The 144,179-nt window shown below is 40.7% G+C and overlaps 2 protein-coding genes and 2 long non-coding RNA genes across 10 annotated transcripts in view; 2 read left to right on the top strand and 2 right to left on the bottom strand.

Annotated features, from left to right (window-relative positions):
* Positions 1-697: 697 nt before the first annotated feature.
* LOC140518264 (uncharacterized) lies at positions 698-2,521 on the bottom strand. The gene is made up of 2 exons (XR_011971887.1): positions 2,176-2,521; positions 698-1,019 (listed from the first exon to the last, which is right to left on the bottom strand). It is a non-coding gene; the product is annotated as an uncharacterized lncRNA (long non-coding RNA).
* DEGS2 (delta 4-desaturase, sphingolipid 2) lies at positions 2,424-65,712 on the top strand. 2 transcript variants are annotated; one of them, XM_072630237.1, is made up of 3 exons: positions 2,424-2,577; positions 43,237-43,979; positions 63,058-65,712. In XM_072630237.1, exons 2-3 carry the CDS (start codon positions 43,263-43,265, stop codon positions 63,202-63,204), a joined length of 864 nt encoding a protein of 287 aa, XP_072486338.1. In that variant the 5' UTR covers positions 2,424-2,577; positions 43,237-43,262; the 3' UTR covers positions 63,205-65,712. The 2 variants fall into 2 exon arrangements, with proteins under 2 accessions (XP_072486338.1, XP_072486337.1); XM_072630236.1 differs by having other exon boundaries at positions 2,571-2,742.
* Positions 65,713-74,082: 8,370 nt separating this feature from the next.
* The window catches only part of EVL (Enah/Vasp-like), a 262,474-nt gene continuing 192,377 nt past the window's right edge, over positions 74,083-144,179 (bottom strand). For 4 of the 6 annotated variants that reach the window (XM_072630243.1, XM_072630245.1, XM_072630240.1 and 1 more), the window contains exons 4-14: positions 101,290-101,353; positions 94,594-94,655; positions 91,520-91,752; positions 90,502-90,623; positions 90,087-90,147; positions 85,137-85,200; positions 82,727-82,793; positions 82,540-82,602; positions 78,515-78,581; positions 77,585-77,642; positions 74,083-74,750 (exon numbers count right to left, since the gene is read on the bottom strand). In XM_072630243.1, the coding sequence (XP_072486344.1) occupies positions 74,713-74,750; positions 77,585-77,642; positions 78,515-78,581; positions 82,540-82,602; positions 82,727-82,793; positions 85,137-85,200; positions 90,087-90,147; positions 90,502-90,623; positions 91,520-91,752; positions 94,594-94,655; positions 101,290-101,353 (899 nt within the window). In that variant the 3' untranslated portion in view covers positions 74,083-74,712. Of the gene's footprint in view, positions 74,751-77,540; positions 77,643-78,514; positions 78,582-82,539; positions 82,603-82,726; positions 82,794-85,136; positions 85,201-90,086; positions 90,148-90,501; positions 90,624-91,519; positions 91,753-94,593; positions 94,656-101,289; positions 101,354-144,179 lie in introns of all 6 variants that reach the window. The other 2 variants (XM_072630242.1, XM_072630246.1) reach the window with 2 other exon arrangements.
* Positions 106,287-116,729, top strand: LOC140518268 (uncharacterized). The gene is made up of 3 exons (XR_011971888.1): positions 106,287-107,226; positions 109,355-109,487; positions 115,315-116,729. It is a non-coding gene; the product is annotated as an uncharacterized lncRNA (long non-coding RNA).

Consider the following 144,179-nt stretch of genomic DNA (forward strand, 5'->3'; position numbering starts at 1 on the left):
GGAATATAGAGAGCAGCAAAATAGAGCATTTGACCTGCTCCCCACTTCCTCTTTCCCCCTTCCCCCCCTCCAGAGAGGAGGATAAAAGAAACCATGTTAAATAGAATCTGATTTATTATGAGGATTTATTATGATTTATTATTATTTTTACTATCATCTGATATCTTATGAGGGAGGGACCTTAGAGGTCATCTAATCCAAGCTCCTCATGCTGCAGGTGAGGAAAACTAAGACTTAGGGAATTTAAGTGATTTGCCCAAGATGACATAGGTAGAAAGAAGCAGAACTAAAAGAAAGTGTGTCATGGGTTCAAATTCTGTAAGACATTGTGACTCTACATAATTTATTCCCTTTACTAGATTGTGATCTAGAATTCAGAGCAGCTAGATGGCGCCATGGTGCACAAAATAATCAGGTCTGGAATCAGGAAGACTTGTCTTCATGAGTTCGAATATGACCTCAGATACTTCCTAGTTCCCTGGGAAAGTCACTTAACTCTGTTTGCCTCAGTTCCCTCATCTGCAAAATGAGCTGGAGAAACAAATGGCAAAGCACTACAGTATCTTTGCCAAGAAAACCTCAAATGGGATCACGAAGAGTCAGAAGCAACTGAAACGAACTGAAAAACGAGGAAATTAGGAATTGTGTCATTTTCAAAATCTCTATTTTCCAAGAATATAGGGCCTTACACACTGTAGTTACTTAATTGTTTATTGAATAGAATTGAATTGAAAAAGGAGGAAAGCAAAAATGATGGGGGGAGGGAAGGAAGAGAAAATGAGAGGAAAATAGGAGAGAAGACTAGAGATTGTTGCAGTATGCAGAACCCTCTCTAGGGTTTGACTGTCTCAAGGGTTCCTTGATTTGCTCACTGTGGTAAGACCAGATTTTATCTGGGTCTACGCCATGTAGAGTAGGCTAGTTTTTTCTCTTAAAAAACATGGAAGTTGTTCCTGAGACTCGATGGTTCAGGGGTTAATCTTGAAGCCACTTCACCATTGACAAGGCTGCCAGGTTACCTAAGGGGAAAAAAGGCCTATTTACATAGAAAAGTCACCACTTGTCCTGCTGACCAGGTGTTTCTGAATGGAGATATGGGGGCTTGTTTTTATTGTGGACAAATGGTATATCCTTGCGGAGAATCCTTTCCATGCTATGACTACATAAACATCTTTTATTTAACTGCTAAATATTGCACAAATAACTACCATATTGCATCAAACCTAAGCTTCTCTGTTTCTCCTAGGAGTGTTGCCATTATTCTAGAATCATAGGTTTACAACATCACCTTACTCTCCTTCATACATTTCTTTTCGGCCAAACTACCCTAACTGCCATTCCCTTGAAACTGAAATTTCATCACCCCTCTTACCTCACCCCACCAATGTACTTTTCCCTTAATAATTCCTAGTTTCCTGCAAGGTTCAACTCCAGTTTCACCTCAATCAAATCTTTCTGGATCTCTCTAGCTGTTAGCACCCTTTCCCTCCTCAAGTCATGGTCTATTTACTTACCTATATAAATGTTATATCACTTCCCTTTCATATCTCTCCCCAGAAGAATGAAACTTGAAAATGAAAAAGGGATTGGTTTTTGTATTGTCTTTCTTTCCTTAGAACCCAGAACACTGTTTTTAACTTGATACTTTGTGGAAGAACGATTACAATCAGGTGAATCACTATGTTTTGTTGTGGTGGTTGAGCTAATTCATCTGCAAGCACTTATTTCAACATGTACCTATTACCAGGTACTGACCTAGGTTTTAGGAACCAGAGTAACCAAGTGTTGAGAGACTCCTTCCCAGTTAAACCTCAGTCACCACTCATAAAAGTCTAAATAAAGGTATGGAAGTGCTGAGATTTAATGGTGAGGTTTGGCCAGGACTTCCTGACTCTGCCTGGAGGATAAGCCCTCCAAATTACAGTTCCCTCAGATATATTAATGCTAAAAACCAAACCAAACAAACAAACAAAAAATCAGCACCAAAAACAAAACACAGACACAAAAACAAAAGCCAATAATTTAGTACACAGATGAGACAAAGCACTCCCATATCCTAGGTACCTGTGGATCCCCTCATTAAAGTAGGACCACAACTTTACCTCTTAAAAAATAGTTCATTTCAGTTCACTGAGGTAATTATGATGAAATAAGGTCATTGTTAAAAACTCCCACCTGCAGCCTCCGGAAAGGCAGTGACTGGCCCAGGCAGCTTGGAGGGCCAGAACAAGGACGCGAACTCGGAGAACACAGAATGGCAGACCTAGAGGGAGGGGCCCTTAGGGATCGCCTCGTCTAATCCTGTCCTTTTACGGAGGTTTCCCGCATCTTGGCCCTGATCGTGCCCTCGTTTGTGTGCCAAGGCGCGGAGCTATCCCAGCTCCGTTTCAGGGGGTGCCCCTCTCCCTGCGGTCACCCAAGCTTAGAGAAAGCATCTCCGAGCTGGTGAGGTCCCAAAGCCTTCGCCCGAGCTTCCTGGACAGCTGCGGGAGCTGGCCCGGCCCCGCCCCGCTCAGGCCCCGCCCCGACAGGTGTGCTCGCATATTAAAAGGACGGAACTGACCACTAGTGCCCAAGGTATGTAATCTGGTCTTCCCCCATGACCCAGCCAGAGACCACAAGCTCTAGTTAGCTCAGCCTGCTCGCCTTCCCTAACAGCCATGGGCAACAAGATCGCCCCGGGAAACTTCGAGTGGGTTTACACCGATCAGCCCCACACCCAGCGACGCAAGGAGATCTTGGGTAGGTACCTGGCGGGCCAGGGAGGGTCTCCCACGCCGGGCCAGGAGCTGGACTGGGGCAGGGGGAGAGGGAAGTAGGGGACATAGACCTCTAGTGGAATGTTCCAACAGGTCCCCAAGGAAAAAACCCTTGGCAGGGTCGGGGGATAGCGGTGACAGGAGATATTTGGTGGGTGGGCAGGTGAAGACCTAGAGCCTGGAGTGAGTGGTGTTGGGACGCACCTGGACTGGAGCAAGATTTACTGCGCGATTTCAGTTGCTCATTTCTCTCAGCCTCGATTTCCCTACCTGTAAAATGAAAGGACTAGTTGAATTCTAGGGTCCCTTCTAGCTAAGGGTCCTCTGAACCGAAGTGTCTGGCAGGGACTTTGGTCCTTTATCCCCCTTTCCCAGAGGCTGTAGTCTCTCTCTCCCTCTTCCTCCCTCCCTCCCTCTTTCCCTCTCTCTCCCGCTCTCCCTCTCTCCCTCTCTCTCTCTCTCTCTCTCCCTCCTATCTTCTCACTCTCACCCCACCCCCGGCACTGGACGGAAGGTGAGGGGAGCTAAAGGTAGAATCTTGGTCATCCTTTCTTCTTTCCCTTCCCTGCCTCACCCCAACTCCTGAACTGATGCTGGCTGGCAGTCCCTGGGTCGGACATCCTTGTCCACCACCCTTTTCACTAGGCAGGGGTAGCAGCCAGGAGCCCTACTCTCTCCCTCCTGTCATCGGACCTTGGAGTGAAAGAGGTTAGGGAAGGACAGGACAGGGCTGGCCTTGTAGGTTCAGCTTTTCACCACCCAGGGCTCAGGGCTAAGGCGGGGAATTAGTCAGTGCTGCCCCGGAGACTTTAGGGAAGTGAGTAGTCATCCCTGTGTCCCCATACCAGTGACTTTTCGTGTTTCTATTCTCTTTGTCTTTTGTTGGGGACAGAGGCAGGGCTTGGGGGCTTGCTTTCAGAGAGGTCTAGGCAGTATCTCTGTGCTTATTGGGATCTGAAGGTTAGAGCCCCTGGGTCAGTGTGTTTCCATAGGGCTATGATGGAGGTTGGTGGTGGTGAATAGGTTGTGTGGGTTCAGGACACAGCTTGTGTGTGTTTTTATGTGTGGGTGCATTTGAAAGGGCTATGTGGGTCTGTGACTAGCGTGTAGCTGTTGGAGCAAGGCATCAGGTGGGTCTGGGTTTTTTATAAAAGTGTATAGTGGGTCTGGGGGAGCTATGCGTGTTTCTTTCCCCTGTCTCTTCCCCTTCTTTGCCACCTCCTGCCTTCCATGGCTCCAAATTCACTCTGATCTGTAAATCTATGGTAGAACAATGACCAGAAATTGGCAAGAATAGGAAAACTTAAAACATCCTTATTATTTTAAAAAATTTTTTGAAAGGTTTTCATGGGTGTGTTTGCTTGGAGAGGGCGAGGAAGTACAGCCTCTAGGATATTTTTACCTCTCACATTTGGAGAAATTGTCTCGAGCTGATTGAAAGTCTTTCTTTGGGACCCTTTGTCTCCTCTGCTTGCCAAAGCAATTAAAAGGGGAGACGTTTTAATAAGATGCCCAAGAATTGATATCTAGGTGATATGACGCCAGTTCTGTTGCATGCGAGTTTTGTGAAAACATTGTTTCTTTGTAACTAGTGCCTTCAAACAAAACCGTAGTGTTTTATATTTAGAGTTCTTTAGCCTTTTGATCTCATGTTGTGTGTTTATTTTAATTATATAATGATGGTGCCTGATATATTGCCCTAAGGTTTATAAAGTGCTTCCTCTCGGCAACTCTGTGAGGTAGGTGATAGGGCAGATATACTTATCTCCATCTTACAGAAGAAGAAACTGAGTTTCTGAAAAGTTCAATATTCTTTCACCCACAGTTACACACGTAGTAAGCATTAGAGCTAGGATGAGGGTTTCCTGACTCCAACTCCAGTATTTCCAGGTCACCACTTATAAGTCTTTCCAAATTAAGGTGTTTTTTTTTTTCTAAATGAACAAAATAAATTTTCTTTCTCTTCCCCCATCAACCACTGAAAAACCAAAAAATTCTTGTAACAAATATGCAAAATCAAGCAAAACAAATTCCTAGATTGACCATATCCAAAAACATGTGTCTTATTCTGCATGCTGAATCTATTTACCCCTCTGTTAGGAGAGAGATAGCATGCTTCACCCTTGCTCCACTGGTGTCATGATCGGTCAATATCTTGATCAGAATTCTTAAGTCTCTTGTAGTTTATTTTTACAGTGTTTTTATTATTCTACAAATTGTTATCCATTCTATATCAGCTCACATCTTCACATGTTTCATTTAAATTGTCCCTTTCATCATTTTTGTTACATTCACATACCATAATTTCTTCAGCCCTTGCCTAATTGATGGGGACCCTTTAGTTTCCCATTCTTTTCTACTACAAGAAGAGCTGTTAGAAATATTTTTATACAGATGGGTACTTTCCCCCTTTCTTTGATCTCTCTTTGAGGTATAGGCCTAGTAGCAATGTTACTGGGAAGGCAGCTAAGTCGCACAGTGGATACAGTGCTGACTTGGAGCCTAGGTCTGTGATTCTGAGCAAGTCACTTACCCTTGTTTGCCTCAGTTTCCTCATCTGTAAAATGGAGAAGCTGCATCATCTTTGCCAAGAGAACCCCAAATGGGGTCATGAAGAGTTGGAAACGACTAAACATATTAGTGGAGCAAAGGTGGTTTAGTGATTTTTTGAGCATAGTTCCAAATTGTTTTCCAGAATGGCTATACTAACTCATAGCTCTGCCAATAGTGCATTCATGTGTCTATTTTCCGGCAGCCCCTCGAACATGTGTCATTTTCCTTTTTTGTCAACTTTGTCAGTCTGATGGGTGTAAGGCAGAACTGCATTTCCCTAAAATTAGTGATTTGAAACATTTTTATAATAACTGTTGATAGCTTAGATTTCCTCCTTTGTAAAGTGTTCGTCTCTTCATCATTTGTAATTTGTGGAATGGCTATCTTTAAGTACCAACTAAAATCCCAACTTCTACAGGAAGCCTTTCTCAGTCCCTCTTAACTTCAGTGCCTTCTCTGTTAATGATCTCTTATTTATCCTGTACATAGCTTGCTTTTAATGTATCTGTTTGCATGCTGTCTCTCCAATTAGATGTTAAGTTTCTTGAGGGAAGAGATTGTCTTTTGTCTCTTTTTGCATCACCATAGCCTAGTCCAGTGCATGACACATAGTAGGTGCTTACTAACTGTTTGTTCACTGATTCTTATAAATGTTAATCAGTTCCTTATGTATCTTGGAAATAAGACCTCCACAGAACAAAGTTGCTGCAAAGATTTTTTTTCTCCCACAGTTAACTGATTCTTTTCCAATTTTAGCATTGGGTTTGTTTGTGCAAGGCCTTCTTAATTTTATATTATCAAAATTATTGATTTTATCTTTTGTGATCCTCTCTCTCTCTCATTTGATTATGAACTCTTCTCCTATCCATAGGTCCTAGGGCCCTGGATTAGGTTCCTCTTTGCACTTCTAATTTGTTTACCATTTCTTTTTATGTCTAATTCATGTACCCATTTGGAGCTTATCTAACATTTAAAAGGTACATCTGTGTACTACCGCTTTCCCCTCTCTAGCAGACTGTGCTTTTCTCTTCCATTCCATTTATTTTTTTTCATTTACCAATTCAGTAAGCACTTAATATTTGCAAGACCCCATGTTTCAGATGATAGAAAGATACATAAGATTGGTTTTCTGTTCTCATGAAGCTCACACTCTGGCAGGAGAGACAAGATATCCTGAAATATAAAGCAAAAATAGAACAGTCATGCAGAAAATGGGTAAGGACTGTGCATTCTGAGAGTTCATAGGAGAGATAGATGACTTCTGGCTGGGGGAACTAGAGGAGGCTTCATGGAAGATGAGGTATTTGAACCATCCTGGGAGGATGGGAAGGGTTTCAACAAGTAGGTATAATCAGTAGATATGATTTAAGTATAGTGGATAGCATGAGCAAAGACATAGGAGAGCATGGGATGAGTTTGCAGGTTAGTTACTAGATTAGCTTACCTGAAGTAGAGAGGGTATGAATGGTAGGTAAGTGAAACAAGCCTAGTTGAATCAGATTGTGGAGGCAGATGAGGCTTCAATAGGTAGAACAAAGTATTTGTACTTAGGAGGCAATAATCACTGGTGGGTTTTGAGGAGATTGTGATGTAGTCAACTATATTTTAGGCATCTAACTCTAGTAGTATTTTTAGGATAGATTTGAGGCAGGGAGGCTGGATAATAAGCTACTATAATAATTTTGCCTTAATTGATGAAAGCTTGACCTAGGATGGTGGAGGGGAGAATAAAAGAGAGGCAGTGTAATGTGGTGGGACCCTGGACTGGGATTCTAGAGGTCTCTAGAGATTAGGGTTTTAGTTGTACCTTTGCCTCCCTGGGCTTCAGTTCCATTGTCCTTTCTATGAGGGGGCAAGTCTAGGACAGTGTCCTCAAACTTGGTTCTACAGAGGCCTGCTGTTCAGTACGAGTTGAGTAGGATTTCGAAGAGAACATTCAAATGCTAGCACAATTTCTTATCCTTAAATATGAAATTATATAAGATAATATCACACCTAATATGAGTTGATTTCATAATATTTGGTGAAGTGATGGTACAGGAGGTAGTACTCTCTATAGGAGCAAGGCTATAAATTGGCCAAATGACATTAGTTCAACTCAAAACATAATTAGGCTTGGGTACTTGAGACTTTAAGGTAACTTTGGTTATTTTGGGGGATAACTTTATATATTATTTCTAATAATCATATCAAAAATACTTGTGCAGGCTTTTTAATAAAATAAAAGAGGCTTGTTTTCTTTCTATTTTTTTGTTTCAAATTTTCCCTTTTATTTGACATGGGTGATTCCATCATCATATAGCCTGCTAGGGGCAGTGAGATGGTGCAATGGATAGAGCAATGGACTTGAACTAGGAAAGACTCATATTTCCAAGTTCAGATCTGGCTTCAGACACTTGCCAGCTCTGTGATCTTGTTGAGCAAGTCACTTAACCCTGCTTGCCTCCATTTCCTCATCTGTAAAATGAGCTGGAGAAGGAGATGGCAAACCACTTCATTGTCTTTGCCAAGAAAACCACATATGGGGTCACAAAGAATCATACATAACTGAACAACAAAATATCATCCCAGATCAGCATTTTGGGTCCTATGGATGTAATTCAAGCTAAAAAAATATTTTATGGCATAATTTATTTGAGAAATGCTTGCCTTAACCTTTTCCAGCTCTCATTTTATGGTCATAATCATACCTGTTACCAAGCAACTTAGGTCCTAAGGCCCTGGATTTAGGTTCTGAGGGCACTTACAGTATTTTGGGAGGCAGAAACAACAATCCACAGTGAGCGGAAACACAGTGTAGAAGCTGATGGAGGAGCACAAATGTTTGTCATTATTATTGCTGGGCTAGTTGTTCAGTCATTTTTTCAGTTGTTTCTGACTCTTCATGTCCCCATTTGGGGTTTTCTTGGCAAAGATACTGCAGTGGTTTGCCATTTCCTTCTCCGGCTCAATTTACAGATGAGGAAACTGAGGCAAACAGAGTTAAATAAGTGACTTGACCAGGGTTCCATAGGTAGTAAGTGTCTGAGACTGGATTTGCAGGCCTGGTGCTCTGTCCACTGTACCACCCAGCTACTGGGCTAGTATTATAAGTCGGCTGTGGCAGGAGAACTTGTTGGCCATATTGTCATCAGTCATTTCTGAGAACTCTCAGCGTGCTGACAAAATAAACATGGATTGTAGAACCAATGAATGTCAGAGTTAAGAAAGTCTTTCAAGATTTTCTAGTACAACCTCATCGTAGATAGTTCTAGAAAAAAAGACCCTCAAAGACAGATACTATTTTCTTCTCCATCATCTCTGGATGAATTGAATAGATTAAGTAGTGATAAGACCCTTTTAAAAGATTGTAAATTTGATCCTAGAGCAATGGGAACTTGCGAACATTTATCCAGTCTCATTATTTACCCTTGCTCCTAGTAGGCAAATCTCTGTGCTGTCTCCAATATGTAGTCTGCTTTTTTTTAATTTTAATTTTTTCTGCCTTCACACATATTGAATACCTTTTCCTTTCCACCAGACCTTCCCCTTTTTAAAAATTCAGTTAAAGCATACTTTTTTCAGTTTCTTTCTTTTTTTGGTAATATTTCTAGCACAGAAATATATTTTATATAACTTCACATGTATAATGAATATCATATTATTTAATTTCTCAATGGGTGCAGGAGGGAAAGGATTTGGTAACTCAAAATTTAAAAATGGTAAAAAAAAAACTTTAAAAATTCTGAAATAAAGTAAATATATATATAAAATAATTTATTACATTATTATATATATAACATTTGTTACCTTTGATATGTGCAAAAAAAATTTGATAAACTTTAAAAAAAAATCTGTCTCTGAACTTGCCTTTCTAGGCACCTATACTGTTTTTCTTATAAGATTGTTGGAAAGTTCAAATGAAATAATGTATTTAATGTACTTTGCAAAGCATTATCATTGTTAGTTATTGTGATCAGTTATTATTGGCATCATTATTGCCCCTGCTTTTCCTGATGTTTTAATTTCAGTTCAAAGGTGAATACTGTTGAGAATAAGTACCTGGGGGGAGAATACCAGACAGGATGAAGCAAGTTTTGTTGGTTTAGCAATCGTGTTTGAGATGTAGATATAACCCCTAGAATATTTGGATTCAAGAGTTAGAAGAGATTGTAGAGATCTTCTTGTCCCCAGGCTCTTCTTCCCTTCTGACATTTATTAAGCACTGGCCCGGGACTCAAAGGTGGTAAATAAGCTATTCAAATCCACATCTCATGATTCAAGTTAACCTTTTGTCTACTCTAGAAAGTTAAAGGTAGTTCTGGATGGTAGAAGGCCTTGAATGTCAGGAAAATAAGTATAAACTACTTATTTATTTTACAAAATGTGGAAACCGGGGGCTAGAGATGAGACTCAAGGAACCTAAAGGCAGTTATCAGCAAATTAGTGGCAGAGTTTAGGCTAGAATTCAGGTTTTTTTGTCTTCCTCCTGATGCTTTTTTCCTATTTTTGGTGGTGATGGTAGTGAGGGTTTAACTTTTCTGAAAGGATACTTTTATCAAGGTCTCACAAGTGAGTAGTCCTCAGTAAGAATAAAAATGTCTGGGAATCCAAAATAAGAAAGAGTACTTCAAAAAGCCCCTTGCTTCTTATCCTGCTTTGTATTTGTCAAGATTTAAAAGAGAATTGAGTCTGAGTGATGTCACATCAGGGGCACGGAACAGAAAAAGGAGAACTAGTCCGTTCCATACAGCACAGGCTGTCTCCAGCACTCAAACAGGCTATGCTCCAAGATTTCTTTTGGGAGTGCACCTCTTGGAACCTGGAACGCCTTTTCTTACAGAGACAATGTAAAAGGGAGGTCTGCTTCTAGACCAGCCTCAAAAGTGGATTTAAATTGAACACACACACACACTTGAAATATAGATGAACTAGGAAAAAAACCAAACAAAGCAATTCATCCACTGTGCTAGTGACTAACCCAAACGGGGAAAAAATTTCATTTCTGACCTTGAAATTCAAGGATTTCCACACTCAGGCTACCAGACTGTAACCTCTGTGAGTTCAGGAACTGTTTTCTCTTTGGCATCATTGAGCACAATACTCAGCACACAGAAGGGCTTGATTTGTTGGATGGATGAATGATTCCACTTCAGTTCTCCAGATTTGACCTGTGCTGTGTTGGAAAGAACTCGGGACCTTGAGCCAGACTACCTTGCATCTTCTGTTAGTTACATGTCCTTGAACAAATTATTCAACGTCTCTGAGCCCATTTCCTTCTGTGATATGAGGGGTTTGGACTAGATGATTCTGAAAGCACCTTTGAGATCTAAACTCTGATCTTGTATAGTTTCCCCATGGGTACTTTTAGTGTCAGCCAAACTAGATTACTCTATCAACCATGTTCATTTTGCCCTTGCCCGTTTCTGCCCCCTCTGCCATGTGCCCTGGCAGTACTTGATGTGGCCCGAAGTGTTCTCTTTCCTACAAGCTACCTCTTCCAAGAAGTCTTCCTAGAGCATCCCAACATACTTCCCCCTTTCTTCCTTCCCCACCTGCCCCCACCCTGTGTAAGTGCCTTGAATTTCTCATAGTACTTTTTGATCTCTCTTTTGTATTTATTTCACTGTTCCTTGTATCAGTTATTTTTGTATCCTCACCCTATTGGGAGAGGACTCTATTCATGCTTTTAGATTAGAAGCTCCCTAAAGTCATTCTGTTCTATCTTCCTATCACATGGCAGCTATTTAATTAATGTTTGCTAAATCAAATCAATTATAATTTATTTTTGTCCCGAGTAGGAAAAGCAGATTTAATTAGATGAGCTTGGGAGCGACACAAGGCTTGTGTCTTAGGTGTGCCTTAGGAGCTACGTGGAGGATGCATTGAATCTGGAAATTAATGATGGGGTTATTGCAATAATCCAGGCCTTGCACCAGAATAAATGACTGCATGAGTGAAGAAATGGGATTAGATACAAGAGATGTGGAGGTGTGGCAACATCTGATAGCTGATCAGATATAGGAGATGAGGAAGAGTTAAGGATGACTCTGAAGTTACAAACATGAGAGATGGTAGCCTCAATAGATAAAAGGAAGCTTGGAGGAAGGATAGGACAATGTGTTCTGCTTTGGAAATGTTGAGTTTGAGATACCCATGAGACATCCAAATAGAGCTGTCCAGAAGTTGGTGCAAGATGAGAGACTAGAATTCAGATTAGAAATCAAATTTCTCTCCCATTAGTTTTGGGAAAAGCTTGGGAATATGTTATAGGAGGGAATATTTATCCAGCACAGGTTAGAACAAATGACTTCTGAGTCCTTTTCTGGCCAAAAATTAGAGTGATTCTGACTGTGGGAATGAGTAAGAAAAGGAAAAAGTACCAGGAAAACAACAATAAATCTAAACTTTTTTTGCTTATAACTCAGCAATCAGAGAATTATGATATCCCTGTAGCACCATGGTTAAAGTGATCTATATCTCTCTATCTCTCTATCTCTCTATCTATCTATCTATCTATCTATCTATCTATCTATCTATCTATCTATCCACACACACACGTATATACCTAATCAGTATAGAGTAGATTTCAGATTGGGGAAAAAGTCAGTTCCTGCACTTTTACCTTGAAAATTGAGCCTTAGGCTTTGGTGGCCAGGAGGTTCCTGCTTAGGAAATTACTTTAGGACAGGAGCATTCCCTTACTTACTGGTTCTATGCTTTAGGAGAGAGAGAGAACCTAGAGACAAAATGTTAAGTGCTGAGGATGACTCTGTAAACTTCCATTTCTTCAATGAAGCTTCCACAAAGTAGCCATAGTGTCCATGGTCCATAGTGACTCTGCGCTTCAGTTTGCCTGTGAGGAGTAAAGGCCAATGAATGTCCATCTTGAGCTGTGTGTGAAGGAGTAGACTGTCAAGTAGTAGGTTCTAAACTCTGCCTCGCTTAAATCCAATTCACACCCTCTTGAGGTCATTGGTGCTCTTTGAGAATGAAGAATGGACAACAGCTAAAAGACTGCTGATATGGGTAGGCAAGTGTCTTAGAAGATATATTCTTTACAGGAAGAAGAATAGGGAGAGGAGGTCGCAGGGTTCCAAGCCTGATACTGGATTGGCTCTGCTGAGGACCTTTTCTGGTCCTCTCCTCTTTCCTTTGAGGCAAGATAATTATTCAGTTACTTCCCTCTTTCGCAAGTTTGTTTTGATGGAGGAACTCTGCTTGCCCTGAAGTGCTGTGGAAATAGGAGTCATTATAGTTGGTGATAAAAGGGTTTTTTTTTGCTTCCCAAGTATGTAGTGATTGCTTGGCTGATCGTCTAGTTCCTATTATCCTTTCTAACGGGGAAGAAAGGAAATAAACAATTATTTAGCACCTATTATGTACTAGGTACTATGCTAAATGCTTTTACAAATATCATCTCAGGGTGTTATTATTATCTCCCCCCCCCCACCCTATACCTCACCCCCAGAAAAAAAAAAAAAGCAGTAGAGATAAGTATTTTTTACTCCCGCCTTGGGTGCAGGAGACTTCAGTTCTGCGCTTGGTTCGGTCACTGACTAACTCCTCTGTATGACTCTAGGTTAGTCAATCCATCAATCAGCAAACACATATTAAATATCTATTTGTTACCAGCTACAGTACTAGGCAGCAGGGATACAAAAAAGAGGAACAGTCTCTACCCTTACATTTTAATGGAGGAAAGAACAGACACATATATGCAAAGCATACAGGGTAACCTTGGAAAGAAAGAACAGAAAATAATGTTTGGTGGGGCATTGGGGAGAGATGGGAGAATACCAGGAATGTAAGACATAGGACAGAAGCTGAGTCTTGAAAGAAACCAGGAATGTCAAGAGGCAGGGGTGGGACAGAAGATCATCCTAGGTATGGAGGACAGTCCATGCAAAGGTGTGGAACTGGAAGATAGATTGTCATATGTGGGGAAAATCAATTTTATTGGACCACAGTGTGCATGAAGGAGAATGGTGTACAAAAAGTATGGAAAATTGGGATGCGTTCAAGTCAAAAAGAGCTCTAAATGTTGAGCAGAGGTGTGTGTGTGTGTGTGTGTGTGTGTGTGTGTGTGTGTGTGTGTATTTGAGCCTAGAGGTAACGAGAGCTATTGGAATTTTTTGAATTGTGTGTGAGGGGGTGAGGTAGGAGGGAATGGGGTGACATGATTAAAACTTTTCTTTTGGAAAATGGATTGGAGCAGAGAGAGACGAGGCAGAGAGACAATTTAGGAGGCTGATGCAATAGTCCAATTTGATAAGGGGCTGAATTAGGGTTGGTGACTGTGGATGGGGAGAAGATGAAAGACATGAGAGAGGCTGGAGATAGGAAGAATAGGATTTGCAACTGACTGGTTATGTTGAGTGAGTGAAGAGTTAAAGATTACAAGGAGGTTGTGAAGCTAGGTGACTGAAAGGATGGTGGTACCCTCAACAGTAAAAAGGAAGTTCGTAAGATGGGTGGATTTTAGGGGAAAGATAATGAGTTTTGTAATTGGACGTTGAATTGGAGATGTCTCTGGGACATCCACTTCAAATTGTCTAACAGGCAATTGGTGATCTAGGGCTGCCTATATAGATCACTTTTCCTCTTTGATCTTGAGTTCTTCCTGTAAAACAACAGGTTTAGTATTGTAGTACAGTGGAAAGAGAACTGGCACAAGTTAAAAGTTCCAGGGGGTGGGGAATTTGCAGCCTCGAGGCCACATGTGACCCTCTAGGTTCTCAAGCTGGATTCAGTCAAAGGACCACACTTGAGGACCTAGAGGACTACATGTGGTCTTGAAGCTGCAGGTTCTCCACTCCTGGGGTAAATCATGTCACTTCTAGGGATATGTTGATCTAGTGTTAAGTGGTTTAAATAGTCTTATAAACATTATGGTTTCAACGATTCACTTGTAAGGCAAACCCTTTCTTTATGCATCATACAAGGCTAAACTTCAGTCCAGCTTGTCCCAATGATCTGAGTTTGACATCTCCAAATGAAAGAGCTATACAGAACTAAAAGGTTCTGATGCCAGGATAAAGCCTGATAAATTCTAGTTGCTCCCAATCACCTCCAGGATCAAAATACTCTGTTTGGCCTTCGAAGCCTTTTATAATCTGCACCGCAACTTCCCAGTCCTCTTACACCTCACCCCACCTCTCTGTAAAAATTGCCCCACCCCCTCCCCCTGCCATCTGGTGACACTGACCTCCTGGCTGTTCCTCTCTCAAGACAACACATCTCTCAACTTTGGGAATTTTTATTTTCACTGACTGTGATACCATGTCTGGAATACTTCCCTCCTCATCTCCATCTCCTGGCTTCCTTTAAGTCCCAGCTATGATCCTACTTTTTACAAGTAACCTTTTGTAATCCCTCTTAATTCTAGTGACTTTCTTCTTGTTTATTTACAACTTGCCCTGTATATAGCTTCCTTGTCCATGGTCTCTTCCCTTAGAAAGTGAGCTACTCTGGCTCAGGGTCTGTCTTTTGCCTTTATCTGTATCTTCAGCATTTAGTACAGTGTCTGGCATACAGAAAGCACTTAATAAATGTTTATTGGCCAATCGATTGACTCTGGGGTAAGAGGTCTTTGGAACCAATCCTGGCCCTGTTACCAACTGTGTGACCTTAGAAAGTTATTTAACCTCTATGGACCTCAGTTCCCTTATTTGTAAAGTGAAGGGGTTGGATTAGATGATTGTAGTCATTCCTTCTCTCTGTATGTGATTTTCACTGATCTTTTAAAGTCCCCTCTATTTCTAATATGGTTCATGATTCTAACAAAGATAGTGAGTGGCTAGCCTTGAAGTCAGGAAGACGTCAGGTCAAGTTCTGTCTTTGACATGTACGACATATGTGACCCTGGAAAAGTCATTTAATCTTTAAGTGATCCAGGAAACTCTAATAAAATGCTATAGGTTCATTGCCAATCTGCATTAGTGGAGGAAATTTCCACACTGGGAGCTCACTCATTGATGGGAATCACAGGAAAACTGAGAACTGCTTTTGAATTGTGGTACCAGAGAAGTCTTTTGAGAGTCCCTTGGAAAGCAAGGAGGTCAAATCAATCAATACATAAAGAAATTAATTCAGACTTTTCACTGGAAGGTCAAATATTGAAACTGCAGCTTAAATACTTTGGCCACATAATAGGCAGTTTCTTTTAATAGATCTTCACTCATATCTTGTCCTGGGCCTTCTCTCCATTATCTCTCATTTGGTGATCTCCCCAGCTACTATCTTCTCTATGCTGATGGGTCTCAGATCTATGACTGTCTCCTTAACCCCATCCTACATCACCAATTGCCTATTGAACATTTCCAACTTAATATATTCCAAACAAATTCATCATTTCCCATCCCCCCACCAAAAAAGATAACTGCATTTCTGAACTTCCCAATCTCTCCCCATCTTTCAAGTACAACCTTGATGTCATTTTGATTCAATTCAGTAAACATTTTTTTAAATCACCTACTATGTGCCAGGCAATGGGTTAAGTGCTGGGGATGCAAACAGAGGCAAAAGACAACACTTGCCTCAAGGAGTTTACAATCTAATAGGAGAGACAACACACAAATGAATATATACAAAGCACGCAACATACAGGATTAATAGGAAATAATTAAAAGATGAAAAGCATTGGAATTAAGAGGGGTTAGAGAAGCCTTCCTGTAGAAGACTGGGTTTTAGCTGGGACTTAAAGAAGCCAGGGAGGTCAGTAGTCAGAGCAGAGAAGGGAAAGTGTTCCAAGCACGGGAAAACTGAGAGATGGAGGGTTTTGTTTGTGGAACAGCCAGGAGGTCAGTGTCATTGAATCAAAGAACTTATGTTGTGAATAAGGCATAAGAAGACAAGAAAGGTAGGAAGGAGCCGGGGTTAGGAAGGACTTTGAATGCCAGAGTATTTTGTATTTCTTCCTGGAAGCGATGGGAAGCCTCTGGCATTTATTGACTGTGTAGGTGAAGGTATGATATGATCAGACTTGCATTTTAGAAAAAGCACTTTAGTGACTGAGTGGAGGATGAATTGGGTGCTTGAGGCAGGCACCCAACATTTTAGGGTTAGAACCTAACCCTCAATCAAATACCAAGTCTTGCCATTTCTACCTCCAGGACGTCTCTTATATCTGTCTCTTTGTCTAATTCAGATCTTCTTTCCCAGACTGTTTCAGTTGTCTCTTAATTGGTTTTCCTGCTTCAAGTCTTACTCTTTTCCAATCCTTCCTCCATGCAGATGCCAAATGGTTTTCTTAAGGATCAATATAATCCACCTCTCCCCTTCCTACCTTTCCAGTCTTCTCTGTATTCTGTGTCGTACTGACCTAACTGCTGTCACTCATTCATATTGTCCCAATTCTAATTTCAGTGCCTTTGCACTGGGTGTAGGGACAAAACAAACAAAACACTTACATGTAATTAGAAGATCTGATTTCTAATTCCATCTCTACTCTTTGACTACCCATGTGATACGGGCCAAGTCCTTTCCCTGGTCCTTATTTTCCTCATCTGTAAAATAATAAAGTTGGAATAGATGATCAATAATGTCCCTTATAGCCCTAAATGCTATAATTTAGGCAGCTGGTAGTACTGTGGATAGAGCACTGAACCTGGAATCAGGAAGACCTGGTTCAAATTTGATGCGAGAAATTTACTAGCTGTGTGTCCTTGGCTAGTCATTTAATCTTGGTTTGCCTTAGTTTACTGGAGAATGAAATGGCAAACCACTCTAGTATCTTTGCCAAGAAAACCTCCAGGAAAGTCATGAAGCGTCAGACATACTGAAAAATGACCACACAACAGACAACAGTAGCAATTATCTCCCAAGGCTGTTGTGAAGGATAAAAGGGATAATATTTGTAAAGTGCCTTGCAAGCAATAAAGAATTATGTAAATGATAGTTTAGTATTATTATCATTATTATGGATCCAAACAGACCTCTTGGGACCAAGGGCAATGATAATCTGCAATAGAGAGTTTTTCTGTTTGAACTCTTCCATGTATTGAGTCTGTCTCTCCAAGGACAATCGTTCTAATTTACCTCGGTCCTCCCCTGCCATTTGCAGGTACCACTCAGCTTTTATGTTGAACAACACTCCATAACTCATGAATGTTCAGATCTTTGCTGTCTCTGGTGTTGGTCTGAAAATTAGAAGGTCCCTTCAAAATCATTTAGTTGACGCTTTCTGTTGGTAGATGAAGAAACTGAGGCCTGAGAGGGGAAGCTGGGAGTGGCAGCCTATTCAGGAAACTCCACCTTTCATCAACACTGGGTGTCCAAAGTGCTTTTTATAAACATTATCTCTTTTGATCTTCATAACAGCCCTGAGGGAGAGGCAGGGATTTCTGTCCTCTTGCCAAGATAAGAAAAGGAGTCTAAGGGAGGGGAGGGACTTTTCCTGAGTCACATAGCTCTAGCTAGGTTGTAAGTCCAGGGCTTCAGACTCCTGACATAGTCTCCTGACATACAACCCCTCCCTTTTCTCACCTTGTCCACTGAACCAGCAATACACTCACCCTCTCCCAATGGATGGATTGTGCAAAACCCAGCATGTTTACCAGGAGGTAGACAAAGACAGAACTGTCCATATGTAAAGAAAAATCTTAAGGGAACTTGTGGATTTTTTTCAGTTGTGATGGACCCTTCATGACCCCATTTAGGGTTTTCTTGGCAAAGATACTAGAGTGGTTTGTTATTTCCTTCTCCAGCTTATTTTACAGATGAGAAAATGAGAGAAACAGGGTTAAGTGACTTGCTTAGGGTAATATGGTACCTTTAAAAAGTATAATGCCATATTTCTATTAAATGGAAATACAATATAGTTCAGGATACACAATTGTCCTCCTGGCTTTTGTAGTTAGGGTGTATTTTGGCTACATTAATTGACTAATTGTAAAACTAATAATCATTGTAGTTATTAATTAGCAAATTACTAATTTATGGATCTTACTAATTTATTTAAATGTCATTTGTCCAATTTGAAAAAAAGTTTTCCACTACTCCTTCCCCCCAAAAAACCTCCAAATTTAGTGTGTTTAATGCTTACATTCAGACTTAGTTATATTAGCTCTGGAAGGACCCTTAGAGGCTGTCTTCTACAATTCCTTCAGTTTTCAGAGTATGAAACTATCACCTCAAGAGGAGCAATGACTTGTTCAAAGTCTCTTAGTGAACTGAGAGAAGACTTGGAACTAGAACCCAGGTCTCCTGGCTCCCTTATGCAGGCATCTATAGACTGTCAAGATTTGCTGAAATCAATAGGAACATGAAAGGAGTGTTTCCCAAGGAGCATAAAAACATCCTGCCTGTTCATGTATGTTCCATCTCCCTGCAATTGTGCTGATGGATTTGGAAGGTAATTTAGTGATGAAGGCAGAGACTGTACCAATGCAGTGCTGCTCATGGGCACACTGATTCTTGATTACAGCTTCTAAATTTCAGAAAGCAATGTTCCCTTGATAAGGGATCTGGAAGGAGCCAGCACTTTGGATGCCAGTCACTGTGCCAAGTGCTGGGGATACAAGGAGAGGCAAAAGACAGGCCCTGCTCTGAAGGAGCTCACAGACTAAGAGATGCCAACATGCAAACAACTGCATGCCGAGAAGATATTAACAAAATTCAATAGCTCCTTGGACATAAATCACTTACCCTCTCCTGGGCCTTGGTTTCCTTGGCTGTGGAATAAGGGAGATGGACTAAATTGTCTCTAAAGATACCCTTCAGTTCAAATGTTTTGTGTGCTATAGTTCTAAGTTCCTTCCAGCTTGGAATCTTCTAATCTTATTTCTGTGAAAGAGACTTCAGAGATAGCAGACTCTAAGTTGGAAATGACCTTAAAAGCCATTGAATCCAAACTGCTCCTGAAAAAGAGATCCAATAGGCACCATCGTATTACCCAGAAGATGGCTCAGAGGTCAGAGAACTCAAGAAGAGCTAAGTTCCAGTCTATCCACTGTGCCACCTAGGTGCCCTCTCCATTTCACTTTTAGGCAGCTCTAGTTATTAGGAAGCTGACGTTGGACTTTATGTTAGAATTAGACTCTGATCATCTTTGGGGTTGATAACTGGCCTGAGCTTCTATCTTTTATATCCTTCTGCTGTTTCCGCAGCTCAGTCTAGGAGGGGCTCTAAGGTTTTGGTGCTTCCAAAGTAGCGTGGTCTGGGCAGCTAGGTGCCACAGTGGTTAGATTACAGGCCCTTGAGTCCCAAGGGACTGAGTTCAACTCCGCCTCGAATACATACTAGCTATGTGATCCTGGAAGTCACTTAACTCTGATTGCCTCCCCCAAAACCTCAAAAGCAAAACAAAAAGCAAAGCAAAGTAGTGTGTTCTGGTAGAGGTCTGTTCACTGCCCTCATGGGACACAGATACGTCCCCTGCTCCCTTGTGACCAGGTGCTATGTTGAGTACTGGGGCTACTATAAAGATAGAAATGAGAAGTTTCTGCCTTCAATGAGGTTATCAATTATAGTGTACTGGGGGAAACAACACAGACACAGATAAGGAAATTTAAAATACAAAGAAATTTCTTGGGGTTGGGGGTAAATAGGTGAGGGGCATGAAAACATCAGGAGGACCTCATGTATAAGGTGGCACTTAAAGTAAACCTTCAATAGAGAAGTGAGGAGAGAGGACATGTTAACAATAAGCCTAAAATCTACCCCATCCACATTCCATCTATGGCTCTGAGGCCTGCTCCATGGGGTCAGCCAGCTTAATCCCTTTGCTACCTGTCACGCTTCAAGATGTGACCATGTTCTCCTTGCACCACATCTTCTCCCAAGTTTTTTCTCCAGGTTAAACATTCCCATTTCCTTCATCCAAGCCTTTATATGGCAGTGTCTAGACCCTTCACATTTCTGGTTGCCCTCTGTGGACACTTTTAAGATTATCAAGGTCCCTTCTAGAATGTGGTGCCTAGAACTGGACACAGTGCTCCAAATGTGGTCTGACAGAGGAGAGGACCGTGGCCATCTTAGACCTAGGTGTCTGTATGTCTCTTGATACAGCCTATAAGTATATTAGACACAATTAAGATCTACTAAAAACTCAATATTTTTTTTCTGAAAAACTATCCACAGGCCTCACCTATCTTGTACGTTAAAAAAGATCTAGGCATTAAGACTTTTACCTTTATCCTTATTAAGTTTTACCTTATTAGATCTGACCCAAGTTGAGCCTTTCAAGGTATGTTTTTTTCTCTGTCATCCTGTGTTAACTACTTGTTGACTCCTCCCCCTCCCCATTTTGTATTATTTAATAATAACTAGCAGTTATAGGTATAAACGACATCTAACATATATGTATATATAATATATACACATGTGTACACATATATGTGTATGTATATAGTTTACACACATATCTATATATACAATACACGTGTATACATAAGTGTAATTATACACACATATATTTATTGTGTATTTGTATGCACACATTCTATACATATACACATGTGTATACATGTGTACATGTATATATACATACCTATGTATATATAGATGTATTATATATAATATATACATACTCACATACATGTAATCACACAATATGTATATACATACATGCATGCATGCACACACACACACACATATATATATATACACACATGTATTAAAAGCTTTAAGGACTACAGAGAACTTTGTTCACTTGTCTTTCAGTCACGTCTGACTCTTCTATTTTCATCTCATTTTCTCCCCCCTATCCTTTTTTGATTTCCTCCTTTTTCAGTTCCGTTCCATTCAATAAATACTTAAGTAACTACGTTGTGTAAGGTCCTGTATTCTTGGGAGACAGAGACTGAAAATGACACAATCCCTGACTTCTTTGTTGTTTAGCCTTTTTAGTTTTGTCCATTTTTCATGACCCCATTTGGGGTTTTCTTGGCAAAGATAGTAGAGTGGTTTGTCATTTCCTTCTCCAGCTCATTTTCCAGATAAGGAAACTGAGACAAACTTGGTTAAGTGATTTGCCCAGGGTCACACAGCTAGTAAGCATCTGAGGCTAGAGTCGAACTCAGGAAGATGAATTTTCCTGACTCCAGACCCAGTGCTCTATGCACCGTGTCACCTAGCTGCCCACATCAACTCATAGGAAGTACAAAAGTCAGCCAGCCCAAACTCTCATTTTACAGAGGCTTAGAAGGCTACTTGCTCCATGTCCCTGAGGGAAGTCCCATGGGAGAGCTCTCATTTGGCCCCATGACTTTATAGCTCTTATCTTTTTCACTCCATCAACCCTGAGGCAGGTCAGGTTAATATTGGTTCACAAATGGATGCTCCTCTTTGGTTCTGGCCACGCAAACAGTTCTGAATTGACCTCCTTGTGGTTTAGTTTTTTCTGGTCCACAAGACTAGCATGTGATAAGGAGTCAGCTATCTAGGGCATTTTCTGATCTACCAGTTGAGTAACCTCATAAAAAAATGGAAATGAAGATAATCTGGCATGACTTGTTCTTGATGAAATCCCTTTAACAGCCTACTTGGAGTCTTTTTTACATAGAAGACCTCCGTTGAGAATGCTCATCCTAGAATCATACATTGACCTTTAGAGCTGAAAGGAACCGTATGACTCACTTACAGTGTAGTTTAGTGGGCAGCTAGGTGTTGCCACACTGGATCTGGACTCTGAGAACCTGGGCTCAGGTCCTGGAATTGCCATTTACTTGGGCAGCTAGGTGGCTCAGTGGATAGAGCTTGGGGCCTCGGAGTCAGGAAGATTCTCCTTCCTGAATTCAAGTATGGCCTCAGACACATACTAGCTGTATGACCCTGGGCAAGTCACTTAACCCTGTTTGCCTTAGTTTCCTTATCTGTCAAATGAACTGGAGAAGGAAATGGCAAACTCTCCAGTATCTTTGCTAAGAAAACCTCAAATGGGGTCACAAAGAGTCAGAAACAACTGAACAACAGCATAACTATATTCTTTCTCTGAGTTTCTGTCTCCTCATCTGCAAAATAGGGCGGTAATACTGCCTGTTTTCCTTATTGGATTATGGTTAGTTGATATAAATTCTTTGAATCTTATTTTCCCAGTTTATGAAGTAGGGATGTTTTGTTTTGAATAAATCACTGTAGGTATGTGAATTATTATCAAGAGGCACTATGGTGATGTAGATGGAGAGCTGGCCTAAGAAAGAGGAAGTTCTGACTTCAGTCTTGACTGGGACACATTAATTTGGTGACCTTCTGCAAGGAACCTAACCTTTTCATAATTCTCAGAGTTGCAGAATGGTTGACAAACTACATAGAGCAAGAAAATTTCTTCACTGGAATTTCTCAATGAAATCATAGGTCTTGTATAAAAAATATCATTTTATTACATTTATCCCATAATTGTAGCCAGTTTAATCGTTCAGTGTTCCTACTGATTTACTGGGAAGATACGTTATTCAGGGTATCACTAATGCAAGAAATAGAGAGGTATCACTATCTGGATGCCTTCCTGTTTCATCCTACTTGTCTCTCCTGAGATATCTCCTTATTTTATCTTATTTACAACTTTGATAGCATGCCATTTATTCCTTTATCAAAGTCCTTGTTAAAAATGCCTCAGCACAATAACTAAGGCAGTCCACTTGGAGATCTTTCGCCAGGCTGACACTGATTCCTTTACCTTCACTTTTTGTATCCAGTCCAATTCTGAATTGGCCAAACTATACTATCATGCAGCATGAATAGTAGAAATATTGGTAGATTTAGGAGATCGATCCTAAGGTTCAAATCCTAATACCAACACTTAAACGATACATTGTTACCTTGGACTCTGGGTCTGTTTCCTCATCTGAAAAATGAGAAAAGTCATACTCTCACTACCTACCTGACAAGATTCCTATGAGAAAAGTACTTTATAAACCTAGAAATGAAAAATAAATGGGTCACTGTTATATTTCTTCAATAATAGGTTCTGGAATTTTCTAGACTTATAATGAAGTAAAATATTTTACCTTTCATATGCTAAAGAATGTTCTCTAAAACATGATCCTCATCTGTATGCTCTTAATCACTGTCTGTCCTATCATGTTGAAAGTTATCAAATATTTGTGGAATATCAACTATGTATCTGGGTGTTTCAGTCAAGAGAGTGTTAGGCTTGGAGTCAGGAAAACCTGAATTCAAATCCCGCCTCAGACGCTCCCTGGGCAAGTCACTTAACCTCTTTCGGCCTCAATTTTCCCGAGGAGGTTGGGCTTGATAAGTCTAAGGTCCATTCTGTCTCTGAATTTATGATCCTGTTACAAGATATTTTGCCTTTGTTGTGGATCTTAGCATTAAAATGTGTCCCTAAATTGTTTCTTGGGGATTGGTGGAAAAAAAAAAAAAAGACCTTCAGAAATCCTCAAGAATCTCATCTATCTGAAGGCAGGGAGATGGACCATCTAGATAGTCTGGATGTCCTTACAATGGTAAAATTATAATTTTTGTTGATACATTTTGGACACATCACTTGAATAAATAACCTATCTTATTTTACCTTCTCATAAAAAAGGAAAAGCTAAGCTAAGCTAGCTAATGTAGAAATTTTAACTGACTGCACGTGTAACTTTACGCTCTAGTTTACCATTCTGTAATCAAAAGGAAGGCTGTGTATTTAAAGCTCAGTAACCTGGCACTAACTTTGTGTTTGACCTGAATTCTGTTTTCATTTATTATCTTTATTTATATTTGACTCATTATATTTATTCATTCATTCATTCATTCATTCATTCATTCATTTATTTATTTATTTGCTCAGCATCAGAGCATAAAATTGCAGATTTATTGTTGGAAGGGACCTTAGAGGCCTCACCCTCTCATTTTACAGATAAGGAAACTGAGGCTTAGAGACATTAAATTATTTGTGCCACAGTTGGAATTTGAACTCAGGTCTAGCACTCTTGTTACTATGCCAGACTACTTTTCTTGTTGCCAGTCTCTTCACAATTCCATGAATTTTTTGTTTCAGTGTTAATTATGATGCAGTAATATTTAATCACATTCATACATCCCTGTTTGTTTAGCTCTTTCCTATTATTTGGGCACATGGTTTGTTTCTAGCTTTTTGTGATTACAAATCCATCTCTAATTTTTTAAATCAATCAACAAACATTTACTTAAGTACATGCTACATTTACATGTACCTGGGGAAACAAAAATAAAAGATAAACAAACATTTTAGTAAGTAGGAGGAAGAGCTGTTGAGTATTTGAAGCAAAGACCTTGGATTCAAGTACTGGCTGGCTCTCATTGACTTCAGATCATTAATCTCTCTAGACCTCAGTTTTCCCATCTGTAAACTGAAGGGATTGGGCTGATTGATCTCTAAGACCACAGTTTTTACCATCTATTCAATAAAGGAGATGGGCTAAATCAGCAGTTCTCAAGCTTTTGGATCTCAGCACCTTTTTACTTTCTTAAAATTATTGGGCACCCCAAAGAACATTTATTTGTGTGAGTTATATCTATCAATATCATATTAGGAATTAAATCCAATAAAATTTTAAATTATTTATTGATTCCTTTAGAAATAATCATGAATCATTACCTATTAACATAAATGATATATTTTTATGAAAAGTAGCTATTTTCCAAAACAAAAAAATTAATGAGAAAAGTGGCATTGTTCTATGTGTTTTTGCAAATCTCTTTATTGTCTGGCTTAATTTAAGACAACTGGATTCTCCTATCTGCTGCTGCATTTAATCTGTTTGCAGTATGTTGTTTTGGTTGAATTGAACCTCACAAGATATGTAATTAGAAAAGGGAAGAATATCCTAATAGTCAAATAGACCTGGAGTCAAGATGACTTGTATTCAAATGTGACCTCTGACATTCACTAGCTGTGTGACCCTGGGCAAATCACTTAACCTCTGTCTTCTTCAGTTTCCTCTTCTGTAAAATTGGAATAATAATAGCACCTACTTCTCAGGGTTGTTGTGAAAATAAAATAATATTTGAAAAGATATTTGCAAATCTTATAGTAGTATATAAATGGTAGCTGTGATGATGACGAAGATGACAATTTTTTGACCTTAGGGACTCTAGGGTCCAAGGACCATATGTGGAGAATAGCTGGGCTACATAACACATAGGGCTATATTCTCTGCTGTAAGGTCCCTTTCTATTCTATGATTCTAGACTCCAATCAAGGTGGAGACTGAACACTATTACTATTTTGTCTAAGCTGATATACTGAAAAGCCCCCAGAGATTAATTATTTTGCCACAGGCCATAGGAATAGTAAGTTCCAGAGTCAAGATTTTGACTATGTTCTTTCTGTTATGTCACACATGCAGCAAATATATCTGCAAATAAATATTTTTACTACGTTTGTCTATCTTTCTCAGTAACTCCATATATGGCTATGGACAATTAATTTCCCCTCTTTGGAGGAATCATCTGTAAAATAAAGAAATGACCCATATGATCTCTAAAGTACTTTCACGATCTACTAGCCCCATGTACCTACTTTCTTATTTCAGGTATCAAAGTCATTCTAGATGAAGATCTAGCTCTAGAATGATTTTGTACATTTTTTTTCTCCTTAAAAAGTGCTGATGTACTTTATTTTGACACAATATTCACTTTCCAATAAACACCCACCATATCTTCTCTTAAACAAGCAAAAAAAAATCTGATAGAATGTGTCACGTTCTTTACTTATATTTTGCTATTCCCTAACAAAGAGGAAATTAACATCCATCACTTGGAGCTAGCATCGATCACTGTATTTGATTTGAATTATATTGTCTCCATTTACATATTATAGTCATATGTATTGTCCTGGTTCCACTGGGGTATGAGTTTAAACAAGTTTTTTTATGTTTCTAAACTCATAATTATTGTTGTTTCTTGCGTTGCCACAATTTATTTTGCCATTTCCCAACTAATGGGCACATACATTGCTCAGACTACATCTTTATAGTCATACAATCGACAGAGGTGTGGATAACATAAGATCTCACTCTGTCCATTGTTTGATTACAAAAAAGCACTGGTATCAGCAAAGTGTGGCTCTAAAAAGTTAGTGGTGATGATGATGATGATGATAATTGCTAGCATTTATTTATACAGCACTTTGAGGTCTACAAAGTGCTTTTTCATGAACTATCCCATTTGAATCCTCCTAACAGTCCTGTGAGGTACGTGTTCTGCATTTTCCAGGAGAGTGAACCAAGGCTGAAAAAGTTAAGTGACTGCACACACATCTAGTAAATGTCTAAGGCAGGATCTGGACTCTGGTCTTCCTGAATTCCAGTCTAGAACTCTTATCTACTGTATAACCCAACTGCTTCTAACAAGTGATGTCAAAAGAGGTATATTCCAGGAGTGTTAAGCAGTCTCGTGGTGTGGTGGATAGAATGTTGGGATGGAGTCAAGAAGACTCAAGTTCAAATCTTACCTCAGAGTAAGTAACTTTCTAGCTGCATGACCCTGGGCAAGTCACTTAATTCCTGTTTGCCTCAGTTTCCTCCACTGTAAAAGGGGGATAAGTATAGCACTTACCTCCTAGGATTGTTGTGAGGATCAAACAAAATCATATTTATAAAGCACCTAACATGGTACTTGGCATCTAGTAGGTGCTATGTAAATGTTTGTTACTTCATGCCCTCCTCTCCCTTGAGATCATGCAGGCATCTATGTATGCACAGAGAATGTTTTCCTCTGATATTTTCTGAGCATCATTCTTGAGCAAAGCATAAAGATGCAAAGAAGAAATGATTGAAAAATATTTATTAAATGCTTACTATGTGCCCAGCACTGTGCTAAGTACTGAGGATTCAAAGGGGAAAAGTGAGAGAGCCCTTGCTCTCAGGAAACACACGCTGTAATTATTCTTTTTAAAAACAGCCTTTGTTTGTTTATACTTTTAGAAGTGCTTTTATGACTATGGGCAGTTCATTCCTTACTTTCTGCTTGAAAGAGACTTCTCTCTCCACTTCTGGGACCCTTGGCTTGAGTAAACAATTAGAATAAAGTTAGGAGAACGTGGCGGCAGCGAGGCCATACCCACCATGTTTGGTGGAAGAGAAGTCCAATGGCAATTGAATAGGTCATGGTGCAGAAATCTGGACCTTATCATCCTGAATATATTGATGCTGAAGAGATTCCATTTGACCCATGGCAAAACTGTGAACAACAGGTAGAAGACCCAAAGAGGCAAAATTCAATTTGATGACAAGAAAAAACCACATTAACAATGAGAGCTATTTAAAGAGTAATAGATTAGGTTGTTCCTTACTAAAGAGAGTTCTTTTAGTAGAGGGTTCATGACACTTCTTGGGCGTGTTATTCTATGTATTTTCTTTGGGCATGGGTTAGACTAGATGGATGTTAAGCTTCCAATTCTGAAATATTGTGAACTGACACTTTGCACAGATGGGAGTACTCATGATGAAGAGATCATGGCTCCACTGAAGAAATGCCAAAAAATCCCCCAGAGCTGGTACGCTTGTATTTTATGATTCTAAGGCTTTTTCTGACTCTGGCGTATTATCATTTTTATTTAACCTTTTATCTGGTCATTGCCCCTGAGTCAAGCTTGTCTGAGCTTTTTATTAAGTTTCCTTTATACTTAAATCCTCTTTTCCACCAAGTCAAATTTGATAAGCCTTGATGGAGGCCCATCTCCTCCACTAAACCTTTTCCTGCAACTTTTATGTTCTATACTCTACAATCTGGCCCCCATGTAGTGTCATACATTGATGTTTAATGGATTGGTAGTGACAGAAGGGAACTTATAGATACCTAGTTCCTGTCATTTACAGATAAGGAAATTAAGAACCAGAGAGATTAATCATCTTACTTAAGATCACACTGTATTTGTATTTTAATCTTATCACCCGAACTAGACTTTGAATTCAAGGACATCATTTCTTTTCTGTATCCTGTTTTCTTCATGTCACTTGTCTCAGATCTGGTCACATGGCATTTGATAAATACTTGTCGATATGATATGATTCCATGATATACTTTTATTTATTTATTTATTTATTTGACATTCATTTTAACAAAATTTTGGGTTACAAATTTTCTGCCCTTTTATCCCCTCCCCACCAAACACCAAGCATTCTAATTGCCCCTATGACCAATCTGCTCTCTCTTCTATCATCCCTCTCTGCCCTTGTCTCCGTCTTCTCTTTTGTCCTGTAGGGCCAGATAGCTTTCTATACCCCTTTACCTGTATTTCTTATTTCCTAGTGGCAAGAACATTACAGTTGATCCAAACACTTTGAGTTCCAACTTCTTTACCTCCCTCCCTCTCCACCCCTTCCCTTTGGAAGGCAAGCAATTCAATATAGGCCAAATCTGTGTAGTTTTGCAAATGACTTCCATAATAGTTGTGTTGTATAAGACTAACTATATTTCCCTCCATCCTATCCTGTCCCCCATTACTTCTATTCTCTTTTGATCCTATCCCTCCCCATGAGTGTCAACCTCAAATTGCTCCCTCCTCCCCATGCCCTCCCTTCCATCATCCCCCCCACCCTGCTTATCCCCTTCTCCCCCACTTTCCTGTATTGTAAGATAGGTTTTCCTACCAAAATGAGTGTGCATTTTATTCTTTACTTTAGTGGAATGTGATGAGAGTAAACTTCATGTTTTTCTCTCACCTCCCCTCTTTATCTCTCCACTAATAAGTCTTTTGTTTGCCTCTTTTATGAGAGATAATTTGCCCCATTCCATTTCTCCCTTTCTCCTCCCAATATATTTCTCTCTCACTGCTTGATTTCATTTTTTTGAGATATGATCCCATCCTATTCAATTCACTCTGTCTCTATGTGTGTGTGTGTGTGTGTGCATGTGTGTGTGTGTAATCAATCCCACCCAGTACCCAGATACTGAAAAGTTTCAAGAGTTACAAATATTGCCTTTCCATGTAGGAATGTAAACAGTTCAATTTTAGTAAGTCCCTTGTGACTTCTCTTTGCTGTTCACCTTTTCATGCTTCTCTTCATTCTTGTGTTTGAAAGTCAAATTTTCTTTTCAGCTCTGGCCTTTTCATCAAGAATGCTTGAAAGTCCTCTATTTCATTGAAAGACCAATTTTCCCCCTGAAGTATTATACTCAGTTTTGCTGGGTAGGTGATTCTTGGTTTTAGTCCTAGTTCCTTTGACTTCTGGAATATCCTATTCCATGCCCTTTGATCCCTTAATGTAGAAGCTGCTAGATCTTGTGTTATCCTGATTGTATTTCCACAATACTTGAATTGTTTCTTTCTAGCTGCTTGCAATATTTTCTCCTTGACCTGGGAACTCTGGAATTTGGCCACAATGTTCCTAGGAGTTTCTCTTTTTGGATCTCTTTCAGGCGGTGTTCTGTGGATTCCTTGAATATTTATTTTGCCCTCTGGTTCTAGACTCTCAGGGCAGTTTTCCTTGATAATTTCATGAAAGATGATGTCTAGGCTCTTTTTTTGATTATGACTTTCAGGTAGTCCCATAATTTTTAAATTGTCTCTCCTGGATCTATTTTCCAGGTCAGTTGTTTTTCCCATGAGATATTTCACATTATCTTCCATTTTTTCATTCTTTTGGGTTTGTTTGTGATTTCTTGGTTTCTCATAAAGTCGTTAGCCTCCATCTGTTCCATTCTAATTTTGAAAGAACTATTTTCTTCAGTGAGTTTTTGAATCTCCTTTTCCATTTGGCTAATTCTGCTTTTAAAAGCATTCTTCTCCTCATTGGCTTTTGGAACCTCTTTTGCCAATTGAGTTAGCCTATTTTTCAAGGTGTTATTTTCTTCAGCATTTTTTTGGGTCTCCTTTAGCAGGGTGCTGACCTGCTGTTCATGCTTTGACTGCATGTCTCTCATTTCTCTTCCCAGCTTTTCCTCCACCTCTCTAACTTGATTTTCAAAATTCTTTTTGAGCTCTTCCATGGCCTGAGCCCATTGAGTGGGCTGGGATACAGAAGCCTTGATTTCTGTGTCTTTGCCTGATGGTAAGCATTGTTCTTCCTCATCAGAAAGGAAGGGAGGAAATGCCTGTTCACCAAGAAAGTAACCTTCTATAGTCTTATTTCTTTTCCCTTTTCTGGGCATTTTCTCAGCCAGTGACTTGACCTCTGAATATTCTCCTCGCACCTACCTCGCCTCCTGATCCTCCCAGCCAGAGCTTGGGGTCTGAGATTCAAATGCTACTTCCCAGCCTCAGGGCTTTTGGTGGGGGCGGGGCTGCTATTCAGTGTGAGATTAAGTTCAGGTGCTCAGGTCAGGGCAGGGCCACCTCTCAGGCTCAGTTCCCTCAGGGGGTTATGCAGAGACCTTCAACAATGCATCCAGGCTCCTGCCTGCTTGGGGAGCCCTGGTCTGCTGCTGCCTCAGCTGCTGCCTCACGAGGGGGCCTGAGTTATGGGGGCACCTCACTCCCCTCTCGACCCGCCAAAGAGACCCTCTCACTGACCCCCGTCACCTGTGGGTGGAGGGACCCGCGCGGCCGCTGGAGATCCCGTCCCTGAAGCCTGCTCGGATCTGCTCTTCTCAGTGCCGCGGGCGCAGCAGGGCTGTACTCAGCTCCCAGTCCCGGCGCCCAGTCCGCGACGCAAAGGACCTTTTGCGAGAAGTTTGCAGGTCCCTCTGGAACAGAAATCTCCTTCGCTCCACTGTTCTGTGGCCTCTACTGCTCCAGAATCCGCCGTGAGTTTCTTTTTACAGATGTTCTATGGGTTGTGGGTTCAGAGCTATGTGTATGTGCGTCTTTCTACTCCGCCATCTTGGCTCCGCCACATGATATACTTTTGAAAGATGGCTTTGGTTTTTTTTTTAACCTGCTTCCTTTCACCAAAGAAAGTTGTTCTTAGGTTCTCCACATTTGCTCCATAGGCCCCATGATGGAGGGTCATCCAGACTTTATTTGGAAATCTTCTATGATAGGGAGCTTATTTCCCTCCAAATGCAGTGTATATTACTTTTGGACATCTCTGATGATTAGGAAGTTATTGCTTATTCTGAGATGATATTTGTCTCTAATTTCTTTCCCTTCTTCTTATTCTTTCATCTTATTTTACACACAAGGAAAATGATATGCATACAGGGGAAATGGCTTGCCTTAGGTTGATCTTTTACCATATCATAATGACTGAAAACAAGGATTTATTATTAGAAGTTGTGGATGGTGTCTTGTCACTACATTCTGACATTGTCATGAAAACTGGGTTCTTTCCAAACTGTCCTTCATCTTTCTCTACCTTCCTACCCCCCATCAAAGGCAGAATATTAATCTAGAGTCACTAAAACAGCAAATATAGTTATCCTTTCCCTATTGTGACTTTCTCCATTGGGTTTCCCTGTATCACAGATTGGCATAAAAAATTTCTGGAGAGCTTTGAAGAAGCCTCAGACAGCATGTGAAGGACAGCAGACAACACAGAGCCAAATGCTTAATTTTATAATAAGTTACTATAAACACCCCATAAAAGAAAAATAAAAAATTTGGACTTCTTCTCTGATGCCAAAGGAAGGCCAAAAAGATTTATGCAGATTTTCCAGATTGTGTGAGTGGATGTTGTACCTCTAACCCTCACAATGTGGAAGGGATAATAGCGTAGACTGAAACTTTAGTTTGTGTTATCTGGTACTCCATGTTGTAGGGCCCAGAGATCTTCTCGTCCAGCCTGTTACTTGAAGCAGGAGGACTTTCACATCATTCCTGATATGTGGTCACCAAGCCTTTGCTGGAACAACTCCTATGTTTATGTTGGGGAACTTCTTACCTAAGGAGGAAGCTCCTTGATGAATTACAAGTTACAAAAGAAGGCTGGTCCTTTCCCTTAGGGAGCTCATGGTCTAGCTTGGGAGATAGCATCTATCTATGCTACCACTGTAGTGTGCTTAAATGTAAAGGTGTGTAGTTCTGACTGTTTAGGAGCTCTCAGACAGAAGAGTTTGGGGTGACCTGGAGTGCTTTGGGAAGTGGGGCTTGAGCTAGAACCTTGAAGGATTTAAATAGTCAGCAGGGTAGAAACTCCAAATAGAAATTCTCCAGCTCATAAAATCTGAGTTAGAAATTATGATCCCAAAGGGCATTTAGCTCAACCTTTCTTCCAATGCTGGAATTTCCTCCACAGGTCCCATGATAGAGGGTCATCCAGTTTCTATTTGGAAACTTTATGTGATGGGGAATTCATTCTCTTTAATGGCAGTGTATATTGCTTTTGACAGCTCTGATTGTTAGGAAAGTATTCCTTATTTTGAGCTGACAGTTTCTCACACCAGTAGGTGGAGAAGGAATTTGAATCCAGCTCTCCTGACTCTTAAGGCAGTTTTCTTTCCGTCATTTTCTCTTCTTAGATTTCGTTGTCTCCTCCATTAGTGGGAATGCTTCTTGAGAGAAGGGACTGTTTTGCTTTTTTTTATATCCCCAGCACTTAGCACATAGTGTATGTTTAAAGAACACATTGACTTGTTTGCTTAGGATTTCATTCTCTAATAGGGGATTCCAGATCTACACATGAAACAAAGAAAAATGTTGGTCAGTATGTGATCCTGAGTGTTATAGTAATTGAGAGAGGAGATGTCATTCACGGTTATAAGCAGAATTGTGGAATCACACATAGAGAAGCTCCAGGACCATTTGGTATAGATTGTTAATGCAGCAAAAATTTCCTCTTAAACCATACACAGCAAGTAGTCATCTACATTTTAAAAATATTCCCAATTACATGTAAAAACAATTTTAAACATTCATTTTTTAAAATTTTGAGTTCCAAATTCTCTCTCTACCCTCCCTTCTCATTGAGAAGGTAAGCAATTTGATATGGGTTATACATATGGAAACATACAAAACATATTTCCATATTAATTATGTTGTAAAAGAAAGCAAAGACAAAATAGCTCTAAGAAAAGTTTGCTTCTATCTGTATTCAGATTCCATCAGTTGTTTCTCTGGAGGTGGAAAACATTTGTCATCATAAACCTTTCAGAATTTCTTGGATCAATGTATTGCTGAGAATAATTAAATCATTTACAGTTGATCATTACTGCTGTTACTGTATACAGTATTCTTTCTCCTGGTTTTCATTTCACTTTGCATCAGTTCATGTAAGTTTTTCCAGATTTTTCTGAAGCCACCCTGTTTGTCATTTCTTATATCACAATAGTTTTCAGTCACAATCACATATCACAACTATACCATTCTCCAATTAATGGGTATCTCCTCAATTTACAATTCTTTGCCACCACAGAAAGAGCTGCTATAAAAAATTTTTTTTGTACATATATGTCCTTTTCCTTTTTCTTTTTAAAAATTTTATCTCTTTGGAATACACACCTAGTAGCGGTATTGCTGGGTTAAAGAGTGTGCATGGTTTTATAGCCCTCTGGGCATAGTTCCAAATTGCTCTACAGAATGATTGGATCATTTTGCAACTCCACCAACGGTGCTTTTATGTCCCAATTTTCCCACATCCCCTCCACATTTGTCATTTTCCTTTTCTGCCATATTAACCAATCTGATAGATGTGAGGTAGTACCTCAGAGTTGTTTTAATTTGCATTTTTTAATCAATGGCAATTGAGAGCATTTTTAATATGACCACAGATACCTTTCATTTTTTTATCTGAAAACTACCTGTTCACAGCCTTTGACCATTTAACAGTTGGGGAATGGCTCATATTCTTATAAATTTGACTCAGTTCTCTTTATATTTGAGAAATGAGGCTGTTTTTGTCCTTTGTTCTTGAAGAGGATCATGATATTAAGATGATGATATAACTTACAGTTGACTTTGATTTGAGTGAGGGAGGGCTGTGCAAGGTCACCAGCCTCGCTTTCTCCTCTGGAGCCATCTGGGTCCAGTGGCCTGATATTCATCAGGATGATTGGCCCAGGATGCAATGGGAGACCCTAACTGTTTTAGGCTAAGGTCTTATTACATTCTTATTTTGAGTGAGATACACCCATTCAATGAATAGGCCTCTTTAAGTGGTTATTCAAGGGATGGCCCCTTTTAATAAAAAAAAAGAAAAGAAAAGAAAAAAAATCAAACTAGGAGGGGAAGACCCTCAGGGTTCCTGGGTGAAAGAGAAACGGTTATTATTTTGTAATTACATTCACTCCCTGTTGTCTAATCTATGAACTCAATGTGAGTGAATTGGGCTCAAAGGCTGGTTTTAGAGGAAGAAATCTATCCAGTAAACCCAAAGGACAAAAAACTGCTTTTGGACATGGAAGTGTATCTTTCCCTGGGTAGAGTACCCCAGGTAAGGATGGAGAAGAAAGGCACGTGAGGTGGGGCAGGGCAGGGCAAGGGGAGTCAAGAAAGGAGACTACATTTTTTTCTCAAGACCATTAATGATGAGGAACTTGAAAGAACGAATGAAAAACCATTTATTAAGCACTTATTATAGACAAGGCACTGTATTAAATGTAAGGCATACAAATACAAAAAATAAGGCTGTCTCTGCAGATCCAGAAAGAGCTTACATTTTAACAGGGGAAGACAATACATATAGGTTAGTGATGTCCAGGGAGGGGTGTTTTGATCTGGGAATTCACGAGAATGATGTGTTGAGCTATAGGGCAATTGCTTGATTGACATGTCCTTTCTAGAAAATGTAGTGTTTGTGTGATTTTTTTTTCCCCCAAAGTGGAAAGTAGAGGGATAGACGGAACAGGGAGTGGCATGGTGGGTCTGATTGGGAGTAGATAAGGGATTCTTTTTTTTTTTTTAATTAATTTATTTAACTTTTAACATTCATTTTCATAAAATTTTGGGTTCCAAATTTTCTCCCCATTTGTCCCCTCCCCCCACCCCAAAACACCGAGCATTCTAATTACCCTTATCACCAATCTGCCCTCTCTTCTATCATCCCTCCCTTCCCTTGTCCCCATCTTCTCTTTTGTCTATATCCCTTTTCCTGTATTTCTTATTTCCTAGTAGCGAGAACAGTACTCGACAGTTGTTCCTAAAACTTTGAGTTCCAACTTCTCTTCATTCCTCCCTCTCCACCCATTCCCTTTGGAAGGCAAGCAATTCAATATAGGCCATATCTGTGTAGTTTTGCAAATGACTTCCATAATAGTCGTGTTGTGTAAGACTAACTATATTTCCCTCCATCCTATCCTGCCCCCCATTGCTTCTATTCTCTCTTTTGATCCTGTCCCTCCCCAAGAGTGTTGACTTCTAATTGCTCCCTCTTCCCATTGCCCTCTCTTCCATCATCCCCCCCACCCTGCTTATCCCCTTCTCCCCCACTTTCCTGTATTGAAAGATAGGTTTTCATACCAAAATGAGTGTGCATTTTATTCCTTCCTTTAGTGGAATGTGATGAGAGTAAACTTCATGTTTTTCTCTCACCTCCCTTCTTTTTCCCTCCACTAAAAAGTCTTTTGCTTGCCTCTTTATGAGAGATAATTTGCCCCATTCCATTTCTCCCTTTTTCTTCCCAATATATTTCTCTCTCACTGCTTAATTTCATTTTTTAAAGATATGATCCCATCCTATTCAATTCACTCTGTGCTCTCTGTCTCTGTGTGCATGTGCGTGTGTGTGTGTAATCCCACCAACTACCCAGATACTGAAAAGTTTCAAGAGTTACAAATATTGTCTTTCCATGTAGGAATGTAAACAGTTCAACTTTAGTAAGTCCCTTGTGACTTCTCTTTGCTGTTCACCTTTTCATGCTTCTCTTCATTCTTGTGTTTGAAAGTCAAATTTTCTTTTCAGCTCTAGTCTTTTCATCAAGAATGCTTGAAAGTCCCCAATTTCATTGAAAGACCATTTTTTCCCCTGAAGTATTATACTCAGTTTTGCTGGGTAGGTGATTCTTGGTTTTAGTCCTAGTTCCTTTGACTTCTGGAATATCCTATTCCATGCCCTTTGATCCCTTAATGTAGAAGCTGCTAGATCTTGTGTTATCCTGATTGTATTTCCCCAATACTTGAATTGTTTCTTTCTAGCTGCTTGCAATATTTTCTCCTTGACCAGGGAGCTCTGGAATTTGGCCACAATGTTCCTAGGAGTTTCTCTTTTTGGATCTCTTTCAGGTGGTGATCGGTGGATTCCTTGAATACTTATTTTGCCCTCTGGTTCTAGACTCTCAGGGCAGTTTTCCTTGATAATTTCATGAAAGATGATGTCTAGGCTCTTTTTTTGATCACGGCTTTCAGGTAGTCCCATAATTTTTAAATTGTCTCTCCTGGCTCTATTTTCCAGGTCAGTTGTTTTTCCAATGAGATATTTCACATTATCTTCCATTTTTTCATTCTTTTGGTTTTGTTTTGTGATTTCTTGGTTTCTCATAAAGTCATTAGCCTCCATCTGTTCCATTCTAGTTTTGAAAGAACTATTTTCTTCAGTGAGCTTTTGAACCTCCTTTTCCATTTAGCTAATTCTGCTTTTGAAAGCATTCTTCTCCTCATTGGCTTTTTGAACCTCTTTTGCCAATTGAGTTAGCCTATTTTTCAAGGTGTTATTTTCTTCAGCATTTTTTTGGGTCTCCTTTAGCAAGGTATTGACCTGTTTCTCATACTTTTCTTTCATCTCTCTCATTTCTCTTCCCAGTTTTTCCTCCACCTCTCTAACTTGATTTTCAAAATCCTTTTTGAGCTTTTCCATGGCCTGAGCCCATTGAGTGGGCTGGGATACAGAAGCCTTGACTTCTGTCCCTTTCCCTGATGGTAAGCATTGTTCTTCCTCATCAGAAAGGAAGGGAGGAATTATCTGTTCACCAAGAAAGTAACCTTCTATAGTCTTACCATTTTTCCCTTTTCTGGGCATTTTCCCAGCCAGTGACTTGACTTCTGAGTATTCTCTTCACACCCCTAGATAAGGGATTCTTAACCTTTTTTTGCATGTGTTATGGAAGAGGGGAGAAGGAAATGCTATGTGCTAGGCACTGTGCTAAATACTTTATAAATATTATCTCATTTGATCCTCACAACCATCCTGGGAGGTAGGTGCTATTATAACTCCCATTTTACAGTTCAGGAAACTGAGACAGACAGAGGTTAAACAACTTGTGGAGGATCAAACAGCTAGGAAGTTTCTGAGGTCAGATTTGATCTCAGGTCTTCCAGTCTCAAGTCAGTGCTCTATCTATTGCCACCTAGGTAACCCATTTGGCAATCTGGTGAAGTCTAGTGATCCTTTCTCAGAATAATGTTTTGTTGCACATGCTCATAAATGAAGGAAATGACAAATTTCAGCCAGAGGTTAGTGAAAATAAAGATGTAATTTTGGTTCCATCCAAGTTCATGAAATCTATTTAGCAGTTCATGGATCCTAGGACAAGAACTCTTGTCTTGATATAGAGAGGTCTCACTCATCACGAGCCTTCTGGTGGAGTTGTGATTGGATAGTGTGGCCTATGTTAAGACAGCCTCACAGAAAAGTGATTATTGCTCCTACTTGGAAAGGTGGGAAGCAGCAGTGACCTGGGCCCCTGAGAATAGACTTTGTCAGTTTGGGTTGAGAAGTCTAATCCTCCTGTGTTCCCAGTACTTGCTGAGGGGCCAGGGGTTTTTGTTTTCCCTATGAGTTGGGGATCATTAATAGTAGGTGTGTGTTAGTTTGTATTCAATATCATTGGCCATTCTTCCACCTTGGTATTAACCATAGCACACCTGCTCAGCCTCTCTGAGGTTGGCTGGCCAAAGGTGTTTCCCTCGCTCTAATCTTTCTAGCATTAGAAAGTTCAGTAACCTCTGGCTACTTTCCAAGGGAAAGTTTCCATTTACTTTGTTAGAAGCAGTTAATACCTGCTAAAGATGGTTTTATTTATCAATGAAGAAGCATTTATTAAGCTCCTACTATGTGCCAAGCACTGGAGACACAAAGACAAAAATGAAAATCTCTTATGTTCAATGAGCATATGTACATTCTATGGGGGAGACAATATACACATGTTGTTGTTCAGTCGTTTTCAGTCATGTCCATCTCTTTGTGATCCCATGTGGGGTTTTCTTGGCAAAGATACTGGAGTGGTTTACCATTTCCTTCTCCATTGTGCATGGTAAAAGTATACAAAATAAATGAGGTGATTTTATTTTGTGTATTTGTGTGTGTGTGTGTGTGTGTGTGTGTGTGTGTGACTATTAGCTGGGCTGGGAGGGGCAAGGGAAGATGAGGAAAACTCTATTGGAGCTGAACTTTGAGGCATGTTAGAGGTTCTAAGAGGGGGAAGTGAGAGGAATTTATGTGAGGCATGGAGAGAGGGGATGGAAGGTAATGTTTGGGGAACAGCAAAGTCAGTGTGGGTAGTCCAAAGACTGAATAGAGGGGAGTTAATGTATAAAAAGTCAAGTTATAGAGGGTTTTAAATATCAAAAGAGGATTTATATTTGTTCCTGTAGGTAGTAGGGATACTAAACTGGAATTTATTGAGCAAGGGAGTGACATAGACACACATATGTTTGAAGGATATCACTCAGGAAACTGTAGGGGATAAATTAGACAGAGAAGAGATTTGAGGCAGATAGGACAATTAGGAGGCTATTGTAATAGTCTAGTCAAGAGGTGATAACCAACTACCCAGATACTGAAAAGTTTCAAGAGTTACAAGAGAGAAGGGGACAGAGATGAGAGATGTGAACATAGACAGGATCTGACAATTTATTGGATAAATTGGGCTAAGTGAGAGCGAAGAGTCAAGGATGACTTTGAAACTGCCAACTTGTATGAATAGAAGGGTTGTGGTGCCCTTGATAGAAATAAGATACTTTGGAAGAGGGGTGGGTTTTCTTGGGGGGAAATGCTAAGTTCTATTATGGACATGTTAAGTTTCAGCTGCCTACTAGATATCTAGTCTCAAAAGGCCAATAGGCAGTGAGTGATGTGAGATTAGAACTCAGGACCAATGACAGAGAACCCCTCTTGAGTGCTGGAGCTCTATGGTAACACTTGAAAGTGAATGTGACAGGGAGCAGCCAAATACACATGTATTTGGCATGAGATTTATGGGAAGTTGGTGTATCCATATTTGTATCTGTTAATTCAGGCCATTTGTTGGCAAGTCAAATACTGAGGCTTAAATACTTTGGCCATGTAATGAGAAGACAGGACTCATTGGGAAAGACCCTGATGTGGAGAAAGATTGAAGGCAAAAGGAAAAGGGGACAGGAAAGGATGAGATGGATAGATAGTATCATGAAAACAATGAACATGAACTTCTATAGACTTTGAGAGATAGTAGAGGATAGGAGGACTTGGTATACTATGATCCATGGGGTCACAAAGAATCAGACATGACCGAACATCTGAATAACAACACCAAATCTGTATTTCCATCTCTTCTAGCTTGTTTTATTCCCCTCTTCTTTGTTCCATCTTGCCTGTTTGCATGTTATTGACCTGGGAGTGCTACATCAAAAAGATCCTTATCACAGTGAGAGATTGTTGGATGGTTGCAAAGATGCCATGAACACTGGGGAATCCTGAAGTATGGGGCAAAGTTCAATGAGGACAGCAATTTAATTGCCTTTGCCTCACATTTGCTCAACATTTAATTATGTTTTTTTTTTGTAAACAGCATTTTCTTTTTTCCAATTACATGCAAAGATAGTATTCAACATTCATTTTTTTAATAAGATTTTGAGTTCCAAATTTTTCTCTGTCCCTCCCTTCTCTCTCCTCCCCAAGAAGGCAAGTAATCTGATATAGATTATACATCAGCATTTAATTTTTTAATCAAATTTTTATTGCTGTCTTTGTCTTAGCACTTATTTCAGAATATTCCTCCCCCATCCCCAACCATAGCAAACCATTCTTTATAAAAGATAAGAAAGAAAGTACACTTTAGCAAGGACAACTAAATGCATACATCATACTCAGCAGGAAATGGAATAGGCCCCACCCATCTTCTCCCATCTCAGAAGGGAAGGAGGTTGCATAGCATTTTAAAATCATTTTAGAAACTCTCAGAAAACCAGAGTTGGAAGGAACCTCAGATGTGCAATACAAACCACTCCCTTTACACTCTACTCAATAGGAAGTCATCAGCCTCCCATGATGGATGGCTCCACTACTTTCCCAGGCAGCCCATTTGACTTGTGGATATATCTAATTGTGCTAAGGTTTTCTTTATAGCTGGCTAAAATCTGCCTCTCTGTAACACACACCCATTGCTCCTAGTCCTGCGCTTTGGGGAGAGGGAGAGTGAATTTGATCTTCCTTTTAGGTGATAGCTTTTCAGGTCTTTGAAAGTCCTGTCTGATGTTCCTAGCTTTTCCCTGTCCTCTTTTCTCCAGGTTATCTGTCTCTTACTTGTTTAACCAATCTCAGCATGTTTTTCAGTCTTCTTACTCCTGTGAGTGAGTTTCAGTTTGGCATTGCCTCTTCCCAAAATAGTGGGCCCATAGGTTACTCCAGATGCAGTTCACTTGGGTAGAATTTAGTAGGACTATGACTTCTCTCATTTTGGATAGTGGTCTCTATTCTTGCACATTTAGATATTATCATTATCGGAGGGGCCGTATCATATACTGTTGATTCATTTGGGTTTGCAATTTACAAAACCGCTCAGATTTTTTCCCGTAGGGATTGTGGTCTTTGTTATACCTCTCTCCTCTTAAGAAGGTGCAGCTGCTTTTTTTTTTTTAATCCAAGTGTAGGACTTGACATTTATTCTGTTTTCATTTCATCCTATTATATTAATATCATTATCCCATTCTGTCCCAACACGCTTGCTGTCCCTTCCAGAGTTTTGTCATGTGCAGACTGCAGAAGCTGTTATCTGAGCCTTTGATGAAAACAACAGTGCTGGTCAAATGTCGAATCTTGGGGCAATTCCTTTAGGTGTCTTTCTTTAGGTTGACATCCATCAAGGACTAAGCCTTGCTTCTGAACACTTGACCATTTCTGAATCTACTTACCCAGACTCATTCGGCTCATGGCTGCATTGTCAAGGATGGCATGAAAGACTTTGTCAAAGGGCAAACATTTCTTTCTTGCACCAAAATTTGCCCATCTCACCCACTCTCTTCTAACATCATAGAAATGAAAAATGTCCATCTTGAAAGGGACTTTGGAATCACAGAATGTCAGAGTTGAAAAGGACATTATAGAACATTTGATCTAATCTCTTTATTCTAAAAAGAGGAGTGTAAAAAACTGACAGGGGAGTAGCTACAAGTGGAAGAAGTAAATAGTAATTTCAGCTAGAATAATGAAAAAATTTAGGATATTTAGCTGGAAAAGAAAAGACTTAATGGGGATATGACAAATACCTTTAAGCATTGGAAGGGTTCTTATATGGAAGAGTGATAATCCTAGTTCTGTTCATTTCTAGGAAGAACAAAGAACAACAGGAGGAAGTTACAAGGTGATAACTTCTCTATAGAAGGAAAAATTTCCTATTAGAAGCAATTAAAATAGACAACAGAGTGTTGGATATTGGTGCAAAACAGACTTTTACTTACGGAATTTATTGTAGGTTTGTCTGTGTTGGTCATACTTATATGTATGTGTGTATAAATATAAATGTGTACATATATTATCATGTTATAATATATGTATATATGTACATATCTATTATATATTCGGTAGTCATCCACAGGTATGTATAAAGCATGTCCTCTATGCAAAGCTCTGTACTCTGTACTTGGAACTGTGGGACATACAAAGCAAAATAAAGCATGATCCCTGTCTTTAAGGAGCTTACCATCTAGTAGGAATGATAAGTCATAACAAAGACAAAAATCAAATGATTATAATATACGCTAGTAGAGAATGGGGGAAAGAATACTGTCTAGGTCAGGAGCCATGGGTTCTAAATCTGGTTTGACCAAGAACAATCTGTGTGACCTGGGAAAATTTGCATTCTCCACCCAAGCATGTCTCTGAAGCAAAGTGAAGGAAATGCAACATTCTCTCAGAGAAGGGGAAAATGGACCTAGATAACTAACAAAATATCATGGGAGTGCGTGGTGTGCCATGGCAACTTTGATCTTACGTTATTACAAATAAAAGAAACTATGAGTAATTTGGTTTCATATATAAATTTTACTTTCCTAGCACATATAGCATAATATTTTCAAAATAAATAAAGCTTGCTTATTATATGTATATGCTAACCTTATAACATGTCAGACTTTGAACTTTCAAAGAAATTAACCAAAATAGAAATGAATTCTTGCTGCCTTTATTGAAGGTAAAATGTGCAAGTGTGTCTCCTGACTCCCCTCTTTTGTTGCAAACTTAAGTGATCAGGGCCACGAGGAAAAAAAAAGAAAACAAGTATTTATTGAGTGTTTATTATGTGCCAGGCACTATCCTAAGTGTTGAGATTACAAAGAAAGGTAAAAACACAATCTCTATCCTCAAGGGAACTCACATTCCCATAGAGGAGACAACGTAAAAAAACTTGTATATGCTGGGCCTGTCAATCTCTATGTATCTATGTATGTGTTTATGTGTGTATGTGTGTACATATATATACACACGTGCATATGTGTAGGTGTATCTATATGTGTGTGTATGTATATATATGTATAGATGTGTACATATATATGTATATTTATGTGTATATGGAAGTATACACATATATAATTTCAGAGGGAAGTCACTAACTTTGGCAGGGGTGTGGCATGGGAAGGAAAGTCCTCTTGTGGAAGGTGAGATTTGATCAGAGGCATGAAGGAAGCCAGAGAAGTCAGTCAAGAGGCAGAAGTGAGGAGGGAGGGCATTCTAGCATGGGCGACAGTCTGTACAAAGGCCTGGAACTGGGAGATGGCATGTCATCTGTGAGTTATAGCAAGGAAGCCAATGTTTCTATATCATAAAGATACAGAGAACCACTTCAGTAGACACTTAAATATTGGAAGGAATGGTTTTATCATTCTCAGATCCCTTCCAATTCTAATGTTCTCTTGTTCTACATGCCAAATGAACGTATTATACCCAAATTATATTCAAATGAATGTATTAAATTTGCACTGTGTTTGGGTGCTCACTACCAAAACCCACTATGCACAAGGTAAAATGAATTGATTCTTCTTGTTTTGAAAATGTTTTTGTCTTTCCCTTTAGCTAAGTATCCAGCCATCAAATCTCTAATGGGCCCAGATCCACACTTGAAATGGATTGTGTCCTGCATGGTGCTGACCCAGTTCTGCGCTTGTTACCTGGTCAAAGACTTATCTTGGCGATGGGTCATCTTCTGGGCCTATGCATTTGGGGGCTGTGTGAACCACTCCTTGACCCTGGCCATCCACGACATCTCCCATAACGTGGCTTTTGGCAACAAATTTATTCAGCGGAACCGTTGGTTTGCAGTCTTCGCCAACCTCCCTCTTGGTTTGCCATACTCTGCTTCCTTCAAGAAGTATCACATTGATCACCATCGCTACCTGGGTGGTGACAAACTAGATGTGGACATCCCCACAGACTTTGAGTGTTGGTTCTTTTGCACTCCACCGAGGAAGCTCCTCTGGCTCTTCTTGCAACCATTGTTTTACGCCCTGCGTCCACTCTTTGTAAACCCTCTGCCTATTACACAGATGGAGATCTGCAATGCACTGACCCAGCTTGTGGTTGACCTTGTGATCTATATGCTTTGGGGGCTGAAGCCAATTGTATACTTTATCGCAGGCACTATCCTCTGTACAGGAATACACCCCTTTTCTGGTCACTTCATTGCTGAGCACTATATGTTCTTGAAGGGCTATGAGACCTATTCCTACTATGGGCCCCTCAACTGGCTGACCTTTAATGTAGGCTACCACATGGAACACCATGACTTTCCTAGTATCTCAGGCTCCAAGTTGCCCATGGTAGGTGGGGCATCTTTAGGGAGACTTTCTCAGTCACTCTGTGCTGAGTATGGGTAAGGGGCAAACTTAGCTCACTTCAACAAAAATTTATTAGCCATACTATATGTCAGTCACTGTGACTGGGCCTACAAATAATTATAACTATAGCTCTAATATTATTTGTAATAACTGTGTTAATAGTTAAGATCATTATAGCATATATTAATATATATGTAATGAAATATCATGATAACAACACTAAGACTATATGTTATAGATGAACTGCTGATCTTATCAGTGAAAAGACTGTCCACACCAGGAATTCACCATACTGATAAAATTATAGGTTCAGATTTCTTTTTTTTAAAGGCTAGTAATAATAATATTTAGATAGCACTTTAAGATTTATAAGGTGCTTTTCTTTATAATGCCCCAGTGAGGCAGATGGTTATTTTCCTCATTCCACGGGTGTGACAACTGTGGCTCAGAAATGTTAAGTGATGTGCCCATGCTCATAGAGCTAGTACGCCATATAGTCGATACTAGAACCAAGGTCTCCTAATTTAGGATCAAAGGATGATGTATTTAGAGATGTAAGAGATTTTACTGGTCCTCTAATTTAGCCTCCTTATTTTACAGATGACTCTCAGAATGATGAAATGATTTGCCCAGGGTCATAATGCTAGTGTCTGAGATAGGATTCAAATCCAGATCTTTCTAATTCCAAGTCATATCCACTAGGCTAGTGGTGTCCAACTCCAATAGAAATGATTTCCTGCTGTCCCATATTGGCTTAGATAGCCACAAATGAACATTACTAATATTGTATCATATTTTTATTTATTTTGTTAAACATTTCCCAATTACATTTTCATCTGGTTCCCCTACTGTGGAGGGAAAGTCTGAAATCTTTGCATGAGGCAACCTTGCCAATGCTGCCATTTTCACTACATCATACCACCTCTCAGGATGCGTTCCCTATTGTAACCAAGTAGGAGGCTATGACATCTAGACAAATAAGTAATGTTACTGGACTTGGAGCTGGAAAACCTGGTTTTTACATCCTTGCTGTATTACCCTGGCAAGTCACTGAAACTTTCTAGACTACCATTTCTTTATCTGTATAATAAGGGGATAGACTATATAATCTATCTGTAAGATTTCTTTCAGATCTAAATCTGTGATCTACAATGCAAAGTAGAATATGATAGGACCAGAGGAGAGATACTGGCAAAGTACCATAAGAGTAGGAAAATTTGAGGAAGAAGAGAGCATTTAGGTTAGGGGAATCAAGAGAAGAAAGCATTTTGAGGCCTTGAAGGAAGATAAAAATCTCAATAGAGATGAGGGGAGGCATTGGCTTTGGAGATATTGTGTGAGTGGATAAAGACAGGAGAATGTTCTGCTAAGAGGATACAGCTCATAGCTAATTTTCTTGGAGAATAGGGCTCATCGTGGGGTGGAGAATGACAAACATTTGTTAAGCACCTACTATGTGCTTGCTTCCTGCTAGGTGGCACAGTGGATAAAGTGCTGGGCCTGGAATCAGGAAGACCTGAGTTCAAATCCAGCCTCAGATATTTCTTAGCTATGTGACCCTGGGCAAGTTACTTAACCCTGTTTGCCTCAGTTTCCTCATGTGTATGAGAAGGCAAAGGCAAGTATCTTTGCCAGGAAAACCCCAAACGGGTTCATGAAGAGTGAGATACTTCTGAAATGACCCCTGATGTCATCAAATGTGCTTACTGAGTACTTTACAAATACCTTGTTTGATCCTCACAATAGCTCTGTAAGATAGGTGCTGTGATGATCCCAGGCTTCAGGGAATGAACCTGAGACAGACAGAGGTTAATTGACTTGCCTAGGGCCACACAGAGTCTGAGGCCAAATTTGAACTTGGGTCTCCCTGACTTCAGGCCTAGTGCTCTACTCACTATAAAACCTAACTACCTCTACGGTTCATGGATGATAGCCAACTGAAATAAAGGCTAAAAGAGTTCAAAGAGACTGATTCTGAAAAGCCTTAAGTCCCAGACTAAAGAATTTATATCTTATCTTACAAGCATTAGAGAACCCCTGTGAGCAGCAGGAACGATATGTTCAGGTTTATGTCTTTGAGAGATTATTTTGGCAATGTCAGTAATGGATTGGAGCAACAGTGTTGGTTGGGAATGGGAAGGAGTGCTAAAAGCAGGGAGATCAAGTAGGAAGCTATTACAACAGTCCAAGAATAAAGGTAACGTGGACCTGAATCAGGGTGGTGGCTGTGGGAATGGAGAAGAAGAGGGGAAGGATGTGGTCATATAGAACTAGACACTAGAGTCTAACAGATCCCTGTGGCAGGGATCTGTTTTTCTTCCTTCTGGTTCTCAGTCTAACACTGGCATTAGATTGGGAGCTGGAAGGAATCTTGGCAGTCAGTCATCCAGTCCAGCCCCTTGAATTTTCCAGATGAGGAAGTTGAGAGGTTGAGTGACTTGCACAATATTATGCCATTTTAGGATGGAGCAGAGGCAGAATTTAAACGTGCTTTTCTCCATTTCCAGAGTTCTTTTCATTAGACCCTGATGAGAGCTCAGGGTCACCTCCATGCTATGATTTTTTGGTGGGGATGTTAAGTGACTTGCCCAGGGTCACTTAGGTAGTGTGAGGCTGGATGTGAACTGTTTTAGCAATTTGAACTCTAGGGCAGGTGCTCTATCCACTGTGCCAGCTCGCTACCTTGCCCATGCTATGATCAACAGATTTGAAAAGGCAGACATTATAATGGCCCAGTTTTGCTTATTACTGAGCTCCTTGGTTATTTTTCATTTTCAATCAGAGAGCCTCATCACCAGAAGGTTGATTACCTGGGGATGAATTTTTTAGCCACAGCAACTCAAAAAGATCACCTACTAAGCACATTGATAGACGTCACAGCCCCTTAAGTGTCAAAGTAATTTTTAAAATTTCTATGTCAAGGTTTTCTTAAAATTTCAAAAACTTCATGAAAATCTCACCAATTACCAACTATGAATGAACGCATGAAGCATTTATTAAGTGCCGACTGAATGCCCAGGAACTGTGCTGAGTTCTGGGGCATACAAATAGAAAAGGAGGATGGTCCCTGTACACCAGGAAGAGACAACCTATAGTGGAAGTTTCAGCTCCAAGTCAGAGGGAAAGATCCCGTGGTTCTCGTGGGGCAGTAACAAAGCAGATGATAATGCTTCTTTAATGCCATTTCCATCTATAAAATCATATCATTTTCTGATGCTGAACGATTTGACATTGCCAAGGACTTTGGTGGTAAGAACTTTCCTTTCTGGGTTTTCAGTAGCTGTTTTGTTTCCCTGGATGATGGCTAAGGTTTCGGGGACGGGGGAAGCGGTCAGTGGTTTGCGATGGGGGACTTCCACTCCTGGAGCTCTTGGGATTACTTGCCTATTAATGGCAGTTTTCCAGTGGTGGTTGTTGTTGGCGGTGAAAATGGTAGAACCCTTTTCCACACAGGAGTTACCTCACTGATGGCCTAAAGGACCTGGTCTAGAAGCAGGCTCTAATAGCTCTCTCTCTCTTCTCTTCCATGGATTTTCTTTGTTTTAATGATGAAGAGATAGAGCCTCAGAGTGGAGAATTGATTTGCTCGAGGTCATGTAAGCAAACAGGACTAGAACCCAGGTCTCCTGGCTCACAGACCAGGACTTCTTCCTTTGCTTGCCTGCTCTGAGTCTTGTTGGTTGACTTGGAGCCTGGAGGCAACAAATTTGGATTGGGGAGCAGCATTTTGCAAATTTCTCATGGATTCCTTTCTCACTCTTTGCTTTTTCCATGGTGCACCTGAGAATTTTGCCTCAAACCTTGGCTGCTTCCCATATGTATATTTTCTGAAAACTGCCTTCTATATTCAGTACCTCTTTCCTTTTTCAATTATACTCCCCTTCCCTCCCCCCATTTACAGCATTCTAGGCCTCACCCTGCTCCTTTTGAGGACAAGTGAGTTACTCATTAAACCTGGGCGGGGTTACTCTCCTGAGGGATCTGAAACCTGTTGGCCAACTTTGGCACCTGTTGCTTGTGAGGGGTTCCTATGGGAGGTATGTAGTGCGTTGTTAATGTAGGGAAATCCAGTGAGCTAGTGACTGAACAAGTCAGGAGGCTGGCCTCATCTAGTCAGGAGGAAAGTTCATCATTCTTCACCCTCTGCTATGGCCTTGGCCCCATGCCATCCTCTTTTTTCAGCCTTGTCTTTATAAGGTACATAGAATAGGTACCTAATAACTTGTTTCTAGAATAGTGTTGAATTGGGCTCTTAAAAAAAGCTAACAAATGAGTATGTGCTGCAGATATAGCTCCTACAGCTGTGTTGGCATGAAGTTCAATAGGACAGTCTGAATTCTTACCCCTTATATACTCACGTACCCGTGCCCCTTTATCACCAGTGTCTCTTTTTTCTGTCACTAAAAGTTGAATAGAATCTTAAAAGATTATCCAATACCTCCTACTCATTTTACACATGGAGAGATTGTGAGCGTGTACTAGGTCATGCAGTTAGTTGGTGGCAAATGTGGAATTTTCAACTCTAAATCCAGCCTTACTGTTTTATCTAAATAACTACTAACTTGAGCCACTAAAAAGCTGTTAGTGCATTTCTATGAAACAATTTATGTGTACTGAATGTTAGGATAAAAACTTAAAATTCTCCCATTGGTAAGGTGAAAGTAACATCAGGGATTTTTTGTTTTTACAAAGTAATCTATATTTGTTTCACCTAATATTGGGCTGCAAGGGAGAGCAACAGAGAAAGGCAGACTCTGCAGTTCAACTTTTTATCTTAATAAAATCAGAGTGTGCATAGCACATGCAGTGCTAACATCAAAACTAATTTAATAAGCAATTATTAACCTTACAATGATTTGAAGTTCAATCTTTATATTCAGCAAATTTAAATCCATTCTTGCATATGACTTTGGAATACTTAAGAACTGAAAATTTTGCTAGCTGATAAAACTTTCTAAAATATTACAGCTGAATGTACGAGTGGTCACCAATTGTACCAATACAACAAAGATAATGCCGTTTGAGTATTGCATTGTGCCAGACATTCACATAAAAAAAGATAACACACACACACAATTAAACAAAGTGTATCCACCAAACGCCTGAGAGTCTGGAAACTTCACAGATGTGCGTAGAAGTATTTCATTAGCATAAGACAAGTGTATCAATGTTGTTCATTGGTTTCTATGGTATCTGACTCTTTGTGACCCCATTTGGGGTTTCCTTGGCAAAGATACTGGAATGGTTTGCCATTTCCTTCTCCAACTCATTTTACAGATGAGGAAACTGAGGCAAACAGGGTTAAGTGACTTACCCAGAATCACACAGCTAGTAAGTGTCTGAGGTTGGATTTGAACTCAGGAAGAGGAGTCTTCCTGACTTCAGACCAGAACTCTATCCACTGCGCCACCTTGGCATGTTTTAATTTTAAGTTGCCACTTTTGTTTTACTAGCATTAGAAAGTTATGGCTACACTGCCAATGCTGAGTGTGCTCTCCTACATAATCTATATTCCAGCCAAACTACTGTTCTCCATGCTCTACCCTGACTGGCATTTATACTTTTGCTCACAATATTATCCATGCTCAGGTTGTCCTTCCTCCCCCTCTTAACCTCTTAAATTTCTACCAATTCCATTAAAGCCTAATGCAAAACCACCACAAAACCACCGCTGATTTCTCCTCTTACCACCCTTTACCGGCTATGTGACATCCCCAAACCAACCTTCCCACAGGGATTTTGAGTGGCATTTTGTTTTGCATTTTTCTGACACTCTTACATATTTTTATATACAGTGGATAGAGTGCTGGCCTTGAAGTCAGGAAGACCAGAGTTCAAATCTTGCCCCAAACACTTACCAGCTGTATGACTTTGAGCAAGTCACTGAGCCTCAGTGTCCTCACCTATAAACTGGGGATGTCCACAGCACCTATTTCATGGGATGGTTGTAAGGACTGAATGAAATAACATGTAAAGTGCTTTGCCAATCTTAAAGTGCTATAGGAATGTTATTTATCATTATTATTATTAATCTTCCAATTAGATGTAAGGAAAAACTTCCTAGCATATACATTTGGGGACAAGTGAGGTGATTAGATCTACAAGCAGAGCTCAGTCTGAACTGAACTGACCTCAGTCGATCAAGAGGTATTTATTAAAGTATTTCAATGTGCTGCAGGGGCAGTGAGCTGGTTCAGTGAATATTACACCGTGCCTGGAGTCAGGAAGATCTGAGTTAAGGTCCGGCCTCAGACACTAGCTCTGTGACTCTGGGCAAGTCACTTAATGTCTTAATCCACTGGAGAAGGAAATGGCTAACCGCTGCAGTACCTTTGCTAAGAAAAACCCTATGGATGGCACTGGCTGAACAAGATGTATGTGCTAGGCATTGGGGATACAGATATGATGAATGAAAATCAATATCTACTTGTAGGGAGCTTATATTCTGATGAGGAGACAAGCACAATTATAAAAGTATACAGCTTGAATATTAAATGAATAAATACAAATATATACAAACTGCTTAAATGTAGTTTAGAAGGGAAGTTGGAGGGATGAGGAAGGCTTCATGCAGAGAGAATTGTGCTTGAGCTGTGTCTTAAAGGAAGAGAGCATGAGGGAGAGATGACATATACACACATATATATCTCTATAAAAATCTATATATCTCTGTATATTTATGTACAGAAAGAGACACGCATAGAGAATCATAGTTAAATCCATCCAAGCTGATGAAAGAGTGCAGATGATTATCCAGAGCTTAAAGGTTCAAACGGACAGTCCTTACAAGGACAAAACCAGATCATGAGGCTTAAAGGCTGATAAAGAAATACCCTAAACCAGAGGGAATGTGTTACTTGTGTTTTAGTTTTAAAAATTCTTCATTGCTTCATCCAGCTAATTCCACTGCTCAGAGAATCAACCTTTCCTAGGGATGGGAGATGACAAGAGAGATTAAGTGAGGAATGAAATGATTATTGGTTGTGGTTGTTGTATCTGACTCTTTGTGATGCTGTTGTATTAGTTGTATCTGATGCCTTTTGACCCCATTGGGGGTTTTCTTGGCAAAGATCCTGGAGTGGTTTGCCATATCCTTCTCTAGCTCATTTTTACAGAGGAGTAAACTGAGGCAAACAGGGTTAAGTGACTTGCGCAGGGTCGCATAGCTAGGAAGTGTCTGAGGCTGGATTTGAACTCAGATTTTCCTGACTCTAGGCCTAGCACTCTATCCACTGTGCCACCTATCTGCCCAGCTGTGGTTAGTTTAAAGGTTGTTGTAGTCTTTGACTTCTCTCAATTCTCTCCCTTTTACTCAGAACATCAAATCTAGAGCCATGAGCCCAGCATTCCTATCCTGCCTGTTCCATTTATGTAGAGCCACTTCCTTGCGGGACTTCATCTCTTATCCCAGCTCTAAATCTGCCATCCTTCTCTGTGAATCTTCTGTCCACCCTTTATAGAATCACAGAACTTGAGAGCTAGAAGGGATCCTAGTAGTTTCTAGTTCAACCAGTAACTAAACTTCTTTATAATATCATGAACAGGTAGTCATCCAACTTCCACTTAAACACCTGCAGCGATGGGAAGCACATTACCTTTAGAGGTTATCTTTTTCCATATCTCCTGTCTTCCCTCCTTCCCACTTCCAATTTCTCTTTATTTGAGTCCTATGCTTTTGGGTCAGCTTGGAATTGGGCTGTTTGTAGGTTCCTTGGAATCCTGCCTTGTCCTGTGCCAACTATGGATACTCTGCTAGGATGCAGGCCTATTACTTAGTTTCTGGATTGGGAATGTGGGCTCCCTTGCTATATACCCAATCTATATGTACTGTTTGAGGCAGCTGTGACCCCCTTCCCAACTACTACCCTTCTCAATAGAAATAATTCCCATTTCTCATGTGCTTTACCATTTACTAAGTATTTCCCTCACAAACGATCCTATAAGAAAGTGATACAAGTGTGCTTGTCTTCATTTTGGATATAAGTAAACCAACATTCAGAAAGGCAAAGGCAATTACTGTTAGTAAGAATTCTTCTCATGGATATATTTCTTTTACAGATTTCTTCAAGTATTTTGGTCAATTGTACCTAAGGACTCTTACTCTCATAGGTCCATCTTTGAAAAAAGAAATGTAAATTTGTTAAAAATAAATGTCATTCTCCCAATGGAAACATTTTAGGATACTAAACTTTGGTCATCCAAATGAAAATCGGCTCAATCAGGTAATTGCCTACCTTACATATGGTCTTAGCTTTAAAATCCTTTAACAGTAAATCACAAATGCCAGGCGGGTAGAAAAGGTTGTTTTGTAGAATGAACCTGAGAGACCCTAAAGTTTAAGGGAGGGAGAAAACACACACACACACACACACACACACACACACGTACATACACACACACATATACACACACCACACACGTTCAATTAGGGACAGATGGAAAGTATCCAAACTAAATTGAAAGGATCTCTGGGAAGATGAAGCAAAACAATAGGTTGGTTGGATGGAAAAAGCAAGTTAGTTTTTGAATTCCTTTGTAGGGCTTAGTGGGGAGGAGGGCATGGGGCAGGGATAGAGTAGAAAGAGAGATAGAGAAAGATCACCCTTCTCTACATAAGAAACAGGAGTAAGAGAGAAACTTTGCTTTCTCCTCTTTGGTACTCAGTTCTCAAATGCATCTGTGATCTTAGAGATTTGGGTATTTCCTCCAGGAATGCCACTATAAACTCATTATTCACTGCCTACTACATCGAGTATAACTTATACGATTCCCCTCAAAATTTGTGGTGTGGGTGAGAGGTGTTCATGCACTCTGCTGGGTTCCTGCCTTGTTTTGCTTCTGACATTACAAGGATCCTAATGGAATTTTTGGAGCATCTAGGTGATGCTGTGGATAGGCATCAGGCTTGGAGTCAGAAAGGTCTGAGTTCAAATTAAGCTTCAGACACTAGCTGTGTGACCCTGGGCAAGTCATGCAACCCCTATTAACCTCAGTTCTTCATCTGTAAAATGAGGGCACACTAGAGAAGGAAATGGCAAATCATTTCAGTGTCTTTGCCAATCAAACTTCATGGACAAAAAGTCCATGGTGTCATGTAGAGTTGGACACAACTGAATAACAACAACAATGAAATATTTGGGTTCTCCATTGGTTAATTATCCCCCATTCTTGACATGTGGTTGTCCTTTCTTCTATTTTCACTCACACATTTTCTAGAATAGGAGGCTTTAGAACTGTAAATGTCCATCTAGTTTAATCTTCTCATTTTACAGATGAGGAAACTAAGGCACTTGTTTAATTGTGTCTGACTCTTTGTGACCCCGTTTGGGGTTTTCTTTAAAAAGTCATTGGGGTGTCTTTTGGGATGCTTTGACATTTTTTTCTCTAGCTCATTTTATAGATGAGGAAACTGAGGCAAATAGGGTGAAGTGACTTGCCCAGGGTTAACCAGCTAGGAAGTGTTTGAGGCTGAACTTGAACTCACGGAGTTGAATCATGAATCATCCTGACTCCAGGCCCAGCACTCTATGTACTGCACCCCCTACCTCCCCAACTAAGGCACCATGAGGTTTAAATAACTGCCAAGGTAACATAGGTCATGTCAGGTGTGATTTGATCCTAGTGTTGCAGATTCATGGTGTGTCTTGGCGACACTGTCTCAAAAAATTCAGAATCAGATGACCTCTAATCCAAGTATAGCTGTTTATTGAGGATTGACGCCCCTCAGAAGCGGGCTAGGTTCCAAGAGCAACCAGCAACTTTAGAGAAAGCAAGAATGATTTTTATAGGGTAAAGATGCAATTCCATAGCAGAAGTTGTGAATATTAAAAAGGCAGGAGGGGTGTGTTAAGGGATTAGTTAATGGGGGAGGTCCCTTCTGTGGTTCAGTGGTCAAACATCTTGGTCGTGCTGACCCCCGACTGGCTAGCTATTATGGTCCTGTCTGGTCAAGATGGATGGTTAGGTATTGTGGTCCTGTCTTAGGCTAAATGAATGATGTGATTGTGGGTGAGTACAAAGACACACCTGTTCAAATATGTGAATTGGATCTAGGGGCAGTGGCTGTATTGAATCTGGGGGCCTGTAGTGTGGTTAAATCATGGCATGCCTGCTGTTCAGTGGGGCCCATAAAGAAGTTACAATTTTGGGCCTGGGAAGAGCTTTATTAGGGTTTCATCACAGTCATGTCTGATTCTTTGTGACCCTATTTGGGGATATTTTTAGCAGACATTCTGTAGTGGTTTGCCATTTCCTTCTCCAGTTCGTTTTCCAGATGAGGGAACTGAGGCAGAGTTAAATGATTTATCCAGGGTCACATAGCATCTGAGGTCAGATTTGAACTCAGGTCCTCTTGAATCCAGGCAAAGACACTGGAGTGGTTTGCCATTTCTTTCTCTAGTTTGTTTTATAGATGAGGAAACTGAGACAAATGGGGTTAAGTGACTTGCCCAAGGCCACACAGCTAGGAAGTATCTGAGGCTGGATTTGAACTCAGGGAGATGAGTTATCCTGACTCTAGGCCTAGCACTCTATCCAATAAAGAAGTACTCTATCCACTGTGCCACCTAGCTATCACTCTCTTCTCAATAAAGATGAGTTAAATAGATGTACAAAAGATTATTATTAGGGAATTGGGTTTATCAACAACCAGACTAATTTACTTGGGGATGGGGGTGAGAATAAGAAGATGCAATAGATTGTGTTCTACTGAGTTTTAGTTTGAAAATTATAGTCTGACCTTCCACAGTTTCTTTGAACCTTGATTCTTTAACTAGCAGCTTAATCCTCAGTAAAGTTGGGTTCCAGAATCAGAAATTCATTCAGTATGTTTTCTTGCTAAGCTTTATAATAAATAGCCTTGCATCCAACCAAATGGAGGCATCCCTGATTCTCAAGGAGAGAAAGCAATGGGATCTTTGGGAAAGGTCCCAACACTGCCTTTAAGAGGCTACTTCTCTAAACTTTTGCGGTGTTCCAGTGATCTTAAGTATGTTTCTTAATAAGCCTTCCAGCAAGCACTCTACTAATAAATGCCAAGGTCCTGAAGCATTATTTTAAGTGGCAGAGCTATGCCTTGAACCCAATGTTTTTTCCACTGATGCAGCCTGCTTCTGGACACTTCAGGGGAGGAATGGGCCAAGGAAACGCTTAGAATTTGTAGTTCCCTTCCTGTCTTAGAGGAAGAGAAAATCCATGGGCAGAAAAGAAATACATTACCTACACCATGGGTTGGGCATCTTCCAGTTCTGACATTCCATGTTCTATGGTTCTGAGACTCTTGGAGCTGATGCTCCATCCCTCCATAGTGTTTGGCTTCCAGACTAGCATAACTAGGGAAGAAGACATTGCTTATTTTAGCAATAGAACTTCTCCTCTTTGATGTTTCTCTCTCTCCTCCTCTTCCTTCCCGCTCGCTCTACCTGTACCTGTCCCAACCCGACAGGATGTCGTATGACTAAGGTACTACTAAATTTCTGGAGCTGAACTTCAGACCCAAGCAAAGCTGAGCTGAATTTGAAGGTTTCCTTGCTTACGTGCTCTGTTGGAGACACTGGGCCTTTTGTTTGTTTACAGGGCAATGTTTTAAATTGGCTGGGGGTGGGGAGAGATTGCTAGGAAAGCTTTTTGGGCTAGTTTAGCTGGGCAAATGTACAAAGCCTTCTGTTGTAAACATCTGTACTTCAAGAAACAGAGTTCTGGGAAGAAATCCAATCTCTGGCACTACTGAGGCCTTTGGCATATACCTTCCTTCTTTCCTTATCTCCCAGAGCAGAAATTTCTTTTAAGGATCTAAGATACTTCTCATCCTTGTTTGGTGGCTGATTAAAATTCAGAAAAATAGGACTAGTCTTCCAACATGGAGAGCCCCTCACCACCCCTAGACTCTCAGGGTATAATTAGACAAAATAAAATGATGGTAATCCTAAGAATAATTTACACATCTGAATTATGCCTTTCTAGGGATTATCTCACTTAATCTTCACAGTGGCCCTGTGAAGGAGGCATGATAGGGTAATGATTGCTAGCTCCGTTTTATAGATGAAGAAATTATGGTCCAGAAAACAGGAAAAAACTTGCTCAAGGTCATACAGGAAATTAATAGCTTAGCCAGAAGTAAAACCAGCCTTCCTGACTCTTAGATCTGGGCTCTTTAGCAGTCTTTGGCAGAATCAGCTGGGAGTCTTGAGACCAATTGGTCTCCACAGCCTTACTCTTAACCTATTTTTGCTGCTGGCAGGACCTGGAGTCAATACCGGAGTTAAGAGACTGGGGCATATGAATGAGACCAAAAGTGTAACATGTATGTAGTTCCTGGCACAACATGCTTGTTGAGAACCCCTTCTAGAAAGACCAAATTAGGTCGATTCTGGTCATTAAAACTATAAGGAGGAGTTGACTTCTCTCCGCTGTCCTCTTGTCCCTAAGAGGAGGGATGACTTAAAATCTTTATTCGTCTCATTTTATCCTCTCCTGAAAAGGGGGACTTGGCACCCCAAAGAGTGCTCTGGGATCCTCGGAGGCTGACACTTGACAAAGTCCCAAGCTGGTGTCCAATCAATCAGTTAATCAAACATTTATTAAATACCAACTATATGCCAGGTACTGTACTAAGTACTGGGAATACAAAAAAAAAGAACAAAAGATAATTCCTGCCCTTAAAGAACTTACAATATGCAAACAAACATATACAAAGCAAGTTATATACAGGATAAAGAAATATTTGACAGTGAAGGCATTGGAATTAAGAGGGGTTAAGAAAGGTTTCCTATAGAAGGTTGGATTTTAGTTGGGACTTAAAGGAAGCCAGGGGGTAGTTGGAGCACAGAAGGGAAAAGTGTTCCAGGCATGGGGGCGCAGCCAGAAAAAAAAGCCTGGAGCTGAGAGATGGAGTGTCTCGTTTGTGGAATAACCAGGAGTCACTGGTACCCGTCAGGGAGTAAGGTAAAAGACCAGAAAGATGTATGTGTGTGGGGGTAAGGAGACTAGGTTATGAAGGGCTTTGAATGCCAAACAGAACATTTTATATTTACTCCTGGAGGCAATAGGGAGCCACTGGAGTTTGCTGAGTAGGGGTGGGGAGGACATGATCAGATCTGCACTTTAGGAAAGTCACTTGTGGCTGAATAGAAGATGAAGTGGAATGGGGAGAGAACTGAGGCAGGCAGACCTACAGTAATCAACATGTGAGGTGATGAGGGCGTACACTAGTGTGATGGTAGTGTTGGGTGTGTGTGTGCATGTGTGTGTGTGTGCATGCGCACACAAGAGATGTTGCAAAGGTGAGGAGGAAGTTGTGTGTGAGAGATAGTGAAGAATTCTGAATGCTTCCTAGATTTCAAGCCTGAGGACCTGGGAGGATGGTGTTGCCCTCTACAGTAATGGAGAAGGTAGGAGGTGGCACAATGGACAGAGTGCTGGGCCTGAAGTCAGGAAGAGTCATCTTCCTGAGTTCAGATCTAACCTCAGAGACTTACTAGCTGAATGATCCTGGGCAAGTCACTTAACCCTGTTTCACATAAACTCCATGTCCTCATCTGTAAAATGAGCTGGAGAATGACAAACTCATTCCAGTATCTTTGCTAAGAAAACCCCAAATGGGATCATGAAGAATCAGACACAATGGAAATAATTGAACAGCGGGGGTTGGGGGGAAGTTTTAGGGGGAAAGATCATAAATTCCATTTTAGACATATTGAGTTTAAGATGTCTACTGGACCTCTAGTTCAAGACATCTGAAAGGCAGTTAGAGATGTGAGATTGGAGGTCAGCAGAAAATTTGGGACCGGATAGGTAGATTTGAGAATTATCAGTGTAAAAATGGTAATTAAATCCATGGGAGCTGATGGGATCACCAAGTGAAGTAGTATAGAAGGAGAAGAAAAGAGGGCCTAGGACACATATAGTTAGAGGACCTGGTCTGGGAAAGGACCCAGCAAAGGAGACCAAGAAAGAATGGTCAGGTGACTTACATGCCAATTTCCCCAGTTTAGTTGATTTCAGTGCTCTCATTTCTCACCCTGGTGCCCAGAGGTGGATGACAACCACTTACACAGACTAGAGTGCTGAGAAGACTGGTTTTATTATCAAGTCTGTGGATCACCCAGATATTTTGCTTCCCTTTCCCCTGAGATGAGACTAAGGTGGAACTTCGAAGACTAGTGATGAACAATTAGAAATTCATAACTTGGGTGGGAAAGTTCCAAAGAGGTCACAGTATTGTGGTGGTTTCTAGAGTTCTCTCTTGAAGTCAACATTGAGCCATTAACCTTAATTTTATCAGTTCTGAACATACCTGTTGACATATCTCTGCCATCTTGTCATCATAGAATCTTAGTATTCCAACCTACCTTCAAAAGTAATTCACTCCACCCCTACTCCAACTCCCTCTGTAATATACACAAAAAGACATCCGTCAGCATCTCCTAGAACACCTCCCAGCACCCTATTGACCTTTTTTTTTTTTTTTAACTTTCCAGCAGGGTGCTATTTTTTTTCCAAGTAACCTGTTGAAATCTTTTTGGGTTACAACTCTGACACTAGTTACCTGTTTTAGCTTTGGGCCTTGTATGACTCTATATTCTAGAGTAATAATGTTTTTTAGAGACTTCTCTCCAGGTTGACACTGAGCTATTAGCCTCAACCCATCAGTTCTAATTCCACCTAAAGGCAGATGTGGTTGGATAATAGCTCATGTGAAGAAGAGGAGGATTTTAGTGGCCTGTAAATTCAATCTGAATCAACAGTACAATGTGCAAGAAAACCAAATGTAATCTTTGACTTTGAGCCTCACTTAAATTCAAATCCTTCCCAAGTCAAGGCATCACCTTGTGTTGCCCATTGGTCCTCATTGAGAAAGAAGGATGAACAAAAATTTCTACCTTTTCCCCCTTGGAAATTTGTGGCATCCTGAGTGCAGATTCTTATTGTTTTCACCTATGGACCTCCAGATCATTCTTCCTCCTATTCAATAAGCTTAGTGCCTGCCTCACAGTTTTCTTTACTCCAAGCCCTGTCCCCTTCCATACCATGTTCTTTCAGTTCCTCATCCCCCAACTTCAGTGACCTCTGTCCTCAGTCACACACAGGAATGGTCAGACCTCAGACATTTCTCCCCTTCCTTTATGCCCATCTCATCCCTTCTCCCTTTTATCTGAATTTTCTCAAATGGCCAGAATTCTTAATTATGGAAATAGTATCCTGACTACTTGTCAAGGACATTATGAAAGGGGAGAGGATCTTGCCAAGTCAGGGTCAACAAGCATTAGCTTTTCCCATTAATAAACTAAACCTCTGGGATTTCTTTCAGCTCTCAGAATCTGAATATCTCTGATGCTATGACGTCACCCAACCCCAACCTCTCCATCTCATCTACAGGGATATGAGAGAGCTTTTGCCTAATGCCTTGGGCAAGTCACATCCCCCTCCTTGGACCTTAGCTTCCTCATTGCAAAATGAGGAAGTTGAATTTATAAATTATAAAATTTGTTTTTTGTTTCCAGCCCATAGAGTCTCCTTATCTGTGAAATAGTTATTGTTCTGTACCTAGCCCCAGACTGGGTGCTAAGGTGGAGGGGTGGGGGTGGGAGGCAAGAAGAGTTGTGGCTAAGATGACCACAGTGAGCTCTTAAGTCTGCTTCCATTTATTATGAAATTCTACGTTCTACAGAACACAGAATTTTCCTTTTAAATTTCCTTCTAGTTGAGTTATTTCAGTTATCCAATAAAAACTGTCTCCCTAACGAAGTAGTAAATAGCCTCAGGGGTTTGCTTTGGTTTCTGCACTGAGGCAGCTCAAGCTGAGAACACCTACTGAAACTTCAGAAAAGATTGGAACAGCAGGACTGTTGTTTGTCCTTCCTTCTTGTATCAGCAAGGTGATGCCATGACTTGCAAGTGAGTTGGATTTAAGTGAAGGAGGGCTGTGCAAAGTCCAGAGCCATCTGGGTCTATAGGTGAGATTATCAGGAAGCAAGCAAGCAAAAAAGCTTCTTCCCTCCAAGTCCAGATTCTATCCTTGACTCCCAGACGTAATTCCCAGTTTCCCTAAAGTGTACAGGGTAGGGTGGGGTGGTGGGGAGGCCTGAGTAGGGAAGGTGGCTCCTTTGGAATCCTCCTCAGAAGGGTAGGATTGGGAGGGGCTTAAATCTGGAAAGAGTGATTGTTCTTGTTTAAAGGGAATTTAGCTATGATTCTGGGTTCTGAGCTGGAGAGGGACCTCAAATGTTCTTTCATTTAACTGATGAGGAACTTGAGGCACCTAGATGTAAAATGACTTGCCTAAGGTCACATAGGTAGTGTCATCTGGGGCAGCATTATGGGAGCCATATATAGTGTTTTACAGTATACAAAGTATTTTCTTTATAACAACCTGGGAGAGGAAAGCCATGCAAGTTATTTTAAAACTCTTTTTATTGGTAAGAAAGCAGATTCAAAATCATACATTTAGTCTGCCTGGTCAAGGAAATAAAATCTAAAGCTTAAAATACACATACACACACACACACACACATGCAAGCACACACACATCCACGCAAGTACACATACATGCACAACATTGTCACTTCCCAGTAATTGACACAAAACACATTGTAGCATTCCATATCCATATCATGGCCCTCTCTCAGTGGAAGAGATTGTATTGGAATCAAGATTGGTTTTTGCATCGATGTGAGTTTTGATGTGAGTTACCGTTGTTGATTGGAGTCTTCTGACTCCAAGTCCAGTGATTTTTTTTTTTTTTTACTATATCATTTGCTTTCTTAGGAAGACCTCAGGGATTACTTAGTCCAAAGTCCTTATTGATGTTATGAAGTTGAAAGGATATTGGATTTGGAGATACGAAGACTTAGATTTGAATTCTGATGTTAGCTATGCAACTATTTGCATAGGGCAAGTCATTATCTCAATTTCTCCACCTTAAAATGGGAATAATAATATGGTCATTGGGCAGCCAGCTGGTACAGTGGATAAAGCACCAGACCTGGAGTCAGGAAGATCTGACTGAGTTCAAATGTGAACCCAAATACTTAATAGCTGTCTGATCTTAGGCAAGTCATTTAACTGAGTTTGCCTCAGTTGCCTCATCTATAAAATGAGCTGGAAAAGGAAATGGTAAATCAGTCCAATGTTTTTTTCCATGTAAACTCCAAATGGGGTCACAAAGAGTTGGACTTGATTGAAACAACTGAACGCCAACAAAATGCCATCCCACCTTAAAGTGGTGTTGCAAGGAAAGAGCTTTGTAAATCTTAAAGTGCTATATGATGTGAATTGTTGCTGCTAGTGGTATGGGATAGAGGAAGAAACAGAGACCTTGAAAGAAGACGTACCTAAATAGTTCTCCTAAATAGCAGAGCTGGTTCAAATGCAGATTCCCCAGATCCAGGATTCTCATCACTATATGACACTACAGGCTGCTCTAAATGTATGTGTCTCAAGGTTCTTTGCACTCCTGAGTCAAGCTTGGGCCAGTGAGTTAGGACATCTCAGGCTTTTTGGGGACCAGTCTGTATGCTGATGGTGGAGACAGTGTCTAGACTTCCTACTACTCTTTATAGACAGTGGCTACTGTGGATTCTAGAAGCCACAGAAAAGGAAAGTTGAGATTGCCAGACTTTTCCTACTCATAGGTCAAGCTTGAAGTACGAAGACCTTGAGTGAGCCCTCATAGGCTCATAGAGCTAGAGGCAACCTAGTCAACCCCCTGATGGGACATATGGGGAACACTGAGGCTCAGGGAGATTAAGTGACTTGTCCTAGGTCGCATAGGTGGAATTTATCAGAGGTGGGATTTAAACCCAAGTACTCTGACTACAAGGTGGGTGCTAATTCTCCTCTACCAACATGGCCCCCACAGGACCTACAGTGGATCATTTCTACTGATGTATGAAATATTGGAGACCAGTCACTTTGCCTTGAGAAGAGTGACATCAGAGTAGATAGGTTGGGGAAAAGTACATAGAGAATTAGGATTTCAGAGCTGAGATAGACTTTGGAGAACAACTTATATCTGAACAGGAATTCTCCCTGTACTGCCCAGCTTCAGAGATGTTTAGTGATAGAGGGAACCTGCTATATCCTAAGGCAGGCCATTCTACTTTGTGGCTAGCTCTGTTTGTCACAGTAAGCTTTTTTTGCAACTCCTATTCACTGTTCATTGTTTTGTCTTTTGGCCTCAAGCAGGACAAATCTAATCCTTACTTCATAGGCTAAGCCAGGGGTGGGGAACCTGAGGCCTCAAGGCCACACATGGCCCTCTAAACCCTCATGTGCTGCACAAGTGTGCACTAGACTCTGAAATTCTCAAGATTTCTCTCAAGTTCCACTTACCTTTTCATCCATTGTACTCCGGAAGTCTTATGTTTTCTGCACTAAAAGAGAAGAATGCTGTAGAGGGGAGTAGATACTGGTAGCTCCATGCACAGTCTTTGCAATCTTTGCTTTGGATTAGCAATTAAGAAACCCAGGCTTTAGCCCCAGCTTGGTTACCATCTTGCCATGTTACCTCAGACAGGTAAAGTGAAGAGGCTGGATCTAGATTCTGGTATTTCCTTATAGGTATGAGAGGTCTGGGCATAGGAAGGTATGATTCACTCCGATTCTCCTTCACGTATGATATACACCTTGTACTAAGACTCAGAGGACAATGATCAGAATAATAAGAGCAGTTGAGATTTTAAGCATTTTTCCTTACAACATTCCCGCATTTTATAGATGAGGGGACTAAGGTTCCTGCAGGGAAGACAGCTGGTTACCAGTGTAGATCATGAGCCTTTCTCAGAAGTCAGAAGACCTGTGTTCAGGTCTCTGCTACTGGCTGTATGTGACCCTGGGCCTCATCTCTAAAATGATGACCTGGGTCATCAGTGAAGTCCTTTTTAGCTCTAAGTCCTATAGTCTCTAAACCAGGGGTGAGAAACCTGTGGCCTGGAGACCACATGTGACCCTCTAAGTCCTCAAGTGTGGCCCTTTGACTAACGCCAAACTTCCCCACTCCTGTCTAAACTCTTTTCAGCTGTAGCATTCTATGGCTCTGACCAACTCTCTCTCTTCTTTACAGGTGCGGAAAATTGCCCCAGAATATTATGACAACCTGCCCCAGCACCATTCCTGGATCCAAGTTCTCTGGGATTTTGTTTTCAAAGACACCATAGGACCTGCCTCAAGGACAAAGAGGAATTATAAGAAGGCTTCGAAAGTCTTCTAACCTATGTTCCATTCAATTGATAAGGCCAACTTGGGCCTGGTTCAGGGACCTAACTTGCTTGGAAAAAAAGGTTGGCCCAGAAGTCCTTAATGTGAACTGTAGAACCTGAGATGGTTATCTGAAATGGCCAAAATATTGGAATGTGTCCTGGTTTAAATAGAGCAAAAACAACAAACCCCACCCACCTCTGTCCTGCCTCCAGGAAGGTCCCATTATGCTCTGAGCAGGGGGCCAGATCCCATGACCTGCTGGACTTTTTGCTTCAGTCCTGAGAAATGAGAGAGCAGAAAAAACAGAATTCCCCCTTTGCACTGATGTAGCAGCAAAAGAGCTTTTGTTTTGAGTCAGAAGATCTGGGTTTGAGTTCCAGTTCTCCTACTTTTACTGTGTTCTGGACCAGAATTGTTCTGGGAGAGTTGGACTAAGCTGATGATTTGGAAGGTTCCTTTCAGTTCTGAATTCTGTGATCCAGTATCCTGAAGGTGATAGGGAGGAGGAGGGATAGAATTTAACCTTGCTCAGGAGTGGTCTGGGGCTCCTTAGTAAAGGAGCCCAAGGGTGGTCCTTATACTGAAGTTATTAATATTTTTCTCCATCATGCAAGTTTGGTCCATGCAGAAGAACTGGTTCTTCAGCATTTTCATTCCCCCAGTGCTTTTTTTGGCTTCTTGTTTCTGAGCACATGCCATGGCTGGTCTCTAGAGCAGAAGATGAATGCTGAAAGGGACCTTAGATTCATCCAGTACAGCATATCAGAGTCATTGGAGGGGAACGGGGTGGGGAGCAGGGATTCGAGATGATCTAAGTCTCATTTTTTTCAGTGAAGAAACTGAGGCCCAGAGAGTTCTAGCAATAAACTCTGCTGGCAGATCTGGTACCAGAATATGCCAAATCCTTTGCCAATGTTTTTCTACTTTATCCCATTGCTTCCCCTGGATATCTTCATTTGAAGATTTTTCTTTTTAAGACTCCAAGGAATGAATTTATAATAGCCACTCAGTGGAAAAGGGAGAGACATATTTGAGTCAGGGTGACTTGTGCCTTTTCATATCATACCACTCCCTTACCCCTAACTTGTGGCCTCTGAGGCTGGTGGGTGTGGCTCCACCCAGGTCACTCCTGGGTAGCTGGGTGATCATAGACATCGGCCCACAACTTGGGACAAAGGCTTCTTTGTACCCCAACCCCTGCAAATTGAATCCCCTGACAAGTCAGTTTCTCTGTGAAGGAACTCTGAGTAGGGTCATTTTAAGTCCAGTGAAAGGTGATGTGGAAAAAGCTCTGGGTTCAGAGGCAGGAGTCTGGATTTCTATACTGTCACCAGAACCATGTACAACCTTGAATAAGTTAATTTTCCCTCTCTGGCTCTCAAGCTTCCTCATTGATAAGATTAAGTGATCAGAATGGATTGTCTCTAAGGCCCCTTTCAGCACTGACATTCTGTAGTTGGACAGTTCCAAGGCTGCATTCCCTTTCCAGAATGGCTGTATTTTTTATACTCTGATGGTGGCCAGCTTCATTTCTTTCTCCCAATATTACTCAGGATTTCTAAACAGCCTATTATGATTTATGGCTTTCAGACAAAAGAAAACACCTCTCCTTACTGGAAGACCAGCTGCTTAGAAGGGTTCATTGCTGGTCCTTGTTGAAAGGCAGAGAAACATGGGAAGGATTGTTCCTGATAAGATCTGACCCCTGGTCAGCTTGGGGCCTGCTGGGATAAGGGGGCAGGAAGGTTGGTCTCCATTAGCTTTATGAAACTGGAATTCTCTCATAGATCATTAATTCCTTACTGTCCTCTTCCCATACCACCAATAGTAGACTGACCACTGCTGTGATATAGGAAGCATGAGATCCCAAGGCCCAGAGAGCTGTAATCCTGAGCCTATGATCCAGCTTCCCATTTGCTCCCCAAAGGATGCTATTGTAACAACTAGGCACTGAAGGGGAGCTGCCTAAGCTGCTCCTTTTCACAGCATCTGAAGAAATAGCCTTTGAGATGGAATTTGTATTCTTATGGACATATTCCAGTCTTCCTGGTGAAATGTCCCCAGTCATAAAAGGTCATTGTACTTAGACATGAGGGACCTTGGTTTGATTCTTAGATCTGTCATTAATATGCTGGGTGACTGTGAATGAGTGAATTTGAACCTCTGCATTTCGTTAATAAACTTATAGCTCCAACATTCTACATTCCATGAGTCTAAACTCCCTTCCAGTTTTGATATTTTAGGAGTCTAATGTTCTCTTTTATGTTTATATATCACTTTATGCTTTTCAGAAGAGCTTCCAAAAATTATTTGGAGCTCATTTTCAGGGTCACCAACCATGAAAGGGTAGGAAAAATATCAACACATTAGCCTACGGTCTGTTCCACTGGATACTTCGTCTGGCCTGTGAGGCCCTTGACCAGAACTGTCCTGTGAAAAACAAATACCGTAGATGTTTGAAACTCTTGTATTTCTGAAAGTTATCTGGACTTAAAATAAAATAAAATAATTAAATCCAGTCTTAGGCTTTCCGTGTTTTGGGGATATGTTTATAAGGAGGGTGGGATAGGGAGGGGATGACCTTGAGGCTTTGTTTCCAATCTAAGCCAAATAGCTGTGGTACTTGTGTTCTTCTCTGGGTCTAGACTCCCCCTTGTTCTCCTCCTATCCTACATTCCAGACTGGGGTGGGGCTAGAGATAAGGAGGGTGCTATGTTAGAATTTATTAATAACAGGACCATAAAAATGTAGAAGGAGACTACACCTTCTACCCTTTCCTACCAAATGCAACTGGATGACCTGGTATTGATTTGACAGTCAGCCTGTGAAAGAAGAATAAGGAACACACATGTGGATCATTCCTCTTCCTTCTGATTCAACAAAAGAACAAGGTCCCAGGTAATTATCGGAGGATCCAAACTGGGCACTGCTCCTCTGAAGACAGTAATCCTCAGATAGCTGTTGTGGATATTCCCTTACCACCTTCCTGGGTGAGGATGAGTTGAAGCAATTGGGGAGCTTGAAGAAAAGAAAACTTGGGAGAGACAAACATTATTATCTTTAAGTATTTGAAGGTTTGGTTGCCCTACAGAAGGGGGATTAAAGTTGTTTTGCTTGAAGTAGGAGATAGAAGGTCTAGTTCAATATTTCAGCTCAGTATGAGAAAGATCATTAGAGCCATCCAACAATTGAATAGATTGCATCTTGAGAATGTGATTTCTGTCACGTGGAGGTGTTTTTAAACAATGACTGAAATGTGTTTAGAGGGGGTATGTCATGTAAGGGAGGTGTTGGATATTTGAAACCTGTGCAGCTTTAACCTTCATTCTTTCGTTTTAAGATGGCTTGCAGTTCAAACATTTCATATTCTAAGGGTTTCTTCCAGCTCTTCCATCCTATTTTATAATGACCTTTCTTCAGTCCTCATCCTTTTTGACCTCTCTCTGTAACCTTTGACACAGTTGATAACCAACTCTCATCTTGACAGCTTTCTTCACTGCAGGTTTTTGAAGCCCTGCTCTCTCCTGGTTCTTCTCCAACCAGATTGTTCCTTCTTGGTCCATTTGGCTGGGTCATCCTCCAGGCCTCCGTGAGTAACCATGGGTATCCTTGGAGACTCTACCCTATGCACTCTTCTCTTTTCTCTCTCTGTGGTTTTGCTTGGTGATCTCATTAGCTGTCATGAATTCAATGATAACAGTGATAATATGATCATTTTATTTATCCAGCCATAATTGATGTCCGGTCTCACATCTCCAACAGGCTATTGGATATCTCAACCTAGATGTCCCACAGACATCTTCAAGTCAACACATCCCAAACTTATCCCCTCTTTTCCCTATAAACCCTCCTCTTCCCAGCTTCCCTATGATTGTGGAGGGTTCCATCATTCTCCTAGACACCCAGGCTGGAAACCTAGATGATCCATCACTCTCTCTCTGTCCCCAACATCCAGTGTGCTGCTAACTTCTGTCCATCCTCATTTCATAATGTCTTGGGTACATGTCTCTTTTCCTCTGTTACTGCTACCACCCTGGTGCAGGCCCTCATCATCTCAAGCCTGTTGGTTGATCTTCCTGCTCAAGTCTCTTCCTCACTCCATCCCATCCCTCACTCAGTTGTCAAAGTGATCTTAAGGACAGCTGGGTGGTGCAATGGATAAAATGCCAGGCTTGAAGTCAGGAAGGTCTGAGTTCAAATGTGGCCTCAGACACTTACTAGCTGTGTAACCTTGGGCAAATCACTTAACCCGGTTTGCCTCAGTTTCCTCATCTCCAAAATGACCTGGAGAAGGAAATGACAAACCACTCCAGTATCTCTGCCAAGAAAATCCCAAATGGGAGGTCGCAAAGAGTTGGGCATGATTGAGACAACTGAACAACAACAACAAGGTGTCTGAGGCAGGATTTCAACTCAAATCTTGATTCACACTCTACCAACTCTCATTTTGTGGCACCTAGGTGTCTCAGTGGATAGAGCTTCAGGTCTGGAATCAGAAAGACTTGAGCTCAAATCTGGCCTCAGAAACTTACTAGCTGTGTGACCCTGGATAAGTCATTTAACCCTGACTGCCTCCCCAAAATAAAAACAAAACAAAACAAAGTGATCTTAAAGCACAGGTCTGACCATCATTCCTCCCTCCATCCCATTCCCCTCAAGTCTAATGGTTTCCCATCACCTCCAGAATCAAATATAGAACCCTCAGTGTGGCTTTTAAAGTTCTTGCTAAGCTTGCCCTTTCCTACCTTTCCAGTCTTCTCACACTCCATGTCCCTTGGGGCACTCTCTAGTCTGACATGGGCTTTCTTGTTCTTCTTCCATGTTTCTCAAACAAGATACTCCATCTCCTGATTCCGGGGACTTTCCTCATATCCAGGATTCTCTCCCTCCTCATCTCTGTCTCCCAGTTTCCCTGGCTTTCTTCAAGTCTCAGCTAAAATTCTACCTTCTGCAAGAAACCTTTCTTGGTAACCTTTCCTGCATGTGCCTTCTCTCTGAGATGACTGCTAAGTTATTTTACATATATATGTATGCATGTGTATATCTCTATGTATATGTATATGTATATATAATTGTGTGTATGTGTATTTATATATAATGTATATAATTGGAGGAAGAGTAGATTGCTTTTGAGGGTGGTTATACCCTAGAATAATTTGAATGGGGAGATTCAGCTTTATCCTTTATTATCTCTTGCCCTTTAAATGGAGATTAGCTAATTATTAGTAGATTAGCTAACTAATCTACTAATAACTAATGAGTTATTATAAACTCTTGAGTGACTAATCCTTTTATTTTTATAGATTTCTTTCCTCTGACTGATACATCTAATGACCTGCTAAGGTGGGGATTATTCTTTGGGGGCACCAGGGATAACAAAAGTTTCAAAGCCCAGAGAAAATCAAGCTGAGGGACAAAAATCTGTTCAGATTAGATGGTCCTTTTTTCCTTCAAGATGGATGCTTCCATTTTCTGTTTCCCCTCTCCCCCACACCATCAACACGCTGACAGAGTCTGGTATCTCCAAGGCTACCTTTCCCCCAGGGCAATTGGCACAGGAAAAGACACAGTAGAAACCAGCAAAGCCAGGAAGTGGCATAAGCATTTATGCCTCAGAAATCAGCAAATGCTACAAATCAAGGTTCAATTTATTATTTTGCTGATTGTCTAGACTTAAGAAAGTTAATAGGGGCGGCTAGGCGACACAGTACATAGAGTGCTGGGCCTGGAGTCATAAAGACTCCTCTTCCTGTGTTTACATCTTATTAGCTGTGTGATCCTGGGCAAGTCACTTAACCCTGTTTGCCTCAGTTTGTTCATCTGTAAAATGAGCTGGAGAAGGAAATGGCGAACCATTCCAGTATCTCTGCCAAAGAAAGCCTCCAATAGGGTCATGAAGAATAGGAGTCAGACATGACTGGAAATGACTGAACAACAAGAATGATGGAGAAAATATTAATAAAGTAGATTGAATTAAAAGCATGGCCTGCTTTTTGGAGAGCTGAATGTTTTCATTCTACTAGCACACTGCTGCCTGGTGGCTCTAGTCCAGGGATGGGGAATCTGGCCACATGTGACCCTCTAGGTCCTCAAGGGTGGCCCTTTGACTAAATCCAAACCTCACAGAACAAATCTCCGTAATAAAAGGATTTGTTCTGTAAAACTTGGACTCAGAAGGCCACACCCCAGGACCTAGAATGCCACATGTGGCTTCAAGGCTGCAGGTTCCCCACCCCTGCTCTTGTCTTTTTTGGCAATTCTGGCATTGCTGCAGTATGAGGGCCCTAGGGAGAGTGGGGCAAGCTTCACGCTGAGCCAGCATAGTGTGAAGTATGACAACAGTTGTATTGAATCACTCTTCCCTCTCTCCCTCCAACCCCCAAACTCTATCCTCAGTCACCTGGAAATCCTACCGCTTTTGACTCTTTCTTTTGGATTTGAGTATTGTTTTCCCTGGGCTCTGATGCCCTGTCAGGGATGAGACTGACAAGACAGGGGCCTCAGCCAAAAACTTCTTAGTTTGAATCTTTGTTGGTTCTTCCTTTTCCAAGTGGACCAATGACATCATGGTGATGTCTTATCTTACATGTGAATTGGATTTAAGTGAGGCAGAGTTGTACGAAATTGTCAACCTTGCTTTCTCTTCCAGAGTCATCTAAATCCAGTACAGGATAAAAATCAAGGGGGCTGTCAATGGCCCAGGATGCAGTGGATGCCCTGGCGTCTTAGATGTCTGACCAAGCTCTAAGTGCTCCACAGTGCCAGATTCAGCTGCCTTCATGGCCATTGAAACAAATTGTTCTCATCCGCCCATTCCACCAGGGGAAATCTTCAGGTGCTTGGGCTAGACATCCCCCTAATTCACCAGTAGGTTTGAGACCCCTCGATTCCCCAACCTTGGTTTAACTCGTACACCCCAGATAGTTTTACTGGGGTGTGGCTGCAGCACATGCTACAGCTTCTTGGAGCCACCGGTGAGAGTTAGGTGACAGGTGGACAACAAAAGTGGATGAGCTCAGCAAGCCCCCACGTCAGAAGTGCTAGTCCTCCTGAACATCCCTAGTTTGAATTATTAGTTAAAAGAATGTTGAATTGAAAGACAGAAGATTCTAGTTCACTAGTTGTATCATCTTAGCGAAATAAGATGCTATTTGAGTGGTTATCATTATTAAATTTTCCCTTTCCATTGGGAAAGCTAGCTGACAGTAAACAGCTGAGGAGAGGGAAGCTTTCGTTGAATAGGAGTGGGGCTGCTGGTGATGAGAAATAGAAATTGTGACATAACTGAACAAGAGTGAGGAGCGAGAGGTCATAGGCAGCTGTGTAGAGCGCTAGACTTGCAGTCAGGAAGACATGAATTCACATCTTGCTTCAGACATTTATTAGCTGTGTGACCTTTAGGCAATTCGTTGAACTTTTACTTGCCTCAGTTTCCTCATCTGTAAAATGGGGATAATAATAGCACCTACCTCTCAGGGCTCACATCTGCAATGTCATTGGTCCTCCGAAAATAAAGGATGAACAAGTACAACAAAGTGTGGGAATAAAACGAGATCATGTATGTAAAGTGCATTGCAAACCTTAGAATGCCATATTAGTGCTATGATAATGAGGTCCGATGTTATGAAACAGAATAATTTTTTGGGAGGGAAGTTGAAGCATTTTGGATTCAACTACTTGGCTTTGCCGCTCTTACCTTGGGCAAATTATTTCTCCCCTGCATAACTCTCAGTTTCCTCATCTGTAAATGGAGCAGCCAATTTTTAGAAACTCTTGCAAATCTGGCATTCTATGTATTATGGATAATCATTCCAGATAGGGAATTACTGGGGGAGTAGAGAGATGCCTGGAAATTCCTGTTTGGGGATAGAAGAAACTAGGGTCACCAAGAATCTTTCTTAAAGTAATAGGAGGGGGCAGCTAGGTGGCACAGTGAATAGTATATTGACCTTGGAGTGGGGAGGACCAGAGTTCATATCTGGTCTCAAAAACTTACTAGCTGTGTGACCCTGGGCAAGTCACTTAACCCCAATTGCCTTGCTCCAATTCTCCCAAAATAAATAAAAAATATGAAAAATAAAGTAATAGGGGAGATAGACTACTGCCTCGATGGTCCTTGTCAGGAATGATTCACACTTTTCCCCCCAAGCGATTCTTTCCTATAGAATCAAATCCCAAATGACCCCAGGAATGAAGAAAAGGTAGGACTTGGGCCTCTATCCACCTGAGAGGGAAGGAAGAAAACAAGCATTTATTATGTTCTAGGCACTGCTCTAAGAGCTTTACAAATATTATCTTGTTTGATCCTCATAAAGTCCCTGGGAGGTAGAGGCCATTTTGCTTCCCGTTTTACAACTGAGGAAACTGAGGCAGAGGTTAATTGACCTGCCCAAAGTCACATAGTTGCCAAGTATCTGCAGTCATATTTGAACTCAGGTCTTACTGACTCCAGACACCTGCTATGCCATCTAGCTGCCTCAGTGGTCTATGGATAGGAAGGCCACCTCTTTTAGGTCACATTGACAATTCATCTCTGACAACTCTGACCACTCATTTCCTTCAGTGAGACTCACCACAGATAGCATTTATCCGTGCTGATAAAAGTCTTTTGTAAGGGATCTGTTACTGGCATTGGACCTCTAAGTAATGTTTTAATAGCCCCATTGTCAGAGGCTCAAATAGGGAAGACAAGATGCCTTGGAGCCACTCCATACATGGTGGTGGTGGGGTGAAAAAACGTCCTGTAACCTTTGAAGCTTGAGTTCCAAAGTTGTTCCTAGGAATCTTTCTACAGTTATCCCTTCCACGTGACAGGGGTTAGAGGCATGGTGACCATCCATCCCCCAGCCCCATCTGGAAAATCTGTGTAAAATTTTTTGGCCCTCCCTTGGTACCAGAGAAATCTGAATTTCTCCTATTCTCTTTTATGGGGTGTTAATATAATGAGATTATGCACGTATCTTATGCATTTCTGAGTTTCTAAACTTTTTGTGTAGTCTAAAACTGGCCTTCCCTTGTTATCTGCTGCAGCTTCTACAAAACTCCCCCCAAATTCCCATTTAATTTCTCATGCTGATCCACAATACAGCAAAGCTACAATGGGGAAGTGACGATGTGGAAGGGATAATTGTACTCAGGGCAAGTCCTAGAAACCACAGACAGGATAAATAGTGGGAAGTACACCCTGTTAGAAAGTGAAGGTGGTGTTGGCACTCTGGCCAGTCCATTGCTACTCTGGGATCAAGCGGGGGAGGAACAGAATTCAGCCCACCTCATGCCAGCTTGCTATCAACTCATCATGACTACTGCCTAGATGCTAAACTGCAGTATCTAGGCTGCTACAAGATGGCAGGTATTGTCATGGTCCTCTCAATTTGGCATTTGAGGTCAAACCTCCAGGGATTCCATCCTGTTTATGTCTCTCCCCTAGGAAACCTTCCATGATCACCTTTGTTCCCAGCCAACGTCCCCTTCTTCTGATCTAGCATGCTGAACTTGGAGACCATAGCTTTAGTTGTTCAGTCATGTCTGACTCTTTGTGATCCCATATGGGGGTTTTCTTGGCAAAGATACTGGAGTGGTTTGCCATTTCCTTCTCCAGCTCATTTTCCATATGACAAAACTGAGGCAAACAGGGTTAAGTGATTTGCCAAGGGTCACATAGCCAATGTCAGAGGCCAGATGTGAACTCAGAAAGATAAGCCTTCCTAACTTCAGGCCCACACTCTAGCTGCCACCTGTCCTAGAGTTAGGAAGTCTTGGTTCAAATCCCAACTTGATTAGTTTGTTTGACTATGGGCAAGCCCCTTCCTGCAAGTTGGAGATGATAAGAATACACTAAGGCAGAGGTTTTTAGCCATTTTGGGGATCATGGACTTCTTGGACTGTTTGATGGAGCCTATGGACCCTTTCTCGGAATAATGTTTTTAAATGCACAAAATACATAGGATTGCAGAGGAAACCAATTGTGCTGAAATAAAGATGTACTTCCCTTTAAATAAAGATGACCCTTTCCCCATTTAAGTTCAGAGACCCACTGAAATCTATCCTTAGGGGTTCCTGGACCCCATTTTAAGAATTCTTGTACTAAGTAGACTTGAGATTGTGTGAAATTGCTTTATCTATCTAAGACTCAATTTCCTCATTTGTAAAGTGGCATCTACCTAGCAATGTATCATATGAAATGATGTGATTTCTAGTAGCCAGTTATTAAGTTCTAGTTTGTAATATCAAGTTGTTGGGATTTTTTGGAGATTTTGTGTGGATTTAGACTCAGAATTCCTGGGTTCAAATCCTTACTCTGCCTCTTACTGATAGACTTTTTTGGCTTACAGTTTCCTAATAAATAATGTGAGGGGGTGGGACCAGATGACTTCTAAGATCCCTTCTGGTTCTAAATCTATGATCCTATAAATGATGGCAGGATTACCATGAGGAAATGTGCTTTGTTGACCTTAAAGTACATTAAAAACATGAAGGTTTTTTTCTTTTTTTTTTTCTAGAGGTATGGTATGTTGGAAAGAATTCTGGATTTGGAATCAGGAGACCCAAGTTTCAGTTCTGACTCTGATAATTCTCAGCTGTGTGACCTAGGCTTGTTTCCAGTGAGATGAGGGGGCTGGTCTAGACTTGAAAGGATGGTTAAGGTCCTCTCTAACTCTAAGATCTTATGTTCTTCTTGTCTCTGGACATCAGTTTTCTTACCTATAAAATGGAAAGAGCACTCTCTCACCTACATAATGGAGGTCTTGTGAGGATGATAAGAAATAACAGGTTGGAAAACGCTTTGACATGTGGAAGGGGCCAGTACAAATGGGACACGTGGCCATTATGTTGGCTGATGTTTTTATGGTAGATGAGACAAAGCCAAGACGCCAAGAGCCAGTGCTCTGGGTGGACAGGAAACAGTTTATTACCCATATGAACACAGATACTGTGGCGCACTGACGTACCGTTTGGATATTGTGAGACCCTGGAATCCACCCACTCATCCCTCGCCCCAAGCGCCTCTGCCTTTGTGTTTCCAGGTAGGGCCCCGCTCATGACAACTGTCCCCTTACTGTTGGCAGATGCTCCTCAGCTGCTGATGGCTGGGCCCAGGGCCCTTCTGTCACCTAGGAAGCAATTGGCTCCTGATGTCCTCTCTACCACTAAAAAGAAACATTCTACACGTAGATAAGCAAATACAAAATACAAAAAAGGCAACAAACAACCGAATGGGTGGTGTCAGGTGGGCTTGAGAAAATCCAGGAATTTCAAATCCTTTTTTTTAAAAATTTTTTTTCCTTTAGGTTAAGATTTTTTAAATGAAGTGGATCTCAGACAGCAAAGCTTCACCGTGTGCAGAGTCTGCTAATAAAAAGGGATTCTGGACCAAGGAGTAGAGGGTGGGGTCGGGTGAGGGGGAGGGGTGGGAAGTGCCCTTGGAGCACCTTGGTGCCCTGTGAGATGATTCAGTCTTCCTAGAGTCCTGGGCCAGGCTGGGAACCCCCCGGGCCAGTTCGAGGCTGGCCCATCACTATGTCGTGCTGATCCGGCTCAGCTCCTGCCGGATTGCTGTAGGGACAAAGGAAGAAATAGTTTCAGAAGCTAGTACAGGCTCCCCCCAGGAGTCTCAGTGATGGTGTTATGAGGGTCCAGCGTGGTGAAGGGGCAAGGACGCTGAATCTAGATGTGTTCAGTGACTTTGGGTAAACCATATCATCTATGTCACCTCAGTCATCTCAGTCTCTTCATGTGTAAAATGGGAAAGAGAATAAGGGCACTACTTACCTCAATGGACCCTTTATGGGAAAGCTATTTGGCAAACTTTAACATGCTATAGAGATGTGAGTTATTCTAGATCTAGAAGCAACTCCAGAATCATAAGCAGTAAGTCAAGGCTGGAAGAGGTTTTCGAGATCATCTAGTTCAAGCTTTTCATTTTATAGTTGAGAAAGTTGACCACATGGCTAGTGGGTATCAGGTCTAGTAGGCCCTATACAGAGGCTAGCTGTAATTATTCTTGGAGAGAACCCTGTAACTCCCTGAACTCTAAGAGCCGCCATAGGACTAGAGAACTATCAAATACACCATCAGCTTCCTCCCTTGTCTGTTATTAATCCAGTTGGTGCCAGGGGAGGCTTGCTGGGGGCAGGAGAGAAAAGGGAAGAAATATTGGGTGTGTGGCAAGGAGAGTTAATAGTTTACTTTAAGCGATTCTTCCCTCTCAGGATTCTGTGTCTTTCCCCCTCCCCTTTTTTAACTAATTAACTCTCTGAATCAGAGTCTGATATCTGGGCAAAGCCAGTGAACATTACTTCCCCTGTCTTCCTCCTCCTTAGGATGCCCAGGGATCTGAAAACTCCAGGGATCGATCTTGGGAATTGCAGACGAAAAGAGACGGAAAACTCCAGACCACTCATACTCCTTTCCTTTCCTTTTCCAACCAAAACAAAGAAACAAACAAACAAAAAACCCAAACAACCCAACTACTTCCAGCTCATACTCTATAGTCCTTACCTCTATTGTCCCACCACTGTGTGAGGGAGGCAGGGCAGAAATAATTATCTCCATTTTCAGAGAAGGAAATTTGAGGCTAAAAGAAGTCACATAACTTGTTCAAAGTCACACAGCTAGTAAGGGGGAGAGCCAGGACCAAAACCAAGTTGTCCTGACTTGCATCTCACCATCCTTTCCTCTAGGGATGCAGCTGCTTCTGTAGTTATGTAGGCAAACAGGCACTGGAGTGGAGAGGGATGGGACTTTGTTTTATTCTCCTCATTTAAATATAGACTTGCTTTTCTCTGTCAGGGTGCAGGACTTGGCTAGATGATTCCAGCTGCCAACCATCCTGGCTCTATCTTAGCCTTGGCAACCTTCATCATGTTTTTTTCTCCACCAGGGCAGATGTAGCACAGATAAAATTACATGGCATGTTATACTCAATCAATATGCCTTCATGAAATGTCTACTCTGTACCCCAAACTGATTTCTGCAGGATGTGGTTTTATAATGAATTCTGTTGATCTTTTTTTTCCCCGACTTTTTCTTTTCTCCCACCATGTTTGCCTTCTGAAGTATGCATTATTGAGGCTGATATATAGAAGGAAGGCAATATGGGAAAAGACCAGGATTCACTACAGAGGTGCTGGGATACCCAGGATCTTTCTAGTTACTGATTCATTATGTGACCTTGGGACAATTACTTCCTCATTATGGGGCTGTTTTTTCATTCACAAAATGAGTAGGTCAGACTAGATAATTCCTATGGTTACTTCATTACTTCAAACTCGGACATTCCGTGATCTGCCCAATTCTAAAGTCACTTCTAAGAAGCTTTTCCGGATGTCCATCAGCTGTAATAGAACACTGGCTTTGCAACAGAAAGGCTTGGGTTGGAACCCGGGCTCTGACACGTCCTAGACCAATCTCTTTCCCTCTCTGGACCTCAGTTTCCTAATCTGTAAAATAAGGGTTGGAATTAGAAGATGGCTCCAAGGCCTCTTCTTGCTCTAATGCCTGTGTTTTCTTTGCTCTGAGTCCCCTTTGCACTTAAAATCGTTTCTCCTCATTTGGCCCTTATTGAAAGCAACCAGGAGGTGTTCTCATTCTTTGATATATCCACCCCCTCAACCGATTGTCAGCCCTTGGGGTAGGGGCCTTGGCCTGCTTCTTGGGTGTGGCTCAGGGCTAGGCTCATAGCAGATCAACAAATATATATTTTGTTCTCATGCTAATTCAGAATTCTAAGCAGAGTTTGGAATAACTCCAGAATGGGGCTTCTACTGTCCTCCATTAAATCTTAAAGCCTTTTCACTTCTTAGTTTCTTTAACTATAAAATAAGAGAGCTAAGATCTTTTCTACCTCTGACATTCCTTCTGTGATTTTAATGTCTCTCACCTCCAAGACCGTATAGCCTATGATCTAAGGTCTTTTCTGTGTTCTGTGATCCATGTCTGACCTTCTGTGGTTCTTGATTCCAAGGTTCCTTCCATCCATGATAATTTCCGTTCTAAAATTCCTTTCAGTCTTATGATTCAGAAGCTCCTTTCATTTCTTTTTGGAATATATATTTGTACTCTATCTATCCACACATATAATATGCAATGCCATATAGTACATATTATATGTTAGATATAACTATATAATAATATATACACCTTTATTAATCTTTTAGTTTCATATTGACCAGATTTCCTCTCTGCAATTCTCCCTTTTCCCATTCTCAGAGAGCTATTCCTTTTATTTTTAACATTCTATGTTTTAAGACTCAGAGTCCTTCCTACTCAAAGGTCTAGTTCTTCTCACTCATGGGCCAAACTCTGCCATAATGGTTTTGTAGGAAACAGATCAAACCTATTCACCTGAGGCCCAATTTCTATTCAGTAGGACCTGCCTGGGTCCTTACCATCAATGATTTCCTCTTTGACTTTGTGTAGTTCTCTGACCACTTCTTCCAGTATTTCCTGTGTAAGGTGGGAAAAAACAACAACAAAACCCCCAGAGTTAATAAATGGCCATTCATTCCTTTGGCCCCCTCTACTTACCCAGAAGAAAAAGCAAGGCTTGAGCTTGGGGAGAGTGTGAGTTTTGTTTCCTTCATCTGAAGATGTGAGGCTTAGGGCTGAAGAATTTAGAGATAGCCCTATGGGATGTGAAGGAGCCAGGGTAGCTCTAGGAAGTAAGGGGTCTAGATTCCTAAGGGACTATCTTTAGGGGTTATGAAGGACCTGAACACTTCCTAGGGGTTGTGGGGTGCTTGGGGTTGTCCTTGCCCTTTCCTCTTTAATCCATCTCTCTCCCCCTCAAACCCTGCCCCCCCCCAAAAAAAAATTCAAATTAAAGTCAACACTGATGGCAGCTTCGAAAAAGAAAAGAGAGTCACTAAATGAATGTTGAAGAATGGCAGCTCCCTGAATGGAGAAGATTTCTTGGTGTGTTGGGTGTGAGAAGTTAATTGTATAACATTTAGTCCCCTGGGAATAGACTCCTCTTTCTTCTCCTTTATCTATTTCTTGAGTAGTGAGTGACTCAGGAATGAGTTTACTGGCAGCAGGAGGTGGGTGGAGTAGGGTGAGTCCCAGTTCTTGAATTATTAATCCTCATTCTCTCTTTCTTGCTCTCTCTCTGTCAACTTTCTCCCCCCTTCTGTCTCTCTCTCCTTCTGTCAGTCTCTCTCCTTCTCCTTCTTCTCTCTCTCTCTCCTCCTCCTTTCTCTCTTCTTCTGCTTCTTTCTTTTTTCCTCTCTATCTCCCTCCTTCCTTCCTTTTTCCCCTTTTCCTCTTTCTCCTTCTTTTTTTTGGGGGTAGTGGTGGTGGTGAGTGGAAAGGACACTTACCTGTTTCATCCGGTCAAAATCTAAGGCATCTAGAGCACCTTCATTGCCACTACCAGCAGGCTTCATCCTAGGAAGGGGAGGGGAGAGAGGAGGTAGAACAGGGGAAGGGGATGGGAACTCCTTTGCAGGACCCCATAATGATACATGGGCAGCCAATGTCCAGGACCTCCACACCTTCCTGTTTGTCCAGCCTTAGGGCTTCCAAGGTCCAGTGAAACTAGGCCATCCTGGTCCTGACTTCTCAGGGTTCCAGCTTTGGCTCATACCTCTCTTAATGGCTTTCCCATGGTCGCACAGGTAGTTAATGGAAGAGCAGGGAAGTGAGACCGGGTATAATGAGTGATGGAACTGTAGCCGGGGGACCTGAGTTTGTCCAGCTCTGCCACTTAGGTCAGCATGAACAGAGAGGTCATATCATCTCTCCAAGTCTTAGTTTCCTCATCAGTAAACAGGATACCACTGCTTATACTACCTACCTCACAGGGTTGCTGTGACAAAAGCAATCTGAACACAAATGTAGCATTACTAGTAGTAACATTACTATTAGTTCTAATAGGAATGAATATTATTAGTAATTGATATTACTGTTAGTACTTATCTGTATAATACTAATGTAATATAGTAGCAGTAATAGCAATCACTAATGGTAATTAATAACTACTAATAGCAATATCACTAATAACATTTAATGTCAATAAGTTAATATACCATATATTAGTGATGTGGTAATAATATATTAAATTAAATAATTAATAATATAATTTAATATTAATAATAGTATTTGACCATTGATATTAAGTAGTATTAGCAAAAATCTAGAGTTTGGCTCTGGATTAGTCAGTATCTGGCTTTCAATACCGTTTCCCAGGCAGGAAAAAAGGTATTTCCTTGCTTCCACAAACCTGAGGTTTTTTACTCTTGTATTCTCTCCTTTCTGGTACTCATCTACAGGCACCGTGGCCGTTGAAGTCTGGGAATGATGCTCTCTTTGAGGCTGCTCAGAACGGTGGGCTCATAATCCTCTCCTCCTTCCTTCCTAAATCCCAGGATTATAGTTTCCTTTCTAGTGCTGGTATAGGGGTTAAGATGAGGACCTGGATAAAAGGCTGGGTGAATGATAAGAGACTCTCAGGGTATGAGTTCACGTTGTTTATGTTTTGGAGGCAGGTCTTGGCTGACGCTATAGGACCGTGCGAGAGATGGAGTTGTGCGATAGCAGGGTTTGTCCAAATTACCTGGTGGGCAGAGAAGTTTACCAATTTTTTCCTAAGGTAACTTATTTTCAAAAAGGAAAGAAGGTGAATTCTTTCACCTGTATACCAGTCAGCTTGACTTTGCTTTCTGGCAATTAAAAAATTAATTGTTAATAGGATAGTTAATGAACATCTAGAAAAAAAGTGATAATCACACAAGGAGGCCACATAATATCACTAAAGTCATTTCAGACCGAGTTGACTTCTTTTTTGTTGGGAATTTGAGACTGAGATAAGGGGAATTATGTAGATAACCATTTACCTAGATTTTAGCTAGATTTCGACAAAATTTCCCATGTTAATCTTATGCATAAAGTAGAGAGATAAAGGCTAAATCTTAGTAGAGTTAGGTGGACTCGAAACTGTTCAAATAGTTGGACCTAAATAATTAATGGTTCCAAGTCAATTTAGAAGCAGGGGCCCCGTGGAATGATTGAGTAACCTGTGTTCAATTCTGTTTTGTTGAACATTTTCATCAATGACTTGGATGGAGGCATTAGACAATAATAATGATAATAATAGCTAACACATAACATATAGCATAGTGTTTGAAGGTTTGCAAAGCACTTTACATGTATGATCCCATGATGGAAAGCTAATCAGATCTGCAGATGATGCAAAACTAGAAAGAAGAGCTAACACTTTGAATGAAGAATCAGTATCCAAAGATAATAAGGAGCCAAATTTCTATAATGAAATTATAGTGATTAAAAAATAGGGGAAAATGTTCAACTTCTCAATGACAAGTTTAGAAAGTTGTGTGGGGTCAGATAGCAGTTTGTAGGAAAAGCATCTGGGGGTTTTAGTGAACTGGCAGTTCAATGTGTGTCAGCAATGTCACATGGCAGTCGAAAAAACAACAATTCAAAAAACCATCATCTTATGCTACATTGAGGGAGGAATAGCCTCCAAAGCAAGGGAAGTTCTGACCTGGTTAGACTTCAGGTGCAGTATTGTGTTTAGAGAAGACGTTGATGAGCTGAGAGCTTCCAGAGGAGAGGACTCAGTCTGGTGAAGAGCCATAGGAGGCCGTGTTGAATGAACCAGGAATGTAAAGTTGGGGAAGATTAGATTAGGGGTGGGGGCTGGGGGTGGAAAAAGATAGCTCTCTGGTAAAAGAGTGATCTGGAAGACTTGCTTTGCTTGATTCCAAAGGTCAGAGAAAAAGAACAATGACTAGGAATCACCAAAAGGCAGATTTAGACTCAGTGTAGGGGGAAAAGTCCTAACTATTAGAGATGTCTGGGAGGTAAGGAGTTCTTCCAAACTAGAGGTCTTACAGCAAAGGCTGGAGGGTTATTTGTTGTGTATGCTGCAGGAAGAAATCTTGTAGGTTGGATTAGAGGAATTCTTTCAGGTTTGAGTTTCTAGAATTTTGTAACTTCTGAAGATCTTAAGAATACAGAGCTACAATGGACATAATGCTCACAAGTTTCTTCTTTTCTCTCACTGTCTACACCAAAGTTGTAAGCTCATAGGGAATAAGAATTATGCTTTTTTTTTTTTTAAAAAAACATCTTTGATGGCTTAACTTGTGTATTCTTGGCTCAACCCTTTCTCCATATTGGGTCTCAGTTTTGGGGATTGTAAAACAAGAGGTTTAAACTTTTGTTGTTCAGTTATTTTCAGTCACATCTGACTCTCTGTGACCCCATTTAGAGTTTTCGTGGCAAATAAACTAGAATGATTTGCCATTTCCTTCTCTAGATCATTTTACAGATGAGGAAACTGAGACAAACAGGGGTAAGTGACTTGCACAAGGTCACAAAGCTAGTACATGTCTGAGGCTAGATTTGAACTCAGGAGGATGAGTCTTCCAGACTTCTGCCCTGGCACTCTAGCCACTGGACCACCTAGCTGCTGCAGAGGCTTGAACTAGCCAGTCTCTGAAGCAGAGTTTCTTCACTATTTTTTAAAGCATGGATTTCTTTCCTGTAGGGGTGGCCACAGTAGGTTTTATATACAAGTGTATGCAGAAACAGAATCATCTTCTCAGGTAATTATGAATGTTCTTCTAAAAGCAAGGTTTTTTTCCCCTCCCTCCACCCCTTCCCATCAACCTTGGCTGCTTCTATCAGAATAAGCTAAGTTTGGAAATGAAAAGAATGCATAGAGAACCCAAGACCAAAAGAGGGAAATGAGAACCACCAGGCTACCTGGGAAGCACTGAGTGTGAGACCTTCCAACATCAAATTCTTTCTCTGTAACTTACCTCCCAAAGACTGACTTAGGTACCTTCTGGGTGACCAGACCCCTTACAGACTTCACTTTAGTGTTTCCTTCCCTAATGGCACAGTGTAAGGGAAAGATCATTGACCTAAGGAGGCAGGAAACCTGGAGTCTGGTGTAACCGCTGCCACTAACTTACTATATGACTTTCAGGAAGTTAGTGGCAGGAAACCTGGAGTCTGGTGTAACCGCTGCCACTAACTTACTATATGACTTTCAGGAAGTCACATCCCCTCTCTGAACCCTACTTTAAGTACGATGGGGCTGGACTAAATGATTTCCAAGGTCTCTTCGGACTCTAATGTTCCATAAAAACCCAGGTCTTTGTGGATACCCTCATTCTTGCCCACCCAAAAGGCCTTAGGTAGAGTAGAGAGAGAGAGAGAACAACCCTCCCCAGAGCAAGCTGTTAGAGGACATAGACATGGGAGAGATTTGGGTGGAAAGGGAGAGGTGTTAGTTAGGTGGTAGCAGACAAGAACTCCACCTCTCAGAGGATAGGTGGGGTGGGTAGTTGTAACACAGGGAACAGCTATTCGGTACCTAGTGTGTGGCTGTGATTGAATGGGACTCTTAGCTTCGGGGCTCTTCGCCGATGACGGGGTTCTAAGCAAGGGAATGAGACAAACAGGAGGATTGGAGCAAGGCTTGCTGAACCGTCTTGCTCACCCCCACCCTAGACCGGCCCCAGACAGGTCCTCCCTGGCTTGAGGAAGGGCCCATGGCTCACCTGGAGAGTAACGAAGCTACAGGTTTCTCCACGGAATTGCTCCTCTCCCAGGGCTTCTTCCCAGGATCTGTAGGGTGGGATCAAAGAGTGTGTCCTTTCCTAGCCTCCATCCTTCCACACCTAAGCCCACTGTTTGGCAATGATTGCCTCAGAAGTGCCAGTCAGAATCTGAGAACCATAGGACTAGAAACATATGGGCATCAGATCCAACTCCTGTCCAAATCATGAAATTAGTCTATAATATCCCTAGCAATATCCCTAAATCTACTTAAATACCTCAGTGACTGGCAACTTGTCACCTTTAGAGTTCCACCACTGGACAGTATCATTTGTTGGAATTTTTTTTTTAATATGTTGAACCTCCTTTTAGCTTCCATCCATTTGCCCATTTAACAGTATGATTAAGCTACTTACCTGACCCTGACCCTCACTTTTCAAAATAGTTCCAAATTGCATAAAATACCAGGCAGTCCATCAACCAAGTCACAATGAAGACAATTAAATTGTAAAACTGTCTACAGAAGTAAAGGGCCTAAATAGTTGGAGGGATAGTCATCGTTATGTTGCTTCAATTCATATGAATACATGACTTAAAAATAAAAAGGTCATATCATCAAAAAACTAAAATGGATGGCCATATTTTTGATTAATTATTGATAATTAAATATGGTTAGGGGAAGAAGGAAGAAGAGAGGAGACTACAAAAGATAAAATGAATAATTTCCATTATTATAGTACAAGCATTTACATGAATAAAATCAATGCAGCTAAGAGTAATAGGAGAGCCCAACTGTGCGTAAGAGCTGGGTTCTCACTGGCCAGTCTTCCATTACCTAGGATAAAAAGGGGAAATGTCAATTGGGTGAAAAAGTCTTCACATCATTTTTCTTCAGTGAAGGTCTGATATTTTAGTTGTAGACAGGGAATGAACACAAATATATAAGACTAAGAACCATATCCCAATGGATGCATAGTCAAAGTCTACGAACATATAGTTTTCAAAAGAAGAATCACAAATAACCATATGAAAGATTGTTCCAAATCACTAATAATAAAATAAAGTCAAATAAAAATAACTCGGAATTCACTTCACATCCTGAAAACTAGTAAAGATCTCAAGAACAGAAATAATCAATGTGATAGGGACTTTGAGGACACTAGCACACTAATACATTGTTAGTGGAACTGTGAATTGGTCCAGCCATTCTGAAGAACAATGATATGATGAAAATAACAAAAATGTCCATGTTCTTCAATCCAAAGACTCCAAGTAACCAAGGAAGTAAAAGAAAAGTCCCATATACATCACTTTTTGTTGTAGCAAAGAACTGGAAACAAAGTGGGAACTCGTTGATTGTGGAACGGTTGAACTAAACATGGCAAGTGAATGTCACGAAATATTATTGCAGTATAATAAATGGCAAATATAATGAATTCAGAGAAATATGGGAAAACTTATATGAACTAATGCATGGTAAGTAAGCAGAATCAGCAAAACAATATATACAAAGATTTTATAACAATGTAAACAGAAAGAACAATTTTACAGATGAGGAAACTGAGGCAGATAGCAGTTAAGTGACTTGCCCAGGATCACATAGTTAGTGTCTGAGGAAGGATCTGAATTCAGCTCTTTCTGACTCGAGGCCCACTGAACCACCCAGCCAAACCAAACCTGAATTAAAAATGAATTATAATAATTTAGTTTAGCTCCAAAGAAAAGAAATGGTGCTCTTCTCTCCTTTTAATGGCAAACAGGGGACTCTGGATGTAAGACACAATTGATGTATTGGTTGGTTCGCTTAACTTAAGAAAGTAACTTTGTTCCAAGTCAAGGTTTGCTGCTGTATTTGAGAAGAAATGTGATAGAACAAAAGGCATCAATGAAACAAACTAAAATAAAATTAAATAAGGATGGCAGAAAGGATAGAGTTTTGGAGGCCAAAGATTGATTTAAATCCAGGCTCTGCCCCTTCTGAGCAGTGTGACCTTAGACAAGTCATTTATCCCCTTAGTATGTTAGTTTTCTTATCTGTAAAGTGACAGGATTGAACTAGATGAACTCTACGGAATCTTCTAGATCTAACACTGTGAACATTTGATTTTGTGAGTTAGACTCAAGTTCTGAGTTCCTACTTGATGGCTGTTCAATGAGTCAAAATGTCTAACATTTTATATTCTGAGGTCCTTTGCATCTTTAACAGCTAATGAAAATTAAGATTATGTTTCAACTGAGGTCCTTTTATATGCAGACTTTTCCTTTTTGGTGCTTTTTAAGAATATACCTTGAGGCAGAGGGCTAACAGCAGTCCAGTTCCCAGTTGGATTTTCTCATGAAGGTCTCCATCAGAAGGAGTGCAGGGTTTGGTCTGGGTAGAAGGTTTCTATGGTCAACCCAGTTTGTGCTTACCTGAGGCATTTGGTGGCTGTCCAGCCCCTCGGGTCCCTGGGGAAGGTGAGGTGCTAGATTCTTCCTGGAAACAAAATATAGGACATCCTATCAGTGCCTGGATGCTGTCAGCCTTAGTTACGCATGCAAATGAGTCCCTGAGGCCTGGGCCAATTGGATATAGTGTCAAGGATGATAATAATGGCAGGTAACTCTGACTTCCTCAAAAAAATGATACCCATAGATCTTCAGGACTGTGTTTGAAGAGGACATGTGGAAAAACAGAGAAAGCTGGCCTCAAAGCCAAGAAAAACTTAGCTTTGTCAAGTCTTCCTTTGACACATATTGATTTAGTGAATCTGGACAAGTCCAATCATTCTATGTAATCTTGGCGCTCTCAAAGCTGTGAGCTTTCGAGGAGGTGCTACCTTGCGTTTGCAGAGGGAGTTTCCTCTCTGTCATATCCAAGGCCCTCTCTGTAGACTGCAGGGATGAATGTTATCTAAGCTATGTCACATCCCACCATATCTCCTCCTGTTAGAGCAGCCTCTGCTGTTTTACACGTCTCACAACTGGGGCTTAGTCAATGGTTTCAGTAGTTGAAGCATTGTCTCAAGTACTGTGAGTCCGAGAGCCCATTTCCTGGGTTTGAGACCCAGCATTTTTTGGTGCATTTGGTTTCAACAATCTGTATCCTGCATATGTCCAATATGGGTATATTCGGGATTTTGCATAATGACTCGTATAAATGACATTATTGAGGATATATGTGACTAGAAAAGATGAACAAGTTATTTCATGAGAACGACCCAGAAGGCAATGACAAACATTTATATAGCACCTTCTATGAATCAGGTACTGCGCTAAGCATTTTTACAAATATCTCATCTGATCCTCACAACCATCTTCTGAGGCAGGTTTAAGTATTAAACTCATTTTATAGGTGAGGAAATTGAGGTAGACAGAGGTTAAGTGACTTGCTAGTAAGTAGCTGAGGCTGGATTTGAATTCAAGTTCAGATTGCTTGCTATCTTAGGGAGGGAAGAGGGGAGGGAGGGAGAAAAATTTGGAACTCAACATCTTATAAAAAAATGAATGTTGATAGCTCTCTTTATATGTAATTGGAAAAAAAATGCTGTTTCCGATAAAACAAAACAAAAAGGTCCAGGGCTCTATTCAGTGCACCACCTAGCTGCCTTATGACTTATGAACTGCTGGGGTGAGAGCAGTACGCACAGTTCAAAGGAGAGCTCTGGGAGGCTTCTCATAAGGTTGGTTCCCATAGCTTCTCTATGTAACATGAATGGGAATATGTGAACAAGAACACTGAAGGATGAAAAAGGTTGTGGAAGGGCTTTGATCTGCACTGGTGAGGTGAAAGTCTGAATGGGGCTTTTGCTCGTATTAGAATATAAGCTCCTTGAGGGCAGAAGCTGTTTTTGCCTTTTTTTTTTTAAATTGTATTTTCTAAGGCCTTAGCATCATGCCTGGAACTTAGGTGGAAAGAAAGGGAAGGAAAGAATTTATATAGAGCCTACTTTATGTCAGGCACTGTGTTAAGCGCTTTTCAAGTATCTGATTTGATCAAATCATAGTAAGTGCTTAATAAATGCTTACTGACATAGACATATACAATTATTTTGAAACAGTGGTGATGTCTGCACTGATAAATGTTATCTTTATATATTTAATAAATATTTATAAAGTGTATATTTATGTTACAAATATGTAAATAATATATCTAACTGTATATTTGCTATATGTTTATAAATATAATATACATTTCTCTAAATATATACACATATATGCACAGAGAGAGAGAGAGAGAGTGAGAGAGAGAGAGAGAGAGAGAGAGAGAGAAAAAATGTAGACAGAAGGGGAAGGCACTAGCACCTGTGTGAGAAAGACTCCCTGAAGTAGCAGAATTAAACTTGAGTTTTTCTTTCTTTCTTTTTTTCTTTCTTTCTTTTCTTTCTTCCTTTCTCTCATTCCTTCTCCTTTTCTTTTTCTCTCTTTCTTTCCTTTCTCTTTCTCTTTCCTTCCTTCCTTCTTTCCTTCCTTCCTTTCTTTCTCCCTGTCTCTCTCTAACTCTCCCTCCCCCCTTAGAGGAGAAAAGCATGAGTCAACACCTTTAAAAATTAAGAGTATAATCAACATATACTTGGTGCCTGCAGCCACAATACCAAGGAGGGCGTCAACCACCTTATAAAGTGTCTTTGAAGTGCTCCTGCCCTGTGGGGAACATGAAGAGGAAGGTGGCTTCTAAAAGGCAACCCGAAGTGAAATAAATAATTTGAAAATAAAAGGTAATCATAGTCCTTGCCACGAATCCTCCCCCAGGAATGGTTTTTCCCCTCTTGACCCCCTTCAAATGATCATTTGCGATCCATTGTTGGAACTCAAATTTGCCTGGAGTAATCAAATACCCCCTGGAACACTTTGCATTTTATTTGCTTCACAGCTGCCTGCCATGTTTTTCAGATGGAGGGGAAAGAATTGAAGAGGATGGGGACTTCATGCCACTTTAGGAAGTGGGCTTTCAGAGCTAAACCTCTTACTTGATCTTTTGGTCCTTTCTGACTATTCTAATATCTAAGAGTGGCACTGTGGTGCCCTCGATACAGTGCTGGGCTGGGAGTCAAGGGGCCTGGATTTCTGTGTTGGCCCTGCTATTGATTCAGTGTTAGTTTAGGCAAATCACTCCCAGGATCTCACTTTTGTCACCTGTAAAATAAAAACAACTGAACTACATCATCAAATCATATCACAGATTTAGAGCTGGAAGAGGCCTTATCTAGTCCAGTCTCTTCATTTTATAGATGAGGAAGCTGAGGTGCAGGGAGGGAAAGTGAGTTTTCACAGAGATAACAAGAGGCAGAGATAGATAGGATGGGAACCAAGTCCCTTGACTTTGAATTCATTGTTCTTCATCATCTGACCCCTTACACCATCAGGTGTGTTACTATCTAGCTACACTGACCTACCTGCAATTCATCAAATATCCTTTGTGTCCTCCAGGCCTGGAATGGTCTCCTTCCTCACCTCTGCCTCTTAATTCCCCTGACTTCTTTCAAGACTCAGATCAAATCCTACCTATTCCAAAGGCCTTTCTCTCACATCTGCTGCTGTCTTCCCCTTTCACAGCAACTTTCACCTGTTGATATGCAGGCTAAGGTAGAATGAAGACACCTAGGTTGGTGCTCTCAACAGAAGCAGGGTAGTTCAGAGGAGGGGTGGACTTGGGTGGAAAGATAATGATCTCTGTTCTGATGTCTGCTGGACATTCAAATTTGAAATGTCTATAGGCAGTCAGTGATATGGGACTGGAGTTGAGAAGACAGCCTGGAGTTGGATCCTCTCTGTCTCTGTCTCTCTCTCCCTTCTTCACTTCATCTTCCTTCCTTCCTTCCTTCCTTCCCCTTCTTCCTATCCTTACTTCTTTCTTTTTTCTTTCCTTCTTTCCCCCTTCCTTCCTCCCCCTCTCTATTTATATGAATACAAAATAAATATAATATGAATATATATATATGCACATATATATATATATATATACATATATACACACATATATAAAATATATGTGCTATCTACCTGGTTGTTGACGTGCTTTTCCCCCATTAGACTGTGAGCTCCTTGAGGGCAGGGCCATCCTTTTGCCTTTCTTTTTATCTCTAGTGCTTAGCCAGTATCTTGCACATTTATTGTGCTTGTTTGGTCACGTCCAACTCTTTGTAACTCCGTGGACCATACTGCCCATGGGGTTTCTTGGCACAGATACTGGTGTAGTATGCCATTTCCTTCTCCAGTGGATTAAGGCTTCTCCAGTGGGTTAAGTGATTTGCCCAGGGTCACATGGCTAGTAAGTGTCTGAGGCTGGATTTGAACTCAGATCTTCCTGCCTCCAGGATCACTGCTCTATTCACTGAGCCACATAATAAGCATTTGATAATTGTTTGTTGACTTGATTTGTCACTATGCTACACTGCTCTTTTATTCTTTATTCCTAATCGGCCCCACTCAGATGTTCCCAGAGATGGAGCTAGGCAGTTTCTCTAAGACTGTTAGATTCTATGCCTGGAAGGCAGCGGGGTGGGACAGGGATCTTCCCTTCTCTTGCTGTCATAACTCTGTCCACATGAGGTATTGGGTCAACATGAGGGTTAACAGGGTCTGATGGCCCAAGAGCTCCACACTGACTCACTTGCCTGGATGCCCTGGCTACTTGACAGGCTCAACAACATTGAGATCTAGACGGCAGGCAGGCCCTTCGATTTCCCATCATGCTGGGACACCTCCGTCAGGAGGCATAGCATTCTTTTGGACACTTTGCTACATAATTCACTTTCCTTACAGAGGCATGATCTTCTCTCAGTCTGGAAGGCACGCTCCTCCTTCCCTTCCCCCTTCTTTTTAGCTATCGATATGCTGTACTTTCTTTAAGGTTCAAATAAAGTGCCATTTCTTTTGGGAAGCTTCCCTTCTCTCATTCTCCTTGGACCAATGCTTGGGTCGTTCTGATTAAGCCATAACATATTACTTTGAATTGTAGAACAATAAACTGTCTTTTGGTAGTGACTGTGTCTTAAACCAAGCTTTGTATCTATCCCTTCTGGTGCCTAAAAACCAGGCACTTAATGAATCATATATCTTTGGAGTTGGAAAGATATAATCGGACTTCTCATACCTTCTGTACAACAGGTCATAGGACTGAGGATTTAGTATCAGAAGGGACTTTAACCCAATGCCTTCATCTGAAGGATGAAGACACTGAAGCCAGAAGAAGGAAGTGACTTATCTAAGACCACCCATCTAGCAAGAAGAACTGACACTGAGAAGACTCAGAAGAATTTGGTTTTTCTGATCTATAAGTTTGGGGATCTTTCTCCTGTGCACACCATACTGCCCCTGTTTTGGTTCAGTGGGATGGAATTGAATTATAGAAATCCTGTAGGAGACAGTGTTAATGCTTACGGTTTGGCTTTCGTCTTCCTTTCTGTCTGCTGGCTTATCAGTCTGGGATGCTGCTTTTCTCCTAGTACAGGAAAAGACAGACAGTGCATGTCAATCACTCCAAATTCTTGCATAATCACACCCTGTTAGGATGCTCTGGGCACAAAGCTTCCTCTGTGGGGGGCCACAGCTTGGGGAGGGTACTGGTCGTGCCATCTCTCAGGGCTGTTGCTCCTGGGTGAGGTGTACAAGTGAAATAAGAGTTCAGTCAAAGCAGCAACAAGGCTCCTCAGGGACGCCTGCCTTTCCAGCCTTATCTCATATCACAGCTGCTGCACATTCTATATGTGAGTCAAAGCCCCAGGAGCGGGGCTGCAGTGTGACTGAGAGGAGGGGGTGCTGGCCCAACATCCTATGGGGCCAGGAACCTACAAACCTCTTGGCCAGTAGTTTATTCATTTCCTCCATGAGGCCTCCTCCGCCACCACCGCCGCTCGTCCGGTTGGCTTCTGACTTTGAAGTTCCACTGGGACTGGAGACCCCAGAGCCATCTTCTGGCTAAAGACAGAGAAGATAATATTCCAGGGGCCAAGGGCGTGGGGTTTGGGGGTGGGGTAAGAGGAGGAGGGGGAATACTGGCAAGAGAAATTATTGGGGTCCCCAGATCACTTCAAACTGTGAAATGTCAGAGTTGAAAGGGACTTTAGAATCATAGAACACAGAATGTAAGCTGGAATGAATTTTAATGATCACCTGGTCCAACTGATTCATTGTATAGAAAAGCAAATAGGCTCAGAGGGGGACAGGGACTTGATAAGATCACAGATTTAGAACTAGAGGAAGGTTTGATGATCATGAAATCCAACCCTCTCATTTTACAGATGAGGAAACTGAGGCCCAGAGAAGTTATGTCACACAGTAAGTGCCTGAGGCAGCAGCTAGTAAGTATCCGAGGTTTTCCTGACTCCAAATCTGTCAAGCTAGAGGTAGAGTGAACCAGTCAGCAGTCTATTGAGCAGATGCTGGAAAGGGGATGAGCATCTCCACGGCAGAGGATGGAGAAGACAGAACCCAACTGAGCCTTTTGTGGTAGGGAGCAGTCAAGCTCAGATCCCATTCCCCAAGTCACAGGATGTCAGAGCTGAAAGGGCCCTCAGAGATCACCTAGTCTCATCCCCCCATTTTAGAAAAGAGGAAGCTGTCTGAGGTTAGAAATTAGCAGAACTGGGTTTCAAATCCAGATTCTCTGACAACATATCCTGTGCTTTTTCTAGTTCAACCCATTTTGCGGAGGAGAAAACTGAGTGGGAAATGACTTGCTAAGGTGTCCCAGTGAGTTATTATAATATTCTCCTACTACATCTCATTCTTGAAGTTCTTTTGGAAAGTTTATAGGGAGATAGGAAAAGGAGCCACCAGGTAGGGTTGGTTTTCACATAAGTTGCCTCGCTTACCCGCTGGACTCTCCGTAGTTTTGCACCTGCCAGTGCTGCTGCAAGTCCAGATACTGAAGCATCGTCATGGATGGCACCTTGCACCCCGCTTACTGGCAGTGGTGGTGGTGGTGGTGGAGGTGCCGCTCCTGTGAGTGGAGGGGGCACTGGAGGGGGTGGGGGTGGGGGTGGCCCTCCTGAAGGTACGGGAGCAGTGGCTGTGGACGAGGGGTGTCCTGGGGGGAGGATGGGACCTACGAACATGAAAGCACCTGGTCAGTAATGCAAAGCTCCTTTAACACCTCCATCCTGTTCCCTCTCCCAAGTGGGGGCTCTGCCCATCCCTGAATCCCTGGGAAAGACCCTGGAAGGTCAGATTTCCCTTCTGAGAAATGAGAGGTACCTTAAAAGCAACCTTTTTTAAGAACCATTCTGAGATCTCTCTCTGCCCTCCCCCACCACTCTTTTTCTTCTCACTTCTCAGATAGGGACAGAGTGTAACAATAACACTATGGACAAAAATAATAATAATAGCTTCCATTTTTTAGAGTCCTTCAAATCTTCTAAAGCAACCACCTCCAAACAACCTAAGGTAGGTAGCCCAAGTACTCCTATCCTCATCGTACAGATGCAGATACTGAGACTCAGAGATATATGGCCTGTCCAGAATCACTCATCTGGTAAGTGTGGGAACCAGAACCTAAACCCAGGTCTCTCAATTCCATTATCATAAATTTGCTTACATGTTGCTGGTTGTGAATTTAAAAAAATTGTTCCAATTATGTCTCCCTACTGGGAGAGTAATAGTAAATAAAATAGTCACTGAACATTTATTTGGTACATACTACGTGCCAGGCACTGTGCTAAACTCTGAGGATACAAATGCAAAAAAAGAAAGACAAAAGAAAACTCCTATTATCAAAGAGCTTATAGGAAAATGGAGGAAGGTAACACACAAAAGAAACTGAAAGTTGGGGGTATATATGTAAGGGAAAGGTGTCTGATGTGGTGGCATGGTGGAGAAATTCCAAAATGTTATAGTCAGGTGGGAAATGAGGAGATGGAATTAATAAACTCTTTGAATGTACTGACTGTTTTAGACTTGTATCTGTCAAAAGTGCCTAGTATGGTGCTAGGTAGGCAGTGGTTGTTGGTTCCACCTAGAAGATGTTAAGATGGTTACTTGGTCTTAAGTACAATGGTAAGAGATGTTTGGAACATAGAGAAAGACAGAAAGGCAGGGAAATTCCTAGGAGAGCACGTACTATATGAAGATGTTTGGAAGTGGGTAAATGGCTAATAAAAGAATTGTAGGATGTTGGAAGGGACATTAGAATTATAGGAGATGGAATGTAACATGAGGAAGGAGTCTTAGAATCAGAACGTTCTATGTTGCAGCAGTAAAAGGGCTTTATAATTATAAACATATAGATTTTTATGTAATTATAAAATATATTTAATATAATTATAACATGATATATGATAATATATTAGTATATTACATTATCATTTAATTATAGAACTATAGATTATCATAGCTGTAAGGAGTGTCACAATCCAGAATCTGTTGTGTTTGTCCTTCAGTTTTGAAGAGGGCCATGATATCAGAGAAATGATGACATGACTTGCACTAGACTATGTTTTGAGTGAGGGAGGACTGTGCAAGGTCACCAGCCTCACTTTCTCCTCCTGAGCCATCTGGATCCAGTGACCAGATATTCATCAGGATGACTGGAATGGCCCAGGATGCACTGGGAGACTTTGGCCTTCTAGGCTAAGGCCTTTTAAGGTTCTCGCTTAAAGGGAGGTAATGTCCATTCAGTGAATAGGCCTCTTTAAAAAGTAGTCTGGGGGTGGCCCCTTTAATAGAAAAGAAAAATAAATAAATGGATAAATCACACTGCAAGGGTTGTTGTTTCAAAGAGAAACTGTTACTATTGACATTCACTCTAAGCCAGGAGGGTCCAAAAGAGTCACTGGGTGGAGGTTGGGCAGGGACCCTTCCTTGTTCAGTCCATGGGCTTCAGAGTGCATGGAGTCTAAGGTTTTAGGGAAGATGAGAAAGAAAGAAGGAAGGAAAGGAAAGGAAAGGAAGGGAAGGGAAGGGAAAGGAAAGGAAGGGAAGGGAAGAGAAGGGAAGGAAAGGAAAGGAAAGGAAAAGGAAAGGAAAGGAAAGGGAAAGGAGACGAGAGGAATGGAAAGGAAAGGAAAAGAAGGGAAAGGAAAGGAAAGGAGTATCACAATCCAGAATCTATAGGAAGGGAAAGGAAGGATTGTCGCAATTCAGAACCTATAGTACATCAGAGTTAGAAAGACCTTAGAATCATAGAACATAGTACATCAGAGTTGGAAGGGATCTAGAGATTATCTAGTTCAACACCATTACTTTACAGAGAAGGAAACCTAGGCCCAGAGAATTGAAGTGTCTTATTCAAGATCACACACAATAAATGCAAGAGCTGACAGACAGTAAAACTAAGGTTTCCTGACTTTCAGTTCTGTACACACTGAATCTTAGTTGAATGAATTCTGCTCAGTAGAGTTTGAGTTCTGTGTGCTTTATTGAACTAGAATTATTTGAAAATGGAGACATATAATAAATGACATAGATATGTCTCAAGTTTATTGTTTATTTTTTAGGAAGCAACTGGGGTTAAGTGACTTTCCCAGGGTCATACATCTAGTAAGTGTCTGAGGGCATATCTGAACTCAGGTCATCCAGACTCCAGGGCCAGTGTTGGTACAAAGTGCCACCTGTGGTGAGTCCTCCCTTCTGAAATGATCTCTGAAGTTCAATCCGGCAGGGACCCAACTGACTGACCTAGGTTTCTCCCTATCTGCTTCCCTCTAAGCTTTGGAAAAATCCATTCCAGCTTCTTCACCAGGAAGCCCTGCTGAAATCACCGACTTGAGGAGGTGGACAGGACCTCAGGTATCCTGTGCTCTGGATGAGGTAGGAAGTAGTAGGGCCAAAGTTTGACTCCAAGTCCGGCACGTTCTTTGTTTTACTATAAAACCAAACCCCAGGGAGAGGAGAGAGGGACGCTGGGGCAATGTCACTGGACGGTGTTTTCGTGACCCCATACCCTCCTCACCTGGAGTTGAGGTTCTTCTCTCCAAGGACTCCTGCCGCTGTTGCTGCTGTTCCATCACTTGCCTGAAAGAAAAAGAGCAGTTCAGGTTGTGTGTCCTGCCCTTGCCTGCAAGAATGGGGAACCTGGGGCCTTGAGGCCACATGTGGCCCTCTAGGTCCTCAGGTGTGCCCCTTTGAATCCAAACTTCACAGAACAAATTCCCTTAATAAAAGGTGATGCACAACATGACTAATGTGAGAACGTGTTTGATACTCCTATGTATGTGTACAACTCCTTTCAGATAGCATGTGGTCTTAGGGAGGGAGGGGGAGAAAATTTAATTTCACTTATGGAAGTGAATGTTGAAGACCAAAAATAAATAAATTGGAAAAAAAAGAAATCCTAAAAAAAATAAAAAACCAAACAGACCAAAAAAAGGTGATGCAACTCTTTGCCTCCCCATCACTGCATATATAGCATCAACATATTTCTTTTCACGTCCTTGTGGACATGGACACAAGAGCAGAGCGTGAATATAAGGCAGGAGGGGCTCGTGTGGTGAAAAAAGCATTGGATTTGGAATCAGAAGACCTGGGTGTGAATCCCAGCTCTGCCCTTTTGACTTAGGTGGCCTTGGACAAAGGAGTTTACTTCAAATCTCTAGGTCTTTCCCCCTCTTTTATCTCTAAAATGAGGTTGTTGAACTAGTACTAGATGATTTCTAAGATCCTTGCCAACACTACAGCCCACAATGGAGAACATGAATTCTAAGCATCTATTTCAGGAATGGGGAACCTGCAGCCTTAAAGCTACATGTGGCCTTTTATTCTTAAATTTTTATTTTAATATTTAATAAAAATAAATATTTATTATTAAAATCCTTTTACAAAGGGAATTTGTTCTGTGAAGTTTAGATTCGGCCAAAGGTATGCACTTGAGGACTTAGAAGGTCACATGTGGCCTGCAGGCCACAGGTTCCCCCCCATTTCAATTTTCAAAAAAGCAGAATGATTTTTAAAAAATTTCAGGAGGGAAGGGATTTGGATCCTTGATTTCATTGGTGTGGAAAATTCCTGGTGAGGAATTCCTACCAATGAAAGTTGACAACTGTCTTGCTGTTACAGATTTTCCCAGAGACATTGAGAGGTTAAATGACTTGCCCAAGGTGGCAGAGCCAGTATTTGTCAGTGGCAGGACTTGAATCCAGGTCTTCTTGACTCTGAGGCTAGGGCTATTCTATCCATTATGCCAGTATCTCCCAAGTTATTTAATATAGTGGGGCAGGGGGGAGCGATACTATACTGGGGGCCACAAACCCATGGTTTGGGTGCTAGCTCTACCACTTACTAGCTGTGTGAACTTGAGTGAGTCATTTCATTTCTCTCAATCTTAAGTTTCCTTATTTGCCCAATGGGCATTGTCTCTCTTTCTGGGACTGATCAAAGAAGATGATAAATGTGAAAGGACTATGTAATTTATAAAACATAACTAGAACATAAAGTGACACTATTCAGTACTTCAAAAGACCCAAGTCCAACTCTCTAGGCAATGAGGTGGATCAGTGAGTACACTATTGGACCTGGATCCAGGAAGACAGTTCAAATCTGGCCTTAGAAACTTACTAGCTGTATAATCCTGGGTAAGTCACTTAACCTCTGTCTTCCTCATTTTCCTATGAGGATTATAATAGCACCATCCTCTTAGGGTCAATGATGATGATGGTGATGATGAAGATGATGACAATGATGATAGTCAGCAATTATATATCATGTAAGGTTTGAAAAGCACTTTATAGATATTCCTTCATTGACCCTCTCATCTTATAAAGGAGGAAAAAATGAGAACTGCTGTCCCACAGTTTTTTCCTTTTCTTTGTGGCTATTGAAGTACTAGTCTCACTTTTGCCATGGGCTTCTGGTGTGACCTTGAAGAAGTGACTTGGTCTCCCTAAGCCACAGCCTTTGTGGGTTGCTTTGGCTGAAAAAATTTGTTACTCAGAAGCCACCATTCTAGGGGTGAGTTCCCTGTCTTCTTGGATGACTGGCAAGCAGTCTGTCACCAGGCCTGTATTTGAAGTCCTTCCAGTTTGGCAGGACTTCCCAGGGCTTTTCCTCCCCCAGGCATAGAGTCAGAGAGCCCAAGGTCAGCTCTATGCCATGACAAGCCACTGGACAAGGATCTCATTGACGCCTCCCAAGGTGCTATTAATTTATAAACAATAATTTTTAGATTCCTGAATGACTCAGTCATTTAGTTCTAGCACTTGCTACCTATATGTCCTTGGGTAAGACATCATCTTGGGGAGGAAGGTGTGAAATAGCATTTGAGCATGACGGAGAAGACAACTCATAGAAAAGCGTCAGAATTGGAAGGAACCTTAGAATTTTAGAATCTAGGATGTTAGATCTAGAAGGACCTTTGAGGTCATCTAGTTCAATCCCTTTATTTTGCAGAGAAGGGGACTAAGTCCCCAGATGGATGAAGTGACCTGGCTGAGGCTCAGAACCAAAAACCAGCACACCAAAAATGTAGAGGCATGGCATCTGAATTGGGAGCAGGGGTTCTGAATTCCTGTCTTGGCTCTACTTGACCCTGGCCAAATCATATTTCCTCCTTTCTGGACCTCAGTTTTCTCTTCTGTAAACCAAGGGAACCGGACTAGATGTCTCTGAGCTTTTTGCTAAGATTAATTATTCAAGACTCTCAACAATGGGGTGGGTGGGAGGGGAGGGTTATCAGTTGACAATTTTCTTGGTTTCTCCCAGCTTTATGAACCCTGGAATTTAGAGATCCTCCACTAGAGGGCCCCATCAGCCACAGGAACAGGCTACAAATTCCCCAAGAAGACCCTTCACTGTCAGATTCTTTTGGTTTGGTACTTGATTGAAGTAAAAATTCACCAAAGAGCACAAACTACCCAAGTCAGAGAAGCAGCCAGTGTGTGCTTAGTGAGTGTGAAGGAATTTAAGTCTTTGGCAGTGAAATCTAGTCGGCATCTCCAGAATTAAATTATTCTGATGAATTTTAGGGGCAGTTTGGTGTAGGGGAAAGAGCGCTAGGTCTGAAATCTGGTTTGACTTCTTACTAGTTTTGTGATCTCAAAGTGAGTCACTTAAGAACTCCATTTTATCATCTGTAAAGCAATTCAGATCTGCATCTGTGCAGGGAGTTACTATACAGGTCTACAGCCCTATCAGGATGAAGTCACACTGAAGTCACCACTTTGTGAAACTGAATTACTTGACATCTTCGGACCTCGGTTTCATTTGCAGAATGAGAGGGTCACAGTAGAGCAAGGTCTCTGAGGTCCATATGTTCTAAAATTCTGAGGTTGGGAAGAAACCTTTGAGATCATCTAGCCCAATTCCATCATCGTCCAGAGGAAGAAATAAGGATTCAGAGATTGAAAAAAGTGGTCCAAGGTCACATAGTCAGTGGCAATCAGGACTATAACCTAGGTCCCCTGGAGAAGGAAGACATTCCTAACAGAGTGCTTCAGTAATGGAATGGGCTACCTTGGTAGGCAATGGACACCCTATTACTGGAGGTGTTCAAACAAAGGCTGTAAAATGATTTAGTGGGGATACTGTAGATTCCTTCATTGGGAGACTAGGACTGGTAGTCTCCACATCATGTTGCCTTCAGCTATCACCCTTCTCCACAATTGGGATGGGGAAAGGGGTGGACTCTCTCCTTGAGACACTGGGTCCTGAGAGGTGACCTTTAGCCTTATCTTGCCCAGAACTAGTTTCCATGTCACTTTCTTCCAAGTATACCCACTTTTCCCCAATTTCCAGCTTTCCTTTATGTGGCCTCTCAGGTTTCTTAAGTGACTTGCCCAGGGTCACACAGCTACTAAGTTTCTGAGGCTGAAAAGGAGCTCCAGTCCTCATGACTCCAGGGTCAGTACTCTATCAACTGCACCACCTACTGTCCATATCTCAATTCTTAAGAGTCTATGGTTCCATGATTATCCTCACTACCATAGCTTGGAACTGACTCTTTTCACAACAGAGGGCCACATTCCTCATAAGAAGGGCATAGTGGATAAAGTGGATAAAGAAGGTGGCATAGTGGATAAAGCACTGGCCCTGGAGTAGGGAGGACTTGAATTCAAATTTGGCCTCAGACATTTACTGAGCAATTCACTTAACTGTTTGCCTCAGTTTCCTAATCTGCAAAATGAGCTAGAGGAGGAAATGACCAAACCACTCCAGTATCTTTGCCAAGAAAACCTCAAAAGGGGTCAGGAAGAGTCAGATACAACTGAAAAACATCTTGACAGAAACAACAAATTCCTCGTAAGAGACATTCGGTTTTGCTTGCGGCAGGTCAGTGGTAGAGGCAAGATGACTCCAAGGGTAGGGTTTTTCCCCCCTCCAAACATTTTCTTTTTGATCTTAAGAATACCACTTCCAAGTACATCCTTAGTCTGTGGATATTTGGAAAGGGAGGCTGAGCTTATATAAAACGTCAAAACGATTGGCTAATTTTGGCATGCAATTACTTCACAGCATTATTGCGTGTGTTCATTTGGATAAATAAATGACCCAGTTAGCATCATGCTTGGTGGAGGATGTGACAAGTAGTCTTTAGGCCTGGTTTGTACGTATGAAAATCTTCCATTTGCTAGTGCTGAAGGGAGGGAACCCAACTCTCTCATTTTGAAAACTACAGATAACTTTCCCTCTAACTGGGGTGAACAATCTAATAGAGAGATAATGGTGATAGGTAGAACTTGTATAAAGCCTTATTCTTTTTAGTACTTCCATATTCATTATCTCTGAAGGGCTTCATATCAGTTCTGTGATGCAGCTAAGATGGGAAAGTGAGGCACAGAAAAGTTAAGTGATTTTGCTCGAGGTTTTATAGAATGCTAGCAGAGAATCCATGGCCGGAACTGAGGTCTCCTGATAATCAGCTCTAATTAATCTATGTTTATCCAAGTGGTATACATATTTAGATGGATATAATCTGGATTTCCCCCCCTCTTTGCAGGTAGTTGTCCATACTCCAGAACCATAACTTCATTCATCCATTCTTTCATACATCCATATATATGAAAGTGCTAGGCACCATGAAAAGCAGGGAGATATAAGAATGAAAAAAAAAGACTCTATCCCTGCTTTCTAGTATGGCAGCATGGCATGAAACAGAGTGGGGCTTGATATCAGGAGACTTGATTATGAATCTTAGATACTTGTAAGCTATGTACTCAAGGGTAAGACACTGTTCACCTTTCCCAGCCTCAGTTTCTCCTCCTGTAAGATGGGAATCTAGGGTGGTAGTGGTGAAAGTGCTTTCCAAAGCTCAATTGAAATGTGAATTACTATTAGTACTAATAGTACTGGCTAATAGTGAATCCTGACAGAAAGCCAATGTCAGAACACTAGAACTGGGAAGGGCCTTTAGCATCGAATTCAATGCCCCCATTTTACACAGGAGAAAACTGAGGCTCAGGGGGTGAAGTACCTTGTCCAAGGTCATACAGCAAATTAGTTGCAGCCCAGTCTACCAGAGTGGAGCTCAGACCTTCTGACCCCCTATACCAGTGTTTTTTCCACTACATTCTATTGATTCTATTGCTTCTGGATCTCCAAACACAATTAGAAGTAGTGGAGTATAGTGAAGGGGTTCTCCAACTCTAAAGCTATTACTTTTTTATGCATATTAACAAACAACCTTGTTGTTGTTCAGTCATGTCACAACTCCTCGGAACTGGTGTAGTTTGCCATTTCCTTCTCCAATGGCTTAAGGCAGACAAAAGTTCAGTGACTTGCCCAAGGACACACAGCTAGTAAATGTATGAGGTTGGATTTGGATTCAAGTCTTTCGGATTCCAGGCCTGCCACTCTATCTACTGAGCTACCTAGCTGCATACAAACAACCTAAGATTCATTTATAACAAACAAACAGACTCAGGTGTTTCAGGGTTCCTGGTAGTACAGTCTGAAAATTCTTGGTGTATTAGCTAGAGACCCAGCCTCAGGACTAGGAAGATTATTTGTTAGAGATTATATGAATATCATTTACTAGAGGTTATAAACTAGATATTAAAGGTTGAGCAAGGGAAGTTCTACATCTGGCACATACTGCTTGTGTGACATTGGGCAAGTCACTTAGGCATTCAATGTCTGAGATGATTCTGTTGTAAATTTCAGAATAGGTGCTGAATTTCATTGGTAGAAGCTGTTTGCTCCTCAGTTCTTTACACTAATGAAACCTTCAGTCTAATTCAAAAACAACTAAAATGACCACCAAAGAAAATGACCCCTACTAAGTTGTATTATCTCCCATCTATAGATGAAGAAACTAAGGTACTGAGGTGATAGTGCTGGGAATTTGGGACAGCCAGATGGTCCAGTAGATAGAGTGCCAGACCAGGAGTCAGGAAGACCTGAGTTCAAATCCAGCCTCAGACACCTTCTTAGCTGTGTGACTCTGGGCAAATCACTTAAGCCTGTTTGCCTCAGTTTCCTCATCTGTAAAATGAACAGGAGAAGGAAATGGCAAAACACTCCAGTATCTATGCCAAGAAAACCCCAAATGGGGTCATGAAGAGTCAGACATGACTGAACAACTCTTGACTCCATATTTATCACACCATCACTTCCAGTTGGCCCTTGTTGCCCTAATAAGGTACAACTGCCCCAGTACTAGAGTATCTACTTAGCAAGTTGTTGGGCCAGTCAATCTGGGCATGGTAGAGCAAGTTACCTTCTCTGGACTTCCATCTCATCAGGAGAAGGGCCATTCTGCACCTGGCGCTGAGAGGGGGGGCCTGTTGGGGAGAGAAGCAGAAGAGTTCAAGAATTAGCAAAATGAAGGCCAAGCCTTAGAGTACCAAGGTTAGAGGATGCTTGGGCGCTCTGGGAGTTGGAAACATCCACAGCCCTTCATCAGAGAAACATTGGGTGTGCTCTTCTACAGAGCAGGTTTCCTGTGAGGCCCATGCTCTAAGAACAGAGACTTCTGTCCTAAAGCTAACCAAAAGGTCCATGGCAGATCCTGCAGCATCAGGTTATCTCATGGTGACCTTAGAACTAGAGAAGGTCACAACTGGAAGGGATCTTAGAATCATCAACTTCCAGAGCTCAGAGGGACCTTAGAATCTTGGTGCCAGAGTGTCAGAGTTGGAAGAGAACGTGGATTCATAGAGCCTTGGAGAATCAGAAACATCTTTAGAACCATGTAACATGGAATATCAGAGCTAGAAGGGTCCTTAGAATCCTAGGACCATAGAATAATAGAACTGGAAGGGTTTTTAGACTTGTGGAACCATAGAATGTTTGAGCTAGAAGCAGCTTTAGATAGTGCCTGGTAGTCCATTTTATAGATGAAGAGGCTAAGAGCCAGAAAATGGAAGTGACCCATCTAGAGTCATACAGGGAAATTAGTAGCATGGGATGAGACAAATGTCCTGGGCTCACGGAAAAGGAGATGAAACTTCTCCTTCATTCCTATGCAGTTCATCCTTCACTCGGCTGTCAAATCGATCTTTTTAAAGCACAGGTCTGACCATGTTACCCCACTATGCAATAAACTCTAGCCTTTCCCTGTCATCTGTGGGATCATATATAAAGTTCTCTGCTTAGAATTCAAAGCTATTCATAATTTGGACCCCTCCTACCTCTCTAGTTATCACAGACCTTACCCTGCCCTGCGCCATTCCCCTCACTCCCCCATGATCTAGTAACATTGACCTCTTTGCTGTTCTCAAACAAAATACTCCATCTTCTGGCTCTGAACATTTTCCCCATGCGTGGAATGCTCTCCCTCCTTATTTCAAATTCCTAGCTTTCCCAGTTTCCTTTAATCCTAGCTAAAAATTCTCTCTTTCTACAAGAAGCCTTCCCAATCACTCTTAGTGCTAATGTTAGTGCTTTCTGAGATTATATCCAATTCACATGTGTGTATCTATCTATACATATATATCTCCTTGTTTCTATCTCATTTGCACATAAGTATTTATGTATTGTCTCTCCCATTAGATTTTGAATTCTTTCAGAGCAGGGACTGTCTTTTGTCTTTCTTGGTATCCTTAATTCTCAGTACAGTGCCTGACGTATAGTTGGCACTTAAATACTTGTTGACTATGTGCACACAGGAAGCTCTGCCATTACTGTCATAGGTAATGAAGTCACTTCTGTTTTCTTTCAGTTTCAATTTTTGTTTTTTCCTACTTGTTTTGGGTTGTGACAGGCCCTTTTTAAAGTACTTGGTAAGTGGTAACCTATGAAAACAAAAAATATTGTTTGTCTAATTAATACAACTTTAAGGTAATTGTAATCTCTCGGGCCTGTAAGTCTGGGACCTTGATAAAGACTATTAATTCTGTGGTTTAAGAGCTGTGCTGAATTGACTACTGGTACTCTATTAAAAAAACCCTTTTTCACAGACATTTTTTCATTAGATTGTCTCAGCATCCCAGGGATGTAAACAAGGTTCATTATTGCCATTTAAAAGAGGAGAAAATTAAGGCCCAGAAAGGTAACCTGCCTAGTAATTGTCATTTTCAATTGTGTCCAACTCTTTGTGACCCCAGTTGCCATTTTCTTGTAAAAATACTGGAATGGTTTGCTATTTCCTTCTCTAGCTTAGTTTATAGATGAAGAAACTGAAGCAAACAGGGTTAAGTGACATGCCCAGGGTCACACAGCTAGTAAGTGTCTGAGGCCAGATTTGAACTCAGGAAGATTTATCTTCCTGATGTTAAGATCATAAATAAGTTAGGATTTAAATCTAGAGCTCCTGATGACTCAATGTAGCTAATGTCATCTTCAGTTACATTGAGAAGCAGAGTTTCTAAGAATAAGGAGTGATAGCTGTTCTGGATTTTGGCCTAATTAAATCACGGTTGGAGTATTGTGTTCAATTCTGGGTACTAGGCTTTGAGAAGGCACCTGGGGAGTGTCTAGAGGTGGATAACCAGAATTGTGGTGGAGTCCCAAGTCCATGTGGTATGAGGATCAGATGAAAGATCTGAGAAGAGAAGATTCAGGGGAGTCATTACAGCTCTCTTTATAGGGTTTACAGGGTAGCTCTGTGAAAGAGAGAGTAAACTAGTTTTATATGGCCCCAGAGAACAGGACCAAGATTAATGGATAGAATCCATAAAGAGGCAAACATTGGTTTAATGTCAGGAAAAAGTCCCTAACCATTCAAACTGTTCCAAAGTGGAATGGGTAGCCTTGGGAGGAGGTGGGTTTCCCCTCATGCGAGGACTTCAAGGTAAGGGTTGGATGACCATGGGTCATGGGTCAGGTCTGGTATTGTGGGGATATCTTTGTAGTGTGAGGTGGACTTCAAGGTCGCTGAGGTTCCTCTTACTCTCAAATTCAATGATTCTAGTTCAAGTACATTTTTTTTGTTTGATTTAATCACAGAATGTCAGAGTTGAGAGGCACTGTCTGATTCAGCTCTCTAATCTTACAGAAGATATTGGGGTCCAACAAAGACAAAAAACATGCCCATATTTATGCATTGCTTAAGAGGCAGAGCTGAATCCAGAACCCAGATGTGATGAGTCCCAGGTGTGGGCTATCTCCTCTGTATCACTCTGTCTTACACTTTTATCTGGATTGTACAAATAAGGTGCTTTAAGACAAGTTATAACTCTTGTGTTTATGGACCTGTTCCACATTTACTATCCAGCTGCCTGGGAATGTCTAACCCTACTGCCAAAGTAACCCATTGGTTTACTCCATTTGGTAAAAATAAACAAAGTTGAATCAATGCTTCAGGACATTCAAACCTGTTCAAAGCTCTTGTTACAAAAATCTTTAACAGCTGGTTGATTATAATTTTAACCTTTCAACCAGAGCAGGGGGATGTGATGTGGTCAGAAGATGGAATACACAATCTTAAAGTTGGAAAGCACCTCAGTGGATATCTAGTCCAATGAGCACCTGAAGAGGAATCTAGGCGACCTGCTCCTTGGCAGATAGTCATCCAGTCTTCACTTGGATATCTATTGTAATGGGGAACCCAATACCTCCTAAGGCAGATCATTCTACTTTCATATGGCTCTGATTCAGGACATTTCTCTTTGCATTAAATCATGTTAAGTCAAGTTAAAAGCATTTATTAAGTGCCTATTACGTGCCAGGTACTGTATAAGCCATGAGTTTTCACATAAAGGCAATATATTCTAATAAGAGAGACAACATATAAGTAGCTATGTACGAGGAAGCTATATTCAGAATACGCTGGAGGTAATTTCAGAGAGAAGGCACTAAGATTAATGAGGACTGAGAAAGGTTTCCTGCAGAAGCTACCATTTTAGCTAAGACTTAAAGGCAGGTCGGGAGGCCAGAAGATGAAGATGAGGAGGGATAGAGTTCTAGGCATAGAGGACAGTCAACAAAAATACCTGGAGTCGGGAGATGGGACCAAAATTTGTTCCTTTACAACTGTTCTTGGTTGTGTCCTCTGGGCCAAGCCTACCAAATCTGATACCTCTTCCATCTGATTGCCCTTCAAATGCCAGAAGATTGATGACAGTAACCACAACAACCTCCTCAAGGCACAATTCACTCTCTATGTCATGGGGGAGGAAGGGAAATGGTAAAGGAAGAGAATATCAGACAAGGGGGTTATACCCTACCGTACACCCCACTATGGTAGCTGTGAGGACCTGGCGCGATCCCTGAAGGGCTGATCCATTGGGCTCTGGTGATACTTTTGATTGGGTTAGCACCCCAGACAGTGTGGTGTCATTGCTTCTATGAATCTAAGAAATAGATGGGGGGTAGCATAAAGTTGCAGTCCAGGGCCATTCTGAATTGTTGCTGGACAGGGAAGTCAGAGGACTCAGTGGCCCCCTTTATGTTCTGAACCCAAAGAGGACCATGAGAAATATCAATCTCCCACATGCTGGAAATGTTTTTGAAATAGCCCAATGATATGAATGTTTTTATTAAATGTCAGTCCTGTCACATAACAAAAATGGAAATAGATAAAAACTTTGGTGTGCTTTTTGTCAATGATATCCCTGGCTTCAACTTACATACCAACATATGACAGATCAATTCATGGCAATTGTAAGAAATAATTTCATTTTTCGTCCTACATTAGATGAAATCAAAGCAGAAATAAGGAGTAATTTGCAGTTGGAGAGGAAAAAAATCTAAAGAACTTGAAGGTTTTGAAAATCTACCCAATGCAAATTCTAGGAGTACTACCTAATGATGAAATGGATGGCAAAAATAATGATGATGCCACAAATAATTCTGGAAAGGAGACTAGAATTTTGAAAATCCAGTTCTTAGTTTGAGGATACCAAATCCAACTAATAGACCCACTATACCCCAATAGAGCAATTAAAAAAAAACTGTTCTGTACTCTGACCATCGTGAATGAGCACAGTATTTGACAGAGGGCGTAAAAAAATTTTTAGAACCTGCACACATCATTTTATAAGAGGATATGTGTTTATTGATATCTTTAGTTAAAAGTGAAAGCCAAACAGGTTAAGAGGATACAAATAGTCAAAGCAAGTTAAAGAACAAAAATCCCCAATAAATACTAGGCAAAAGAAGCCTGAAAAACAAAAAAGAGAGAGAAGAGAGAGAGAGAGAGGGAGAGAGAGACACAGAGAGAGAGAGACAGAGAGAGAGACAGAGAGAGAGAGAGAGAGAGAGGGAGAGAGAGAGAGAGAGAGAGAGGGGAGAGAGAGACAGGGAGAGAGGGAGAGAGAGAGAGAGCGAGAGAAAGAGAGAGAGAGGGAGAGAGGGAGAGAGGGAGAGAGAGAGAGAGAGGGAGAGAAAGAGAGAGAGAGGGAGAGAGAGGGAGAGAGAGAGAGAGAATGTCTAAAGCATGTGGAAAATATCTGATCATCTACATGGTCAAAAACCAGTCCAAAAACCAAAAGGATAACTGTGAAAGAGAAATCTATATACTATTAACATAATGAAGAAAAGAATGATGATGTTGAAGGAGATGGCTGGAATTCTAGATTCTTTGTAAACCTAGAAAATGGTAGGTTCAGATGAAATCCACAACTATTAGCTAAAAAGTTTCATAGTGATGCAGAAATGACTAGCAAAGCACTTTACTCATATTGTCTCGAATGCAGGCTTAGTTCCATCTTTCTTAACAAAAGGTTGTACATTTATTACTAAAAGATGACAACACCAGTGACTGTTCCCAACATAGGCCAATTACACGTTCATGTATTCTATTCAAAGCAGTCAAAGCTTGCATCATTCAAAAATCTATAAACACTTAAAAATATATATTGGCTGAGGAGCAAAACAAGCGTGCCCAGACATCCCCGGCATGTAAATAGGAACTCACTGATTCAGTATTTTTGGACAAGCCACCTGAAAGTTCTTTAATATTTATACAATTTTCGTTGTTTACCACAAAGCTGTTGAATCGGTTCTGTAATACTCATGGGTTATTCATGTACTACAAATAAGTAAGATGGGAAAGCATAGTGAAAATGTGAAAGATTTGATTTCCACATGAATTTTCTCTATTTGACTTATGTCTCTATTTCTCTATTTGGAGTTATGTCATCAATACAATAACCCCAAGAACAAGTGCTATAAAATGGGGGCAGCTAGGTGATACAGTGGAAAGCAGACCAGCCCTTGAGTCAGGAGGACCTGAGTTCAAACTTGGCCTCAGACACTTACTAGCTGACCCTAGGTAAGTCACTCAAATCCCTATTGCCTCCAACATAAAAAGACATGAAATACAGCATTTTTAGGGAATCAGTTTAAATTTGCTATGGTTCTGATTAATTTTTTTTTTTTGGTTCTGATTAATTTTAAAACCATCTTTAGAAATCTGAGTAGAAGTGACTATAGTTTTCAAATCAGAGAATCATACCAAAATACTGTATTTATCACTTGATATACATGGATGATATCAAGTTATCCACTGAAAAATCTATTAAACAGCTCTTGTGGAAACAGCTCTATTTGGATTCAATAACTTTAAAATTCTTAATGTGAGCTGAGGAAGAATACAGGCTATGCACCTTTTGCTTGTACCTCTTGCCTGATATTTGTAATGCACTTTTACAAAATGCTATCATCTTTTATCCTTACTATATTTGAATAAACATGGGTTCTAAACCAGACTGTGCCACGTGATATTGACCAGGATCCTTTACCTCCATAATTCTAAAATATTATCATTCTAAGTTCTTAAGATTCTAGGATGGTGTCATTATGTGATCACATGGTTCTAAATGCTATGATTCTAATGCCATTTCTAACTCTACCACTAAGATTCTAAGATCTCAAGATTCTATGACTCTAAGGTATTCCGATAATTTTACAACCCTTTCATGGGGAAAAGGCACAGGATGAGGAAAGGGGAAAGGTCTTCACCTATTTTGCAATTTTGCTTAGCACTGGCCATCCTTGGAATGAAAGCCAGGATACCGAGCAGGGAAGAGGACGTAAAATAGGAAAGATTCACACAGCCGCTCTGGTGCAGCTGCTATCCCCTGGTAACAGATGGCAGACCTGTACCCGGTTGCAGTTACAGAGGCATTGAACTGAGCCAATGCTGAATTGTTTTTGGAACTCCTAGAAAGTCTGATCCATCTTTTTGCTGCTACTTTGCAGAAAGATAAGGAAGACCTCCAGAGAAAAGAATTTCACTTCCATGGTTTGGAAAAAAAAATTCTTGCTCTTAGGAAGATCTTCCTTATGTCTGAACTAAATCCCTCATATATATGTACAATTGTGTATCCTCTGCTTCTGAGGTCAAGGAGCTGGAGAACAACTGCAACTGTCCTCAGTTAGAAATAGGTTCATAGAGTTAAACAGTGTCCCACCCATTCCACCCCATGCAGGAGGAGGGGAAGGGAAGGGAAGGGAGGTTTTCTTCAGAGACCACAGTGCATTACAAATATCAGGGGAGTGGTACAAACAATAGGTGCACAACCACTTGGATGTATTGTAAAGAGGGTTTTCATTTGGGTAAAATTGGACTTTACTTGAGTGGGGAAGTGTGGAGGAACAGATATACAGCTGGTGTCAGAATCAGCAGGATGGGGGTACAGGTCCTGCTTCTGAGACATACTAGCTGTGCGTAGCCCTGGGAAAGTCACGGAACCTCTCAGGCTCCTAGCAAACTCCCTAGACCTAAGTTCAAGGGAAGGTGTGCATTGGACAAGTAGATGGAGTTCCTCACTGGAGGATCCCCCTACATTGATGAAATCACAGGTCTAGTTAAAAAAAAAAAATGGACTAGATGGTCTCTGAAAGTTACCTCCAACTCTGAGGTTCTGTTACTCTGATTCCATGGAAATGATTTTATGCAAAATAATCAGTGAACCATCTTATTCTATCTAAAGAGACTTAACGTGGTATAATGGAGAGAGCGTTTACATTTATTCATTGTAATAATAATTCATTTTGATAGGAGAATTTGAATCATAAAACAGAAAGTTAGAAGGAGTCTTAGAATTGGAAGGAAACTTAGAATCACAGAAAAATGAACATCTGAGCTGCAAGGGACCTTAGAATCATAGAACAAGACCAGAAGAGTTGGACTTTAGATATCATAGGACATATAATGATTGTGTTGTAAGGGACCTTAGAATCACAGATCCGTTGACTGTCAGAGCTTGAAACCAACATTCAGAGCAGACAAATAACTTCCCTAAGGTCACACAGCAAGAGACACCTTTCTTGCTTGCAAGTAGGAAATAACAGTGAGGGTGGGGAAAACACTTCTATTAAACATAAAATTGTGAACTGAAACAAAACAGAATTTTTCCATATTCTATAAACCAGAAATGTTTTCCCTTCCCTTCTAGCTAACAACAACAAAAAGAAATACATACAGCATATCAACTGAAGAATGCTATGGTTCATTTTCATACATTCTTGAACAGGATCTCTCTGGGGCAGTGGATAACTGAAGGCTAATGGTGACAAATTCCTGTAAAAGTGAGTTTGGGGGCAGCTGGTTTCTGAATGAGATCATCATCTATTTGTACCAAAACAAAGTCTAGGCGAAATGGGCCTGTCTTCTAATTTCTTCGCAGCAAAAAGATAACAGTTCTTGTCTCCTACGTTGAACTCTTTGTGAAGTCAGCAAAAATTTCAATGAAAGGGACTTAGAACCATAGAACATAGAAATGTCAGAGGTGGAAGAGACCTTAGAATTATAGAACAAAAAATGTCAGAACTGGAAAGAACCTTTGAATCACAGAACACAGACGGTCAGAGATGAAAGGATCCTTGGAGATCATCTACTCCATTTTACAGATGGGGAAGCTGAGGCCCAGAAAGGGAAAAAGTCCTGTCCAAAGTCATGAGCTAGCTGGTAGCAGAACTAGGACTAAAGCCCAGTTTTTTTGGTTAAGGTTTTTCCTATTGTACCTACCTCCATAAATTCTCTCCCACACTTTCCAACCTAATCTTATTCTGGTATTCCATGCTGGAACATATTCTCCTCCTAAAATACTCAATATTTTTCCATTCCCTTCCTAACCAGCTCATTATTTTAATGGCAAACAGGCTTGAAAAACTTCCCTCCCCATCCCTTGCATCCTCCACCCAATGGAACAAAAATTCAAGAGTTACTGCTCATATATCCCTGTAAAACAGCACCTTTTCAGTCCTCTAGTGGGTCAACCTGGGATTCCTGGTGGGGAGACACATACCCCTCCCCTAGGTGCAGCTTGGCGTGCAAGTCAAGGCCAACAGAGGAACAGGAAGAAGAGGCAGAAGCGACTGTCACCTACAAGATACTCGGCAGAGAATGATCCAGTCACAGTGGCAGAAGCAGACGCAGTGTAAGATCCACTCCCTGCTGACCATAGCTTGCAGGGTCCAGGGCTTCCCTCTATACAATCCTCCAGGTTGCTTCCTCATCCTTGGCACTTACCTCCCCTTCCACCTGGGGCTGGATTACCCAATGGGTAACTGATACTTTGGGCCCAGCAGTCAAATGTGCTTCTCTGTCTTCAATCTTTCATGAGGTTCCTGAATGAGCCTATGGGAAACCTGGCTGTGTGATTCTATCAGTCACCATGGGCATTGCAGGCTGAGTGGAGGGAGAAAGCTGGATTCAGTGGGGATCAGCTTGCCCACCTGTTACAGTAGTTTTAATGGGCTCACGCACCCATGGGCAGCCGATTCCTTGTCCCTTTCTCCCTCTCATTCTACCTACTAGTGCCCCCAAACAGGGAAAACTGGACAAGAAATAGCAAAATATTGGGTTAGAGAGGAAGAGTGGACTGGTTGAACTGAAGGATTCAATGGATAACTCTTTAATGTCCCCATCTGTTCTTTTGTGGTTCTTTCTTTTTTAAATTAATTTTTAGTTTTCAACATCCACTTCCATAAGATTTTGAATTTCAAATTTTTTCTCCCTCCCTTTCCTCCTTCCTGTAGTTCTTCTTTCTTGGGTTCTCTCTGGCCCTGCTTTTTGCCTTATGCCCTTTTCCTCATGTAAGTTTATGCTTATTAATCTATTCCTATTTTCTACTTTCATTTTCATTCTCTCAATTAGCTGAGATTTGACTGACAGATCTCAAAGATCTGTCAAACTTCCGAATGGAAGGAGGCCTTGAAACCCTGGACTGTCAGAGCAGGAAGGAACCTCACAGACCCTCGATCCTAACCTAAGCCTGTCCAGGAATACTCTCTATAATATCCCTCTTGTCTGCTTGAAGACCTTTGGTGATGAGACCCTCACTGCATCCTTCCCCCTTAATACACTCCAATTTTTGACAGCTCCACTTATTAGAAAGTTTTTCCTTAAACAGAGTCAAAATCTGCCCCTTTCCATTTTGGCTTAGCCCTGTGAGGTCAAGCAGAAAAAAACATGAAAGCCCTTCACATTTAAAACCCCCATCATTTGTAAATTGAGGTGGTAATACCAGATGGTCTTGGAGCAGTCGTACCAATAAATGTTTTAACAACCAGCTCTCTGGAAAAGATGTATGTATGGCACACTTTTAATATCCATTAGGGAGGAAAGGAGTAAAGGAAGTAGGGAGAGAGGGAAGATGAGTGGAGGAAGGAGGGAGGAAAAGAGGGAAAGAAGGAGAGAGGGAGGGAAGGGAGGAGGGAAGAAAAGGAGAGGGGAAGGGAAGACAGCAGGGAGGGAGGAAAGAAGGAAGAGAGGGAAGGAGGGAAAGAAAGAGGGAAAGAAGGAAGGAGGGAGGGAAAGAGGGAAGGAAGGAAGAAAGCATTTATTAAGTACCTACTTTATGCGGGGCACAGCACTAAGCTCTTTACAAACATCTCATTTGATCCTCACAACAGCATTGTGGGGAGAGAAGTAGGTGCTATTACGGTCCCCATTTTACAGTTGAGGAAACTGAGTCAGACAGAGATTAAGTAACTTGCTTAAGAGATTAAGTAACAGCTACTAAGTTAACTGAAGTCAAATTTTTAACATTTTCTCCATCCATTTTTTAAGCCTAGATAATCAATAAAACAATAAGGCAAGCCTTGATTGTAGCATCTGTCTGATTTCCAGGTGTAAAGGTTTACACTCAAAAATTTAGCAGCTCTTTTGAGATTCGGCACCAGCATTTCCCTGCCTTTGAGTTCCTTTCTTGCTCTAGGTCTATGACTCTGTGACTATATCCCTGCTAAATCTTCTCTCTTTCAACCTCAATATTCCTCACTCCTAACGCCATACAATTCCACCGTTTCAAGGGGTCTTAGAATCATAGGACGGCAGAATGTGAGAGCTGAAAGGAGATTAGAAATCACTATCTCAGCTCTTCACTGTAGTGATGCAAGATACTGGGCCCAGAGAGGATAGGTCATGGGGGGTGGGGGAACCTGTGGCCTCAAGGTCACATGGCCCTCTAGGTCCTCAAGTGAGGTCCTTTGACTGAATCCAAACTTCAAGGACAAATTCAGTCAAAGGGCTGCACTTGAGGACCTAGAGGGCCACATGTGGCCTTGAGATGGCAGGCTCCCCAACCCTGAGGTGGGTGATGACAAACAGTGAGTCGGTGATAAAGATGTGATTTGAAACTATGCCTCTCAAATCCCTGGCTAGGTAGGCTCTTTCCATTGGGAGAGGGAAGGGGTATTTACATAACACCTACTACGTGTTAAGCACTTTAAAAATGCTATTTTATTTGCACTTTACAACGAACCTAGGAACTAGGTGCTATCATTATTCCCATTTACAGTTAAAAGAAACTCCAACCAAACTGAGGCAAACAGAGATTAAGTGACTTGCCCAAGGTCAGAGCTAATACATTTCTGAAGTAACATTGGAACTCAGGTCTTCCTCACTCCAGGCCCAGCACTCTGTCAACTGTACCACCTGTTGTTAAATCGTTTTGGTCATGTCTGACTCTTCATGGCCCCATTTGGGATTTTCATGGAAAAGATACTGGACAGATTTACCATTTCCTTTTCTAGCTCATTTTCCAGATGAGGAAACTGAGGCAAACAGGGTTAAGTGATTTGCCCAGGGTCACACAGCTAGTAAGTGTCTAGGGCTGGATTTGAATTCAGATCTTGCTGACTCTAGGCCTCATGCTCCATCCACTATACCACCTAGCTGCCTCAAATTAGAGGCACCACTGCACCCTATTAGACACCTTTTTCCTCTTTAGGAGAAGACACATAGAGACAGGAAGATGGGTGGTGGTGGTGGTGAGCATTTTTTAGAGAACAAAAGAGATAAGTGGGGGAAAGGTCTCCAAGGCTGTTTTTTGTCATCATGGGTGAATTCACTCTTTAGCTGCCCTGAGAATTATCCAGTCCATGCAGGAGAAGGAAAGGAAACAAACCTGGGACAGTAGAAAGAAAAGTGACCTAGGAATCAGAAAGCACACTGTAGCACTTACTAACTGGGTGTTATCAGGCAGGCTTTGAGCAACTTGAGAACAGCGATTATCTTTTACCTTTCTTTATAACCCCAGCACAATAAGCAGCATACAGTAGGTGCTTAATATATGTTCATTGACTCACTGATTGGCACAACTCAAAGAATCCTAGATTTGGAGTCATAGGATTTAAGACTGGGAAAGAAGGGGCGTTCCTTAGAGGTCCGAGAGTCCAACTCCTTCCTTTTACAGATGAGGAAATTGAATCCTAGACAGTTTGATCAAAGTCACATGGATAATAAGTGACAAAGCTTGAATATGAACACAAGCTCAAATCCAGCCCCCTTTCCATTGGACCACACTGCTTCAAGTCCAAGGACCTGTGCTCAAATCCTACCTCTGGTCCTTACTACCTGTGTGACTATGAGCAGGTCACTGAAACATCTTTAGTTCTCGATGGCTGATGGAGAAATCGAGAAGGTCGTACTAGATGACCTCTGAGGTGTCTTTTGGCTTTACATCTGGGATCCCATGATGGATAAGTCATGCCTCTTTAGTTTTCTTATCTGGAACCTGGGAACCAGTACCTGACTGGCCCAAATCACCACATTCTTGTGTTTCTTGCAGAAACCATGTAATAGATTGTTAAATGCTATGGGAATGTGAGCTATAAAAATGAAAATGCAGTATGAATACTAATGGAACTCCAGATATCCCTGTGTCAAAAATCTTCCCTAGTAACTATTGCTGAAGCGGTGAGTCTCTCCACTCCCATTATCAAATGACCTGAAATTCAGCAGAGCTGCCAACCCAGACAGTTGGCTCCTTAGGGACCAAAAGGAGTTTTCTTCCCTTCCCTGGCTGAATTCCAGGGAAACCCAGGCAGCAGGATCTACCACTGATCAGCTAACCTGTCTGGACTCAAAGGGCCAGGCTGCCCACTTCTCTGGATTGGATCTGGGCTCCTGGCTCCTTCCATTACACTGTGCTCATGGATGGAATCAACTCTCCTCTACTCAGCGGGTATTATATGCAGTGAGAGTTTTTTAGTTTTTGGTTTGTTTGTTTTTTTTGCTATCCTCCATGACACCTCCATAATATTTATCTGCCTGTGGTAACAGTGGGTGGCTGTGTGTTCATCCAATGTTGATAGAGATGTTGATAAGAGATTATAGAGAATTTTGATAAGAGCACAAGGAATACATATAGGGCACCAGACAGGTAATTTTGTTCTTTATAACCTTCCACAGAGACAACTAAGGAATGCTAGACCTAGGTTCAAGATCAACTTGGTGGACCATGAGCAAGTTGCTGTCCCTTTATGTATCTCAGTTTTCTCCTTAGGGCTGTTATTATACATATCACTATGAAACATTTAAAGCACTATAGAAATACATCATCATCATCATCATCATCGTTATCATCATAATTACAGTGCACATTTGGACTGGATAATTTCTAAAGTCCTTTCCAGCTATAACATTCCATGTTCTATGTTCCAAGGTCCTTTCTAGTTCTGACATCCCATACTTGAATAATACAAACATACACTTATTATTATTACTAAACAAAATCTAGCCTTTGATACCTTTGGAGTGTGAATGGTACAATAGCAAATAAACAGAATTGAATAAATGTTAAAAAAAAAAAGAAAATATATCATTTTGAGGTTTGCAAAAAATTGTTTTCCTCACAATATAACTCTGTGAAGTGGTTAGTCTAATTATAGCGATAGCTTGGAGATACTGTGCATTTAGTTCCAGACCACCATGATAGAGCAAATCATATGAATTTTTTTGTTTCTTAGGGCATATAGAAGTTATGCTTATACTTTACTGGGCTGTTAAGTGTACAATAGTATTATCTAAAAATGTATATATCTTAATTAAAATATACTTTATTGCTAAAAAAAGGCATGTTAACCATAATCTAAGCCTTCAGTAAGTTACAATCTTTTTTGTTGGCAGATGGTCTTGCCTAGATGTTGATGGCTGCTGACTCTTCATGGTGGTGATTGCTGAAGGATGGCGTGGCTGTGACAATTTAAAAAAAAATAAGACAATAATGAAATTTGCCACGTTGATTGACTCTTCCTTTCATAAAAGATTTCTCTGTAGCATGTGATGCTGTTTGATAGCATTTTACCCACAACAAAATGTCTTTCAAAATTGGAGTTAATCTTCTCAAAGCCTGCTGCTGCTTTATGAACTCAGTTTATGTAATATTCCTTAATATTGTTGAGTATTAGGATTACAGAGGGAAGAGGAGAGGGAGAAAGATGGGGAATGGCTGGTGGGTGAAGAGGTCAGAACATACACAACATTTGTCAGTAAAGTTCTCTGCCTTACACGGGTGTGGTTTGTGGTGTCCCGAACCCATTGCAATAGTAACATCAAAGATCACTGGTCACAGATCACCATAACAGATATAACGATCATGAAAAAGTCTGAAATATTGTGAGAATTACCAAAATGTGACACAGAGACACAACATGAGCACATGCTGTTGGAAAAATGGCACCAACAGACCTGCTCCATGGACATGGGGGCTGCCTCGAATCTTCAATTTGTAAAAAACACAGTATCTGCAAAGAGTAATAGAGCAAAGTGCAATAAAATGAGGCGTGCCTGTATTATTATCCCCATTTGACTGGGGAGGAAAATAAAGTTCAGAGAACTTATCTACTGTCAATTATTGTTATGGTTAATATTTAGTATGCTTGCTACTACTATCTTTACAATACATACTTGAACTAGATAATTTCTAAGGTCCCTTCCAGTTATAACATTCTATGTTCTATGTTCCAAGGTTCTTTCCAGTTCTGACATCCCAGTTTTATAATAAAAACTTGTATTTATAGTTGACTGAGGTTTGCAAAAAACCCCAAAAAACTGCACCCACACAAAACAACACTTTTCTCACAACAACTCTATGAAGTGGTTAGTCTAAGAATTATTATTTTATTTGACTGATGACGAAAGTAAAGTTCAGAGAACAAGTTAGTGATCACCAACATGTGGGTCTTAAACTTGAGTCTCCTGCTTGAGGCTATTTGTGTGTCAGAGCCAGGATCGAAATCTATGTCATTTCTGATCTCAAGCCCACTGGTTTTTCCACTGTGCCATGTTAGTCTATTTCAGCCCTGACAGTCTATGGTCTTAGGATTCTATGCTATTTTCAGCTCTTACATTCTGTGCTCTAGTTTTTATTATTATTCTGAACTTAATAAACATCAAAGAAGATCTATTTGCATATGCAAAGTAGAATATAAAAACAGAATTGTGTATAAAACCACAAATCACTACTCATACTGGTTTCTTTAAAAAAATTGGTCATTGCATTGATCAATTGTGACTCTAAAAGACCCGATGGCGAAGTAAGTCTCCTACGTATTATTATATAATAAATTCAACTTGTTACTTTCAAAACTATCTTGTTTGTCTATGTTTCTTTCTGCTTTCCTCCGAATACTTTGCACAATGTTTCAATGGCCCTCCTCTTTTTTCTTTTCTAACTTTTCTTTGGTGTCACCATTGTTGTACCATTGCTACAACATACATTTTAAAGAAAAACCCTCTATGTGCTGCAGATCGTGCTAAGTGCTGAGGACATAAAGGCAAAAGTGAGGGTCCCTATGGTCAAAGAGCTCAAGTTCTAGGTGGTTCCCTAGCTAACTGTGCTTTGAGCACTGGGTGTACTATAAACTATCTTGAATAAATGGAAACTGCAAAGGAAGCTCTAACCATCCCATGAGAAAATTTGCATCTGACCCTGGGCCATCCCTGGCATCATTCCTTCTTTTTTCTATTTCTATGTAATACCTGACCTGGGCTGGTATGGGGTTGGTATGAGGATCCATGAGGTTACTTTGTCCTGTTGCCTTTTGTGAGTAAATTGACCTCAATTAACCTAATTAACCCTGATAAAATTAATTAATAGCCCAGCTGGTATGAGTCCTTTCTTTGGCATCCCAGTATTCTCTCAGATGATATTCCACTCTATATTTGGCATAATTAAGGCAGAACAGATCTGCCTCGTTACATTTGGTTTAGTGCGCAGGATAGTCTGCCCCCTTACACTGGACCTGGGGTTAGGAAGATCTAAATTCAAATCTAGCCTTAGACTCTTACCAGCAGTGACTCTGGGCAAGTCACTTAACTGGTTTGCCTCAGTTTTCTTATCTGTAAAATGGGGATAATAGTAGCACCTCCCTTCCAGGGTTGTTGTGAGGATCAAATGAGTTATTATTATTATTAATTAGTTGGATGATTGTGAGCATGCAATTCCCCCTCTATGACTCAGTTTCCTCATCTGTAAGATGAAAGGGGGAGACTATATGGCTTTTGAAGTTTCTTCCAGCTCTAACTCTATGATCATTATGATTTATATCTCTCCACAAACACTCCAGAAGTTCCACATGGTTCCCTTCTCATCATAGTGTTGGGTTTACATGGATTCATTAAGTAGACTTGTTTGACTTGGTGTCTCACAGACATTCTGCTCCAGGGAAAGCAACTGTAGGTATGGGAATAAGGACAACACCTTTCCAGACTTTGGGTTGGCCTACCATGTGACTAGCTGACTGGCATGTCAGCATGCCCTGAGCATGGGACGGTGAATCACAGCCCTGAGACTCTCCACTGGCTTTATCATTGTTCTACTCTCGTTGGAGAACATAATAGCAGTGAAGACCTTTTCTAATGGGTGTGGAAGGAAGCTGAGGCACACAGGGTTTGGTAACTTGGTCTAAACAACAGCAATCTTCTTCAAGAGGTAGGAGGAACTCAGGGCTGGGCTCTTATTTCTTATTCGCATTCATTTATTCATTCAACAAGCATTTATTAAAAGCAAAGAGTCCTCTCTTCCAGGACAGATAACAATTGTGATGACATGGTCCCAGCCCAAGAAGCTTGCAGGTGTACATACTGGGGATGGTGGTTCTACATGTACACAAATACACTAGAATTCTACAATAGTTATAGCACTACAAAAAATCTCCACTGACGTGTGTCTCCAGTGTCTTATCAGAGCATGAAGGTGACTGGACTTTTGAAAGCTCTTTCCACGGTGTATAAAGTCTGGTAGTTCCAACAAAGCTGGAAGGGCTCTGAGAACAGAGCGAGCAATGGGCTGTGTATCTGCCATCTGAGGATTAGCCTAGCTGAGTGTGGAGAGAGACTCATTCCTGGAGGATGGCTATCAGGTTTTGTTTTCTTTTGTTTTGCTTCAGCATCTTATGAAACTGTCATCGAAGGTATAGGGGATGTGGGGCTGGAGGAAAGCGAGGTTAAGATTTGCATTAGTAGAAGGAACCACCCTGATGAATGTATCCACAGATGGATGTATCACAGTGAATATACAACATACACTGCACATGGGAAGAGCATGAGAGGTGTACTGTACTATGTGAAAGCACAATCATTTTACCACCATGTTTTTTTCAGGATGGTGCAAAGGTTAGCTTTAGCCAGGCCTCCTAGATCTAGATGGAGAGGCCCAAATGACTAAAGTCTCATCATCTGAACACAAATCATGCCACAGATAGCCCTTTGGGATGGGATGTTGGAGCAGAATGTGTAGGGGACGAGAATGGCAAATAAAAACTATGTTTGCTGGGGACATTGTGAAATCTTGGCTAGAATGATAATGATAGCTAACATTTACATAATGCTTTTAAGGTTTTACAACTTACTTTATATTCATCATCTTATTTGAGCCATAGAAGGCCACTGAGTAACTTAGTTCATGTTTATAATTTCTGGGACAAAGTGCTGATGCCCTAATTATTCATACTAAGGAACTCTCAACACCCAGAGCCACTCCTTTAGGATTTATTCTGTAAGTTTTGCTATCCACTCACCATCAAATATTTATCAAGTATTATTACTATATTTGTAAGCCAGTTTATCATTCTACTGCCCCTACCCCTCACCCCCCAATTGCCTAGAGGATGAAGTCCTCAGCACCTCACTATGTGACCATGGCTCTAGGCTTGGGTTTTTTAGTCTGTTAAATGAGAGGGTGAACTAGGTACTCTGTTCTAAAGTTCCTTTCATCTCAGACATTCTGATTCTATACAACCCTTTGAAAATCATAGGACTTTCTATAATTTGGTCCCTGAGTACTTTTCTTCCTATTAATCTTACACTAACCATGACCCAGGTGGAATGGCATTTGCACTGGCTGATAGCTCCTACATAGGATCAAGTCTTTTCTCTTCATCTGTCATAATCCTACACCTTTCAAGGTCTATCAGGGTTGGGGAACCTGTGACCTCGAGACCATATGTGGTCCTCGAGGTCCTCAAGTGAGGCCCTTTGACTAAATCCAAACTTCTTGTTCTGTGAAGTTTGGATTCAAAGGGCCACATGTGGCCTCGACACCCTTGGACTCTAGATCAAATGCCCCTTCCCCACATAGAGAGCTTCCTAACCAATCCAGCTCATGGTTATTTCTTCCTCTTCTAAATTCCTAAAGCACATACCACCCATGCCATCCATCCATTAGGTACTTAGTATAGAGTCTTAGAAAAACAGAATATAGATGATCAAAGCTGGAAGATGTTTTATTTAGAACAGATGAACATAGAATGTCCCTGCTTAGGGGAGGGGCTTTGGAATCATAGAATATAGAATGTCAGAGCAGGGAGGAGTCTTGGAATCAGAGCATGTAGAATATCAGAGGTAGGACATAGAGAGCTGAGAGGAGTCTTTGAATCACAGAACTCAGAATATCAGAACAGGGAAGGGGCTTGGAATCATAGAGCTATCAAACTGAAAATAAGTGAACAAAGAGCTCACCTAGGTTAGAAGTAAAACACCTTCTTTATTCCATTGGAGAAGACAGACTAGACATGTGTGCTGGGACCTCCTCCATGAGGTATTTTGCCTGTAACCTCTGTGAGCAGTTTGGTCATTTATTTTCAGAGTTTGACAGAACATAGAACGTCAGAGCAGAAAGTCATCTTCCAGTCACATGCCTGGAAGTAAGCTGAGAGAGGCTTTGGACTTGGAAGCCTAGGAGAGAGAACGTACCAGGCGGATCATAATTGGACTGATGAATGGATCAATCTATGGAGCTGAGGCTATGCTACTAACAACACATTGTTGCTCACAGTGGGATTCCAACGGCCTCACTGCTCATTGGGTTTTAAAAAAAATTGGAAGGGAAATTCAGAAACTGTACATTGCAATTCAGGCATTTACCAGAGAGAGTCATCTGAGCAGATGAGACGCTGCGCCGAGCAGACTACACAGAGGGCTAGGTTTCTTGTTTCATGCTCATCAGGGAAAGCATTTCAGATTCTGTAAGAAATCACCAACCACCTCAGTAGCCCACACAGGTCAGACCTTCTCCCATCATTGAGATTCAAAGAATTCCTATCTCTTTTTTCTAACTAGTTTGTTTTGGGGAGTGGGGTGGGTAGGGTGGGTGGCAAGGGAGGGGATATTAGTTGTGGAGAATTTTGGAAAGGAAAGGGAAGAAATTTTCAGTGGAAAGATGTCTACTAAAAGCCTTAAGTTAGCTCTAAGGATGAAGATCATTGTAGTCCTATGGCCCAGTGAGTTCCCTGAGATGTTCTGTGGAGAACCTTATGCCTTAGCTGGAAGCAGCATGTTGAGTCAAAGACCACTAGAGCAGAAGCCAGAGTTCTGACCCTACTCCTAGATTATATTTCTGACTTTGAGCAAATCACTTTCCTTCAGTGAAACTCAATTTCCACATCGGCTTTTCCATCCATCCCTAGATAGACAGCTAGGGTGGCTCAATGGATAGAGCTGGGGCTTGAGTCAGGAGGACCTGTGTTCAAATGCAGCTTCAGACTCTTACTAGTTGTGTGAACTTGGGCAAGTCACTTAACGCCTTTGTCTCAGTTTCCTCATCTGTAAAATGAGCTGGAGAAGGAAACAGTAAACCACTACAGTGTCCTTGCCAAGAAAATTCCAAATGGGGTCATGGAGAGTCAGATACAGCTGAAACTATTCAATAACAATCATCTCTTTAGGACTGAAAGGACCTTGCACAGAAGTGAGTGAATTAAAAGAATTTGACTGTTCCTAGAGACCAGTCATGGATTTGAATGAGAATCATAGTGAGGTGGGAGAAGATCATTTTTTACTCTGTGGCTGGACTCTTGGCTCTACGAACCTGGCATGGGCTGCTGAATCTGACAGATGACTCTGACCTCTCCTAGTACCTTGGGGGTCCAAGTTTCCTCTTGTAGCTGCTTTTTGGGCCACAGATGATCAGGGCACTCCCACAGTGAAGCAGTCTCAGGTTTTGTATCACTACTTGTATCTTCATTTTGAAGATATTTCCTTCTCAAGGGCTCCCTTGCTGCACTGATGGATTTTCATGCCAGTCAACCCAACTACTCTTCACCTAATTTTTGAGTTTTTAATGGTCACTGAAGGGATACAGAGTTATTTTTCTTGGGTTCTTCCCCTGTTTTTATCCCCCTGGAATCATGATCTCAGAGGTGGTGTTAGAGATTACCTATGTACTGGATATAGGACATATTCTATGATTATCCATTCCTAGATACAGCTGGTGCCTGAGAACCTGGAGGAACCTAATGTGGGGGTGGTGGGGAGAGGCAGTGGCCACTTACCAAAGCTATTGTCGACAGTTTTCTAGATTGTTTAACCACCCAAGGTCATCAAGGCACAGTGCTATTGGTCATAGTTTTGCCCTCTATCCAACGTTCTCTAGTCCATCAGGCTCATAAGAAAAATCCTTTTGCAACAAAGGACGAATAAGTGATTAAGGATGCCTTGATTTTAAGAGCAGATGCTTAGCAGCATCTAGTCTCAAAAGTGAAATTCTGCAAATGGGTTGACCTGATAGTAAATCTCCACCAAGTCTTTTGGGGTAAATGGATCAAAACACCCCAAATCCTCAACTTCACTAGTGTCAGGGAACTTGCTCAGGCTTATCCAGTGATACTTAAATGGATAAATAGCAGCCTTCTTGTTCTAAGAAATGTAAGGCATGGGTTGCTACCAGGTTAATCATCTCTTCATGGTGGTACTGGATGGTGCCCACAGAGTAAGCATAGAAGAGTGTGGCTGCTTCTGAGTTGTGCTGGACTCCACACATTTGACCCCAGTAATAGCTGGCTTAGTTGGACTCTGGATTATAAGGACTAGTCTGGGTTGAACCAGCTTACTTGTTGGACAGAGAAGAATTTTCCCCTTTGCTAGGTGAGGACACAATGTGAAAAATCTAGATGAGGGAAAAGTTCAGCAAGACAGACACTTTTTCATTCTAAGACTGGGATGTGGGATGTGCCTGAGGAACAACTCACAGAATGCATCTCACTCGCTCCTGACCTTTCTGAGGGTATTCTAGAAAGACTTTGTCTATTTGTGATGGGAAATCTCAGAAACCATCTAAATTAACATTAGGATCATTGCAAATTCTAATAGTTCCTATGCATCATCTGTAGTGGTGGAATGGAATAATGAAAATCCTAATGTGTGTAGATTAACAAACTTTGAACAGGATGATAAATTGAACTAGTACCCCATACTAAAAGTTTAAGATGACCTAGATTGTGTGCTAGGAAGCCAATGTCTTTCAGTTTTAGATGAACACATTAGACACTATTAGATTCCCAGGAGAGAGGGAAAAAAGAGGATAGCTTTCATTTATCCAGATGAATTTTTACTAGTTTAAGCATATGCTCTGGATCTCCATAGATTGCATATTGACTTAGGAAACCACACACTAATATTATCCATAATTTATTATATTTTATTTATTTTGTTAAACATTTCCCAACATTTAATCTGGCAGCCAGAAACACAGCCTGTATTTGATACCTCCACCTTAAAACATCTTACAGGTACTTGCCACTTTTCAATGCCTGATAGAGAAAGGCATTGGGGACATGAGTCACATAGAAGTGTTAGTATATCTAGGCAACTTCTATGTCTTTGGAAAGGTATTGGAAGAATATAAGCTGAGGTCTATAGAAATGAGGGTTGGGTTTAGAAGAAGCTAGTCTGAAGCTGTTGATTGACAAGTACCAGTTTTGCATTGCTTTTGTCTAATATGTAAAGCACAAAGAATTTCAGCAAGGAGTGAACACTGACTGACTCATTGAATATGGAAGCATTTCTCAGTTGGTGATAGCCAAAGAACTTTTGAGACTTATGGGCTTTTCTAGGATTTCATAGTTATTACTAAAAAACCAGATGCAGAAAAGCAAGACAGGCCAGTTTGCCCAGGATCCTCTAAAGTTATTCTGAGAGCACTTGATTGTCTAATATGAACAAACTCTTACAGTTCAATAAAGTGCTTTACACATATTAGCTTATGCAGATCTGAGAAAACCATGTCCTGAATATGGCCATTATCCTGGAAAGTTTGGGTGCAGTTCAGCACCAAGAGAGTGATGGTCATCAGAAACTGATTGGATTTGCTGGCAGAGGACTTACTGATACCACACACAGATTAGAGTTCTTTGCCTTGAGGTAGGCTGTGGCTTTCTTTGTTACTGAGAATTCAAGGACTATGTAAATGGAGCTAAAATTCAAGTGTGGAGGAACCACAGACCCATGTTTTGACCATTGCCAAATGGATACTCCCTGTTGGAGATGGGTAGCGGTACCAGCCAACTATAAGTTTTAGAAAAGATTAATGTCGTTGGAGAAGCATGGTTGTGAAGTTCACAATGACACCAATGCTATGATGGTATCTCCCATATGCTCTATATTTTGCAAGTAATAGCTATTTACTCATCATCTTCCCAGGGCAAATGAGGGTGGAGAGAGCGTATTTATCTTTTCTTATGTCACCAGTGCTAAGCACAGTATCTGGCACATGTTAAGTACTTAACAAATGCTTGTTGACTGACTGACTTTAGTACTGAGATAATGGAAGAAGTTAGAACTGTGCAATGGTATTTTGTACTGGACTATAATATGGTACCCCTGAAAGCAATTGGTACCAGCCAAGGTCCATCATCACTTTATTGCCATGAAAGCATGACATGATGATTTTGGACATAGAGTTCAAGAGAGAACCCTTGATAGAGCTAGTAAGAAACTAATACTATTGGCCCAAGAGGTCAGAAGTCACTAATATGTGTGAGATGTGTTTGTTGTATTCAAAGAGAAATTCTAACAATTTGTGCTGTATTTTTAGAGAGCACAACTACCAACAAACCTTTGGAATTTATGTACATTGACTTTCGTTTCTCTGGAAGGAGATGGCTAAAAAAAGGAGTCATAGTTAAGTAATGACTGATCATTGCACTATTTACGTAAAGGAATATACAAGTATGAACCAGAAAAGTTCCACAGCTACTAAAATGTTGTGGAAATCTTTTTCAGTTTATAGATTTCCCACTGGGATCCATTTTGAGCCAGGTGGAAATTTCTCAGGGAAATTTTGGTTCTGCAAGAACCAGGAAGTCCAGAACCATACCCTACCATACCCAAGGAGGCCCACAGAGTGAGCATTTAAACACCTTGAGTGTGACCTGAGTAGAAATCTCATTGGCATCACAGATGGCATTCCTATTGCATAAATGTAACCCTGAATGCAGAGATATTTGGATAAAACCCACACCTACCTATTGGCATGTTCTCTGAAGTGCCTGAGGATGAAAAAGGTACAAATCTTTATAGTTAGTATTTCTCTCAGCCTACAGATCAGCTAAAAGGATCCTATAGCCAAGGCAATTTACCTATTTGCAAAATCGCCCTGGTAGTGAGGGGAACTCTAAAAAGACAACTTATTATAGGCACCTATTGACCTCAGGGAAGTTTGGACTTTCTACTGAGTAGGAATAAAAGAGTGATGGAGAAGTGACCCCTCATCATTCATAGAGGGACTAGCTGATTCAGACTGTAGCTCAGAAGGTGATGTTTTGGTGAAGAAGATACTGTATACTGTAACTCACTAGTTTTCTCAGATTGAAGGAAACCTCCTTTCATATAGTGTTGGAGGAGCAGAGGATTGAACCTAGAAAGACCTTTCTTCTACCCATTGCTTCACTATGAAAACTGATGGGCCACAACAGAGTCATTCTGTAGTTTTAAAATGTTGAAAGTCAGTTTGGGCCATTTACAATCTCAGGTTCTAGAATGTAGGTCTAAAGATCTGAGGTCACTAACAATCAGCCTGTACTATAAATCAGCTCAGGTCTAGAGTCAGAAGGTTAGAACAATCTGACTTGTCACCAAACTAATTTATGATGTTGCAAGAAAAATTAGGAGAAATGATTGCACATGTAACCATCAGATGAGAATATCGATGCTTGTGCATATAATACATTTTTGCCTATACTGATTGTTATTGCAGTCTTTCAGATTGTTTTTCTTGGCTGCTCATGCTTATTTCCTCATATATGCTAGTGTTATGTATGTTCTGTTGTTACGTATGCCTGCGTACATTTTTGTTAGCTATGTAGTGTTGCTGTTGGCTATTTATTTATTTTTCTATTTATACCTATTTGCTTACTTTCCAAAGGTATCTGTGTAGCATCAACACTATGTACATGTGATATGACCTGCATGTAATTTAAACATTTAGTTTTTGAAGCATCCTGTTAAATGAGGAGTTGTATCATGCCATATGCACGATATGTAATATTAATGTGGATGTGATACAGATGGTATCATGCACTATCTTGTGATATCAGAAGAACTCATTTCTCATGAATACTTGTGATGTCAGAATAATCATTCTTGGCATATTAAATATCCATGTTCATTATGATGATTATAATGTATACTTACAGATGTTTAAGTATGCCTCAAGTAATTTTTCAGGGACTATAAAATCTATGGCTAAGGGGAGGAATGTAGCAGCATTTGCCATGCCTTTCATTTCTGTGGAAGCTGGAGGGGCTTTGAATCCTGTCACAGGAAAAACTGAGCCTGCAGTAAATCCGCAATTGGGACTACTTGTCTATGAGTTTGAGACTGGAACAGAATTTCAAGACAGGTAGGAAGATGGAGTTGTATATAGGAAAGCAGATCAACTCCTCTTCACTGTGTAGTGGGCTTTATGACAGACAGTGGTGGGGGGCAGAGAGAAACAGATACAGAAACAGACAGACAGATTTCATCACTCTATTCCATTTCTTTCATTCAGTCAGAAGAAGAAAAGTCTGAAATTGTGATGGTGATGGCTGGAGTGGAGATGTGGCTAAGACATTGAGGATGTAAGATGCACCAGGAATCTGAGACCAGGCTTGAATACAATTAAATGGGACTAAGAGCTACCATGAAATTCCAACTTTGTTAAATCTAGGTGGGAAGCCAATCCCAAACTCCAATACTTTTCCCTTATTTTCTCTGATTATTTAATGGATCTCAGTGAGTTTCAAAACATGGAATTTCTTCCCTTATTTTTCTCTCCACTTGCTGGATTTTCTGAAGGGTCACGGAAAGGGGGGGTGATTGGACAATGTCACTTCCTTATGACGTTTTTTTTTTTAATATGACAGCTTTACTTATAATTATTTACTTTATTGTTTTTAAACAAATAATGTGGTCACTAAAAAGTTGATTGCCTAAAAGACTTGTGAGAAAGGTTGGTTGATGAAAGGCAAATTACCCAAATGTAAAGTTAAGATTTAACAAGTAGACATTTTCATAATTTTTATATTCTAGAGTAATGTTCCAATTTTATTCCCCTTAGATCAATATTGAATTGAGGCCAACACATAAGTGACCTACAGCAACTTGGGAAAGTGGGAGAGGGAATTGCTTAAGAATTTGTAGTCTGGACACTCTAGCGAGCAGAGGAGATCCTGTGGCTTTGTACATGTCAAGGCAAGTACATTGAATACTCTTTGGAGAGAAATGCTTGACTGTTGGCTTGGTAGTAGCATCACTTGGAGGCCAAATTACATACCACCTGGTTAATCAGGTGCAGGTTGTTATTGCTTCGGAGAAACCATTAATATTCACCTCACCCACACTGATTCTCTCTCTCTCTCTCTCTCTCTCTCTCTCTCTCTCTCTCTCTCTCTTTCTCTTTCTCTTTCTCTCTCTCTCTCTCTCTGACACACACACACTGAAGAACTCTTCTAGGAGGTAGCTCAGGTTCCCAAGGAACAAGTGAGAGCATTCCATGCATGGTGTGATACAGTCTGCAGAAGGACAGTGAGAAAGCAGATGGAATGTCATATAACACGAATAGTAAATGGGCCAGTTTGGCTGGAAAGCTGAATATGTCAGGGAGAGTAATGAATATTCAGTTAGTCTAGGAAGGTAAGTGGGAGCCAGGATGTGAAGAGCTTAAATGTTGAACAGAAGAATCTTAATTTTATCTTAACATCAATAGGAAGCCCTTGGGTGTGCTTTGAGAGCACACATACAACATTTCTTCCTGGTCACTCCAGACCCATAACCTATCCTTCTCAGGACCAGACTCTCCCTCTCTTCCAAGGTGACATTTAGCTAATCTGATCAATTTGTTGTACCAATGTTCTGATAGGAAAGGAAATTTTCCAGTTCTGGAAAATATTTGTAGTATATTTGTATACTACAAAAAGGGCTTTCTCTAGACAATAGTCATTTCTTTCATGACCATAGTCATATCTTTCTATCGTGTTGTATACAATTGAACAATTATTAAATATCTACTGTATATAGGACCCTTACCTGATAAAAGAATGAAACACTATATAGTTCTTGCCCTTGAGAAATTTACAATCTAATGGAGGGAGTGGGAGAGAAGACACACGTGCTAATAAGAATGCTACCAGGTAGAATGATAGGACCAAAGGGAAGGTGGGGTTCAGATAACATACTCTTAAGTAATAGGAAAAGGGAGAAGTCACTTTCACCTGATGGTAATGGGGATAGCTCCATTTAGCATAGTAGATAACTGAATGAGCCTAGAAAGAAGAGGAAGATTTTAACAGGTGGAATCAATTTAATAGGCAGAAATCATGCATGAACACATGGAGCTGGGAGAAGACAGAAAAAGATCAAGGAACTGGTAGTCGTATTTTGGTAGCTTTGGGAAGGATAAGGTAGAGAAGGGAGATGCTGGAGGTAAGGGGATCAATTAGATGTCTAAGCCAGGGGTGATTCTGAGGATTTGAACCTGGATTTAAACTCTGAAGATTGTATTAATCCATATTATAAATACAAAAATATATAAACCAGTACAGATGATATTGATATTAATTAAAACATAAGGATATTTCAAGTGTCAATGTCTTGGTGGAAGGATTTTCTTACCAGTCGTTCCCATATACCAAAAAACACTCAGGTCTAGTTAAAAAAAATGAACACATTTTTGTGTACATATGTATGATGCAGCTTTTCAAAAAGTTATATCCTAAAACGATTACTTCAAATAGCTTTTCTCCCTCAGAAATGTTTGCCAATGTTTGGTGTGTACAATGACTGATTCAGAGTCACAAGAATCCCAACTCAGGCTGAGTGACACATGGCTACAGGCTCCTAAATCAATGGCTCCTGGCAATTGGACATTCACAAATAGGAAAGACAGTCTATCAGGGAAGTTTCTTTATAGTATAATCTTAAGACTAGGCAAATCTCCAGTTAAGAGAATACTTCTTTAGAGGGTCATTTATATTCTTTGCCTTTATCTTCCCATCTCAAGAAACTATTTTTAAAAAATTAATTATTTTCAATGAATGAAAATTCACCTTCTCTCCTTCCTATTTCATCCTCCTCACTTCATGAAAAAGAAAGAAAAACAAAACCCTTATAAAAAATATGCCCAGCCAAGCAAAAACAAATCCAACAATTGGCTATGTTAAAAAAAATAGAGGTCTTCATTTGCACCTTGAATCCATCACCACTGGGTCAGGAGGTGGATAGCATATTTTATCACTGGTCCTCTGGCATCTTGACTGGTCATTACATTGATCAGAGATCTCAAATCTTCCTTTCAATATTATCATTATTGTAAAAATTGTTCTCTTGATTCTGTTTATTTTGCTCTGCAGCAGTTCATGCAAGTCTTTCCAGGTTTCTTCAAAACCATCCCCTTCATACTTTCTTATAGCAAATTGGTATTCTATCACATTTACACACCTTAAGTGGGTCAACTGTTTCCCATTGATGGATGTTTCTCCTTAGTATCCAGTTCTCTCCAAACAGATCTCTATATTCATATATGGAGATTTGTATAGCTATATCTATTATTGCACATACATATACCTACATACATATACACACACATACATATATAATGCTTCTAGGTGGTGCAGGGGATAGAATGCTGGGTGTAGAGTCAAGAAGACTTGAGTTCAAATTTGGACTCAGACACTTACTAGCTGTGTGATTCTGGGTGGTGAATAACTTAACTGTATACCTCAGTTTCCTTATCTGTAAAATGAGCTGGAGAAGGAAATAGCAAACCATTCCAGTATCTTTTACAGGAGAACCCCAAATGGGGTCATGAAGAAAACACAACTGAACAACAAATGTGTGTGTATACAGATACACACACATGTCCTTTGACATAGTGATATCACTACTAGGTCTATACCCTAGACAGAGCAAAGAAAGAGGGAAAGTATTCTTATAAGCAAATATATGTATGTATATATATTATGCATTATACATATTCACTACATTTATTTATATACAAGTTCTTTTTTTTGTTCTTTTGTCAAAAAGTATGCAGTGTTTAATAATTTTATGGGCATAGTTTCAAATGGCTTTCAAGTACGGCTGATTTCACAGTTCCACCAACCAACACTCACTCCTTAATCCCTTATAATTCAGTTTAGTTTCTCACTGCCCTATTGAAAACACTCGCTCTAAGACCACCAATGCCTTTGTCATGGAATCCAGAGACCTTTCACTCTTCTTGATTTCTCTGTAGCTATGGATACTGTTGAGCATCCCCTCTACTAGATACCATTCTTGTCTTTGCAGAAACTACATTCTTTCGGTTTTCCTTCTGTCTTTCTTACTGCTCCAACCTTTTCTGTCTCTTTTGTCATTTCCTTATTCTCTTTCTTATACTTTACAGTAAATATTTCCCAGATAATATTCTTGGTCCTTCAATCTTATTTCTTTAGACAATTTTCACTCCTATAGGTTCAACTAGTACCTCTGTGTAGATCAGTGTGTCTCAAAATGTTGTCTGGTGACCCGAGGACTTCCCAAGACCCTTTCAGGGGGTCTTTCAGGTAAAAACTATTTTCATATTAATAGTACGATGTTTAAATTTCTAAGAAATATGACAATATAGAAATAGTCTATACAAACAAAACCTCTTGGAGGTGGTCCTCAATAATTTTTCAGATTGTAAAGAGGGATTTAAGAAATACTGATGTAGACTATTCTCAACTTTATATCCCCAGATTTGACCTACCTCTTAAATTCTAAATATCCCCCCTGGCATCTCTACTTTAATGTCCTCAAATAAGGCACGTCCCAAACTGACATTACTTTTCTCCAAAGGTTGCTACTCCTTCTTATTTCATTGTCTTCTCTATTTTCTTGTTTCCTGTAATATATGTCTATAATGGCATAATATCATAATCTCTCTCCTAGCTGTCCCTTCTTTTTTTGAATCTACTCCAGGTCTTCACTCGCCTGCTTGAACCATTCCAGTAGCCTCCCAATAGCTCTTCCTGCCTTTACTCCCCGTCTCCTCCAATCTTCATACTGCCACCAGACTAGTCTTCTTAAAGCACAGGTTCGGTTGTGCCATTGCTCTGCCCAAATCCTTCAGTGGCTTCCTACTGTCAAATCCAATAAATCAAATCATCAAGTAAAACCCAAATGTCTTAGCTTGCCATTCAAGGCCTTCCATAATCTTTCACCTTCTTAGCCTTACTGTATGCTACCCCCTTCAATAGGCTCTATAGTTCCTGCCCTGCAGTACTATTTTCTCCTTGGCCTGGACTCCCCCTACCATATCTTGAAGTTTCGTCTTTGCTCTCGCTCTCATCATTCCCACCATCTGATATGACTCTGCTTTTGTCTATTGAATATCTACACAAACTTCAAGACTCAAACCAAATGGCACCTTTTCTAGGTAGTTTTTGCTAACTTCATATCCCGCTCCATAATACCCTTTGCTCTCTGCTACCTCTTATAGAACTCTGCTCTTGTCTTTCTAACATACAAGTCATCCTTCATTGTGCATTATTTTTCAGTGTATGCACTTTCTCTCTCTCTAACTGAACAAAAACTCCTGGAGGTTAGGTACTCTGTCTTATCTCAGTTATCTTTCTCTTTTAGTGAGGGGCACAATACTCTGAACTTTTCTTTTCAAATTAGATAAATTAAATAAATTAGATGAAATTAAATCATTTAATTTAATAATAAATTAAATAATTAGATGAATTATATAAACAGGATGGTAAATGTGGACCAGTGACTTGAGTAGTGAGTAGTACAGTGGATAGATTGTTGGGCCTGGGAGTCAGGGAGACTCACCCTCTTGAGTTCAAATCTGGCCTTAGACACTTATGAGCTGTATGATGCTAGGCAAATTACTTAACACAGTAATGTTTGCCTCAGTTTCTTCATATGTAAAATGAGCTGGAGTAAGAAATGGCAAACCAATTCAGTGTCTTTGCCAAGAAAACCCCAAGTAAGGTCACAAAGGGTCAAACACAACTGAACAGCAACCAAGACTATTGTACTGGACCTGAGGTGAGAAGAGCTGGGTTCATTGAATCTTTGCCCTGGAAGATCCCCCCCTCTCCCAGAGGTCATTCAGCCCCAGTTGTACCTATTCCGAGAAGTCCCTCTAGATTACATCCTGAAGAAATAGTTATCCAGCCTTAGGAGGCTAGATTTTCTAATTTCTGGGAGAACACTATTCTAGGAGGAATAATATTCTCATTTCTCCTTCTCAGAAACTTATTCTTTCAAGACTCAGCTTGGATACCACCTCTTCCACAAAGCATTTCCTGGCCCCTTCCACCCAGTTGTTAGTTCCCTCACCTTCGTTAAGTGACATATTTACATATTTGTGTGCATGTCACAGCCAGTGTCCCTACCCTTACTCCCTGCAGTAGAATGTAAACTCCTTAAAAGCAGGCACTATCTTCACTTTGATATATCCAACATCTGGCACAGTCCACAGTCCCACACACATCGTAGACACCTAACACATGTTTAGCTCGACTTAAGTTGAAAATCTCTAACGAGGGGAAACACTGCTTCCTGTGGTAGTTCATTCTAATTTTGTATAATTATTCTAGCAGATTTTTCCTTATTTTGAGCCCCAAATCTGCCTCTTAACAATGTGTACACCATCGCTCCTGGTTCTTGCTATTGGGACAAAGTAAAATGAATTTAATTCCTTTTCTGTAAGTACTTTCAGGCAGCTCTTAAAATTCTCTCTAAGCCTTCCCTTATCCTGGCTAGTCATCTCTAGGTCCTCCACCCTGTCCCTGTGCATTGTGATCTAAAGGCCCTTCCCCATCTTGATTGCCATCCTCTCTGCATGTTGCCCAGCTTATTGTACATTTCCTCAAATGTGGCGCCCAGGATTGGACAGACCACACCACATGGGGTCTGTTCAGGGCAGAGCTCAATCAGACCATCGCTGCTCTCAGGTTGGGCACTTTGCCTATTTTATTTAAAAAAAAAAAATTTAAACCAGGAAACTGGTTACTGAACTGATGCTCAGTGAAGTAAGCAGAATCAGAGAACGTTGTGCATAGCAACAGTCTCATTGAGCAATGATTACCTATGAATGACTGAACCCTTCTCAACAATACGGTGATCCAAGACAATTCCAAAAGACTCATGATGGAAAATGCCATTCACATCCAGAGAAAGAACTGTGGAGTCTGAATGCAGAGCGAAGCAGACTTCCACTTTTTTCATTTTTTTTCTTTCTTGCGGTTGTCCCCTTTTGTTTTGATTCTTCTTTCATAACATGACCAATGTGGAAATATGTTTAATATGATTGTACATGTATAATCTGTCAGATTGCTTGTTGTCTTGGGGATGGGAAAAGGGAAGGAGAAAAAATTGGAACTCAAAAATTTCACATTCAACTCCAAAATTCAACATTCAAAATGAATGTTGAAAACTATCTCTACATGTGACTAGAAAAAAATACTATTAAGGAAAAAAAATCTTTTTATTTAAGCAGGAAGCTTCCTGCTATGAGAGAAAGGAGGAGGACCCCAGAGCTTTTATTGTTTAGTTGTTTTGCAGTCATCTCAGACTCTTTGTGACCTCATTTAGGATTTTCTTGGTAAAGATACTGGAGTGGTTGCCATTTCCTTCTCCAGTTCATTTTACAGATGAGAAAACTGAGGCAAATAGTGACTTGCCCAGGGTTTATCTGAGGCCAGATATGAACTTAGGAAGAAGACTTATCCTGACTCTAGGCTCAACATTCCTACCCACTGTGCCACCTAGCTGCCTATATTTTGTCTATTTGAAATATAGGCTAAGTTTAAAAAAAATGACAATGGGAAGGCATTTTAGAGATCATTTCATCCAATCCCCTCATTTGTTTAAAAAGAGGAAAATGAATTCTAGAGATTGAAATTTAGGAGTCACATTTCCAACCTAAAAGTCCATTGACTCAGAATGCAGTGTTCTTTCTACTTCGTTAAGTTACTAGTGATCTGTCCACAATTTCATGCTTGGCCACTTTATGTTTTCCTTTTCCTATATGGATATGACAGAAATGGGTCACTGGAGATTCAAGCCCTTTATGTTTGTCACTCTCCTTTGGCAAGATCAGGTGTCCTTTACAACTTATAGTGATCTGTTCTCTCCCTTTGAATGGATTTGTTTGTCAGGGATGTGGTTATTTATGGGACTTTACATAATACTGTGAACTTTATGATAGAGAAATAACTCATGATTTCTAGGTTCTCTTGGGTCTAAGGAATAACTATCAAATAAGAAAATTCTCTTTAGTATTGTTAGCATTATTTTGGGTCTGCACCTAAGATTTGTTTCTCCTGTGAGAATGTAAGTTCCTTCTGAGTAGGAATTTTCTCATTCTTTTTTTTTTTTTTTTGGAATTATCTGTATTTTTTTAAATTATTTTTTAATGTTTAACAATCACTGCCATACAATTGAGATTTTATCCCGCCCACACCTACCCCCCACTACCCCCCTCCCTCCCCACGACTGCATACAATTCTGTATAGGTTCTACATATACTTTCCTATTGAGTACATTTTCACTATAGTCTTGCTATGTAGTCGGACTAAAATAAATGGAAGAAATCATATAATAAATCAAAACATGATACACAAAAACATATACATACACAAACATGATCTCCTACATTCTGTGAATGACTTCCATATTTCTTTCTCTGAGTGTGGAAGGCATTTTGCCTTAGAAAACCACCATTGGGATTTTTTTTTTTTAAGAAGTTCTTGCATTATTACGAAATTCCAAGTCTACCAGAAAAAACTCTCGCACACTGTGGTCATTGCTGTGCACAAAGTTCTCCTGGTTCTGCTCCTTTCACTCAGCATCAGGTCATATAAGTCCTTCCAGGCCTCTCTGAAGTCTTCTTGTTCATCATTTCTTATGGCACAATAGTACTCCATTACATTCATATACCATAATTTATTCAGCCATTCCCCAATTGATGGACATCCCCTTGACTTCCAGTTTTTGGCAACTACAAAGAGTACTGCTATAAATATTTTTGTACATGTGGGACCCTTTCCCATTTTTATGATCTCTTGGGAATACAGTCCTAGTAGCGATATTGCTGGGTCAAAGGGTATGCACATTTTTGTAGCCCTTTGGGCATAGTTCCAAATTGCGCTCCAGAATGGTTGGATGTGCTCGCAGCTCCACCAACAATGAATTAGTGTTCCAACTCTCCCACATCCTCTCCAGCATTTATCATTTTCTTGTTCTGTCATGTTTGCCAATCTGATAGGTGTGATGTGGTACCTCAGAGTTGTTTTGATTTGCATCTCTCTAATCAATAGTGATTTAGAGCATTTTTTCATATGATTATAGATATCTTTAATTTCTTCCTCTGAAAATTGCCTGTTCATATCCTTTGACCATTTATCAATTGGGGAATGACTTGTATGATTATACATTTGAGTCAGTTCTCTATATATTCTAGAAATGAGGCCTTTATCCCCGAGCTTAGCTGTAAAAATTCTTTCCCAATTTACTACATCCCTCTGGATTTTGGTTGCATTGGGTTTGGTTGTGCAAAAACTTCTCAGTTTAAGGTAATCAAAATTATCCATTTTGCATTTCGTAATGCTTTCTATCTCTTCTTTAGTAAAAAATTCTTCCCTTCTCCATAAATCTGATAAATACACTATTCCTTGCTTCTCCAGTTTATTCATGGTATCCATCTTTATACCTAAATCATGTACCCATTTGGACTTTATTCTTGTGTACGGTGTCAGGTATGGGTCTATGCCTAATTTCCACCACACTGTTATCCAGTTTTCCCAGCAATTTTTGTCAAACAGTGAGTTCTTATCCCAGAAGCTGGGGTCCTTGGGTTTATCAAACAGAAGGTTGCTATATTCCTTGCCTACTGCGTCTTGAGTGCCAAGTCTATTCCACTTGTCTACCTCTCTGTTTCTTAGCCAATACCAAGTGGTTTTGATAATTGCTGCTTTATAGTACAATTTGAGGTCTGGTAGCGCTAGGCCACCTTCCCAAGCATTTCTTTTCATTAGTCCCTTTGATAGAATTTTCTCATTCTTAAGAATAGCAACCCCAGCAGTGTCTGGTACATAATAAGTGCTTAATAAATATTTGCTGATTTGTTTATTGACATAGCTAACTCACGGCAGGGATACTCCCTCTGCCGATGCAGATTAGCTCCTTAAAAAAAGGAACTATCTTTTGCATTTCTTTATAGATGTTTTTTCTTGTGGTTTTTTCCCCTTTTGTTTTGTTTCTTCTTTCACAATATGACTAATGTGGAAATATGTTTAATGTGATTGCACATGTATAATCCCTAATAGGTTGCCTGCCATCTTGGGGGGGAAAGGAGAGAAAAATTTGGAACTCAAAATCTTATAAAAGAATCAATGTTGAAAATTATCTTCATATGTAATTAGAAAAATAAAATACTTCTTAAAAAAAAGAAAAACCTGAAGTCAGATCCAGCCTCAGACACTCCGGGTAAGTCACTGAACTTCTTTGCCTGCCTCAGTTTCATCAACTGTAAAATGAGGCTAATAGCATTTTAATAATAGTGCCTACTTCCCAAGGTTCTTGGGAGGCTCAAATTAGATAATATTTTAAAGCATTTAGCAGTGCTTTGGACTGATACCTAGTAGGTGTTTAACAAATGCTTTTTCCTTCCTTCAAAGTCAATATTCTATAAAGGCCCTCCCAATTCTGACAGTCTACTTACTTTCTGCCCTATTTCATACCTGGACAGTGTTTTTCCAGTTCCGTGCAAAGGAAAAGGGTGATTTATAATGTGCACAGGTATGCTGTTAGAGAAGAAAATGAAGCAGGTTGTTTGACTGACTACTGTAGCTTTAGCCCGGCTTCCACCATCTGTCAGCATTCTCTGTCTGACCAACAGGATGGCTTCCCTCACATAACCTTAGAGCTGGAAAGTGGGCCATCTTCGACCAGAACTGGAATCCCCTCTATGACATTTCTGACAAGGGATCATCTATTGTGTACTTGTAGACCTCTAAGTGAAGAGGAGGGGGAATTCACAACCTCCTGAGGCAGCCAGTTCCAGATTACTGAGAATTTTTTTAAGGCAAGAATCAACATGTCTCAAGCTTCTACTCATTTGTCTTGATTCTACCTTCAAGCCATTTAGATCAAATCTAATCCCTTTCCCTGCCATGCCCCATCACCTCATAGCAATTGTTTTCCCCCTTTTTTGGAGAAAATCAAGGTTAAGTGAGTTGCCCAGAGTCACACAGCTAGTAAGTATCTGCGGTCATACTTGAACTCAGGTCCTCCTGACTCCAGGGCCTGTGCTCTTCCTACTGCAACACCTACCTACCCTATACATAGCAATTTTTCAAGTATTTGAAGACAGCTAAAACAAGCCTTCTCTTAGTTCTTCTGAAACACCCCAAGTTCTTTCAGTTGATTCTTTTATGACATAATCTCAAGGCTCTACTCCTCCTTGTCATCTAGATCGACTATAGTTTGCCAGGATCCTTCCTAAAATGTAGTGCTCAAAACTGAACCCAATATTCCAGATAAACTCTGGCCAGGGCAGGTGGTACAATGGGACCATGATCCTCTTCCTCCTCTCTGAACTCTTTGCTCCCTGTAGCCTAAAAGTCTTAGCTAACACCAAAAAAAAAAAAAAAAAAGCCCAAGCTTTTCTGGCTGTCACGTCACATTGGTGACTCCTATTGAGCTTGTAACCTGTGAAAATCTGGAGATATTTTTCAAGTGCATTCTATGTAGCCAGGTCTTTGCCAGGCTTTTACATCTATCCCTACTTAATCTCATCACTGTGAGACAGTGCTATAGCAGATGGAGAGCTAGCCTCCAAAGCAAGAAGAACTGGCCTTGAGGCCCTTCTGTGATCTAGGGCAAGGCTAGGAGAGTTACTAGAAATTACAGAGGAGGTTGTGACCTGCACTGGTAGAGGGAGTCTCTTCACCTGGGAGTTCCCTATACCAATGAAATCACCAGGTTCAGTTTCTATTTTCATATCTAATTTCATCTTAATTGATTCATCTTAATGTTTCAGCCTATTGAAATGTTTGGAAAGTGACTCTCCTCTATCATATTAACCATTTCTCTTGGCAGTGTTTCATTTATGAATTTGATAATCATGTCATCTCTACCTTTATCTGAGTTGTGAATTTGGTGAGTTCCTGTGTGACCATGGATAAGTCTCTTAACCTCTGATTGCCTCAGTTTTCTCAGATGTAAAATTAGAGATAATAGCACCTACCTCACAGAGTTGTTGTGGGGATAAAATAATATTTGTAAAAACAAAAAAGCACCTAGCATAGTGCTTGGCACACAGTAAGTGCTATATAAATACTTATTCCCTTTCCTCCCAATTCTAAGTGTTTGTGATGCTTTGATACAATAAAGAGTAAGGCATCATGGAATTTGAGATAGCTGGGTAGCACAATGGCCAGAGTGCTAGGCCTAGAGTCAGGAAGATCAGAAGTTCTAATCCAGTCTCAGACACTAGCTGTGTGACCCTGGACAAGTCACTTAACCTCTGTCTGCTTCAGTTTCTTCAACTGCAAAATGGGGCTCATCGTAGCACCTCTTCTCCAGGACTGTTATAAAGACTGGATGAAATATTTGTAAAGTGTTTTAGTACAGTGCTTGGCACATAGGAGGTGGTTGATAAGTCCTTCCTCCTACCATTTTTCCCTCTTTCATTTCCCCTCTCTCTCTCCCTTCTTCACTAGAAATTATAAAGAAAATTCCTTCCTTCCTTCCTTCCTTCCTTCCTTCCTTCCTTCCTTCCTTCCTTCCTTCCTTCCTTCCTTCCTTCCTCCCTCCCTCCCTCTCTCTGAGGCAGAGGGAAGACAGGGGAGTTAGCCCATTGAATTGGCCATGCAAGGGGTTAAGGCGTTCTTCCAGCCCATAGCACATGGATCTTGCTTATGAGGTCTCTGTTATGTGACTGGGAGGTTACATTATTAATGAGTTCCACTGTACATTATGCAGGATAATAAAGATGCCTCCTGTTGTCTTGCAGGAGAGGGAAAGTTCTGGCTTTTGTAGAAACAGCTGCATGGCGATGTTAACTAAGATAATTATGACAAACATCCAGGTCCTCCGCATTCCCGTGGTCTACAATATTGATTGTATCTATTTCCTCCTTACCACACCCCACAGCCACCAGTGTAATAACAGTCACATTTCTATAATACCTTAAGGTTTCTGAAATACCTTCCTTAGAACAATCCTGTGGGACGGCAATATAAACTTAATAGACAGGGTAACCAAGAACTTTTCTGATAGGGCTCAGTTTATAGTTTCCCTTTACATTCAAGTCAAACTAGAATGTTGTTTTTTGAACATCACCTCTGCTTTTCTGTTCCCCCCACCCGAATCTACCACTTCTCCTCATGCTTGGAGTCCCTCTACTAGCAACTCTTGCAGCTGAAATCCTACCCATTCTGGAAGGTCCGTTTAAATTGCTAACTCCTCCATGAAGCCTTTCCTGATGCCCCTTTCCTTCCCCTCCCTCCCACCCCCATCCCAAGGATTCCCACCCTTCTCCTCTGTCTTTGTTTCTTATTCCCCTCAAACTATAAGCACCTTGAGGGCAGAGCCTGGCTCGTGTGATATAGTGGAATATGTAGTTGAGAGAGATTTAGATTCAAATCTATGAGTCAACCTTAATTAATGTTGTGACCCTAGGCAAATAATTTCAGCTAAGCCTCAGTTTCCCCATCTGCAAAATAACAACACTTATACAAACTCCATCACAGGTTTGTTATGGGAAAAGTGTTTCATAAACACTTTATAAAAACATGAATTATTATCATTATGTATTTTGGACTTCCAGGAAGAGTTAGCAGAACATAGCGATAGTAGTAAAGGTTCCCTTGTTTCTTTCAGGGGGTTATCAAAATTGGATGACTCACACAGAGAGGTGAAAGGCTATTCTGATTTATATAAAGAAGAGCCAGGTGTAATATTAGAACTATATGTTCTATTGAATGAATGAAGGAATAAGACATTTTTTTTTAAGCACTTACTCTGTGCAAAGCACTGTGCTAAGTACTAGGAATACAGGTAGGACACAGTAAGATGGACCCTGTTCTAGAAGAAGACAACATATATGGAAGATTTCAACTCTAAGCCAGCTGAGCATGGATCCTGTCCCACTCCTTCACACCTCACACCCAACAACATCAACAACCGTGCTGATTCATGTTCCTTATGCCTGGAATACCCATTCCTATCTTCGCCTGTTGAATTCCTACGTAATCTTTAAAATCTAACTCAAATTCTTCACCTGTTGAATTCCTACCTAGCCTTTAAAACCTAACTCAAATGATACCTCCTCCAGAAGTCTTCACTCCTCTTATTATGGAGGGCCATCAGTTTAGACCTCACATAACAGATTTTACACAAACATAACTTGTTTGGCTCTTCTCTGATACGCTGTCTCCTACATTTTGCACTACTATCGTTATCTATCTATGTGTCATTCTATTAGGCTGGAAGCTTCCTAAAGGCACAGACTGTCTTACTTAATCTTTTTATCTCTCCAGGGCTGAGTACAATGCTCTGACACAGGTGCTTAATATTTGTGGAAATTCAAGTTGAGCCATAGAATGCTAAGGCTGCTGGGAGCCTTAGACACCATCTGGTCCTCATCGCCCTTCTCTCCCATCCCGTGTTTTACCAAGGAAGGAATTGAAGGACAGGGAAGGGAACTGATTGGCTCTATAAGGAAATAACTTGCAGGGTCATGTAATTATTTTTCAAATGACTGAATGGCAAGTTTCTTTTTTCCTAGTATCCAATTAATTAATTCCAGGAAATAATTTTCTCTTACTTATGAGGGACTTCTGAGAGTTCTTAGAAAACAAAACCAAACAGAAGAAACATACTAAATACTCATTGTTTTAGGAGGCAGGTGGGTGGTACAGGGGGTAGTGCTAGAGTCAGGAAGTCATGAGTTCAAATTTGGCCTCAGACACTAGCTGTTGTGACCTTAGGCAAGTCACTTAACTTCTATTTGCCTCAGTTTCCTCAACTGTCAAATGGGGATAATAACTGCCCCTACATCTTAAGGTTGTCATGAAGATCAAATGAGATAATATTACTTTTGTAAAGTGCTTAGGGCGTGGTACAAAGTAGGTGCCATAGAAACATTTGCTATTATTAGGATTTTAATTATTTTTTTTAAAGACTTGGTCTTCCAATCTGATCCAGGTTGGAAATTCAGGGGCTGCTCTGAGCCCCAGTCTCACTTCAAGTTGGCACAGTAGCTTTGACCTGCTCTGTGTCTGACCTGGGCTGGTTCTACCCCTCCTTAAGCAGTTTTCTGATTCACAATATTCATATTTTTTTAGGTAACTATTTTAAAAAATATTTTTTTTCAATTACATGTAAGGACATTTTTTAACATTCATTTTTTTTTAAAACACATTTTTATTGATATATTTTGCTTTTATGTTGCCTATGTTTTCCCATGCCTCTGTCCCTCCCTCCTCCCAGGGTCATATCCTACAACAAAGAATTTTTTAAAAAAGACAAGTAATTGGGGAAAAAAATAAAATACTAAATTAAAAAAATCATAGAAAACAAATCAGTAAAACTAATTAATATGCCAAAACAATCTGATAATATGTGCAGTGTTCCACACCCAAGGTGGGCCTCCTATCTCTGCAAAGGAATACGGGAGGGAAGGGGAAGAATATTTCAATAGATCTTCTTTAGGGCCAAGCTTGGTCTTTGTAATTTGGCAACTTGCTTTTTTTAAAATTTATTAATTTTATTTATTTTCAGTGTTCTACAATCACTACCATATAACTTAGATTTTTTTTCCCTCCCTTCCCCCTTTCTCCTCCTCCCTCTCCAAGACAGCATACAGTTTTATATAGGTTCTACACATACATTCTTATCAAATACATTTTCACCATAGTCGTGCTGTATAGAAGAATTAAAATGAATGGGAGAAATCATATAACAAACCAAAATGTAATACAAAAGAAAATAACCTGCTGCCTTCTGCAGTTGAATTCCATAGTTCTTTCTCTGAATGTGGAAGGCATTTTACCTTAAAAGACCATTGGGAATTTTTTTTAAGTCCTTGCATTGCAATGAAGTTCTAAGTCTACAAGAAAAAGACCTCGCACACTGTGGTTGTTGCTGTGTATAAAGTTCTCCTGGTTCTTCTCCTTTCACTCAGATCATGTAAGTCTTTCCAGGCCTCTCTGAAGTCTTCCTGTTCATCATTTCTTATAGCACAATAGTATTCCATTACATTCATATACCATAGTTTATTCAGCCATTCCCCAATTGATGGGCATCCTCTTGATTTCCAGTTCTTGGCCACCACAAAGAGAGCTGCCATAAATATTTTTGTACATGTGGGACCCTTTCCCATTTTTATGATCTCTTGGGGATGCAGTCCTAGTAGTGATATTGCTGGGTCAAAAGGTATGCACATTTTTGTAGCCCTTTGGGCATAGTTCCAAATTGCCCTCCAGAATGGTTGAATAAGAACATTCATTTTTTTAAACAAAATTTTGAGTTCCAAATTTTCTCCTTTCCTGTCCTTTCTCTAAGATGGTAAGCAATTTGATATCATCATATTAATAATGCACTTAGTGTGGACACTTAATTGCCTTAACCCACTGCAAGGCAGATCTCCCACACTCAAGAAATCCAGCAGCCTCAGTTTTTAGGTAGCTGAGAATATAGGTATGTGCCCAGCTTAAATGAAGATTCTTTAAAAGGACCTAAAATCACTTGCAGAATCACTGCAAACTCAGAGGCCACACCTTGGACAACTTGTATTTGAAGAGGAATATCCTCTATAACCTCTAACTACCGCCCATCGAGACACCAGGTAAAGGTCTCCAGAGGGGACCGCTCTGCCAGGGCAGTCAGATCATGTCACTTTTGGTTGGCTCTAATTGTTAGGAAGTTTTTCCTCAAATCCACCAGAAATCTGTCTATCTATAACCTCCATCCACTGTTTCTGCTTCTGTTCTCAAGGACCAAGCAGAGCAAGCCTAATTAATGCCTCTTTCTTGTGAGTGGGGATTGCTTCCTCCTTCATATTTCCATTCCCAGTGTCTACCATAATACCTAGAAAAATTTTCATTTTCAGTTGCTTTTCAGTTTCGTCTGGCTCTTCATGATCCCATTTGGGGTTTTCTTGACAAAGATACTGGAGTAATTTGCCATTTCCTTCTTCGGCTCACTTTATAGATGAGGAAACTGAGGCAAACAGGGTCAAGTGATTGCCCAGGTAGGAGGGGCTTAAGAATGCTTGAATGAGTGATTCCATGTGAATTTCCTTTGAATACTGGAAGGCAGCTATCACATCTTTCCTCAAGCCTTCCTTCTCCTCCAAGCTAAACATTCCCAGTTCCTTCACTTGACCTTGACAGAGTGTGAGCTTTAACACCTTCTCCATTCTAAGCATCTTTTTAATGTACATAATAATAACCAATAGCTAAAACCAACATATCATTTTCAGTTTGCAAGATATTTTACTTATATTATACTTACATTATCTCATTTGATCCTGCGTACACCCTGTGAAGTATGTGCTCTCATCCCCACTTTACAGAGGAGGAGACTAAGCCTGAGAGACATTAGGTGATTTTTCCAGGATCACACAGCTACTACATCTCTATGGTAGGATGTGATGTCTTCCTGACTTCCACTCCTTGGATCATCCACTTTGCTACATATCCTTGTAGGGCAGATGCTCCAGCTTTGTTTTTCTTTCTAAAATTTAATGACTAGAACTGAATAGAAAACTTCTCTTATTGTCTGACAAAGTCAGCATGTGACTCTCACCACTCTTGCTTCATATACCATAATACTCTTATTATAGCCTAAAAATACATTAATTTTTTTTTAAAACTTCCACAAATAAAGAAAATGCAACCTGACCTTTTCCCCAAGGCACCAAAATTTAGAGGCCACTGGTAACATTTCTATATATTGTTTTAACCAGTGTACAAAAAACTGAACTTATCATTTAGTTAGCAAGAACTGTAATTTTTAAAAGGTCACATTCCTCCTCCCCCAGTGGTCATACCCCAGTTGAGTTTCCTGGCCCAATGATGCCCTACTCTGTATCCTGTCCTACTATACTGTCCCTAAGTAGTCACCTTTTGGTGTTCTGGAGTCTCCCCCTTTCCCTGAATTTATCTTATAAAGTTTCTTTGAGAGACTGTTGTATGCTATGTGCTCCACATGCCAAATTTGCTAGTTAAAGATTTACTTGAATATTA

This window comes from Notamacropus eugenii, chromosome 1, assembly GCF_028372415.1.
Source record: "Notamacropus eugenii isolate mMacEug1 chromosome 1, mMacEug1.pri_v2, whole genome shotgun sequence".
In the NCBI taxonomy this organism is placed as follows: Eukaryota; Metazoa; Chordata; class Mammalia; order Diprotodontia; family Macropodidae; genus Notamacropus; species Notamacropus eugenii.

Bases quoted from the DNA above. Each gene is read 5' to 3' on its own strand.
- DEGS2 (XM_072630236.1), top strand. From the start codon at position 2,661: ATGGGCAACAAGATCGCCCCGGGAAACTTCGAGTGGGTTTACACCGAT. The intron at 2,743-43,236 runs GTAGGTACCTGG...CTTTCCCTTTAG, and splicing joins GCGACGCAAGGAGATCTTGG to CTAAGTATCCAGCCATCAAA. The intron at 43,980-63,057 runs GTAGGTGGGGCA...TCTTCTTTACAG, and splicing joins CAGGCTCCAAGTTGCCCATG to GTGCGGAAAATTGCCCCAGA.